The sequence below is a fragment of the Salmo salar genome, chromosome 03, assembly GCF_965601325.2.
Source record: "Salmo salar chromosome 03, fSalSal1, whole genome shotgun sequence".
Classification (NCBI taxonomy): Eukaryota; Metazoa; Chordata; class Actinopteri; order Salmoniformes; family Salmonidae; genus Salmo; species Salmo salar.
Genome location: NC_138293.1, coordinates 9092793 through 9236971, shown reverse-complemented (window position 1 = coordinate 9236971; position 144179 = coordinate 9092793). Strand labels below are relative to the sequence as shown.

General features: G+C 42.6%; 3 protein-coding genes across 8 annotated transcripts; 2 read left to right on the top strand and 1 right to left on the bottom strand.

The window, feature by feature from the left end:
• The first annotated feature begins 7787 nt into the window (after nucleotides 1-7787).
• Nucleotides 7788-25909, top strand: LOC106597187 (tetratricopeptide repeat protein 19, mitochondrial). Of its 3 annotated transcripts, none has more exons than XM_045714461.2 (10): nucleotides 7788-9687; nucleotides 9997-10072; nucleotides 10335-10445; nucleotides 10824-10862; nucleotides 12896-12952; nucleotides 15015-15076; nucleotides 15456-15550; nucleotides 18089-18243; nucleotides 21267-21429; nucleotides 23300-25909. In XM_045714461.2, exons 3-10 carry the CDS (start codon nucleotides 10341-10343, stop codon nucleotides 23458-23460), a joined length of 837 nt encoding a protein of 278 aa, XP_045570417.1. In that variant the 5' UTR covers nucleotides 7788-9687; nucleotides 9997-10072; nucleotides 10335-10340; the 3' UTR covers nucleotides 23461-25909. The 3 variants fall into 3 exon arrangements, with proteins under 3 accessions (XP_045570417.1, XP_014043888.1, XP_082829378.1); XM_014188413.3 differs by having other exon boundaries at nucleotides 9981-10072; XM_082973252.1 differs by having other exon boundaries at nucleotides 9981-10095.
• A 1951-nt stretch (nucleotides 25910-27860) lies between these two features.
• On the bottom strand, nucleotides 27861-84664 carry LOC106597174 (nuclear receptor-binding protein 2). Of its 2 annotated transcripts, XM_014188402.3 has the most exons (18): nucleotides 84123-84662; nucleotides 57880-58002; nucleotides 57419-57520; nucleotides 56974-57063; nucleotides 56401-56441; nucleotides 55609-55703; nucleotides 54193-54216; nucleotides 53876-53959; nucleotides 50633-50688; nucleotides 45715-45810; nucleotides 42188-42320; nucleotides 39318-39420; nucleotides 39156-39206; nucleotides 35059-35188; nucleotides 34631-34684; nucleotides 33690-33753; nucleotides 32986-33041; nucleotides 27861-32670 (listed from the first exon to the last, which is right to left on the bottom strand). In XM_014188402.3, the coding sequence occupies exons 1-18, from the start codon at nucleotides 84237-84239 to the stop codon at nucleotides 32581-32583; spliced, it is 1509 nt and encodes a 502-aa protein (XP_014043877.1). In that variant the 5' UTR covers nucleotides 84240-84662; the 3' UTR covers nucleotides 27861-32580. The 2 variants fall into 2 exon arrangements, with proteins under 2 accessions (XP_014043877.1, XP_014043881.1); XM_014188406.3 differs by lacking the exon at nucleotides 54193-54216 and having other exon boundaries at nucleotides 84123-84664.
• A 21784-nt stretch (nucleotides 84665-106448) lies between these two features.
• On the top strand, nucleotides 106449-125357 carry LOC123741600 (uncharacterized). 3 transcript variants are annotated; one of them, XR_006769054.2, is made up of 7 exons: nucleotides 106462-108089; nucleotides 117940-118022; nucleotides 118457-118593; nucleotides 119352-119645; nucleotides 122666-122991; nucleotides 123458-123688; nucleotides 123897-125357. XR_006769054.2 is itself a non-coding variant. In XM_082973251.1 (6 exons), exons 5-6 carry the CDS (start codon nucleotides 123660-123662, stop codon nucleotides 124192-124194), a joined length of 327 nt encoding a protein of 108 aa, XP_082829377.1. In that variant the 5' UTR covers nucleotides 106461-108089; nucleotides 117940-118593; nucleotides 119352-119645; nucleotides 122666-122991; nucleotides 123458-123659; the 3' UTR covers nucleotides 124195-125357. The 3 variants fall into 3 exon arrangements, 1 of the variants encoding a protein (XP_082829377.1); XR_006769053.2 differs by having other exon boundaries at nucleotides 106449-108089; nucleotides 117940-118593; nucleotides 123458-123791; XM_082973251.1 differs by having other exon boundaries at nucleotides 106461-108089; nucleotides 117940-118593.
• Nucleotides 125358-144179: the final 18822 nt, after the last annotated feature.

Genomic DNA, 144179 nt, shown 5'->3' with positions numbered 1-144179 from the left:
TGGCACAGGCAGGGAGCCCAGCCAACAGCGAGTTGCAGTAATCCAGACGGGAGAAGACAAGTGCCTGGATTAGGACCTGCGCCGCTTCCTGTGTGAGGCAGGGTCGTACTCTGCGAATGTTGTAGAGCATGAACCTACAGGATCGGGTCACCGCCTTGATGTTAGTGGAGAACGACAGGGTGTTGTCCAGGATCACGCCAAGGTTCTTAGCACTCTGGGAGGAGGACACAAGGGAGTTGTCAACCGTGATGGCGAGATCATGGAACGGGCAGTCCTTCCCCGGGAGGAAGAGCAGCTCCGTCTTGCCGAGGTTCAGCTTGAGCTGGTGATCCGTCATCCACACTGATATGTCTGACAGACATGCAGAGATGCGATTCGCCGCCTGGTTATCAGAAGGGGGAAAGGAGAAGATTAATTGTGTGTCGTCTGCATAGCAATGATAGGAGAGACCATGTGAGGATATGACAGAGCCAAGTGACTTGGTGTATAGCGAGAATAGGAGAGGGCCTAGAACAGAGCCCTGGGGGACACCAGTGGTGAGAGCCCATGGTGCTGAGACAGATTCTCGCCACGCCACCTGGTAGGAGCGACCTGTCAGGTAAGACGCAATCCAAGCGTGGGCCGCGCCGGAGATGCCCAACTCGGAGAGGGTGGAGAGGAGGATCTGATATATATATATATATAAGACCAAGTCCATATTATGGCAATAACAGCTCAAATAAGCAAAGAGAAACGACAGACCATCATTACTTTAAGACATGAAGGTCAGTCAATCCGGAAAATTTCAAGAAAAGTTTCTTCAAGTACAGTCGCAAAAACCATCAAGCGCTATGATGAAACTGGCTCTCATGAGGACTGCCACAGGAAAAGAAGACCCAGGTTACCTCTGCTGCAGAAGATAAATTCATTAGAGTTAACTACACCTCAGATTGCAGCCCAAATAAATGCTTCAGAGTTCAAGTAACTGACATCTCAAAATCAACTGTTCAGAGGAGACTGCGTGAATCAGGCCTTCATGGTCGAATTGCTGCAAAGAAACCACTACTACAGGACACCAATAAGAAGAGACTTGCTTGAGCCAAGAAACACAAGCAATGGACATTAGACCGGTCGAAATCTGTTCTTTGGTCTGATGAGTCCAAATTTGAGATGTTTGGTTCCAACCGCTGTGTCTTTGTGAGACGCAGAGTAGGTAAACGGATGATTTCCGCATGTGTGGTTCCCACCATGAAGCATGGAGGAGGTGTGATGGTGCTTTGCTGTTGACAATGTCTGATTTATTTAGAATTCAAGGCACACTTAACCAGCATGGCTACCACAGCATTCTGCAGCGATACGCCGTCCCATCTGGTTTTCGCTTAGTGGGACTATAAGTAGTTTTTCAACAGGACAATGACCTAACACACCACCAGGCTGTGTAAGGGTTTTAGAGAATTTGGCAGTACGTGCAACCGGCCTCACAACCGCAGACCACATGTTACCACGCCAGCCCAGGACCTCCACATCCGGCTTCTTCACCTGCGGGATCGTCTGAGACCAGCCACCCTGACAGCTGATGAAATTGTGGGTTTGCACAACCAAAGAATTTCTGTACAAATGGTCAGAAACGGTCTCAGGGAAGCTCATCTGCGTGCTCGTTGTCCTCACCAGGGTCTTGACCTGACTGCAGTTTGGCGTTGTAGCCAACTTCTGTGGGCAAATGCTCATTTTCGATGGCAACTGTCACGCTGGAAAAGTATGCTCTTCACGGATGAATCCCAGTTTCAACTGTACCGGGCAGATGGCAGACGTGTGGGTGAGCGGTTTGCTGATGTCAACGTTGTGAAGAGCCCCCCATGGTGTCGGTGAGGTAATGGTATGGGCAGGCATAAACTACGGACAACAAACAAAAATTGCATTTTTATCAATGGCAGTTTGAATGCACAGAGATACCGTGACGAGATCCTGAGGCCCATTGTATTGCCATTTATCAGCCGCCATCACGTTTCAGCATGACAATGCACAGCCCCATGTCGCAAGGATCTGAACACAATTCCTGGAAGCTGAAAATGTCCCAGTTCTTCCATGGCCTGCATACTCACCAGACATGTCACCCATTGAGCATGTTTGGGATGCTCTGGATCTACGTGTATGACAGCGTGTTCCAGTTCCCGCCAATATCCAACAACTTCACACAGCCATTGAAGAGGAGTGGGACAACATTCCACAAGCCACAATCAACAGCCTGATCAACTTTATGTGAAGGAGATGTGCCGTGCCGCATGAGGTAAATGATGGTCACACCAGATGCTGACTGTCTCTCTGATCCATGCCCCTACCTTTAAGGTATCTATTACCAACATATTCATATCTGTATTCCCAGTCATGTGAAATCCATAGATTAGGGCCTAATAATGTATTTAAAGTGACTGATTTCCTTATATGAACTGTAACTCAGTAAAATCTTTGAAATTGTTGTATGTAGCATTTACATTTTTGTTCAGTGTAGATCTACGAAATAATGGTATTGAAGAGACCAGTTTAATTGAACTGTTGAGAAAACCTTTAGTTGATGCAATATTTAATGATGTATTTTGTTTCTTAGGGAGTTGGGATTAATAGGTAGGGTCTAGGTATTCATTAGTAGGAATTTGACTAATGAATATACATACCCCTGGTCTAGAGACCTTCCATGTCTCTTGTCCACACTCCAGTCCAGTTGGTGGCGGTAATGTACCTTTACATTTCAAAACCACTGAAGAAGAAATGACAGGGCAAAAGAGGAATCGTTGAAAAAGGACGGGTCAGGTTCAGAACATTGTGACAAAAACTCTCCCAACAAATCACGAGGCAGACATGCCAGAATGTCACGATTTGAAGTTTGCAGGCAAAACCTATGCAGTGGTTTAAGTGAAGGTAGTTGATGCAAACTAGCCACTTCCAAAATGCACTCATTTAAAATAACCTCTGTGATCTCCATCTTGCTAGCTACTATTTAGTATTTTATTCAAGTGGATAAGTTCCTCTATACCAAGAGTCCATCATTGAAACCAGATCCTAGGCCTTTTCTCATTTGAAAATAGGTTGACAAAAAGATGGACAGAACTCAGTGCTTCAGATGTCCTGAGTGACATTCCATCATAGGGACACTGACTTGCTTTGCTATAGAAAAAAACAGCAATATGGGTTTTACATGTTTTTATTGATACCAACATAAAGCATAATGACTGAAATGTAAACAGGTGCATTTTAAGAAAAGTTACAAAAAATGGGCAATGTATAAACAAAAAAAATAATAAATACATGTTTTTGTGTACCATACTTCCCTTCCTCTTCCCACAATCCCAAATCCTGAACTAGTTGTCACATCTAAAATCAACCAAGAGTCGTAACCTGGGGGGAATTTTCTCTTAAGGTGTCAGATATAATAATTAGCTGTCCTCTTTTGACTGACAAATTGCAGTGGATTGGTATGTGCTCTCCATAGCTCTGTTTACACACTTTTTTACTTTGGGAAGGAATAGCTTTTACACCAAGCATTGTTCACATAAGTGTTTACGCTACTTGCAGCCCATCAACTCAATAGGTGTTCATTCAGCTTCTTTTTGGCCTGTACATAAGATGGGATCCTCCAGAAAGCACATGGACAGTGTGTGGTGCTTCTCTCATGTCCACATTCTTTCTGGAAGGATCACATGTGAGTATTTGCCACAGATGTTGCAAAAAATGCTGTGACTTAGATCAGAAACTGATACAAGATGTTTTCTCACACGCAGGGCACACATATGATTACTCCCCTTGTGTGAGTAATACGTTTTGTGTTTTGTTATTCATTTTTCATTCGCACACTTTGTTAGACTTGACTTTTCAGGGTAGCGTTTGCCACATTCACTACATGCAATGTGGTTTCTTTCCTTTGTGAGTCCTTATATGCGCATACAGGTATCCATTGCCACATTCATGGCAAGCAAAATGGTTTCGACCCTGTGTGAGTCATCATGTGCGCCGTTAAAGACTTTGCTTTACTTTGTAGCACTTGCCACATTCATGGCAGCAATATGATTTCTTTCCTGTGTGAGTTATCATAGGACTGTCCAGGTACTTCTTGGTTTTGAACCATTTGCCACATTCATGGCAGCAGTAGGTCTTCTCTTTAGAGTGAGTTAACTGGTGGAGTTTTAGAACATTAGAATACATGAAGGATTTCTCACATATAAGGCCTCTCCCCTGTCTGAATCCTCATATGCCCTGTTAAGACTTGGTTTTTCTCTGAATCAATTTGCCACATTCTTTGCAGCAACATGATTTTTCCCGTGTGATTCTTCAACTAACTGGTGCCCCCGCACATTGACTCTGTACCGGCACCCCCACTGTATACATTGTATTATTTTTTTATTTTTTTACTGCTGCTTTTTAATTACTTGTTACTTTTATCTCTTATTCTTTTCCGTATTTTTTGGAAACTGCATTGTTTGTTAGGGGCTCGTAAGTAAGCATTTCACTGTTGTATTTGCCGCATGTGACTAATAAAATTTGATTTGATTGACCAATAGGTTACGCACTCTGAAGGATTTGCCACAATTTTCCCACCTGTGTGAATTCTCAGATTACTTTTGAAAATCGCTGACCCTGAAAAAGCATTTACTGCACACAGGACATTTGTGTGATTTCTCCTCTGTGTGATACTTCGTATGAACAACCAGCAATCTCATACATCTGAAGGATTTGCCACATTCTTTACACTGATATGGTTTCTCTCTGTGTGCATTCTCTGATGCTTATCCAAACTGCTTATGCTCATAAAAGGATTCAATGCACACAGGACACTTGTGTTTTTCTCCCTTGTGTGAATCTTTTTACGAACGGCCAGGTGTCTCTCTGCAATAAAGGATTTGTCACATTCTTTGCACTGGAATGGTTTCTCCCCAGTGTGATCTCTCTCTTTTATATGCATTTTTTACAGCCTTGGAACTGAGAAGCATTTATTGCACACGGGACAACTGAAGCATTTCTCCCCTGTGTGACTCCTCATATGCCTGTCTAGTTTGTAATTACAGTCAAAGGGCTTTGCAACAATATGCTTTCTTCCCTGTGTGACTCATATGCCTGTCTAGTTTGTAATTACAGTCAAAGGGCTTTGCAACGATATGCTTTCTCCCCTGTGTGAATTCTCTAATGTCTTATTAGAAGGCTTGATTGTTTAAAACATTTAGGTTTTAAAACGGCCTGTGGCATCGATGTGAGTCAAACAATTATAGTGTCAAAACTGAATTGCCATTTTGACACTATTTTTAGCTTTATCTCAAGTCTGAATCACTGTCCACATTAACTAAAAAAAAAGTTATTTACCCAGTGAGACATAGCGTAGTGACAAGAGGAATTTAGTCAATAAATGATTTGCTATCCGTTTTCAGTGCTACCAAACGTTTCCAAATAGGCTACTGGTAATGTTACCTGGGCCACGTTAAGTTTAAAAAAGTTATTGAACATTGCTGATAGAAATACCATGAATACAATACAGCCGACGTTGTTCCAGAGGCATGTTTGTTCTGCATAGCATATACCTGAACGTTCCAAAACGTTGCGTCCTGCTGAACGCACCCCGAGGTTGTTAGCTATAGCTAGGTAATGAGGTAACATGACTGAACAAGGTGTAGCCTAAACAAATGGTTAACGATCCGGTCGCAAAGTAGCCTAGTTTTACAGCGGCCTGCGATATGCTTTTTGAATGTAAAATGCGATTCACCAATGCAAGATAGAAATGAATAAAACGTAAAACGTCGGTATTATGGGTGAAGTCTTTTAAACGGTAGCCTTAACTAAAGGGATAGAATCAAGACGTGGGAGACTTGGCTATGTTGCATACAGAACCTGTATATGAAATATAGTGGGGAAAAGTGGAAGGTTTGAACGAGAATACAAATTCAAAGATTGTCTACTTTTCTATAGCCTACTCATTTATTTATGAAGCTAGCATTTCAAATTTGTTAAAATTAATTAGTGGTGAAGAAATGATAAAAAGTATAGATTGCACCTTTATGCATCTTATAACAAAAATATATAAAACCATAAAACTTTATGGTGCGTATTGCTTTTTTGTTTTTACATTTACTGAGAATTTAAATATTATTTTGAAATGATATCTTAAATAATGCGAAGAGGGGTTTGTTCTCTGCCACACTTCATTTTATGGATAAAGAATCTGCCATGAAAAATAAACAAATTAACAATGAAAGTTAAATCAGGGTCCATATAATTTGGTTAAAAATAAAACATAATATCAGAATCTCTCAGATTAACATTAATAATAGTTTCTTTAAAAAATAAAATAAAATCTTCTAACTCACTCCAAACTCTTCTGACATAAGAACAGTCTCAAAATAAATGTCCAAGAGTTTCTGGGTCACAATCACAAAATACACATTTGTTATCAATAGCTATTTTAAATCTGTGTATATAAAGGTCTTATTATTATTATTATTGGCCATCTACCGAAATAATTTTCTCACAGAGATATACGTTGATAAATGGCTACGACAGGTTGTCATCTATCAACAGATATATGTAGTATACCCAAGTTTATTGAGGTTTGTCTGTTAGAAGGGCGCAAAATGTACACGTTGCCCCAGTTCCATTGATTTCAATACACTACCGATGTGAGTGATTCATTTGCGCACGCTATTGATTATAGTAGAACAAGTTAATCAATTCCACTCTTGAGTGGCCGCTTGGTAAATATTGGTTCGTGTGCAGTTCATAAGGTACCAATTTAGCAAAATACAACTAATCTAAACACAAGTGTGTGTAGGGAGTAACTTTTATGTATTCGTCTTCAAAATATCAGGATTTATTTCAGCATATTGATTAGGAATTTGGACATCTAAAACCAGTGTATTGACAGTCGGCCATAAATCAAACAGCCATGACAACCGGAAGCAGCAACAGTACAATTTGAAATGTATGTTTTAGGACTATAAATGGTACTTAACATTATTTTTTTCTACAGAATTCTACTGTATCAAATAAAAACTACCCAATGAGCCCAAAAACATGCTATGATTTATTGATTGTTATTATTGTAATGAAACAGGCAGGGAGCAGGCCTCGAACCCTCGACCTTCTAGCCCGAAGTCCAGCGCGCTATCGACTGTGCCCCAAAATAATTCTCCAGCGGCAGAATCGATATACGCGCTTATAAACCCAGGGTCGTTACATTATATTAGTGAAACTGTGACAATATGTTTGTCCTGGCTAGATGTAGCCATCTAACTCGCTTTCAATACAACCTGGCTAGCTAACATCTCTGCTACAGTAGCTGGCATTGGAGGGCTGACTGTTATAATTTAAATGTAACCTTTATTTAACTAGACAAGTCAGTTAAGAACAAATTCTTATTTACAATGAGTTTACAGGGAAACAGTGGGTTAGTTGCTCAGTGGGTTAGCTGTTCAGGGGCAGAACAACAGCTCGGGGATTCGATCCAGCAACTTTTTGGTTACAGGCCCAACGCTCTAACCACTAGGCTACCTGCCGCTCCATTAACGTGTATTGTGTAGTGCAAAATAAATAAATGAATGATTCAGTTATGTTGGTAATTAGTCTCTTGGCAGCATTCTGCCTTTTCCCTACAGTTTTCAGCGATTAGCTTCACCCACGACTGGCTCATATGCTACACCCGAAGTACATTCAATTCCAAAGGAATGCTGCATTAGTCTTTCAGTATTACGTTGCAGAGGCAGTGTTTTCGGTGTTCTAGGTGGTCAAATTGCATGCGAAGACTTGACAGAAATAGTAGAAAAAGGTGAATGTTGAACTTTATTTTATTACTTTTTTTTTTACACACACAAAAAAAAACGTTTACATAAGAACAACTTACACACACAATCATACACCGACTACATCTCATCTTCCCAGACCAGCATGCTCACAGCCCATCCCTAGTGCCTGCATTATTGTTTGCCACTTGGCCTTAAATTGTCCCAATTTGTTTTTCATGGTATTTCAATAATTAATCATTAGATTTTTCTATTGTGTCAATGATGGCGGATTGATTGACTTCCAAGTTTGTAGTATACCTTTTTTTCGTGATGAGAATCGTCCAGCCCATTGGTTATCTCACTACACCCTCATATGCCATGTCTTGAAATATGCAGACAGACGGATTAAAAGTACATTTACATTGTAATAATAGACAGCCAATTTTCTAGTTTCGCCCACAATTTCCGGCCTTTTGTAGCATTCCCAGAAAGCATGGATTAATTGCGTTCATATATTTTATCGGCATGCTTCTTGTACTTGATTTAATATTTTTTTAGTATGTTATTTACAATGTTACTTATTTTATTACTATGACACCATTGCACTGTGTGAGAAGTCTGCAAGGCCATGACAATACAATTAGATTTGACTGGGATTTGATTTGTAGTCACTAGTGTCGCTGACCCGGAGAACGGCGGGCCATGGGCGGTTGGGCTGCGTGAGGAAAACGGCACGGTGAACGCGAGCTATGTACTATGACACCGTTGGCACTGTGTGAGACGTTTTCTTTTCTAACGGAGATGTACATTTGAATCACCTGTAGTGTACAGCAGCAGTCATGTTCCAAACAACTGGAAACTCAGAAGAAGAAAAAAATAATACGAGGTCAAATAATGACGTCAGTGACCTTCAGATCGGAGCTCCTGAAATGTTCCGAGTTCACAAGTTGGATGACCTTTCAAATCGATTTTTCCCAGTTTTGAGCGCACTGAAGTCGGGAGATTTATCCAAATCCGAGTTCCCAGTTGAACGCGGCAAAAGGCTTGTGGGTAGCTGGTGCTTCAGAGGGTAGCTACCAGATAGCTTAGAAAAACGAATTGGTTGTGTAATTTATAATGCATTTTGTTTTTGTTCGGTACAAACTTGCTCCCAATTTAAGAAGAAATACCCGTAGACGTTCGTTCTCCATTTTTGAATTGGAGATCTCATGCTGGTAACGCTAGTCTGCTGTCGTCTTTTCCACTGCCCTGAAAATCTCATCAAACACTGTTGTTTAATCGTTTCTGATGCTCCTCTGCTACCTTCTTTCCCACTGTCCCAAATAACTCAACAGCTACTGCTGTTAATCGCTCGGTAATAAACACATTCAACAGCTGTACTATAGACATTTTGGACAAAGTACACTTCAGATGCTCATAAACAAAATCAACTGAAGGTAGTCGTATTGACCGCGGGCGCAGAGAATCACTTCCGGGACAAGTTTTTTGGTATTGCCCTTCAAAATAGAAAATATTGATGTATTCAATACATATGCGAAAAGATAGTAATTATTAAGAAAATAATTAATAATATTGTTATGTACAAATTCCCTTTTTATGTTTAACGCTTTTTGATTACAAAGAGTGACGTGTTTTGGTCTTCCACCAAAACTTCCCGACTGAATTGTAACGTATTTTAAAATGGCGTTACCCGCTGTCACTCGTGCGGTCTTTGCTAATAGGAATCAAATAAAGCAATTTATGTCAGAGGGCTCCCGCAACCTGTCTTTAGGTAGTCGAGTTCATGCGAGGACACAGTCATTGAAATGTCTGAAATGGACGACTTCTCAATCGAATGCTGTCCATGCTACTGTGCACGGAAGGTCACCGCTATACCGCAGCTGCGAAAGCAATGGCGATGAAAATAGTCGCGCTACTAGTAACTGGACTTATACAATGGGGAGTGTAATTGGTAAGTAAATTATAGTTACGTTAGATGTGTTTAAAATACTCTTCCCTAGTGTGTGTGTGTGTGTGTGTGTGTGTGTGTGTGTGTGTGTGTGTGTGTCATTGTCAGTACATGACACTTCTACCAAGAGACTATCGTCGATAATGTTTTACGTTGATGTGCATATGATTTGCATCATTATGGAGTCCTTCAACATGTCATTACAAGAACGTGGTTTAACGTTCACAACCGGTCATTTGAGTCATTGAGTGACCTAAATGTTTTGTGATATACATCCCCCTCCTTCTCGTTCATAGCGTTCTCTCTCTTCAGCAAAGCTGAGGAGGACACCAGAACTGATGCCCAGAAGAAAGAAGATGAGATTATTTTACTTTTGAAGAGAGCCAAGGTAACTAACTGTCATTGATTCAGGTAACTTCTCAATCCAGTTTCTACCTAGAATCTTAATCTAAAGTACCATGCAACTGTATTTGCCAAGAGATGATATGAAATCTTCTGAATCTAAGTGTCATCAACGTAACAGCATTTTAATTGTTTCAATTCAGACCCAAATGTTTGTCATATCTGTCTTAGACATTATGTTTTGATGAAGTGTCATGTCTTTACATGTACATGTCTTCTGAGTAATATTGGTGTGTGTTGTGTTAAAGCTCAGTATGATGCGGGGGCAGTTGCATGGAGCCAATGGATTCCTCCACCAGGCCATCGCGTTGGCCCACCAGTCTAACAATACACAAGCTATCATCTACACCTACAGCTTGGTAAAAGCCTTGACTATTTCACAGGATGTTTTTAACTTGTTCAAATGTGCTTCAAACCCAGTGTTATTAGCCTACACAGTGAACTTGTGGGAACACGTGGTTGACTAGACTTATTTGACACGTGATTGATCTTTGCTTCTGCTGTGCATTACAGAGTGAATTTAAGAATCGCAGCCTCTTGCAATAGTGATATTGCACACACATTGATCCATGTCGTGATAACGATAGTTTTGAGGTATCACTCAATACACTTTGATGGAGTAATGTGCTTACTCAGGAATTTCTGTAAGCATTTTTTTGAATGTAATGCCATGGCATTAATGCCACAAACTCAGCAGCACATCATTATTGTTGTTTTATTGTCCCCGGTCTCTACAGATGGCGAACCTTGCCTATGTCCAAGGTCATCTGGATAATGTGAGTAATAGCAGAGGTCGCCACTCTTTCTCTTCTCTTCAGTGAACCCCCACCTGCTGTCCCACTTTTGGAATCCTGCTTAAAGTTAAAATCTGCAAGGAGGACTGCCACTATTGACGTTTCCTAATGTACAGTGGGGGGGGAAAGTATTTGATCCCCTGCTGATTTTGTGCGTTTGCCCACTTACAAAGAAATGATCAGTCTATAATTTTAATGGTAGGTTTATTTGAACAGTGAGAGAGAGAATAACAACATAAAAATCCAGAAAAACGCATGTCAAAAATGTGTATAAAATTATTAGCATTTTAATGAGGGAAATAAGTATTTGACCCCTCTGCAAAACATGACTTAGTACTTGGTGGCAAAACCCTTGTTGGCAATCACAGAGGTCAGACGTTTCTTGTAGTTGGCCAGCAGGTTTGCACACATCTCAGGAGGGATTTTGTCCCACTCCTCTTTGCAGATCGTTTCGAGGCTGACGTTTGGCAACTCGAACCTTCAGCTCCCTCCACAGATTTTCTATGGGATTAAGGTCTGGAGACTGGCTAGGCCACTCCAGGACCTTAATGTGCTTCTTCTTGAGCCACTCCTTTGTTGCCTTGGCCGTGTGTTTTGGGTCATTATCGTGCTGGAATACCCATCCACGAGACATTTTCAATGCCCTGGCTGAGGGAAGGAGGTTTTCACCCAAGATTTGACGGTACATGGCCCCGTCCATCGTCCCTTTGATGCGGTGAAGTTGTCCAGGCCCCTTAGCAGAAACCCCCCCCCCCCCCAAAGCATAATGTTTCCACCTCCATGTTTGACGGTTGAGATGGTGTTCTTGGGGTCATAGGCAGCATTCCTCCTCCTCCAAACACGGCGAGTTGATGTCAAAGAGCCCCATTTTGGTCTCATCTGACCACAACACTTTCACCAGTTGTCCTCTGAGTCATTCAGATGTTCATTGGCAGACTTCAGACGGGCCTGTATATGTATTGTTGAGCAGGGGGACCTTGCGGGCGCTGCAGGATTTCAGTCCTTCACGGCGTAGTGTGTTACCAATTGTTTTCTTGGTGACTATGGTCCCAGCTGCCTTGAGATCATTGACAAGATCCTCCAGTGTAGTTCTGGGCTGATTCCTCACCGTTCTCATTATCATTGCAACCCCACGAGGTGAGATCTTGCATGGAGCCCCAGGCCGAGGGATATTGACAGTTCTTTTGTGTTTCTTCCATTTGTGAATAATCGCACCAAATGTTGTCACCTTCTCACCAAGCTGCTTGGCGATGGTCTTGTAACCCATTCCAGCCTTGTGTAGGTCTACAATCTTGTCCCTGACATCCTTGGAGAGCTCTTTGGTCTTGGCCATGGTGGAGAGTTTGGAATCTGATTGATTGATTGCTTCTGTGGACAGGTGTCTTTTTTACAGGTAACAAGCTGTGGTTAGGAGCACTCCCTTTAAGAGTGTGCTCCTAATCTCAGCTCGTTACCTGTATAAAAGACACCTGGGAGCAGGAAATCTTTCTGATTGAGAGGGGGTCAAATACTTATTTCCCTCATTAAAATGCAAATCAATTTATAAAATTTTTGACATGCGTTTTTCTGGATATTTTTGTTGTTATTCTGTTTCTCACTGTTGAAATAAACCTACCATTAAAATTATAGACTGATCCTTTCTTTGTCAGTGGGCAAACGTACAAAATCAGCAAGGGATCAAATATTTTTTTCCCCCACTGTATGTGTTCTTCAAAGGAGGGCACAAATTGAGAAGAGCCAATTGTCTTAGCATTTTTTTTAAATCCTGTTTTTGTTGATGTCTGTAAGCTGGAGGTGAAGATGATGTCATATTGTGGGGTCTACCTTTGAAACCATTCAGTTGTACTAAGCTCATGAGGCATTCATAAGTATTTTCTTCAAGAATTCATGGTACATTATTCATTGAAATGACAATTGAGCAGAGGTTAATGTGATTGTACCTTTTTTTTTTTTTAATGCTTGTGTTTTGAGCTGTTTTGCTGACTTCCAGTGACCCCTGTGCTCTTCTCCCCCAGGCAGAGAAACTGTTCAAAGTGGCCATGAGTTTCATGTTGTCCGGAGGAACACCACAGGTGAGGGTTTGTTGTGTGTCTAAGTAAGAGGTTAATAGTAGAGGTCGACCGATTTATGATTTTTCAACGCCGATACCGATTAATCGGCCAATTTGTTTTTCTTATATATATATATATATATATATATATATATATATATATATATATATATATATATATTTGTAATAATGACAATTACAACAATACTCAATGAACACTTATTAACTTAATATAATACATCAATAAAATAAATAAACATGTTCAATTTGGTTTAAATAATGCAAAAACAAAGTGTTGGAGAAGAAAGTAAAAGTGCAATATGTGCCATGTAAAAAAGCTAACGTTTAAGTTCCTTGCTCAGAACATGAGTCTTCAATATTCCCAGGTAGGAAGTTTTAGGTTGTAGTTATTATAGGACTATTTCTCTCTATACCATTTGTATTTCATATACCTTTTGACTATTGGATGTTCTAATAGGTACTTTAGTATTGCCAGCCTAATCTCGGGAGTTGATAGGCTTGAACAGTGCAATGCTTGAAGCATTGCGAAGAGCTGCTGGCAAACACAGTAAAGTGCTGTTTGAATGAATGCTTACGAGCCTGCTGCTGCCTACCACTGCTCAGTCAGACTGCTCTATCAAATCATAGACTTAATTATAATATAATAGCACACAGAAATACGAGCCTTAGTTCATTAATATGGTCAAATCCGTAAACTATCATTTCGAAAACAAAACATTTATTCTTTCAGTGAAATATGGAACCGTTCCGTATTTTATCTAACGGGTGGCATCCATAAGTCAAAATATTCCTGTTACATTGCACAACCTTCAATGTAATGTCATAATTATGTAAAATTCTGGCAAATTAGTTCGCGACGAGCCAGGCGGCCCAAACTGTTGCATATACCCTGACTCTGCGTGCAATGAACGCAAGAGAAGTGACACAATTTCCCTAGTTTAATATTGCCTGCTAACCTGGATTTCTTTTAACTAAATATGCAGGTTTTAAAAAAATATGTACTTCTGTGTATTGATTTTAAGAAAGGCATTGATGTTTATGGTTAGGTACATTCGTGCAACAATTGTGCTTTTTTTCGCAAATGCGCTTTTGTTAAATCATCCCCCGTTTGGCGAAGTTGGCTGTCTTTGTTAGGAAGAAATAGTCTTCACACAGTTCGCAACGAGCCAGGCGGCCCAAACTGCTGCATATACCTTGACTCTGTTGCACAGAACGCAAGAGAAGTGACACAATTTCCCTAGTTAAAAGAAATTCATCTTAGCAGGCAATATTAACTAAATATGCAGGTTTAAAAATATATACTTGTGTATTGATTTTAAGAAAGGCGTTGATGTTTATGGTTAGGTACACATTGGTGCAACGACAGTGCTTTTTTCGAATGCGCTTGTTAAATATCCTGTTTGGCGAAGTAGGCTGTGATTCAATGATAAATTAGCAGGCACCACATCGATTATATGCAACGCAGGACAAGCTAGATAAACTAGTAATATCACCAACTATGTGTAGTTTGATTATTTTTTTTTTATAAGATGCGTTTAATGCTGCTAACCTTACCTTGGTTCCTTGCTGCACTCGCATAACAGGTAGTCAGCCTGCCACGCAGTCTCCTCGTGGAGTGCAATGTAATCGGCCATGATCTGTGTCCAAAAATGCCGATTACCGATTGTTATGAAAACTTGAAATTGGCCCTAATTAATTACCCATTCCAATTACTCGGTCGACCTCTAGTTAATAGCGTGGTAAATATATAAAAATGTATGCACGCATTACTGTAAGTCACTTTGGATAAAAACGTCTGCTACATGGCATATATTTTATTAATAGTAGAGGAATAGAATTGTTGTGACATCTGGACAGTAGAGTCGCTGGGTACTGAAGCAGCTTTTTGATTTTGAAATGAAGAGGACTATCTATCTATTGTTCATTTGAGGAAAGGAGGACTGTCTGGGATAGTTTTAGGCTCAGCTCCGTCAATTCAGAAACCATTGGTCGGTGCATTGTGGTCCAGACACTCAATGCTATATTGCTACTTCAGTCTTTTTCCCTCTCCCTCGGGTTCAAAGGATGACAATGGGGTCATTGAGATGTCCTTGAAGCTCGCTACCATATATGCCGGCCAGGAGAAGTAAGTGAACTTCTTCATGTGGGTTTAAATGGACGTTGGAGCAATTGAATCAGCTTCAAGGTTTAAAGCAACCAAATTAGTTCTAGTGGTCCTTACCTCTTAAATAATGGACATCATTTAAATTAGGAGGCACCTTTTTGATGTATACTTTTAATAGATACAAATACGTTTCTGATAGGAGCCAGCCAGCTTAGATGAAGATTGTGCCTATACAACATTAGAAGGCCTCTACCCAAAGGTTTTCAGTTGAGAATGTTATTTTTTTTCTGCGGTTGGTTGTAGTCCTGTATTATAGGACTACATTTTCATGAACCACCCCCCAGGTTCTACATACCACGGTGCACCATTTACCAACTGTAACCCGTTTGTTTCTTCTCAGGAATGACTTGGCAAAGATGGGTTTCCAGTTTTGCACTGAATCCCTTGAAGCCAAGTTGGAGAAATTCAATGAACTTCCTGCTGAGGAGCAATCGGGTATCTAACGACCAAACCTTCAAATAGTTTTAGCTGTAATAGCATAAGATTGTGTGTGTGACTCTGGATGATGTCATCATTATGTTGTCATCCAGAGTCACATTTTGATTTATTTTCCAAGCTATGGCACACTACTTTACATACAGAAGGTTTTTAAAAGGGCAAAATAGTTTGGTCTGCTTTGTTTTTTTGAATTTTTTGTCATTGAAAAAATTATCACGATACTGGTATTTTCACAGCCCTAATCAGGATCCTCATCTATCTCCTGTCCAACACTGCTCGTGTGTGTGTGTGTGTGTGTGTGTGTGTGTGTGTGTGTGTGTGTGTGTGTGTGTGTGTGGGGGGGGGGGGGGGGGGGGGGGGGGGGGGGGCACAATGCTGTCTGCTAAAAATGCATATCACTTGACTCAAACTTGCCTGTAGCTCACATCATTATCACAAATCTAGGCTTACATTTTAGTCAAAACAGTACGGTCTTGGTCTGACCCGCAAAGCAACACACAAATCTTTAATGCTAAGAAAAAAATATTTTTTTTGTTATAAGATGCATAAAGGTGCAATCTATACCTTTTTTATAATTTCTTAACCACTAATTAATTTTAACTTATTTGAAATGCTAGCTTCATAAGTAAATGATCAATTTCAAGCAACTTTGACATGTCACCATTTCTGGTGAGCTTGCAAAGTAAACCATTACTATTCTTGATCACCAAACAATTTTTGGAGCTGCATATTTATTTATTTTGGCATTCCCCTACACTGCACCCCATCCTATATCTGTACAGCAAATCAGCAATCTGTTCGCTAGCTCGCTGACCTGTGTTGATTGACATATTGCTGTTCCAATCAGAGGGCTGAGTGTACGATTCGCTAGCCAGTCTGTTGCACGTTTTCTTTTGCAAGGGCGATGCTGCAGCTAGTGTCTTTGGCTGTGTAGAGAGTAATCCACAGACACTCTGTGCCACAAAATTCAAGTCATCAGTCAGTCAAGTCCCGAGCCTTGAGGCTCCAAGTCTCAAGTTATTTTATTTTCTGTCGAGTCTCAAGTCCACAACTCGGGTATGATCAAATCGTCACTGTAGGAACAACATGCACTTCCTGATGAACCAACCCAGAGACAGTCAGTATATTCGTTACATCCATGATACAAACAGCTATAAATTCTCTTGGGAGATAACGGGGTTGTTCGTTTGATCGTAAGCTATTCTCGGTCAGGAGAACATACCCTTAAGGGTTTGTACATTCCTAAAATCACACCATGAGTTGTTGATCATAAAACATACTCTTCCGTGCCACTGTTTTTCCCACAAAGCTCTTTTACCTTTTCTGCGTGATGTACCTACAACCCCGTGGGCTGCGTTGCTTGATCAAGCACCTCCCCTGATTAACATAATCTGTCTCACGGAGACTTGGTTGTGTCTTGTATATCTGATAGGAAATCTGAGCTCAAAGTTTATTGTCTAGGGACTGTACAGTAGCAGGTGATATACTAGAAAGGGGAGGGTGGTTTTAATTAGAATAGAACTTTAGCTCGCCTTCCCCTCCTCTGGTGGCATCTTCTTTGAAAAAGGGCTCTCGTAAGCAATGGAACTGCTTTGGGTAGTCTAGACGGAGTATCCTTCTCCAGGTAAAACTAATTTGTCTTGAGTAATCTCAATCTGATGTCCAGAATTGCTTGTCGGTGATAGGGAATAATACTAGAAACCTTCTGATCAAATAAAGTAAAAAAAAAAACATTTTTTAAACTTAAAATAATCAAGAGTGCTAAATTGGCAGGGAGCTAGCAACAGGGCGACCATCGTCAGCGCCATCTTGTTTTAAAAGCCAGTCCATTGTACTGTTCAGTAAACAACAGACTGTCAGTTCATTGTAAAGTGCAGGCCTAGCCTCCTCTTCTCTAGCTGTGTTGGGCCCTATGGGGTCTTCTCTCTAGTACAGAGTGTGTGTGTGCGCGCTGTCCTTGTGCTCCTTTCTTTGTAAATGTTGTCCAATTACAATATTTAAACCCTGATAATGTCGTCTGTAATCCGGGGCGTGACAGAACAGCACAACAAACGCTGCTCCCTGTGAACTGAATGTCTCAAGCAGACTGATGTAGCTTTTCCTCTAGGACATTCCATGTGCTTTTCTCAGTCCCTTTTTTTTACTTTTCATTCTTAATCCTTCCAAATCAAGTCCCCGTCAATGACAGGCATTACCATTGCACAATGCAGCCACAACCATGCTTGAAATGATTGTGTGGCCTGGCTGGTGTAGTGGTGCTGTCTTAGGCTCACATTATGTACCGTGACGGTATAGGCTGGAATCCGGCCTTATACCCTGTAACGTAGAGAGAGGATATCGTTCCCCTTGGTCACCCTCTCACACTATCTGGTCAATAAAATCAGAACCATTTAAATAAAGAGGGCGACGTTATCTTCTGAAAAGTTCTGTAACCTTGCTTTTAGTATGGTGTGCATTCAACTTGTGACCTTTGACCTTTTGATATTGAGCTTGCTCACTGACAACATCCATCCTCGTGTTTCTCCCTCTCTTCAGAGGAGTTGCGGAAGGAGACCCGGCTCCTGCTGGGCCTGACCCTGGACTCCCACGCCCGCTACATGGTCGCTATACACCGCCTGAGCCAGGCGGTGGTGGACTACAAGCAAGCCTTGCTGATCTGTCAGGAAGAGCAGGGACAGACCCACCCACAGGTACCAGTTGGCCAGGAAGAGACCTGCACACAGGTACCAGGAAGAGCAGGGAGAGACCTGCCCACAGGTACCAGGAAGAGCAGGGAGAGAACCGCTCCGTTACCAGGAAGAGCAGGGAGAGAACCGCTCACAGGTACCAGGAAGATCAGGGAGAGAACCGCTCACAGGTACCAGGAAGAGCAGGGAGAGAACCGCTCCGTTACCAGGAAGAGCAGGGAGAGAACCGCTCACAGGTACCAGGAAGAGCAGGGAGAGAACCGCTCCGTTACCAGGAAGAGCAGGGAGAGAACCGCTCACAGGTACCAGGAAGATCAGGGAGAGAACCGCTCACAGGTACCAGGAAGAGCAGGGAGAGAACCGCTCCGTTACCAGGAAGAGCAGGGAGAGAACCGCTCACAGGTACCAGGAAGAGCAGGGAGAGAACCGCTCCGTTACCAGGAAGAGCAGGGAGAGAACCGCTCACAGGTACCAGGAAGATCAGGGAGAGAACCGCTCACAGGTACCAGGAAGAGCAGGGAGAGAACCGCTCCGTTACCAGGAAGAGCAGGGAGAGAACCGCTCACAGGTACCAGGAAGATCAGGGAGAGAACCGCTCACAGGTACCAGGAAGAGCAGGGAGAGAACCGCTCACAGGTACCAGCGAGAGACCCGCCCACAGGTACCAGGAAGAGCAGGGAGAGAACCGCTCACAGGTACCAGGGAGAGACCCGCCCACAAGTACCAGGAAGAGCAGGGAGAAACCTGCCCACAGAAGACTGATGTAGTCTAAATGCTTTGCAACCTATCAAATTTTATTGGTCACATACATGGTTAGCAGATGTTAATGCAAGTGTAACGAAATGCTTCTAGTGCCGACAGTGCAGTAAAATCAAACAATTCCACAACTATCTAATACACACAAACCTTTAGGGATGGAATAAGAATATGTACATATAAATATATGGATGCGCGATGTCATAGACGGTATAAGATACTATATATATATATATATATATATATGAGATGTGTAATGTAAGATATGTAAACATTATTAAAGTGGCTAGTGAGTCTCTGTAGGCAGCAGCCTCTCTATGTTAGTGATTGCTGTTTAGCAGTCTGATGGCCTTGAGATAGAAGCTGTTTTTCAGTCTCTCGGTCACAGCTTTGATGCACCTGTACTGACCTTGCCTTCTGGATGGTAGCGGGGTGAACTGGCAGGGGCTCGGGTGGTTGTTGTCCTTGATGATCTTTTTGGCCTTCCTGTGCTGTAGGTGTCCTGGAGGGCAGGTAGTTTGCCCCCGGTCATGCGTTGTGCAGACCTCACTACCCTCTGGAGAGCCTTACGGTTGCGGGCGGTGCAGTTGGCGTACCAGGTGGTGATACAGCCCGACAGGATGCTCTCGATTGTGCATCTGTAAAAGTTTGTCAGGGTTTTAGGTGACAAGCCAAATTTCTTCAGCCTCCTGAGGTTGAAGAGGCGCTGTTGCACCTTCTTCACCACACTGTCTGTGTGGGTGGACCATTTCAGTTTGTCTGTGATGTGTACGCCGAGGAACTTAACTTTCCACCTTCTCCCTTCAATGTGGATAGAGGGGTGCTCCCTCTGCTGTTTCCTGAACTAGACGATCTCCTTTGTTATGTTGACGTTGAGTGAGGTTGTTTTCCTGACACCACACTCCGAGTGCACTCACCTCCTTCCTGTAGGTTCTCTTGTCGTTGTTGGTGATCAAGCCCACTCCTGTTGTGTTGTATGCAAACTTTAGGATTGAGTTGGAGGCGTGCATGGCCACGCAGTTATGGGTGAACAGTGAGTACAGGAGGAGGCTGAGCACGCACCCTTGTGGGGCCCCAGTGTTGAGGATCAGCGAAGTGGAGATGCTGTTTCCTACCTTCACCACCTGGGGGCGGCCCGTCAAAGTCCAGGACCCAGTTGCACAGGGTGAGGTTGAGACCCAGGGCCTCCAGCTTAATGATGACCTTGGAGGGTACTATGGTGTTGAATGCTGAGCTGTAGTCAATGAACAGCATTCTTACATAGGTATTCCTCTTGTCCTGATGGGATAGGGCAGTGTGCTGGGCGATTAGTCATTTAGTTAAGTTCTTTGCCTTCTTGGGTACAGGAACAATGGGGGGGCCATCTTGAAGCATGTGGGGACAGCAGACTGGGATAAGGATTGATTGAATATGTCTGTAAACACACCAGCCAGCTGGTCTGCGCATGCTCTGAGGACACGGTGAGGGATGCCGTCTGGGCCAGCAGCCTTGCAAGGGTTAACATTTAAATGAATTACTCACGTTGGCCACGGAAGAGGAGGAGGGCCGCGTCGGTGGCACTGTATTTTCCTCAAAGCTGGCAAAGGTGTTTAGTTTGTGTGGAAGCAATACGCCGGTGTCCGTGACGTGGCTGGTTTTCTTTTTGTAGTCTAATTGCCTGTATACCCTGCCACATACGTCTCTTGTCTGAGCTGTTGAATTGCGACTCCACTTTGTCCCTATACCGACATTTAGCTTGTTTGATTGCTTTGCGGAGGGAATGACTACACTGTTTATATTCGGCCATATTGCCAGTCCTCTTTCCATGGTTAAATGCGGTGGTTCGCACTTTCAGTTTTGTGCGAATGCCGCTATCTATCCATGGTTTTTGGTTAGGGTGGGTTTTAATAGTCACAGTGGGTAGAACATCTCCAATGCACTTACTTATAAACACAGAGTCATGTTATTCTCTGAGGCTGCCCGGAACATTTCCCAGTCTGCATGATCAAAACAATCTTGAAGCGTGGATTCCGATTGGTCAGACCAGCGTTGAATGGTTCTAGTCACGGGTACATCCTGTTTTGAGTTTCTGCTTATAGGATTGTAGGAGCAAGATGGAGTCGTGGTCGGATTTGCCGAAGGGAGGACCTTGTATGCATCGCGGAAATTAGAGTAGCAGTGGTCCAGTGTATAGGTGGTAGTTATGCATCTTGATGTTTTGTAACCTAGAAGTTCATCTGTTCTTACTTATATATTTATCTGGAAATTGTTTTCTGCTGTCCTGACTACAGTCCTTGGTGCTGATGAGTGACCTGGCCACCATCCTGGACATGCAGGGTCGCCACGACGAGGCTCTGCCCCTGGTGAAGCAGGCTGTGGAGCTGAGCAGAGAAGCCGGCCACCCTGACCAACATGTGCTGCTGGGAAACATGGCAGGCATCCTACTGCACAATGGTAAGGAGGGATGAAAATGAGGACAACTTCTAGGAGGGCCTTGGTTTCCTCCAACATGAACTTTTATTGTGAATTCGCTAAATAACTTAATGTAACTCAGTTGGTAGAGCATGGCTCTTGCAACGTCAAGATGGTGGGTTTGATTCCCGCAACCACGCATAAGTAAAAAAAAAAAAAAAGACTGCATGCATACAGTGATGTTGTGGTAAAAAAAAGTGTTAGGTCATGGTGAAAAAAATAACACTCCCTATGGGCATACTTTCAATATGTATTTCCACAGAAGGTGGGTAAACTGTTGAAAGAAAAAACAAGTGGGTAAACCTGTGTTTACCCTCCATTACACCACTGCAAGCATGACTAAGTCTCTGGATAAAAGTGTCTGCTAAATGGCATCTCTATGCATGTGCATGTGATCATGTGATGTGATCCCCTTGGCACAGATGTTTTTATTACCTTTATTTAACCAGGTAGGCAAGTTGAGAACAAGTTCTCATTTACAACTGCGACCTAGCCAAGATAAAGCAAAGCAGTTCGACACATACAACAGAGTTACACATGGAATAAACAAACAATAATACAGTAGAAAAATCTATATACTGCATGTGCAAATGAGGTAGGATAAGAGAGGTAAGGCAATAAATAGGCCATGGTGGCGAAGTAATTACAATATAGCAATTAAACACTGGAATGGTAGGATGTGCAGAAGATGAATGTGCAAGTAGAGATACTGGGGTGCAAAGGAGCAAGATAAATAAATACAGTATGGGGATGAGGTAGATTGGATGGGCTATTTACAGATGAGCTATGTACAGGTGCAGTGCTTTGACAGCTGGTGCTTAAAGCTAGTGAGGGAAGTAAGAGTCTCCAGCTTCAGAGATTTTTGCAGTTCTTTCCAGTCAGTGGCAGCAGAGACTTGTAGATGACCTGGAGCCAGTGGGTTTGGCGACAAGTATGAAGCGAGGGCCAGCCATCGAGAGCATACAGGTTCGCAGTATATGGGGCTTTGGTGACAGAGTAGAGTGTTGGAGGCTATTTCGTAAATGAAATCGCTGAAGTCGAGGATCGGTAGGATGGTCAGTTTTACGAGGGTATGTTTGGCAGCATGAGTGAAGGATGCTTTGTTGTGAAATAGGAAGCCGATTCTAGATTTAATTTTGGATTGGAGATGCTTAATGTGAGTCTGGAAGGAGAGTTTACAGTCTAACCAGACACCTAGGTATTTGTCCACATATTCTAAGTCAGAACCGTCCAGAGTAGTGATCGAAGAACACGCATTTAGTTTTACTTGCATTTAAGAGCAGTTGGAGGCCATGGAAGGAGTGTTGTATGGCATTGAAGCTCATCTGGAGGTTAGTTAACATAGTGTCCAAAGAAGGGCCAGAGGTATACAGAATGGTGTCGTCTGCGTAGAGGTGGATCAAAGAATCACCAGCAGAGAGAGCGACATTGATGTATACAGAGAAGAGAGTCGGCCTGAGGATTGAACCCTGAAGCACCCCCATAGAGACTGCCAGAGGTCCGGACAACAGGCCCTCCGATTTGACATACTGAGCTCTTATCGGAGAAGTAGTTGGTGAACCAAGCGAGTCAGTCATTTGAGAAACCAAGGCTGTTGAGTCTGCCGATAAGAATGTTGTGATTGACAGAGTCGAAAGCCTTAGCCAGGTCGACGAATACGGCATTTTGAGTAGGTGCAGCTGCACAGACGTTAATGACTTTTACGACTGTTGATCATCTCTGTAGTGTTCACTAGGGCGTGCAATAGAAAACAACAATGTGTGTATTTTTTGGAGAAGGCCAATCACAGGTAATCCCACCTGTTTTTCTTCTGTTTCGTGCCATAATGAACACAATCCTTGTCTCCTTCTAGATCTTTTTGAGGAGTCTGTGAAGGTGTACAAGGAGGCCCTGGCTCTGGCCCAGTCTGCAGGAGATGAAGAAGCAGTGGAGCAGATACAGGAGGGACTGAAAGAGGTGGGCAACAGGAGGAAAGCACAGAAGGCAGAAGCAGCCAAGAATAAGACGGACTGACCAGTTGGATCAACTAAACTAATCTTATTAACACAACCCCAAGCAATCTCTCTGAACTCGTCTGTGCTGAAGGGATCGGAGTGGTCAGTGTTAGCACCAGTTATGGAGTACAGGGCATTTAGCTCAGAAAGAGAAGAACAAACACAATAACACTGTCACATTACAACAGATGTCTTGGAACAGTTTCTTACAATGGGCAATTAACAATTTCGTCTGTATTGTGGTCTGTTTGTTGTCAGATTGGCTTAAGATGTAAGGGGAACACCTCAGGGCTTAATTAAGTCGATGGCCAGAATTCAATCCAAGGTGTGTTGTCGACAAGCGTAATTGTACTTGACTTTTAAATTATGACTTTATATTTACTTTTGTGCTGGCATCTTCAGAGTTTGTCATGAATGCGATCTCTCCACGAACGTCGAGGGGAAATGCCTTTTTACAAAGGCACATTGTCGACAATGTGTCTTGTTTGAATTCCATCCTGAATGATGGTGCCTTAGTCTGATGACTTGCCATTGCTATCTGAATCACTATAAATGAAACTAAGATATGTAAATGTTTGTATATACAAAATGTTTTATGGGCTAGAATGTGACATAGGACTTAACTGGCAGCTTCAAGAGTGAAAGGCCTAATCAATAACCTTTGTGTGAACAGAGATGTATCATAATAAAAACTCTGAGATGGTATATACTGTTTATACAGTGAGGGGGGGAAAAAGTATTTGATCCCCTGCTGATTTTGTACGTTTGCCCACTTACAAAGAAATGATCAGACTATAATTTTAATGGTAGGTTTATTTGAACAGTGAGAGACAGAATAACAACAACAAAAAATCCAGAAAAACGTTATAAAATGATTTGCATTTTAATGAGGGAAATAAGTATTTGACCCCTCTGCAAAACATGACTTAGTACTTGGTGGCAAAACCCTTGAAGGCAATCAGAGGTCAGACGTTTCTTGTAGTTGGCCACCAGGTTTGCACACATCTCAGGAGGGATTTTGTCCCACTCCTCTTTGCAGATCTTCTCCAAGTCATTAAGGTTTCGAGGCTGACGGTTGCCAACTCGAACCTTCAGCTCCCTCCACAGATTTTCTATGGGATTAAGGTCTGGAGACTGGCTAGGCCACTCCAGGACCTTAATGTGCTTCTTCTTGAGCCACTCCTTTGTTGCCTTGGCCGTGTGTTTTGGGTCATTGTCGTGCTGGAATGCCCATCCACGACCCATTTTCAATGCCCTGGCTAAGGGAAGGAGGTTCTCACCCAAGATTTGACGGTACATGGCCCCGTCGATGCAGTGAAGTTGTCCTGTCCCCTTAGCAGAAAAACACCCCCAAAGCATAATGTTTCCACCTCCATGTTTGACGGTGGGGATGTTGTTCTTGGGGTCATAGGCAGCATTCCTCCTCCAAACACGGCGAGTTGAGTTGATGCCAAAGAGGTCCATTTTGGTCTCATCTGACCACAACACTTTCACCAGTTGTCCTCTGAGTCATTCAGATGTTCATTGGCAAACTTCAGACGGGCATGTATATGTATTCTTGAGCAGGGGGACTTTGCGGGCGCTGCAGGATTTCAGTCCTTCATGGCGTAGTGTGTTACCAATTGTTTTCTTGGTGACTATGGTCCCAGCTGCCTTGAGATCATTGACAAGATCCTCCCGTGTAGTTCTGGGCTGATTCCTCACCGTTCTCATGATCATTGCAACCCCACGAGGTGAGATCTTGCATGGAGCCCCAGGCCGAGGGATATTGACAGTTCTTTTGTGTTTCTTCCATTTGTGAATAATCGCACCAAATGTCACCTTCTCACCAAGCTGCTTGGCGACAGTCTTGTAGCCCATTCCAGCCTTGTGTAGGTCTACAATCCTGTCCCTGACATCCTTGGAGAGCTCTTTGGTCTTGGCCATGGTGGAGAGTTTGGAATCTGATTGATTGATTGCTTCTGTGGACAGGTGTCTTTTTTACAGGTAACAAGCTGCGGTTAGGAGCACTCCCTTTAAGAGTGTGCTCCTAATCTCAGCTAGTTACCTGTATAAAAGACACCTGGGAGCCAGAAATCTTTCTGATTGAGAGGGGGTCAAATACTTATTTCCCTCATTAAAATGCAAATCAATTTATGACATGCGCTTTTCTGGATTTTTTTGTTATTCTGTCTCTCACTGTTCAAATAAACCTATAAAAATTATAGACTGAACCCTTTATCAGTGGACAAACGTACAAAATCAGCAGGGGATCAAATACTTTCCCCCCACTGTATATTACATACAGTGCATTTGGAAAGAATTCCGATCCCTTGACTTTTTCCACATTTTGTTACGTTACAGCCTTATTCTAAAATTGATTAAATTGTTTTTCCCCCTCATCAATCAACACACAATACTCCATAATGACAAAGCAAAAACTGTTTTTTAGAAATGTTTGCAAATGTATTAAATTCACATTTACATAAGTATTCAGACCCTTTACTCAGTACTTTATCGAAGCACCTTCGGCAGCGATTACAGCCTCGAGTCTTCTTGGGTATGACACTACAAGCTTGGCACACCTGTATTTGGGGAGTTTCTTCCATGCTCTGTCTGGTTGGATGGTGCACAGCTATTTTCATGTTTCTCCAGAGATGTTTGATCGGTTTCAAGTCCAGGCTCTGGCTAGGCCTCTCAAGGACATTCAAAGACTTGCCCCGAAGCCACTCCTGTGTTGTCTTGGCTGTATGCTTAGGGTCGTTGTCCCATTGGAAGGTGAACCTTCGCCCCAGTCTGAGGTCCTGAGCACTCTGGAGCAGGTTTTCATCAAGGATCTCTCTGTACATTGCTCCGTTAATCTCTCCCTCTCCTGACTAGTGCTCAGACTGTCCGCAATAGGCTGAGAGAGGCTGGACTGAGGGCTTATAGGCCTGTTGTAAGGCAGGTTCTCACCAGACATCACTGGCAACAACGTTGCCTATAGGCACAAACCTACCGTCGCTGGACCAGACAGGACTGGCAAAAGTGCTCTTCACTGACGAGTTGCGGTTTTGTCTCACCAGGGGTGGTGGTTGGATTCGCGTTTATCGTCGAAGGAATGAGGGTTACACCGAGGCCTGTACTATGGAACGGGATCAATTTGGAGGTGGAGGGTCCGTCGTGGTCTGGGGCAGTGTGTCACAGAATCATCGGACTGAGCTTGTCATTGCAAGCCATCTCAACGCTGTGCGTTACAGGGAAGACATCCTCCTCCCTCATGTGGTACCCTTCCTGCAGGCTCATCCTGACATGACCCTCCAGCATGACAATGCCACCAGCCATACTGCTCGTTCTGTGACATTCCTGTCTTGCAGGAAATCACACAGTGTTCTGCCATAGCCAGCGACGAGCCCAGATCTCAATCCCATTGAGCACGTCTGGGTCCTGTTGGATCGGAGGGTGAGGGCTAGGGCCATTCCCCCCAGAAATGTCAGAGAACTTGCAGGTGCCTTGGTGGAAGAGTGGGGTAACATTGCACAGCAAGAACTGGCAAATCTGGTGCAGTACATGAGGAGATGCACTGCAGTACTTAATGCAGCTGGTGGCCACACCAGACACTGACTTACTTTTGATTTTGACCCCCCCCCCCCCTTTGTTCAGGGAGACATTATTCCATTTCTGTTGGTCTCACATGTCTGTGGAACTTGTTCAGTTTATGTCTCAGTTGTTGAATCTCATGTTCATACAAATATTTACACATGTTAAGTTTGCTGAAAATAAACCCAGCAAAAAAAGAAATGTCCTCTCACTGTCAACTGAGTTTAGTTTAAGTAAATGGCATAATCTGTGAGATAACTTGTATGAGTCTGGGCTCCCGAGTGGCAAGGCGGTCTAAGGCACTGGATCTCAGTGCAAGTCATCACTACAGTCCCTGGTTTGAATCCAGGCTGTATCACATCCGGCCGTGACGCTGGCACAGAATTGGCCGGGGTAGGCCGTCATTGTAAATAAGAATTTGTTATTGACTTGCCTAGTTAAAAAGGTTACATTTAAAACATTTACAAAGAGAATCTGACTATCAGATAAGTGTACATACAGTGTAGTGAGTCTTAACTTTAATACAACAATACATTTATTTAGTAATATTACAGTTGATATAGATTATAAACTGATTTTTAATGAATCTAAGGCAGAGTGCTCCAGAACCTTGGCTGTGGGTCGGGAATTTTTCCTATTTCGAATAAACGAAGGCCACATTTGAGACGTTGATCCACCAGACCTTCCGAGCATTGGGCGGAATGGTCTTTTGAACGGGATTAGGCTTCATGTTGGGTTTGATGTGTGAGGAATGGCAGGCCCACGTGTGTAATAACAGCAGCCACAGCTCAACTCTAGGGCCCAGATTTTCAGTTAACAAGACAAAACTAATGCAAGAATCAGTGTCATTATTGCCTCATCTATACTCATTAATACTTTTATTGTACAATATTTTACATGAGTTGTACAAACAGAACAAGGCAGAAGCACCTCAATACAGGGAGAGCTGTAATTTAGCTAAACAGACAAAGGAGAAGGATGTGTTAGGCCTTTTTCAGTTGTTTTTCAATTATCGATAATACCGCCTCCCCCCTCCAAATTCTACCAAGAAAATTATCATTGTCTACAATATGGAATGTAGACTTAAATCCATCGGCGTTGTATTGAAATGAGTCGAGAACCTTATTTGAACGACTTCAAGCCCCGTTTACACCTGCCCGTTAATGTGCGTCCTTTGTCCTGATCTTGTCTGTTTACACTTTTTTTTTTTTTAAATCGTCTACACTTGTCACAAAAGAATTGGGGCAGAATCAGAATGTGGACAAGAGCAGGAAAAAGGCTGCATGTTAGCACCAGGTATAAACAGGGTTAGAGTGACTTGATTGCAGCGTGCTCAAGTACAATGCAACTCAGACATCCACTCCTGTATACAGTGTGGACAGGACATGCTTGACCCCAAAAAAAGGTCAACGGAGGTACAGTACCTACCAGTTATGGCAACGGAGTAACAAAGATTAGTTTGTTAACATTCATCATACAACATGCCAGCACATTGGTTTGATAAACTGGACGGTTATATAATTATAATCAAGTAGATATTACAACTTAAGCAGTCTCTGATAATATTTAAAGCAGAACAGAACTCACAATGGTTTACAAATCCATGACATGAAGTGTACTAAATTAATGCTTGCTTACAAAGTGGAAATTGAGGCTCATGCATGTTCCATACAGCCCAGTAAGGGAGCTCAATGGCAACTAAAATTGCATAAAAAAGTTGGTTTGTGTAACACTAGTTCAGGGTTTCCCCAAACTCGGTCCTCGGGACAACAAGGAGTGTGCGCTTAGTTTTTTTTTTGCCCCTAGCTGATTCAACTAATCATCAAGCTTTGATTATTTGAGTCAGCTGTGTAGTGTTGGGGGCAAAACCAAGACGTGCACCCCTTGGGGTCCGGAGGACAACGTTTGGGAAAACGCTGCACTAGTGTATAGTGAGGCACTTAGGCTTGATTGCAGCTAAAATTGATTAATAGTATGTCATGCATGTATAATGAACCATACAGTCAACAAGCTAAAATCTGAGGTAAATAATTAGCTACTAAATTTCCATAGTGTAGCCTATCAAACCAAGTTAAAAAGATTGACCTTTCAGCAAATGCAAAAACACCAAAAATTAATATTCCAATGTGGATACATATAACATTTGTTCATCCAGACTAAAAACACACAGCAACATGGAAAGGCATATTGCAAGTTATGATTTAAGAAAAATGACAATTCATAGTTCAAAAACTGTACATTTTCTCAACAGTGAATTGATTTCAGAAGCTCTTGTAGGCCTATGACTTTCCACTGAAAAGAGCAAAATCTTAAGATCGGACGAATGATGATCATATCAATGAGGCAGAAAAATGTATGTATTCAAATTGTGAGATAAGTCTTCCTCGCAGCTTGATAGGTGATAGGGTTTTCATTCTTAGAAAGAGAAACATAGCATACGGTGTTAGAGATTGCTGGCAAATTATTCTATTGTCTCCAGTTTAAAACTTGAGTTACTTTCACAGGTTCAATATGTTTGACATTTAGTATGTTAACCCAGACTTTCCCTGCAATTGAGCAAAGGTGTTAGGTCGGACACAAACACGTAAAAGGCAGAAGTAGTGTTTGATTTATGGCATCAATCCAGTGGACATTTTGCTCATGGTCTCTTTATGACGTTTTCTGGTTGAGAAGAAGTCCTATAACCAGATTACAACCAACGGGTCTTTTTTTTTACAACCAGGTAAAGCAAGAGAAACCGAGAAAAATGTTTTCATGACAAGGTAAAGATGTTATGGGAAAGACAGTATGATTTTGGTTGTGATTTGGTCAGATGCTAATGTTACAACCAGATTTAACACATTATTTAGTTTGCTAAAAAGACGTTAACAAAAAAAACAACCTTTAAAAACCATCCTTGTTCCATGTCAGTTTTGTCTCCTCAGAAACGGTGATGGTCATAGAGTGTGACCTATGAAAGACTAACACTTGCGGTGAAGTGGTCATGATTGGAAAGTAACAAAGCAATACAACATGCATGCTACATTTTGTGCATCTTGTTTGTAGCCGTATAACATTGAAACATACCGGGTGACATACGCAGCGTAGCCTCGGTAACGTTTGAGAAATTATCATCGAGATTGAATTATGCGCTATACATTTTAGTGTTTATGTGCTTCAATGATGTTTCAATAATCTGTGCTTTCTCACAGGACATCGCAAAAGAAAAAAGTCACAACACGCATAGGGGAATGGCGGGAACCCGGTTACTGAGATTCACGGCCCAAAACCACAAACTTCTCCCGGAAACCGTAAAATTATTTCTATGAACAGCATGGCGTGAATGGAACTGTTAAATTATACGTAATGTCTAAAATATGGGTTCTCTATGACCTCTGCATGATGAATCAACGCTCAGGGGGACAGACAGCCCATCAGTATGGACCACAGTTCAATGTATGTAGACCTATCATGTCATCATTAGAATATATATATATATAAAGTGATGGGTAGGCCTACATTTTCTGCATCTGGCTTTAGGGATCACATTTTTTTAAATTGTAAAGATATTTTTTGTTTTATTGCAGCTGCAGTTTTAAAAACAACCTATCACTCGAATATTTTCGCTTTAAAACCTGTGCGAGCCCTCACGGTCCTTCTCGCTCTAACTCCATTCAAATTGCATCCAAAAAATAGATAATCCTGTTCTAGATTGATATATAGGCCTATATATAGATGTCATAGCCTACCTCTTTCAGGTAATACATTTAATGCAGTAGTAGCCTTATATTTAGCTAATTCGTGATGGGTTATGCTTAATTAGGTTCTAATTTATAGCCTCTGTCTCTTGCGCAATACGCACACACCTGTGTACCGCTGGCCTCTTTAAAAAACGATCCTTAGCTGTTGGGAGTCCCATGCAGGAGAAGCTAGACTAGAATAGCTTGTTGGTCACTTTTTAAGCATTTCTTATACCAGTAGACTAATTGAAGAGGGACTGAAGCTCTTGTTTGCTGAATGGTAAATACAGCAGCCAGTAGAACTGAAAGAAGAGCGAATCAGACCCATGACCATTCATTCTATCTTTGTGAAGAGAAGTGAAAGCCTTCTGCATCTAATTCTAGTCCTATATTGTTGAAGGATGTCCTTTATTCTCGTCATTCGAAATGACAACGAAACGTATTTCATTTAACAGTTGAGAGGAAGGAAGGAAGCAAAAAAAAATATATAATATTATGCTAATAACATTAGGGGAAATATTATTTAAAGGTATATATGAGTCAGTCTACTAAATTATACAAATAAGCCCAATTATACTTAAAAATTAAAATCTATTTCGCTAACCTATACTTGTAACTTTGCAGGACGTATGTGCTGCACCGGAATCGCATGTTCTCTCCTCGCTTTATCACAATTTGATCGATGTGTGTAATTCCAGTCCATATAATACAGTACAGTAATACAGTTCACACTCAGGACATATTAGCCTACTGAAGTTAGTTTCATTTATTTACCCAAGAGAGCATATAGCTAACGACATCTATGGGCAGTAGCCTATATCATATATGTACTGGATAACCGCACAATCATTTTTCCTTTTTTTTGGGTGCTTGGGCTCATTAAATGTCTTCCATGTATGACGCATCAGACTTGAATTTTCGCTCAAAAGGTCTATTCAAATCCAGACATAGGCATATTTATATGCTTTATAAATGATTTTACCCGGGAGAAAAGTGATTTATTTGTAAAATACCAGGAAAATATTCAACCCTAACAGAGACGCATGAACACGGATAAAATTGTATATGACCTACATCATTGTCCGTTTTTGTCTATCATAAGTTTAACTCATCCCTACTTTTTTCGGATGAGTTGCATATGTAGAAGACGAACATATTGTGCTGTTTTTTTTCTTCCGTTGGACAATCATTCATCAAGTAGAGGATGACCTCACCATTGAAAAACCATTGTCTCAATCCGGGAATCTTGGGACACAAAATCTCAATGTGTCTGTACCTTCACCTTGCATGATAGTGAGAGTTTTATATTAGTTTTCTTTATGGGGTCATTGCCAAGGCTGCGCTGCGTGTGTAAAATGGAGCCCAATAGGTTATTATGGACAAAAAGTCCTCAATGCAGCAGTAAATGTTGAAGACTTTTATGTTCCTCATATTGCTTACTTTGTCCACTGTCTCTTGCTATACTTCTAAACAAGGCCAATGACATCATCTGTGCAGAGAGAAGGAGGCATTGAAGTGGCCAAATATAGTAGCTCTCCTAGCATAGTCTTCTCTGGCTTGAGTTGGTTGGCACTTCTGTTTAGTAGAAAGAGAGATCGCTTCTCACTTCTGTTTTGAGACAGCGTTTCTTGATGCTTACATTTGCCACACAGACTGAAGTGCTGACTTGGCTCTCTTCCCTTACAAGCCTCACAAAAAAAAAAAAACTGGCACTTCCTAGTCCTGGAATGTTCACTCTTAAAGTTCCCCGACTAATCCCCCCCTCCCCCTTTCTTTAAATTCTCTTTCTTTCCCTCCCTTGTTGTAGTTTTCCCAGGGTCCAGGTCCCCCTTGGGGCAGCAGCATGTGTCGGTACATCATCACTATGCCAGGGAAGACTCCTCCAATGGTGGCCTGGCCCAATGCTTACACAGGGCGTCTTCCAGAAAGCCTGCCAGCTTCTCACAGTCCTCCTGGAGAAACGAGAGGCCAGAAATAAGGGGTTATATTAGGGACGATATTGGCTTAAGGTACAATGACCAGGCATTTAAAACCTGGTCTATAACATGTTTGATTCTTTGGGATTCATTCAAATAAGTCCCACTAGGCACCATTTGGTATCAGGTAGTTATAAAATTGTGTCAAATTCTTCAAAGTAAGTACCAAAAAAATTAAAAAATAAATAAATAAAGACTTAAGATATCAATACAAAAAACAACAATACTTCTGTAGAAATAGTACAGATTCAAGGCTGGCCTGGGTTAACCAGTGTCTTCCGCTCCTCTTACCTCACTGATGAAGGCGAAGTGAACCAGCTCACTAGCCAGGTCTTTGGAGCTGTCAGCTAAATTGGAAAACACAAAACAGCCACCAAAAACCTTAACATATAAAGATAATCAACCAGTCCTACAGCTAAAGGGCCCCTATTACTCCCACAGATTATTTGCTAGCAGTTACTGAAGTTTGTAATGGCTGTTTAGATAAAACCAAACCACCGATTACAGTTTCTCCTGGCCCATAGACTACTTTCAGGTTGAGGAAACATTAACCTCAAATAATATCCTTGAACTCCCCTTTAAAAAAACTGCATGCGATCTACTGAATAACCCAATAGATGGTGCTGTATATCTGCATTTGTAACAGCCCCTCTGTATATTGGCATGTGGTTGTTAAATTACCTAGTAACAGATACCAAGTTATCTGTTGATCTACAGTGGGTGGGGGCTAATTCAATGAGTTAGTGACCGTTACTGTAGTTTGTTTGTTGTTACTGAAAAACACATTGCCTCGTCAAGAACATGAACCCCAACCGTGCCACGTTACACCACAAGCAATTTTTAATTTTTAAATTTTTTAAAAAGGGTCTCCGAAACCAATCTACCCAGTCTATTGGACCGGGAGATGAATGTACATCCTGTTTGGTTAATACGACGTCAAAAAGGGTACACACAGTAACGTTACAATAACTTTGTTGAACGTTGGATTGACTCACTAGGCAGAATGTCACAGTTTAGCTGCCGTTGGAGCTTGTCGTCCATCTTCAGGAGGAGAGAGAGCTGCATTGAGATAGAGAGAATTAAATTAAAATGTATTTTACCACTCCTTGTATATTTTGTATCTAAATTGGTTTTATTAGCTATTATAAAAAGGAGAGGTGCGAGTGTGCGCACTGGGTCAGATTTGCACCAATCACAACTCTTGTGCGTACTGTACATAAGTGCCGGGGGCTTTTATTAATTACATTTTTTTATTTCACCTTTATTTAACCAGGTAGGCTAGTTGATAACAAGTTCTCATTTAAAACTGCGACCTGGCCAATATAATGCAAAAGCAGTTTGACACATACAACAACAGAGTTACACATGGAATAAACAAACATACAGTCACTAATACAGTAGAAAAAGTCTATATACAGTGTGTGCAAATGAGGTAAGATAAGGGAGGTAAGGCAATAAATAGGCCATGGTGGCGAAGTAATTACAATATACCAATTAAACACTGGAGTGATAGATGTGCAGAGGATGAATGTGCAAGTAGAGATACTGGGGTGCAAAGGAGCAAGATAAATAAATAAATACAGTATGGGGATGAGGTAGTTGGATGGGCTATTTACAGATGGGCTATGTACAGGTGCAGTAATCTGTGAGCTGCTCTGACAGCTGGTGCTTAAAGCTAGGAGGGAGATATGAGTCTCCAGCTTCAGTGATTTTTGCAGTTCGTTCCAGTCATTGGCAGCAGAGAACTGGAAGGAAAGGCGGCCAAAGGCGGAATTGGCTGCGGCACTAATCACACAAACCATGGGCGAGGAGATGTTTTATTGTGCAATTATTTGTCTATAGTTATAAAAGCTCAGACACTTTTTACATTCAGCAACAATTCTTTGTTCCTTTTAAAAAGTATAAGTTGTAGATGAAAATAAACAAAAAAACTCACATGACTTCTGGTGCCTTCCTCAGTGAACTCCAAGTTACAATGCATTTGGACAACCTGTACAGTTTCAAGCATGACACAGAGAGAGAGAGAGAGAAAAAAATCTGCTAAACTGATTTCCAACACTCGTTTCATGACCATAGGGCACCACCTTGGAATTGAAAGCAGACAAGAAGGTTCATTTTAGTGCCTAAGTGTCTTGCTTAAGGGCACAGCGGCAGAAGATGGTACCGTCTGGTGTCTAAAACCAGCAGCCTTCGGTTGCCAGTTAAAGAGACTGTTGTTTACCCCAACATTTTGGTTGGGTGTTGCCTGTATGGTTCATATACAGTACATATGCTATAAAATACTTGTTTTTGACTGGCCCGGGATTTGAACCAGCAACCGTCTGACTACTGGTCTGCATGCAACCCCCCTCATATAAAAGTTACCTTTCTGGTCTCCATCTCCTGGGGCTCTGGGCTGGGAGTCTTCACTGTCTCCATGCGCTCCTGGAAGATGGACAAGGTCCGGGGCATGGTGAGGCCCCGCTGGAAGTTCATCAAGGGATAGATCCCATTCCTAGTGAGCACACGAAAGAAAGAGCCAATCCAATCAATTGAAAAACAGACTAAGTGAGTTAAATCATGTGATGTACAGTCTTTACTTTAAATACCACAGTCAGTATAAAAAGGGGAAGGGACAATAGTCCCTTGGAAAATCTTAAGACTTAATTGAGTTGAGTAAATTTTTTTGTATTTTTTTACATTAACATTTTAGTCATTTATCAGACGCTCTTATCCAGAGCAACTTACAGTTAGTGTGTTCATCTTTCAACAGCTAGGTGGGACAACCACATGTCACAGTAAGTACATTTTTCCTCTAAGCAGCGATCTGCAAAGTCAGAGCTACTAAGGGGAAAAAGGTCAAGTGATAGTTATAAACATATGATGTGGCGGACATCATCGCGGCCTTCATAAAACCGGACGGTTCTAACATATGATGTGGCGGACATCACAGCGGCCTTCATAAAACCGGACGGTTCTAACATATGATGTGGCGGACATCACAGCGGCCTTCATAAAACCGGACGGTTCTAACATATGATGTGGCGGACATCACAGCGGCCTTCATAAAACCGGACGGTTCTAACATATGATGTGGCGGACATCACAGCGGCCTTCATAAAACCGGACGGTTCTAACATATGATGTGGCGGACATCACAGCGGCCTTCATAAAACCGGACGGTTCTAACATATGATGTGGCGGACATCACAGCGGCCTTCATAAAACCGGACGGTTCTAACATATGATGTGGCGGACATCACAGCGGCCTTCATAAAACCGGACGGTTCTAACATATGATGTGGCGGACATCACAGCGGCCTTCATAAAACCGGACGGTTCTAACATATGATGTGGCGGACATCACAGCGGCCTTCATAAAACCGGACGGTTCTAACATATGATGTGGCGGACATCATCGCGGCCTTCATAAAACCGGACGGTTCTAACATATGATGTGGCGGACATCATCGCGGCCTTCATAAAACCGGACGGTTCTAACATATGATGTGGCGGACATCATCGCGGCCTTCATAAAACCGGACGGTTCTAACATATGATGTGGCGGACATCACAGCGGCCTTCATAAAACCGGACGGTTCTAACATATGATGTGGCGGACATCACAGCGGCCTTCATAAAACCGGACGGTTCTAACATATGATGTGGCGGACATCACAGCGGCCTTCATAAAACCGGACGGTTCTAACATATGATGTGGCGGACATCATCGCGGCCTTCATAAAACCGGACGGTTCTAACATATGATGTGGCGGACATCATCGCGGCCTTCATAAAACCGGACGGTTCTAACATATGATGTGGCGGACATCATCGCGGCCTTCATAAAACCGGACGGTTCTAACATATGATGTGGCGGACATCATCGCGGCCTTCATAAAACCGGACGGTTCTAACATATGATGTGGCGGACATCATCGCGGCCTTCATAAAACCGGACGGTTCTAACATCAACTGGAAAGTCAAACAAATTTAGGATAAAAAAAAAAAGAGGTTTACAATGTAGATCATATTTAATATTATATTTTTTTATTTAACCAGGCGAGTCAGTTAACAAATTCTTATTTACAATAATGGCTGGCAAGTGGCATGGAATAAGTGCAGCAATAAATAAAATATAGTGGCCAACTCTAATAAAACACAAAAAAACGTATGTGTATAAGCATCCAATTACAATGCAGACAAGAGATGGATAGAGGACACAATTGAATGCCAGTTGTGGGCGCAAGCTGCCAAGATCCGATCTGGATCCAATCGTAGGTAATTTTATTTGTTTATACCAGATTTAGGAGCTGCAGATGCACACCCATAACATTTGATGATGAGCAGACCAACAGAAATTAGACAAAATGATCTTACCGTAATCAACCAAGGTTTCGGTACACACTTTCTTGCCCCTTTAAATTGCATCCCTCCTTCCTGATCAAGGTTTATATCCTTGATAATTTAGGATGTATGTATGTATGTATGTATGTATACAGTTGAAGTCAGAAGTTTACATACACCTTAACCAAATACATTTAAATTCAGTTTTTCACAATTCCTGACATTTAATCCTAGTAAAAATTCCCTGTTTTAGGTCAGTTAGGATCACCACTATTTTAAGAATGTGAAATGTCAGAATAATAGTAGAGAGAATTATTTATTTCAGCTTTTATTTCTTTCATCACATTCCCAGTGGGTCAGAAGTTTACATACACTCAATTAGTATTTGGTAGCATTGCCTTTAAATTGCTTAACTTGGGTCAAACGTTTTGGGTAGCCTTCCACAAGTTCCCCACAATAAGTAGGGTGAATTTTGTCCCATTCCTCCTGACAGAGCTGGGGTAACAGTTAGGTTTGTAGGCCTCCTTGATTGCACACGCTTTTTCACTTCTACCCACAAATTTTCTATGAGATTGAGGTCAGGGCTTTGTGATGGCCACTCCAATACCTTGACTTTGTTGTCCTTAAGCTATTTTGCCACAAATTTGGAAGTATGCTTGGGGTCATTGTCCATTTGGAAGATCCATTTGTGACCAAGCTTTAACTTCCTGACTGATGTCTTAAGATGTTGCTTCAATATATCCACATAATTTTCCCTCCTCGTGATGCCATCTATTTTGTGAAGTGCACCAGTCCCTCCTGCAGCAAAGCACCCCCACAACATGATGCTGCCACCCCCGTGTTTCACGGTTGGGATGGTGTTCTTCAGCTTGCAAGCCTCCCCCTTTTTCCTCCAAACATAATGATGGTCATTATGGCCAAACACTTCAATTTTTGTTTCATCAGACCAGAGGACATTTCTCAAAAAAGTACGATCTTTGTCCCCATGTGCAGTTGCAAACCGTAGTCTGGCTTTTTTATGGCGGTTTTGGAGCAGTAGCTTCCTCCTTGCTGAGCGGCCTTTCAGGTTATGTCGATATAGGACTCGTTTTACTGTGGATATAGATACTTTTGTACCCGTTTTCTTCAGCATATTCACAGGGTCCTTTGCTGTTGTTCTGGGATTGATTTGTACTTCTCTCACCAAAGTACGGTCATCTCCAGGAGACAGAACGCGTCTCCTTCCTGAGCGGTAGGACAGCTGTATGGTCCCATGGTGTTTTTACTTGCGTACTATTATTTGTACAGATGAACGTGGTACCTTCAGGTGTTTGGAAATTGCTCCCAAGGATGAACCAGACTTGGAGATCTTTCTAAGGTCTTGGCTGATATCTTTTGATTTTCCCATGATGTCAAGCAAAGAGGCACTGAGTTTGAAGGTAGGCCTTGAAATACATCCACAGGTACACCTCCAATTGACTCAAATGATGTCAATAAAGCCATGACATCAGTTTCAGAAATTTTCCAAGCTGTTTAAAGGCACAGTCAGCTTAGTGTATGTAAACTTCTGACCCAATGGAATTGTGATACAGTGAAATAATCTGTCTGTAAACAATGGTTGGAAAAATTACTTGTCATGCACAAAGTAGATTTCCTAACCAACTTGCCAAAGCTATAGTTTGTTAACAAGAAATTTGTGGAGTGGTTGAAAAACAAGTTTTAATGACTCCAACCTAAGTGTATGTAAACTTCGGACTTCAACTGTATATAGTACCAGTCAAAGGTTTGGACACCTACTCATTCCAGGGTTTTTCTTTATTTTTACTGTATTCTACATTGTAGAATAATAGTGAAGACATCAACACTATGAAATAACACATATGGAATCATGTAGTAACCAAAAAAAGTATTAAACAAATCTAAATATATTTATATTTGAGATTCTTCAAAGTAGCCACCATTTGCCTTGATGACAGCTTTGCACACTCTTGGCAGTAAAAATACAGAAAAACCCTTGAATGAGTAGGTGTCCAAACTTTTGACTGGTACTTTATGTAATGTAATCTCCGGCTGGAGCAGCCTTCTACTTTTAATTATCAACTAAATTAAATCCAATGACCTTTTGCCCAAATCTGTCCTCCAACGCCCACACTTACTTTACGTCCTCCAGAAATTTGTCCAGTTCTAGCGGCGAAACATTCGAGTACCTTTAGGAAACGATGAGAAATGGGACAGCATGAGTAATAACATCAACAAATCACCTCAATCAAACAGACCTTGGGGTCTCTGCCCGGGGACAGGTTTTTCTCCATCCTTACTTGATCTCCACCCCGGGCCGGTCCCCATGCTTGATCTCAGCCATCACACCACTGGGGTCGAAAGTCCTGGTCTTCTCTTCAAGGCAGTTATCATGAAGCTGATCTGTTAAAAGAGGAAGTGCATTTAAGACTACCATTATGTGATTAATATGGAGATTTTATTTATTTTTATTGGCTTGACCTCTAGAAGAGAAAACTTCAACTTTAACGTGACAGTGTCAAAGGGATATTGGACTCCTAACCTGAAAAATAAAAATGTGGGATTGTATTCACAGTGGACTAAGTAACAAAATCAAACAAAAATATCCAGATTCACAATGTATTTGTGAACCGTTTCAGAAAGCTGGGTGTGCACGATAGACAAATTTGGGTGTGCACGATAGACAAATTTGGGTGTGCACGATAGACAAAGCTGGGTGTGCACGATAGACGTCACTTCACAGGAGAGGCATTTGACATTTTTTAGCAAAGTGCCTTTTTTGAGCATGTCAACTTATGTGACGTAATAAAAAAAACTCATATGTAGTCTGTAAATATAAATAAAATGTGAAATCACAAAGTTGTTAAGACAAAATCTTGCCTAGCCATCATGAATGGTTGAGCTAATGAGTGGGCTGGGACATTCACAAGAGGGTCCATTCTGTCACGCAAGTCTTCTGTCAAATGGCACTTCCTGCTCTCTGCTACCACAGATATTTGAACGATCCATAGGATTTACTCATATTTTCATCATGGACAACATGCTTTGTTTTGTCCTGAATACTGCTGCTGGTATCGACACAGCTTTGTCTTCTGTGGCAAAAGCACTCTGGACTGGTTGAAGCTGAGTGGGAAGGATTATTTTGAAAGTGTTTGTCTGCTGTGAATCATCATAATCCATACACCGGTAAGAGTCTACAGTTAAAATGCCAAAATAGCTACATGAACATGCGTTATTCTCTCAACTATATCAAAAAGTCATTTTTCATAGCTAGCTATTGTTACACATATATAGCCATCATGGCGCCAGAGAAGATGGTTGACGTTTTACACGCTCCTAACCGAATGTGGTTTTTTTTGCAACTTAATCTGTACATAATGTTGCTGCTACAGTCTCTTATGACCGAAAATAACTTCTGGATATCAGAACAGCGATTACTCACCACGAACTGGCAGAAGATATTTTTTTTTTTTCTTCCTTTAACGAGTCTGACGAGCCCGACGTGAACGGCATACTGCTTTCCTGGGAACAGGCCCAAATCCATCATTTGCATGAAGAGAAGACGGAGGACGGGCTGCCTTCTGAGAATTTGTAGGCGATCAAATAAACCCCCACTGGCATCCGTTCTATTTGCTAACATGCAGTCATTGGAAAATAAAATCAACAAACTACGAGGAAGATTAAACTACCAACGGGACTTTAAAACTGTAATATCTTATGCTTCAGAGTCGTGGCTGGACGACGACATTATCAACATACAGCTGACCGGTTATACGCTGTATCGGCAGGATAGAACAGCGGTGTCTGGTAAGACAAGGGGGGCCGGCTTATGCATATTTGTAAACAACCCATATACTACCCACCACTGCGACCTGTACGCTCTCGTTGGCTGGCCCTCGCTTCATACTCGTCGCCATACCCACTGGCTCCAGGTCATCTACAAGACCCTGCTAGATAAAGCCCCGCCTTATCTCAGCTCACTGGTCACCATAGCAGCACCCACCCGTAGCACGCGCTCCAGCAGGTATATCTCTCTGGTCACCCCCAAAGCCAATTCCTCCTTGTTCTCTGCTGCCAATGACTGGAACGAACTACAAAAATCTCTGAAACTGGAAACACTTATCTCCCTCACTAGCTTTAAGCACCAGCTGTCAGAGCAGCTCACTGCACCTGTACATAGCCCATCTATAATTTAGCCCAAACAACTACCTCTTCCCATACTGTATTTATTAATTTATTTATTTTGCTCCTTTGCACCCCATTATTTCTACCTAGCACTTTCTTCCACTACAAATCTACCATTCCAGTGTTTTTACTTGCTATATTGTATTTACTTTGCCACCATGGCCTTTTTTGCCTTTACCTCCCTTATCTCATCTCATGTGGAATTGGAGACAATTGGGAGCGGAGAGATTGACCATCATTCTAAGATAAAAGTTTTTAAAAAAAAATGATAATAAAAAGTACATTTGAATGACACTAAGTGGAAGTGTTTTTACTACTAATGCCGGTTTGCCTGAGGCTGATGCCGTGCAGGTGTTTGTACATGCATGCATACACACACACAAACATGGTTGAGGGACAGCTATTGGGGAACTGTGGGTGGGGGGGGGGGATCTTGTTCACGTTTTTTGGCCTGGTGGTAGATCGGTCAACATGCCCTTGAGCAGGGCATTGACCCTGGATGCTTCTGTGTGTCTCTCTGAACGGGAATCTGTTGGATGACTGGTGTGGTGTAGTTGTTGAGCGGCTTCACTGCAAGTATATTGTATGTTTCGAATATTCAATAAAATAAAAAAATAAAAGTATTTTTAAAATGTCATAGTGTTAATGGTTTGCCTAACTTGGTGAGAATGTTCAGAGAATCCATTTTGGCAATTTGGTTAAAGAATACATTTTGTGAAAATATTATACATTTTTAAAGCAACATTACTCCCCCATGTTTCTTCCAAATACAGTGTATGATATGCCATTTTGAAGCACTGAGTCTGTACTTTAATCCAATGTAAAAAATAATAATAATTCAATTCAAATTTTAGAACATAAGACTGAAAAGAGATGGTCACATTTGCATTCAACTTTCAGTATGGGGCAAATGGCAAAAAGGGGATGTTTTCTGACCAATTGTGTCAGGAATCTAAATGTACCTCTCTGATGTGACATTACTCACACTGATAGTTGATAAAGCAGTGGGCAGCCAGCAGCTTAAGAGAGTGCACCTCAAACAGAACCCTGTGAAACAGCAGGTCATGGGCCGTGGGTCTCTTTTTGGCGTCCATGCGTACACATGACTGGGTGAACTCCTGTAACAGACGAGGGAAAGGGAGGTGCATAGAGAGTTACTACCACCATGGGTGGAATTGTGTGGAACGTGGTGATTTTTAAATATACAGTGCATTCTGAAAGTATTCAGACCCCTTCACTTTTTCTACATTTTGCTACGTTACAGCCTTATTCTAAAATGTATTGAATAAATGTTTTCCCCTCATCAATCTACACACAATACCCCATAATGCCAAAGCAAAAACAGGTGTTTACATTATTAATTTTTTTAAATAATCTAATTTATAAAAAACGAAAATACCTTATTTACATAAGTATTCAAACCCTTTGCTCGGAGACTCGAAATTAAGCTCACGTGCATTCTGTTTCTATTGAGCATCCTTGAGATGTTTCTACAACTTGATTGGAGTCCACCTGTTGTAAACTCAATTGATTGGACATGATTTGGAAAGGCACACACACCTGACAGTGCATGTAAGCGCAAAAACCAAGCCATGAGGTCGAAGGAATTGTCTGTAACGCTCTAAGACAGGATTGTGTCAAGGCACAGATCTGGGGGAAGGGTACAAAAACATTTCTGCAGCATTGAAGATCCCCAAGAACACAGTGGCCTCCATCATTCTTAAATGGAAGAAGTTTAGAACCACCAAGACTCTTCCCAGAGCTGGCCGCCCATCCAAACTGAGCAATCAGGGCAGAAGGGTCTTGGTCAGGGAGGTGACCAAGAACCCGATGGTCACTCTGACAAAGCTGCAGAGTTCCTCTGTGGAGATGGGAGAATCTTCCAGAAGGACAACCATCTCTGCATCACTCCATGAAATCAGGCCTTTATGGTAGTGGCTAGATGGAAGCCACTCCTCAGTAAAAGGCACATCACAGCCAGCTTGGAGTTTGCCAAAAGGCACCTAAATACTCGCAGACCATGAGAAAAAAGATTCTCTGGTCTGATGAAACCAAGATATACTCTTTGGCCTGAATGCCAAGTGTCATGTCTGGAGGAAACCTGGCACCATCCCAACGGTGAAGCATGGTGGTGGCAGCGTCATGCTTTTTCAGTGGCAGGGACTGAGAGACTAGTCAGGATCGAGGGAAAGATGAACGGAGCAAAGTACAGAGAAATCCTTGATAAAAAACCTGCTCCAGAGCGCTCAGGACCTCAGACTGGGGTGAAGGATCACCTTCCAACAGGACATTGACCCTAAGCACACAGCCAAGACAACGCAGGAGTGGCTTCAGGACAAGTCTCTGAATGTCCTTGAGTGGCCCAGCCAGAGTCCGGACTTGAATACGATCTAACATCTCCGTAGAGACCTGAAAATAGCTGTGCAGCGACACTCCCCATCCAACCTGACAGAGCTTGGGAGGATCCGTAGAGAAGAATGGGGAAAAACTCCAAATACATGTGTGCCAAGCTTGTAGCGTCATACCCAAGAAGACTCAAGGCTGTAATCGCTGCCAAAGCTGCTTCAAGGGTAAAGGGTCTGAATACTTATGTAAATGTCATATTTCCAGTTCTTATTATAGGGTATTGTGTGTAGATTGACGGGAAAACCCCCCCAATTTAAACCAATTTTAGAATAAGGCTTTCCGAATGCACTATACTGTGTATATATATATATATATATATATATATATATATATAAATAAAATGCATTTCCAAGCTTTATTGATTGATTGATTAAGGATAGATATGTAGATGGGGAGAGGACAGGAAAACAAAGTGAGTGGTGGAACACGGATCGAACCACTGCCTTCATATGTGGTCCAGGGGCGGTAACACTACTACTAGAATAGGCCATGGCGCGATTTAGTGCTGATGGGTTCTGACTTCTAAACTTGAAAATATTAAATACCCTAATTCATGTCACTGTTAGACATCAGGGATCCTATGGGAAGGAAAATGGCCACAGTCTGGTACAAGTCAACAGGACAGCTGTGAGTTTGGGAGTAGTAAGGAATTTGGGCAGAAAAATCAGGTCAGATGAAGTGAGGAAGAACAGATATCACTAAAGTTCTGTCTAGCAACAGAGGTGTATTGGCTGTTCAGATGTGTACGGAGGAGACTCGGCATAGGAGAAAGGATTAAATACCAGTACTTTTGTGAATATATGTCTTTGTCTGTTCAGCTGTCTGACCCTTTGGGTGAATAAACTTTGTTTGAGCTTTAATAAAATCGTCCGTGAGTTTTTACAGAGGAATTGGGTATTTAGAGGAACTGGGTAATTAGAAGGAACCATAGCCTCTGGTGATTGAGAAAAGATGACGAGTAACGTAAAATATAGCATTACGGCTGCTGACATCTTTCCTACAATGTGCTTATATAAAACGGCCTGTCATCTTTCACCGAGTTACTACAAACACTTGGTCGGAAGGAAGAAATGTGTCATGGGAATTAGAGAGAAACGTGGCTTCAGTGACCGACGAAGATGACACACCGACAGTTTGACTCAATGTACTATAGTATTGTAGCAGCTGCTAACTTTCCTTCACACATTTACCACTACAGTACAATGAATCCCAAGGAGTTGTATAACTGGAGATTCTAATATTCCATAATTATTGGTTATTAATCCCAATTTTTCCAGAATGAACACCCAGTGGTTAAAGTCATTGCACACCGGCAGTGTGTCTTCTTAATTTACTTTTGGGATAATGCTGGCATCCTGGCGGAAGCAACCATTTTACTGAAGCGAAAAAATGAAGAATCTATGTTGTGCGCGTTCAACTGCTGAAATAAGTGAGCGTTGCAAGGTGAAGGGAATATACCAGCTAATGTAGCACTAACCCAGCAGGCAGAATTTGGCACATGGCACCTTAATGACGTTTTCTGGTTGAGATGACGTCACATAGCCAGATTACCTGATTCTAACAGTTGGTTAAGACATAGTTTTTCATGACAAGACGTCATGTGAAAGATGTCATTATTGGTTTTTATCTGGTCACACCGGTTGTATACGTTTTGTTAGCGTCTTTTTAGACGTGCTGTTAATGTCTTTTTAATAACCAGAAAAATCCATTTACAAAAAAAACATTCGAATACAAGCAGTATACAACAGTGGAGGCTTCTGAGCGAAGGGCGGCTCATAATAATGGAATGGAGTAAATGGAATCAACTACATTGTTGTTTTCATGTGTTTAATTCCATTATATTCACTCCATTCCAGCAATTATACTCCATTTCAGCCTTTATTATGAGCCGTCCTCCCCTCAGCAGTCTCCACTGGTATACAACCAGTATATGGTCCCATGTGGCTCAGTAGGTAGAGCACGGCGCTTGTGTAAATATGACTCAAATGTAAATATGAAGTCATAAAATAACTAATATGAAAGCAACCAGGTTTTGCCCTGTGGGAAATGACTAACTTTAGGCACGCCGCCATCATTGCGTATGCCCACTACTCCTGTGCGACTTGCCTTTATGAGCGGGTCCTCTAAAGACTGGGCGGTGTTGGTTATAGCCTCTTTGGATACCACAGTGTCCCCGTTGGCCTGGATCTCCAACACTGCCATCTAAAGTTGGGGAGGACAAAACAAAATGTGCTGGTTCGTGTTAATTACGACAACACAACGGTAAAACAGAAAGCTAAAATGGGCGGATCTTATTATAATGAACAAGACTAGATTGTCCCTCCCTCTTTCAGTCCATTTTCTGCCGTTTGGTACCTAATGAACACGACCCTTATTTTGCATTTGTGATTAATATTATGCATCAGTAGGCAAAAAAAAAAAAAAAAGGAGAAACATTTTTAATCGGAAAATGAGAACGGCTTATCAGACGAGTTCAGGTAAAACAGAATGTTTTTTTCCTGTTTCGTGTCTATTGAACATAATATAAATATGGGTTTCAATTAACATCTGTGACATACACTATATCACACACAAAATGATGTGGACACCCCTCAAATTAGTGGATTCAGCTATTTCAGCCACAATCATTGCTGACAGGTGTATAAAATCGAGCACACAGCCATGCAATCTCCATGGACAAACATTGGCAGTAGAATGGCCTTACGGAAGAGCTCAGTGACTTTCAACGTGGCACCGCCATAGGATGTCACCTTTCCAACAAGTCAGTTTGTCAAATTTCTGCCCTGCTTGAGCTGCCCCGGTCAACTGTAAGTCAAATGAAATGTTTTGTCACATGCGCCGAATACAACAGGTGTAGACCTTACAGTGAAATGCTTACTTACAAGCCCTTAAACAAAAATGCAGTTAAGAAAATATTTACTAAATAAACAAAAGTAAAAAATACATAAAAATAACAATAAGGCTATATACAGGGGATACCGGTACTGAGTCAATAGGCGGGGGTACAGGTTAGTTGAGGTAATTTCTACATGTAGGGAGGGGTAAAGTGACTATGTATAGATAAAACAGAGTAGCAGCAATGTAAAAACAAAGTGGGGGTCAAAGTAAATAGTCTGGGTGGCCATTTTATTAATTGTTCAGTCTTATGGCTTGGGGGTAGAAGCTGTTGAGGAGCCTTTTGGACCTAGACTTGGCGCTCCGTTACTGCTTGCTATGCGGTAGCAGAGAAAACAGTCTATGACTTGGGTGACTGGAGTCTGACTATTTTATGGGCTTTCCTTTGACACCGCCTACTATATAGGTCCTGGATTACAGGAAGCTTGGCCCTAGTGATGTATTGGGCCGTATGCACTACCCTCTGCAGCGCCTTACGGGCAGATGCTGAGCAGTTGCCATACCAGGCAGTGATGCAACCGGTCAGGATGCTCTCGATGGTACAGCTGTATAACTTTGAGGATCTGGGGAAACATGTCAACTATTTTCAGTCTCCTGAGGGGGAAAAGGTGTTGTGCCGTCTTCACAACTTTGTTGTGTTTGGACCATGATAGTTCATTGGTGATGTGGACACCAAGGAACTTTGAAACGCTCAACCCACTCCACTACAGCCCTGTTGATGTGAATGGGGGTGTGTTTGGCCCTCGTTTTCCTGTAGTCCATGATCATTTCCTTTGTCTTGCTCACATTGAGGGAGAGGTTGTCTCTTACCTCCTCCCTATAGGCTGTCTCAACATAGTCGGTGATCAGGTCTACCACCGTTGTGTCGCCAGCAAACTTGATGGCGTTGGAGTCGTGCGTGGCCACACAGTTGTGGGTGAACAGGGAGTACAGGAAGGGACTCAGGACGCACCCCTGTGTGGCCCCCATGATGAGGATCAGCGTTGCAGATGTGTTGTGGCCTACCTTTACCACCTGGGGGCAGCCTGTCAGGAAGTCCAGGATCCAGTGGCAGAGGGAGGTGTTTAGTCCCAGTGTCCTGAGCTTTATGATTAGCTTTGTGGGCACTATGGTGTTGAACGCTGAGCTGTAGTCAATGAAAATCATTCTCACATAGGTGTTCCTTTTGTCCAGGTGGGAAAGGTCAGTGTGAAGTGCAATTGAGATTGTGTCATCTGTGGATCTGTTGGGGCGGTATGCAAATTGGAGTGGGTCTAGTGTTTCTGGGATGATGGTGTTAATATGAGCCCTTCAAAGCACTTCATGGCTACAGACGTGAGTGCTACAGAGCGTTAGTCATTTAGGCAGGTTACCTTCACTTTCTTGGACACAGGGACTATGGTGGTCTGCTTGAAACATAGGTATTACAGACTCAGTCAGGAAGAGGTTGAAAATGTCAGTGAAGACACTTGCCAGTTGATCCACCCATGCTCTGAATACACGTCCTGGTAATCCGTCTGAATGTTGACCTGTTTAAAGGTCTTACATCAGCTACAGAGAGCGTGATCACACAGTTGTCCGGAACAGCTGGTGCTCTCATGCATGTTTCAGTGTTGCTTGCCTCGAAGCGAGCATAAAAAAAGGCATTTAGCCCATCTGGTAGGCTCGCATCACTGGCAGCTCGCAGCTGGGTTTCCCTTTGTAGTCCGTAATCGTTTGCAAGCCCTGCCCCGTCGATGAGCGTCAGAGCCGGTATAGTAGGATCCAATCTTAGTCCTGTATTGATGCTTTGCCTGTTTGATGGTTCATCTGAGAGTATAGTGGAACTTCTTATAAGCGTCCTGATTAGTGTCCCAATCTTTGAAAGCGGTAGCTCTAGCCTTTAGCTCGGTGTGGATGTTGCCTGTAATCCATGGCTTCTGGTTGGGATATGTACGTACGGTCACTGTGGGGATGACGTCATTGATACACTTATTGATGAAGCCGATGACTGAGGTGGTATACTCCTTAATGCCATTGGATGAATCTCAGAACATATTCCAGTCTGTGCTAGCAAAATAGTCCTGATGCGAAGCATCCGCATCATCTGACCACTTCCGTATTGAGCGAGTCACTGGTACTTCCTGCTTTAGTTTTTGCTCGTATGCCTGAATCAGGAGGATAGAATTATGGTCAGATTTTCCAAATGGAGGGCGAGGGAGCTTTGTTGGTGTCTGTGTGTGGAGTAAAGGTGGTCTAGAGTTATTTTCCCTCTGGTTGCACATGTGAAATGCTGGTAGAAATGAGGTAAAACAGATTTAAGTTTGCCTGCATTAAAGTCCCCGGCCACTAGGAGCACCACTTCTGGATGAACATTTTCTTTTTTGCTTATGGCCTTATACAGCTGCTTGAGTGCGGTCTTAGTGCCAGCGTCAGTTTGTGGTGGTAAATAGACGGCTACAAAAAAACATTACAATTTCTATTGGCGGTGTTAAGAAGCGCGGGCATGTTTCTCAGGACGCAGCGCGGGCATGTTTCTCAGGACGCAGCGCGGGCATGTTTCTCAGGACGCAGCGCGGGCATGTTTCTCAGGACGCAGCGCGGGCATGTTTCTCAGGACGCAAGGCGGGCATGTTTCTCAGGACGCAAGGCGGGCATGTTTCTCAGGACGCAGCGCGGGCATGTTTCTCAGGACGCAGCGCGGGCATGTTTCTCAGGACGCAGCGCGGGCATGTTTCTCAGGACGCAGCGCGGGCATGTTTCTCAGGACGCAGCGCGGGCATGTTTCTCAGGACGCAGCGCGGGCATGTTTCTCAGGACGCAGCGCGGGCATGTTTCTCAGGACGCAGCGCGGGCATGTTTCTCAGGACGCAGCGCGGGCATGTTTCTCAGGACGCAGCGCGGGCATGTTTCTCAGGACGCAGCGCGGGCATGTTTCTCAGGACGCATGGCGGGCATGTTTCTCAGGACGCAGCGCGGGCATGTTTCTCAGGACGCAGCGCGGGCATGTTTCTCAGGACGCAGCGCGGGCATGTTTCTCAGGACGCAGCGCGGGCATGTTTCTCAGGACGCAGCGCGGGCATGTTTCTCAGGACGCAGCGCGGGCATGTTTTCTCAGGACGCAGCGCGGGCATGTTTTCTCAGGACGCAGCGCGGGCATGTTTCTCAGGACGCAGCGCGGGCATGTTTCTCAGGACGCAGCGCGGGCATGTTTCTCAGGACGCAGCGCGGGCATGTTTCTCAGGACGCAGCGCGGGCATGTTTCTCAGGACGCAGCGCGGGCATGTTTCTCAGGACGCAGCGCGGGCATGTTTCTCAGGACGCAGCGCGGGCATGTTTCTCAGGACGCAGCGCGGGCATGTTTCTCAGGACGCAGCGCGGGCATGTTTCTCAGGACGCAGCGCGGGCATGTTTCTCAGGACGCAGCGCGGGCATGTTTCTCAGGACGCAGCGCGGGCATGTTTCTCAGGACGCAGCGCGGGCATGTTTCTCAGGACGCATGGCGGGCATGTTTCTCAGGACGCATGGCGGGCATGTTTCTCAGGACGCATGGCGGGCATGTTTCTCAGGACGCAGCGCGGGCATGTTTCTCAGAACGCATGACTCGACCTTCGCATCTCCCGAGCCCGTTGGGGGGGGGGTTGCAGCGATGAGACAAGAACGTAATCACGATATTGGGGAGAAAAAAAATATTTTAAAAATAAATAGTTTGTCGAGATCGGTGTGGAAGAACTTGACTGGCCTGCACAGAGCCCTGACCTCAACCCTATTGAACACCTTTCGGATGAATTGGAATGGCGACTGCGAGCCAGGCCTAAATCGCCCAACACCACCAATTCTCTTGTGGCTGAATGGAAGCAAGTCCCCGCAGCAATGTTCCAACATCTAGTGGAAAGCCTTCCCAGAAGAGTGGAAGCTGTTATAGCAGCAAAAGGGGGGTGGGAGGGACCAACTCCATATTAATGCCCGCGATTTTGGAATGAGATGTTCGACAATGAGCAGGTGTCCACATACACTACATGACCAAAAGTATCTAAAGGGTATTTGGTTGTTTATTATTGGAACACTGTAAGAGAAAGTGTTTGTGTCGGCGTAGAGTGAAGTTCACCCTAGACGCTGATCCTAAATCTGTACCTAGGGGAAAACTTCACCCCGGATTGTTTTGTCTTACCTCCAGGGTACATATGCCAAAGGCGAAGATGTCAATAGAGCAAACATCCTCAGCCACTAAAACAGAATAGTGTAGGAGAGACAGAGACACAGAGAGAGCATGAGACAGAGAGACAAGGGGAGAAGGAAAAAGAAAAGGTTATTTAGAGACCCTTTGTCTGAATTACACAATTTGAAGACAGCTCAATGTACACTACACAAAAACAATTTACAAAACAAAGCATATAAAATATGACAAAATCAAACCAAGCTTTATTTATATAGCACATTTCAGACATGGAATCCAACACAATGCCCTTCACAGGAAAAATAATATTTACTACACAAGCATAGACGATAAAAAACTAAAATAATAAAAACTGAACGACTAAAAAGCACCCTAAGGAAAAGCAAAGCTAAAGAGGTGTGTTTTAAGATCTCTTTTAAATATGTCCACAGTTTCAGCTCCCCTCAGGTTCTCTGGCAGGCTATTCCAGAGGCTGGGGGCATAATAACTAAATGCTGCTTCTCCATGCCTCTTGGTACGAGGCTTTGGGATAGTTAAAAGGCCAGTGCCAGAGGACCTGAGGGACCTAGTGGGAACATAACTTAAAAGCATGTCTGACATGTGCTGAGGTGCACAATGGTGGATTGATTTAAAATCCAATAGAATAATCTTAAAATTTATTCTAAAACTCACAGGCAGTCACAGTGCAGAGACCTTAAAACCGGTGTAATGTGTGCTCTCCGTCTGGTCTTGGTCAGTACCCGTGCTGCAGCATTCTGTATGTTTTGCAGTTGACCAATGGCTTTCTTGGGTAGACCAGACAGGAGAGCATTACAGTAGTAGTCAAGCCTGCTTGTAATAAAAGCATGGATGAGTCTCTGTCAGCCTGAGAGAAACAGATGCACATTGGCAATGTTCCTCAGGTGGTAAAAAGCTGTCACATTCCTAAATTGTGATTTGAAATTTAGCTCGGAATGTAAAATAACACGTAGGTTTCTTGTCCGTGAATTATAATGTGTGGCTAGATTCTCCCTCTGTGCTTTGGCTCCAACAATAAGTACCTCGGTCTTGTCTTAATTTAGCTGGAGGAAGTTGTGAGCCACCCCTTTATTTACATCACCAATCCAGTCTAATAATTTATCCATGGAGCTAAAATCCTCTGGTGACACAGAAATGTAAAGTTGTGTATTGTCTACGTAGCAGTGAAAATCAATGCTGTGCTTTCTGATAACGCTGCCAAGGGTTAACATATATAAACTGAACAGCACCGGACTCAGTACCGGAAATAGAACCTTGTGGAATGTATTTTCTCTGAGTTATGTTCACCAAGGGTGAAAAAACCCCCAGTTCTAAACCAATTTAGAACTGGACTGGAGAGGCCAAACCATGTCTCCACAGTCTGCCCAGAAGGACATCATGGTCAACAGTGTCGAATGCAGCACTTAAATCTAAGAGTACAAGGACAGAGAGCTGTTTGGCGTCTGATGGCTAAGATAATTTACCACTTTAACTAAGGCGGTCTCCGTGTTGGGCATGAAAACCAGATTGTAATTGTAAAAAAAAAATAAGAAAAAAAAAAGTGACTGCTGTTTGAACACCAAGTTTGCTTAATAATGGAAGGTTGGAGATTGCTAAGAGCATTAGACTCTTTACTGAACAAAAATAAAACGCAGCATGTAAGTTTATATCCAGGCTGTATCACAACTGACCGTGATTGGGCGGCACACAATTGGCCCAGTGTTGTCCAGGTTTGGCCAGTGTAGGCCGTCATAGTAAAGAACACATTCTTATTTACTGACTTGCCTCGTTAAATAAAGGTTCAATTAAAAAAATTAAGTGTTGGTCCCATGTTTCATGAGTTGAAATAAAATATCCCAGAAATGTTCCTTACACTCAAAAAGCTTAATTCTCAAAAATGTTGTGCACATTAATTTCTATCCCTGTTACTGAGCATTTCTCCTTTGACAAGATAATCCATACACCTGACAGGTGTGGCATTTCAAGAAGCTGATTCAACAGCATGATCGTTACACAGGTGCACCTTGTGCTGGGGAAAATAAAAGGCCACACAACACAATGCAGCCTCCAATGTTGTTTTAGAGAATTTGGCAGTTTGGCAGGCCTTACAATCGCAGACCACGTGTAACAACACTAGCCTGGGACCTTCACATCTGGCTCCTTAACCTGTGAGATCATCTGAGACCAGTCATCAGACGGCTGATGAAACTGAGGAGTATTTCTGTCTGTAATAAAGCCCTTTTGTGGAGAAACACTAATTCGGATTGGTTGGTTCTGGCTCCCAAATTGATGGGCCTATGCTCTCCCAGGCCCACCCATGGCTGCACACCTGTCCAGTCATGTGAAATCCATAGATTAGGGCCTAATGAATGTTTCAATTGACTGATTTCCTTATATGAACTGTAACTCAGTAAAATCATTGAAATTGTTGAATGTTGCGTTAATATTTTGGTTCAGTACAGATTGCTTTTCTTCAGAACGGTTTTTAACATATGCACTTTCCTCACTGCACTAAAAACTGCTATGAACAGGGAGTGATTAACAATAGCTTACATTTCTTCAGATATACTATTAAAAACTGTTTTGAAGGTGTTGGGGATAGGATCGAGAAGGCTTAAGATGTGATATCACTTTCCTGAGCATGTCTGTGTCAACCAGGGGTAATAAATCCATAGTGCCTTCTCATCAGGTTTTGCTTTACTGATCACCAACATTAGGCTGGGTATCTCTGAAATATGCTGCAAACTCATCACATTTAGATGTGGAGGAAAGTACACATAGGTTTGCGGGCATAAGATTTATCAGGCCATCAATGGTGGAGAAGAGCACTCTAATTACTCTGATTAATAGTGATCAAGTTAGTAAAATGAGCCTGTCTGGCATTCATAATTGTGTTGTTATACATGTCAAGTTGCTCTCTCAGAATATCATAATGGACCTGCAACTTTGACTTTCTCCACGTCCGCTCTGCCTTTCTGTAATTTCTCTTTAATGTATCAGTTTCCTCACTCATCCAAAGGGCTCTCCTTTTGGATGTGTCCTTTTTCAACTTTACTGGAGCTATGGCATCAATGGTTGCCCTTCATTTGTTATTAAAGTTAACTAAATTATCATAAGAGAAAGCAGAATAGGTGGTGGAGTATTGTTCATACACACGAGCCAAAATAAGAGCTACATCAAATGCATGAGGAGTAGATGGAGTTAAAGGGAGAGTAAGAAAGATGGGAGATACACACTTACAGCCGTATTCAGGAGCAAAATAGTGCTGGTTCGTTTCATCATCCCGATGATGCTGCACATTTCCGTAGATCGCCTCTGGGAAAACTAGGAATGGGACAAACAGACAAAAAAAATAAGTTCACACTCTCGAAAACAGATTATATTCGCAACTGCTCTTCAACAGTTTAATAGGTTATCTAAAAAAACAGAGTTTTTTTGTTGACCAAGTGAAGGGTAGTCTTGAGAACATAAACCACAACAGAATTTAGTTCCTAAATTAGTAGTGGATTGTAGACTAGAGGGGGGGGGGGGGAAACAGTGACAAATAGGATTCTTACCATTGACAAACAGCCTATGCCACACTGTAAATAAAACAGAAAGACACGGAGAATTCAAACAAATGATCATGCCCCAAGAGAAAAACTGAGGAAAAGTCACGTATTTATTAAATTATATATAGTACCAGTCAAAAGTTTGGACACACCTACTCATTCAAGGGTTTTTCTTAATTTTTTACAACGTAGAATAATAGCGAAGACATCAAAACTATGAAATAACACATATGGAATCATCTAGTAACCAAAAAAAAGTGTTAAACAAGTCAAAATATATTTTTAGAAGATTCTTCAAAGTAGCCAGCCACCCTTTTCCTTGATGACAGCTTTGCACACACTTGGCATTCTCTAAACCAGCTTCATGAGGTAGTCACCTGGAATGCATGTCAATTAGTTAGTGGAATATATTTCCTTCTTAATGCATTTGAGCCAATCAGTTGTGTTGTGACAAGGTAGGGGTGGTATACAGAAGATGGTCTTTTACAAAATTGGGCTAAGTCCATATTATGGCAAGAACAGCTCAAATAAGCAGAGAAACAACAGTCCATCAATACTTTACTTAAGAACTTTTAAAGTTTCTTCAAGTGCAGTCGCAAAAATCAACAAGTGCCCTGATGAAACTCTCATGAGGACTGACCACAGGAAAGGAAGACCCAGAGTTACCTCTGCTGCAGAGGATAAGATCATTAAAGTTGCCAGCTTCAGAAATTGCAGCCCAAATAAATGCTTTAGAGTTCAAGTAACAGACACATTTCAACATCAACTGTTTAGAGGAGACTGGTCAAATTGCTACAAAGAAACCACTACCAAAAGGACACCAATAAGAAGAGTCTTGTTTGGGCCAAGAAACATGAGCAATGGACAGACTGGTGGAAATCTGTCCTTTGGTCTGATGAGCCCAAAGGGTGGCTACTTTGAAGAATCTAAAATATATTTAGATTTGTTGAACACTTTTTTTGGTTACTACATGATTCCATATGTGTTATTTTATATAGTTTTGATGTCTTCACTATTATTCTACAATGTAGAAAATAGTACAAAGAAAAGAAAAACCCTTCAATGAGTTGTGTCCAAACTTTTGACTGGTACTGTGTATATATATATATATATATATATATATTATTTTTTTTGACTGGTACTGTAATCCCCATTCAACTTAATAGAATGTGATATCACTGTAGGTCTGTTAGAGGGGTACGTTAGTAACAGCCGTCTCTTATTACCGTTGTTTTTTGGTGATTAGATAAACACCTGCGTTGTAATTCTCCAATCTTTTCCCTACAAGTGTCCACTTGTGCACTACCTCTGATGGTTTTAAAAGCATAGCATTTCCTATGCTTTTAAATCCAACTAGCGTCAGGGAAAACAGTGGCGTACTGGGACTCTGTTTTTCTTCTCCTTGCCCTGTAGACCACATACCCGAGCCGATCTTGATGAGTCCGTTGTGCTGGATAAAGATGGTGTCACACGTCAAGTTGCCATGGACTATGGGCGGGTGGCAGGAATGCAGATAACTGCGGACATAAATTCACATTAATATTAAAACTAACCTTTTTGCGTGCGTGTGATTTCTGTCCTGTGTTAAAATCAATGTCAGTAATATATTATGTCTTGTCATGTGCTGTGTATAAATCTACTTCATAAATCTTCTACAGGAGAAACAGTTTCACATCGTTCAGCTTGATGTTGAAGTTGTTCATGTATAGTAGTTAAATATAATACAATTTAAGAAACAAATGTAAACATGGCAGCCAGATCCTCCACTTAACCTGCTGGGATACTGCTTTGTGGAGCCGCCATCTTCGTTTTTCCTCGTGACCATGTGGCGTAAAGTACTTAAGTAAACATACTTTAAAGTACTTCTTAAGTATTTTTTTCAGGTATCTGTACTTTACTTTTTATATTTTTGACTACTTTTACTTCACTACATTCCTGAGGAAAATAAATGTACTTTTTAACTCAATACAATTTCCCTTTGAATGCTTAGCTGGACAGGAAAATCGTCTAATTCACGCACTTAAAAGAGAAAATCCCTGGTCATCCCTACTTCATCTGATCTGGTGGACTCACTAAACACAAATGTTTTGTTTGTAAATTATGTCTGAGTGCTGGAGTGTGCCCCTGGCTATCAGTAAATAATAAAAAATAAAATCGTGGCATCTGGTTTGCGAGAGTTTTGAGTGACAGGTTGAATGGTGCCGGGTTTCTTACCTCAGAGCTGACAGAATCTGAGTGCACCATCGCTTCCAAGCCTAAAAACCGACCACACGTAAGCAGAGAGACAGAAATATGCAAACATAGCTTTACTGAATGACTGTTACATAGATACAAAAACAGTGGCCTCGTTCCAGGCCGTCTACATTGCAGTCATGCAACAAAATCTCACACCGTCTGGATAAGTGTTTAACCTACTGGTGCAATCGGATGCCCTGCTGCAGAGCATTTGAATTGGTTAGTATGTGCAGCGCGACTGCTTAGCGGGTGGTCTGGAATGCATCCAGAGACAAATACAGGATAAGTGACTACGAGAAACCTTCTAAATTCTATATGTTGTGGTAGTTTTAAAGCCAAACACTAGATGGCGCTATTCCCAGTTGAGGTTTGGTGGGGGAGGAGGAAGACGAGTGGGAATGGACCATAGAGATGATAGATCTGACAGCCTGGGTAACGTCATTGAGGCTACCGATAGGAATTACCCACCCACTTGACTACTTTAAAATGGTGGAAGCCCTCAGCCTTTTGGTCATTAGAGGCCTCTTATCATTCTCTATGGAATGGACTCACCTTGACATTCATGGTCTTGTGGTTTTTCTTTGTTTTCTTTAAGAACTGCTTGAGACTGCCTGATGACATGTACTCTGTGATGAAGATCACCTGAGTTCGGAGATCGACATGGAGATATAATGAGTGGAGGGGGGGGGACATCAGTGTTCTTGGAAAACCTTGTTTATCCAAAAAGTGTAAAATTATATATCCATATACTATAGTCATTGAAATTCACAAGCCGTTTTGAATTTACTTTTTAAAAAAAGGAGGGGAATTACTTCTCCAGGACGCTGACGGTTTGTTCCTGTGTACAGTATGTACTGGTTACCTGTGAGTATGTATGTATGTATGTATGTATGTATGTATGTATGTATGTATGTATGTATGTATGTATGTATGTATGTATGTATGTGAGTGAGTGAGAGAGAGAGAGACCAGGGTCATGCGTGCTCATGTCCCTCACCCTCGCCCGACTCTCCCTGGTGTCCAGCCAGTACTTATGGAACTTGACAATGTTGGGGTGATCTACGTGCATCAGGCTCTCAAACATCTCCCTCATTCGATCCTGCAAGACAAACAACCATGAAGACCCACACTTCTGAAAATGTTCTATTACCTTTATTTAACTAGGCAAGTGAGTTAAATAACAAATTCTTATTTACAATGACAGCCTTGGAACAGTGGGTTAACTGCCTTGTTCAGAACGACAGACTTTCACCTTGTCAGCTCAGGGATTCGATCTCACAACCTTTCGGTTACTGGCCCAACGCTCTAACCACTAGGTTACCTGCCGCCCCATGAGCACTCGAAGCCGGTTATCCATATCACTCTGACACTTTTTAACCAGATAGTGCCTATACATTTTTTTTATTTAAAAATAAATTAAAAAAAAAAAAAATCAGGAAAGGATTATCAAAAAGATACCTCGTGAGATTTGAAGACCTTCTTATCAGAGAACTGCACTTCGTTCCACACCACCTCCACCCCCTCCTCTGTGTCCATGGCCAGTGAGGCAGTCTCGATGCCAGGGACATTCCCCTGACTCACCTACAAAAACAGAGGAAAGCATAGGTCCAAAGTATTAGTCAGCCCTCTTCGAAACTGTTAAAATGCTTCCCTCTGTGGCCTGGTGCTCTAGTGGTAAAGCCTGTCTCCAGCACATGTCTACAATGTCGGCATAGGTTAGAATCTGGCCTACTGTCATATGACACATCTCCATCTTTCCCCATTGTCATCCTCCATCTCCATCTGTTCAACAAAAGTCAAAAATATACATTTATAATGCTTCCCTCTTTCTTCCCCTCCTTGAGGCAATCACTGATACAAAAGAATTGAATGGGTGAAAGCAAGGGTACCACCTCTTAGTTTTCACCAATCCAGACATGTCAGATCAGTGATTACATCAAAGAAAATTAGGATTTGTTAAAAGTATTCAAATGAACCCTGGATTCGTGCTGCATGTTATAGTGGTCCATTTTAGAGGTACAGAAGCAAAGCTTGGACCGACCATTTAAAAATGAACAAACATTGTTTACAACTTCCAATATGTTCTAGAATAGAATATACACCGAGTGTACAAAACATTAGGAACACACCTCATCTACACTGATTGAAGTGGATTTAACTACTGACATCAATAAGTGATCATTGACAGACCAGCTATGATGAAAGCTAAGTCATTGGAAAGTAGTTGAGCAACTGAATCGTCTACCACACCTGACAGGGAGTTGCAAAGGACAGTATAAGAACATATGTTAGAAAAAAAACAAAAAACATTTACATTAGTTATATTTGCGTAAATGAGTCTAAATTGAAAAAGTCAATGCGCTTCTGACTCACGCTGTAAGGGATCAAAAGGAAATGATCCCGTAGCAAACTGACTGCACGCTATCCTGTCTGGAGAGGTCACACAAGGAAGATAGTCGCTAGGGAAAGTCTACACACCCCTTGCATAGTCTTAACATTTTCTGTCTTAAAATGTCAATCTAAACAAGGGAATAAATTAGCATGTTCTAATGATCTACAACAACCTACTCCACAAAATGACTAATGTGGAAAATGTTCTCTTAATAAAATACTTCTTTTTTTTAAATGCAAAGAAGTGTTGGTCCCATGTTCCATGAGCTGAAATAAAAGATCCCACAAATGTTCCATATGCACAAATGGCTTATTTCTCTAAAATGTTGTGTACAAATTTGTTTACATCCCTGTTAGCGAGCATTTCTCATTTACCGAGATACTCCATCCACCTGACACGTGTTTGCATATCAAGAAACACGATCAGCACGATCATCATTACAAATCACATTTTATTGGTCACAAACATATGTTTAACAGATGTTATTGCGGGTGTAGCGAAATGCTTGTGTTCTAGCTCCAACAGTGCAATAATATCTAACAATACACACAAATCTAAAGTAAAAGAATTAAGAATATATAAATATTTGGACGAGCAATGTCGGAGCGGCATAGACTAAAATACAGTAGAATAGTATAGAATACAGTATATACATATGAGATGAGTAATGCAAAATGTGGTTTAATATATATATATAAACATTAAAGTGGCCAGTGATTTCAAGTCTATGTATATAGGGCAGCAGCCTCTAAGGTGCTAATGATGGCTATTTAACCTGTTGGGGGTAGGGGGCAGTATTGACACGGCCGGATAAAAAACGTACCCGATTTAATCTGGTTACTACTCCTGCCCAGTAACTAGAATATGCATATAATTATTGGCTTTGGATAGAAAACACCCTAAAGTTTCTAAAACTGTTTGAATGGTGTCTGAGTATAACAGAACTCATATGGCAGGCAAAAACCTGAGAAGATTCCTTACAGGAAGTGCCCTCTCTGACAAGATCTTGTTCTTCTTGTCTCTGTTTATTGAAGACTGAGGATCTTTGCTGTAATGTGACACTTCCTACGGCTCCCATAGGCTCTCAGAGCCCGGGAAAAAGCTGAATGATATCGAGGAAGCCCCAGGCTGAAACACATTTGCGCTTTTGACAAGTGGCCGATCAGAGGACAATGGACTTAGGCGCATGCACGAGTCGACCCCATGCTTTATTTTCTTTCGTCTTTTTACCTAAACGCAGATTCCCGGTCGGAATATTATCGCTTTTTTACGAGAAAAATGGCATAAAAATTGATTTTAAACAGAGGTTGACATGCTTCGAAGTACGGTAATGGAATATTTAGAATTTTTTTGTCACGAAATGCGTCGTGCTCGTCACCCTTCTTTACCCTTTCGGATAGTGTCTTGAACGCACGAACAAAACGCCGCTGTTTGGATATAACTATGGATTATTTGGGACCAAACCAACATTTGTTATTGAAGTAGAAGTCCTGGGAGTGCATTCTGACGAAGAACACCAAAGGTAATAACATTTTTCTTATAGTAAATCTGACTTTGGTGAGTGCTAAACTTGCTGGGTGTCTAAATAGCTAGCCCTGTGATGCCGGGCTATCTACTTAGAATATTGCAAAATGTGCTTTCACCGAAAAGCTATTTTAAAATCGGACATAGAGTGCATAGAGTAGTTCTGTATCTATAATTCTTAAAATAATTGTTATGCTTTTTGTGAACGTTTATCGTGAGTAATTTAGTAAATTCACCGGAAGTTTGCGGGGGGTATGCTAGTTCTGAACGTCACATGCTAATGTAAAAAGCAGTTTTTTGATACAAATATGAACTTGATTGAACAAAACATGCATGTATTGTATAACATAATGTCCTAGGTGTGTCATCTGATGAAGATCAAAGGTTAGTGCTGCATTTAGCTGTCTTCTGGGTTTTTGTGACATTATATGCTAGCTTGAAAAATGGGTGTCTGATTATTTCTGGCTGGGTACTCTGCTGACATAATCTAATGTTTTGCTTTCGTTGTAAAGCCTTTTTGAAATCGGACAGTGTGGTTAGATTAACGAGAGTCTTGTCTTTAAAATGGTGTAAAATAGTCATATGCTTGAGAAATTGAAGTAATAGCATTTCTAAGGTATTTGAATAACACGCCACAGGATTCCACTGGCTGTTATGTAGGTGGGACGATTTCGTCCCGCCGACCCTAGAGAGGTTAACAGTCTGATGGCCTTGAGATAGAAGCTGTTCTTCAGTCTCTCAGTCCCAGCTTTGATGCACCTGTACTGACCTCGCCTTCTGGATGATAGCGGGGTTAACAGGCAGTGGCTCGGGTGGTTGTTGTCCTTGGTCTTTTTGGCCTTCCTGTGACATCGGGTGCTGCAGGGGTCCAGGAGGACAGGTAGTTTGCCCCGGTGATGTGTTGGGAAAGACCACACCACCCTTTGGAGAGCCCTGTGATTGCGTGCGGTGTAGTTGGCATACCAGCTGGTGATACAGCCCGACAGAATGCTCTCAATTGTGCATCTGTAAAAGTTTGTCAGGGTTTTAGATTTGCCAAGGCAAATTTCTTCAGCCTCATGAGGTTGAAGAGGTGCTGTTGCGCCTTCTTCACCACACTGTCTGTGTGGGTGAACCACTTCAGTTTGTCAGTGATGTGTACCCCGAGGAACTTGAAGCTTTCCACCTTGTCCACTGCGGTACCGTCGATGTGGATAGGGGGCTGCTCCCTCTGCTGTTTCCTGAAGTCCACGATCAGCTCCTTTGTTTTGTTGACGTTGAGTGAGAGGTTATTTTCCTGGCACCACACTCCCAAGGCCCTCACCTCCTCCCTGTAGGCTGTCTCATCATTGTTGGTAATCAGGCCTACTACTGTAGTGTTGTCTGCAAACTTGATGATTTAGTTGGAGGCGTGCGTGGCCACGTAGTCATGGGTGAACAGGGAGTACAGGAGGAAGCTGAGCACGCACCCTTGTGTGTCCCCTATGTTGAGGATCAGCGGAGTGGAGGTGATGTTTCCTACCTTCACCACCTTGGGGTGGCCCGTCAGGAAGTCCAGGACCCAGTTGCACAGGGCGGGGTTCAGACCCAGGGCTCCGAGATTAACGATGAGCTTGGAGGATACTATGGTGTTAAATGCTGAGCTGTAGTCAATGAACAGCATTCTTACATGGGTACAGTGAGGGAAAAAAGTATTTGATCCCCTGCTGATTTTGTACGTTTGCCCACTGACAAAAAAATGATCAGTCTATAATTTTAAATGGTAGGTTTATTTGAACAGTGAGAGACAGTGAGTTACCGCCGCTCTGATATCCAAGAGTCCTTTCCAGCTGTATGTAATAACACCCAAAATAATTCTGGGCTAATAATGTAAGAAATACAGAAAAAAACAAAATACTGGGAAGCGCTGGTGAGCAGCAACATGTGAAGACGCCCTGGATCTGTGCACCAATCTAGGGTGAACAATTTACTATTAATACTTGACCAACACCTCCCCCACCGTGTTCATTTTGTAACGTTTAATATGGAATCGAACCCAATTTACTAATCTGGCTTTTTTTCCCTGAAATTCTTTGTCTTTTAAATCGTAAAATGTCGAGACAACAACGGCCGTGGGCTCACCTGACACGGACTCTGATCCCCGACCTAGCCATGGTAATGGCGGCAATCATTAAATCTGAACAGACTGTGCTGGATAAGGTGGAGTCACTATCCACTGACCTATCCGCACAAATAGCTATTCTCGCCACCGAGGTATACATAAAGATCAACTCCGTTAACGAAGACTTGACGAGACATGACACCCGTCTTAATAGCCTGGAATATGGCGCAAATATTTACTCAGACAAAGTGGTGACAATGGAAGAGCAAGTCATCCGGCTATAATCAGATGTCGTCAAACTCTCTTCCAAGGTTGAAGACCTCGAGAACAGACAGTGCCGGGGGAACTGTCACATTTTTGGCGTGAGAGAGGGACTCGAGACCGTAGGCGGAATGCGGCCTACCCTGTCCATAGCTAAACTGCTACAGGAAATTCTAGGCCTCGATTACGCCCCCACCCTTGACAGGGAGTACAGAAGCATACAGTTCGCGCCGAAGAATGGGGAGCCGCCCAGACCCATAGTAGTTAAATGCCACTACCTTCAGGAGGAGGATGTCATCCCTAAGACAACGCGAGCGGCTCCCATCACCCACAATGGCCAGGATATTCGCATTTACCTGGACTACACGGCGGTAGTCATGAAGAAGAGGTCAGTCTTCAACGAGGTGAAGGGGCTCCTACACCGCTGTCTGGACACTAAGTTAGGCATTCTTTACCCAGCTATACTGAAGATCACTACTCCCACCGGCGAGCAGAAGACATTCTTAGACCCAACCAAGGCCAAAGAATATATTGTCACGCACATACATCCACAGGAGGACAGGTGACATAATACTAACTAGCCATTTTGGGCTCATACTATGACCCTGCACTAGACGTGATGCTGGCCTTCTAGGCAGAGTTGCAAAGAAAAAGCCATCTCAGACTGGCCAATAAAAATGTAAGATTAAGATGGGCAAAAGAACACAGACACTGGACAGAGGAATTCTGCCTAGAAGGCCAGCATCCCAGAGTCACCTCTTCACTGTTGATGTTGAGACTGGTGTTTTGCGGGTACTATTTAATGAAGCTGCCAGTTGAGGACTTGAGGCGTCTGTTTCTCAAACTAGACACTAATGTACTTGTCCTCTTGTTCAGTTGTGCACCGGGGCCTCCCACTCTTTCTATTCTGGTTAGAGCCAGTTTGCGCTGTTCTATGAAGAGAGTAGTACACAGCCTTGTACGAGATCTTCAGTTTCTTGGCAATTTCTTGCATGGAATAGCCTTCATTTCTCAGAACAAGAATAGACTGACAAGTATCAGAAGAAAGTTTTGTTTCTGGCCATTTTGAGCCTTAAATAAAGTTAAGCTTTATTTTTACATCTTGAAAATACACATGCAATATTGTTAAATATTTACAATTCTATATTTTGAATTTGGCGCCCTGCACTTTCAATGGATGTTGGTCAGGTCACCTATCCTAGAGTTAACTTCTTATGGATAGGTGGGACTTTAGTGTCAAACCTGGCCAACATCCAGTGAAATGGCAGAGCGCCAAATTCTATAAATATTAAACTTTCATGAAATCACAAGTGCAATACATCAAAATAAAGCTTAACTTGTTGTTAATCCAGCCGCCGTGTCAGATTTCAAAAAGGCTTTACGGCGAAAGCATACCATGCGATTATCTGAGGACAGCGCTCAGCACACAAAACATTACAAACAGTTAGCAGCCAAGTAGATTAGTCACGAAAGTCAGAAATAGCAATAAAATGAATCACTTACCTTTTATGAGCTTCGTATGGTTACTCACAAGACTCCCGGTTACACAATAAATGTTTGTTTTGTTCGATAAAGTCCCTCTTTATATCCAAAAACCTCAATTTTGTTGGCGCGTTTTGTTCAGTAATCTAATGGCAAATGCGGTCACAAGAGGCAGATGAAAATTCCAAATAGTATCAGTAAAGTTCATAGAAACATGTCAAACGATGTTTATAATCAATCCTCAGGTTGTTTTTAGCCTAAATAATCAATATTTCAACCGGACAATAGCGTCTTCAATGTTAAAGAAAAACAACAAAAGGCGCCCTCTAAAGGATTGCGCACCAAACAGGTTGGGGACTTTCCACTGGCCTCTCATTGAAACTGCTCATTCTCCCTCATTTTTTAGAATAAAGGCCTGAAACAATGTCTAAAGACTGTTCACAGCTAGTGGAAGCCATAAGGAACGCAATCTGGGTCATAACCATTTATATGGTTGGAAAAACACCCATTTCAAAATAATAGCACTTCATGGATGGATTTTCCTCAGTTTTTGCCTGCCATTTCAGTTCTGTTATACTCACATACATTATTTTAACAGTTTTGGAAACTTTAGAGTGTTTTCCATCCAAATCTACCAATTATGTGCATATCCTAGCTTCTGGGCATGAGTAGCAGGCAGTTTACTTTGGGCACGCTTTTCATCCAGACGTGAAAATAGTGCCCCCTATCCAAGAGAGGTTAAACAGTACTCCCTTTTTTTCCCTCCAGTCCACCGCTCATACTCTAGAATTGACTTTTTCCTGCTGGAAAATAGAATTCTTCTTTTTGTAACTAATAGCCAATATCCCAGCATCATTATGTCAATCTATAGCGCTGTCCAGCTAGATATCCACTTTCTTGACAGTACTGTGTCATAATGCACGTGGCGACTTGACCCACTACTACGATCCTGTAGTGCCTTTAAAAAATACATATCAACTCACATTGATCTCTTTTTACAGATCAACTGCACCCCTGACTTGTCTCACTCTACTGTGTGGGAGTTGTTAAAAGCATATCTAAGGGGTCAAATTATTTCATACACTGCGTATGACAAACAGCGCACCAAACACTTATCGGAGCTATCGCAACTCATTCTAGATGTGGACAACAGATATGCCTCTTCTCCGATTCCTGAGAGACTGCTACACAAATCAGAATGACAATTTTTCCACCAAACAAACAGAGCAACTTGTTTAAGTCGAGGTAAAAATTCTATGAACATCTCACCAGCTTCGACAATCCGCTGCTAGCAGCACCATACCCGAAATCTGTGTTGCAGTTGATTTAACTTCTACCAATCCCAAAGAAATCAACAATCAATTTAAGCAATTCTACTCTGCTCTTTACTTGTCAGAGGCTCTTCCTGACACATCTCGTATGCATGCATTTCTAGACATCCCCGGTCTCAATTAATATGAACAAACCAACATGGATGCCTCAATGAGTGTAGATGAAGCTACTCTGGAAATCCAGTCCATGCAGAGCGGTAAAGCCCCTGGGTCTGATGGCTTCCCTATTGAATTTTTTTAAAGCATTCTCCTCGCATTATCCCTTATCCTCAGCTCAATGTACAATGAAATCCTTTCTAGTCAGAAACTGCCACAGACCCTTACCCAGGGGACTATTTCGGTTTTGCTTAAAAAAGGACAAGAATCCCCTAGACTGTGGCTCATACCACCCTATAAGCCTTTTGTGCTGCGATTATAAAATTCTCACGTGCTGTTTAGAGACAGTGATACCTAATATAATTACCTCTGATCAAACCAGATTTCTCAGGTAGGTAATCTATAATATGCGCCGTCTATTTAATGTTCTTTATTCTGCCCACTCAACTCTACAGCCAGAGGACGTCATCTCTCTTGATGCTGACAAGGCTTTCGACTGGGTTGAGTGGGAATATCTATTTACAGTACTAGAGAGATTATTTGGGTTTGGCCCGTAATTCCTTTTCTGGATTAAGATTTTGTACTCGTCCCCAGTGGCTTCTGTTCACGCCAACAATGTTACCTCCAGCTACTTCGTTCTCCACAGGGGGGGGGGGGGGGGGGGGGGGGGGGCAGGCAGGGTTGCTGTCTATCCCCTTTCATATTTGATATGGCTATTGAGCCTCTTGCTATCACCTTGCGGGCAGAGAAGAGGATTAAGGGGCAACATAACATAATTAGATGCAGACAATCTTATTTTATACATCTCTAACCCTGTGGAGTCCATACCCTATCTCTTGGACATGCTACAAGGTTTTGGGACATTCTCTGGTTAAGATAAAATGAACAAAGTGTGCTCCTCCCCATTAATCAGTTAGCAGAAGGATTTGGGTATGCCAATTTCCCATTTAAGGTGGAGCATCAGGTCTTTATTTATTTGGGGATAAAGTTCACACGCTCATTTAAGGCTCTGTTTAAACTACAAAACACTCCTGGAGCGCACTAAGCAGGATTTCATAAGGTGGTCGTCTCTTCCCATTTCATTAGCAGGTCGCATTAATTCTGTTAAGATGACTACTGCCTAGGTTTTTGTACTTATTCCAAATGATTCCCATTTTTCAGCCAAAGTCGATGTTCAAACAACTGGACAGCTACATTTTTAACTTCACTTGGAATAAGTCAAATCCACAAATGAGAAAGGTATATCTAGAGAGACCTAAGCCCGCAGCCGGGCTGGGCCTTCCCAATTTTTTACACTACTACAGGTCAGGAAATATATCTAAAATGTGTTTATTGGGTTTCTACATTTGAAAACAAGGATGGCCCAACTTGGGCCATCATGGAGTCACAGTCAAGCCTTCCAACTTCTCCGGTCTCGCTCCGGTGCTCCCCTGAACCTTGGCACCCATGTTGTTTTGAACCCCATTGTTAGAGGTCGACCGATTAAAAATCGGCATGGCCAATTAAAATTTTTCACAACATTCGGTAATCTGCAATATTGGATGCCGATTACATTGCATTCCACGAGGAGACAACTTGGCAGGCTGACCACCTGTTACGCGAGTGCAGCAAGGAGCCAAGGTAAATTGCTAGCTATTATTAAACATAAATCACTAGTTAACTACACATGGTTGATGATATTACTAGTTTAACTAGCTTGTCCTGCTTTGCATATAATCAATAAGGTGCCTGTTAAGTTATCATCGAATCACAGCCTACTTCGCCAAATGGGTGACGATTTAACAAAAGCGCATTTGCGAAAAAAGAACAATCGTTGCACGAATGTCCCTAACCATAAACATCAATGCCTTTCTTAAAATCAATACACAGAAGTATATTTTTTAAAACAGCATATTTAGTTAAGAAATTCATGTTAGCAGGCAATATTAACTAGGGAAATTGTGTCACTTCTCTTGCGTTCATTGCACGCAGAGTCAGGGTATATGCAACATTTTGGGCCGCCTGGCTCGTTGTGAACTAATTTGCCAGAATTGTACGTAATTATGACATTACATTGAAGGTTGTGCAATGTAACAGCAATATTTAGACTTAGTAATAGCCTTAAACAAGCAAGCAGCTTCTGTCCATTAACATCTAATCATCTCTTCCCAGGGTCACAGATTGACACGGCATTCCAGATCTGGCATAGGAACGGTCTGATGTTTTTTTGTGACCCATTTGTTGATAACACATTAGTCTCATTCGATACTCTGAGGGTTGACCATAATATTCCCAATACCCACTTTTTTTTTTAGATACCTGCAGCTTTGCCAAAAAATATTTCCCTTAATTTCCACTTGAGCCTACTAAGTGTCCAGTTCAGAGGTGCTTAGATCTTAACCCTTATCTGAAGGGCAAAATCTCCAGATTATACGACATAATACTCCACATTAATCTGCCTTCCTTTGCAAATACAAAATCTGCATGGGAGCAAGACATAGGTGGCGAGCTACCCGATCTATGGCAACAAAGTATTGAGCGTATCCACACGTCATTTTGCATAAGGCATGGGCTTATTCAGTTTTAGGTTTTGCACCGTCTCCATTACTCAATGACAGATTGGCAAAAATATACCCAAATGTTGACCAAGTGTTTGAGATGCCACCAGAGTCCAGAGACTGTGTGACACATGTTTTGGTCATGCCAATCTTGAGTGGCCTCTGGGACCCCATTTGAGGCTCTCTCACATATGCGTAATACAACTGTTAGCACCAAACCGGTCACTACCATTTTTGGGGTACTTCCCCTAGACCAGAAGGCACACATGCATCAGGCAAGTGTGACAGCCTTGTCCTCTTTCACTGGAAGTCTGCAAAGCCACCCTCCTTTATGCAGTGGGTTAAGGAGGTGATGTCATCTCTGCCTCTGGAGAAGGTTAGGTACACTGTGCATGGGTCCCGCCAAAAGTTCAACTTAACCTGGTCCCCATCAATACAATACGTGGAAAGCCTGTCTTTCACTTAGTGTAACTTGCATAGTTTGGTAAGCAGTCATGTCTGTTCTAGTGGTCATTTGTGCTGATAAGAATTTATTGAACTTCTTTTTCTTTTCCATTGTTTCTATTACTGTTTGTTTCTTTCCTAATTAACTTACTTTTATAGATGCCTTGTAGGGTGGGTGGTGGTTTGGAGGGAGGGAGAATGAGGGGTTGTACTGTTTTTATTGTTATAGCCCGAAAATCTATGCAAACACAATTGCATTTTAAAAATCGATGGCAATTTGAATGCACAGAGATACCGTGATGAGATCCTGACGCCCATTGTGAGGCATCATGTTATGGGTATGCTTGTCATCAGCAGGGACTGGGGAGTTTGTCGTGATTGAAATAAATAGGAAAAGGAACAAAGTAAAAAGTAATAGCAAACACATCTCAGTCTTTTCAAAACCTAACCCTGGAATAGTTATTTTTCAGTGAGACAATTACACACAATTATGGTTAAGACACACCAGAATGGCTTTCCAAGAGGTGTTGAGTGTTGCTGAGTGGTCAAGTCTGAGTCCTGACTTAAAATTTGCTTGAATATCAGAGACGTGGTTTGAATAAAATGCCCATCAATGATTCCCAACCAAATTTACTGAGCTTGAGCAATTGACAAAAACGATGGCCATATTTTGCCCTAAGGGGTGTGAAGACTTACGCAGTCAAGAAATATATATATATTTTTAATAGGGTGGGGGGGGGGTTGTGTAGTTCTGTAGAAAAAAACAAAGCAAATTTGATCCTTTTTCTAGATTAAATTCGAAGACAGCAAAATGTGAATAATGTGTAAGGGGTGTGTACATTTTCACTAGGCACTGTACACACTAGAACTACCTTTATTCCTGGCATTATTAACTATTCTCTGTATGCACGTCTCAAAATCCTGTGATTGGACGTGAAGTAGAAAGCAACAGTATCCTTCTATTTATTGAGATGGTAAAACATGAGAAAGGCCCATTGTTTTGAATAGCCTAATTACATTTCAGGCCATACAAGGTCACCTTTAAAAATCACTTTAAAAGTAGCCACCCCACCACTGCTTTGGGAAACAGTTGAGGGATGGGGTTGGACTAACCGCTCAAATTCATAGACAGAATTCCTTGACATGCTTATTATTTTGAGTTCTGATGCGATACCACAGTTTAATAAGGCATTCATAAGATAGTTTCAAGTTTCACAATTTTACATGTCTTACAGAAGTACAGTGAAATGCCTTTCTTGCAAGCACTAAACCCAACAATGCAGTAATCAATAACAATGTAATACTAAAAATAACAAAAAGGTAGAACAAAAACACACAAGATATAAAAAGACGACAACTAAGGGTGCTATATACACAGCGTCAGTCAGTTCCAGTACAATATTTACAATGTGAAAGGATACTGAATTGATAGTATAGTCATCAATAATCATGGATGACCCAATCACAGATAAAGGACACCGGCACCTCCGCTTCACAGATAAACCCCCATCCCATATTGAGGACACATAAGCAGTCTTCAGACTGTAAATACAGGTCCTCTTCATTAACGTCGTACCATAAATAAAACACATGGAAGAATTACAGCAAAAAAACAGAAACCTTTAAAACATTAGGTTCATACCATCAAAAAGAGTGGGCCACCAACAACAAAAAAAGTCAATAAATGGGGAGAATGCATTGCATGACAATTTAACAAGCAAATAGCACTTGATAACACAGTTTGACTGTCATTCGCATGAAGAATGGCATGCGGATTTCCTCGTACAAGTTGCAGTTCATGTCACAGCTCAAAAATATTGGATACGGAAACTATCTGCAGTTAAGACGGGATAGTCTAGAAATGTTTTTTTTTTTTAAACGCTGGTGTACATGTACTCCTTTTAAGTGGTCACTGTCAAATAAACAATAGTATCCAGAATTGTAGCCAATCCAACACAATATTTAGATGTTCTCTCATTCATGAATTAGTACAGTGGCTTGTAGTTCTGTCTTGCACAGCGATGTAAAGAGTTTGTTGGACCACTGCAGTCTTCAGTACGCATAACAGCAGGTTCTGATTACAATGCTTCCCCTAAAAAGGTTGCAGGATGTATAATCTCTCACTCACACACCATCCCAAAAATGGCACCCTATTCCCTATATAGTGCACTACTTTTCACTGGAGCCCTATGGGCCCTGATCAAAAGTAGTGCACTATAAAAGGGAATAGGGTGTCATTTGGGATTCATACATTATCACTCTGTGGGAGGGCTGTTGTTGAGAAGAAACCTCTATAAAAAAAACTTTACTGCGAGGTTTTTCACCAGCGAGCCCGTTAAAAAAAGTAACTTATTCAAGGCCTGAGTCATCCACTTTATCAAAATGTAATAGGCTGTGGTTTAGACTGGAGTTGTACGAGTGTCTTATTTGTGCACAATGCACGTCACAATCTGCCTCAGACTCCGTGGCGTCTCAGTAGGCCAAATGGTGAAAGATTGGTTTCCCAGCCCTCCACATACCCCGCTGTGACCGACTGGATATCGAACCAGTGTTGTCTGCAGGCCTCCAGACGGTATTAGCCCTCTGAGGTAAAGCCGAGAGCACAGAACTCAAGTTAGAATAAGCCCTAAAGTTTTTATTTATTTCACCTTTATTTAACCAGGTAGGCTAGTTGAGAACAAGTTCTCATTTACAACTGTGACTTGGCCAAGATAAAGCAAAGCAGTTTGACACAACCAATCGTGTAACTGTTGTATCAAAAAATAAAAAAAGCTATTGGTTATCAAAACTACACCAACTAAAATAGACAATACCATAGCTACATATTTGAGGCAGAAGAATACATTAGGGGCCACTGGTTATTGCATGCAATTTTAAAAATGTTGATGTGGTTTCTCTTTACCACACAAAGGTTGGTAGGCACAACAAAGCAGGAGTTGGAACCAAAATTATTTTCCGATCATTTTGTTCTGAACAGAACCATTATTTTTCTCCCCGTTCCATTGTTCTGATAAGCAAAAGTAAAGTTCTGAACCGGTTCAAACACAAAAACATCCTCTCACTGTCAACTGCACACATTTTTCACCAAATTTAACATGTGTAAATATTTGTATGAACATAAGATTCAACAACTGAGACAAACTGAACAAGTTCCACAGACATGTGACTAACAGAAATGGAATAATGTGTCCCTGAACAAAGGGGGGATGAAAATCAAAAGTAACAGTCAGTATCTGGTGTGGCCACCAGCTGCATCTCCTCCTCATGGACTGCACCAGATTTGCCTGTTCTTGCTTGAGATGTTACCCTACTCTTCCACCAAGGCCCCTCAAGTTCCCGGACATTTCTGGGGGGGGTCATGGCCCTAGCCCTCACCCTCCGATCCAACAGGTCCCAGATGTGCTCAATGGGATTGAGAGTCGGGCTCATCGCTGGCCATGACAGAACACTGACATTCCTGTCTTGCAGAAAATCACGCACAGAACCAGCAGTATGGCTGGTGGCATTGTCATGCTGGAGGGTCATGTCAGGATGAGCCTGCAGGAAGGGTACCACATGAGGGAGGAGGATGTCTTCCCTGTAACGCTCAGCGTTGAGATTGCCTGCAATGACAAGCTCAGTCCGATAATGCTGTGACACACCGCCCCAGACCATGACGCACCCTCCACATCGATCCCGCTCCAGAGTACAGGTCTCGGTGTAATGCTCATTCCTTCGACGGTAAATGCGAATCCGAACATCACCCCTGGTGAGAAAACCGCGACTCCTCAGTGAAGAGCACTTTTTGCCAGTCCTGTCTGGTCCAGCGACGGTGGGTGTCTGCCCATAAGCGACATTGTTGCCGGTGATGTCTGGTGAGGACCTGCCTTACAACAGGTCTACAAGCCCTCAGTCCAGGCTCTCTCAGCCTATTGCGGACAGTCTGAGCACTGATGGAGGGATTGTGCATTCCTGGTGTAACTCGGGCAGTTGTTGCTGCCATCCTGTACCTGTCCCGCAGGTATGATGTTCGGATGTACAGATCCTGTGCAGGTGTTGTTACACGTGATCTGCCACTGCGAGGACGATCAGCTGTCCATCCTGTATTACTGTCTTCGGCGTCTCACAGTACGGACATTGCAATTTATTGCCCTGGCCACATCTGCAGTCCTCATGCCTCCTTGCAGCATGCCTAAGGCACGTTCACGCAGATGAACAGGGACCCTGGGCATCTTTCTTTTGGTGTTTTTCAGAGTCCGTAGAAAGGCCTCTTTAGTGTCCTACGTTTTCATAACTGTGACCTTAATTGCCTACCGTCTGTAAGCTGTTAGTGTCTTAACGACCGTTCCACAGGTGCATGTTCATTGTTCAATGAACCATAAACGAGCATGGGAAACAGTGTTTAAAACCCTTCACAAATGAAGATCTGTGAAGTTTGGGATTTTTACTAATTATCTTTGAAAGACAGGGTCGTTTCTTTTTTTGCTGAGTTTAGTTCCTTTCTATTCCTTTTTAAACCTTCGAAATATATACACACTTTTTACATTTAGTGCAACATTAAATTACTTCACCAATCAATCAGTGGGACTAGATCAGCTTGCTGGAGCAGGTCATCTATAGTTGTTTACATGCACTGGACAGACAAATGTAGGGCACGAGATGCGACTGAAATTTGAGGGTGGGGAGAAGGCAAGAGAGGGTGGAGGAGGCGGCTTGGCATCTTATGACATGCATTATCTGAATTAGGCCCACAGAATTATACCTACGGAGGAGCGGCTTCTATGAAGGGACTTTGAATGTCTTTGAACTTCAGAGAGTTGGCTTAACTATCGTTGGACCAGAGCTAGCTAGCTAACAAGCTTGTATGTGCAGAGCAGCACCAGAATAAAGCCAAACTTTAACTAGCGTTGGAAAAGTTAATCCATTATTGTCTGTTCCTAATTGTGATTCTGAGAAACCTCCAATATTGCCTTATTTTACATGACCCATTTACAAAATGTAATAACTTTGTTGCAGTGTTACATTGATCCACTTTGGCTGAAAAGCTCATAGAATGTTAAAGTGCCCTTCAAAATGGTTATTTCTTGCCCACTTTGTGGCCATAACCTTCATACTAGTTGAATCAGGCAGTATATCAAGCTCACAAAGCATGCAAGTTCCTGTACACATGTCAACAAATAGCAATTTGCCACAGTAAGTCACCGGCTAATTATCTCAGGCAGGCTATCACAGTCACCACAATTCCTAGTTTTTCCCTTTGCCAAGGAATGCATTGTGCCAGAGAACTCAAGCAGTAAATTAAAACTGTTCAGCTCACTTTAACAGGATTGGGTCAATTCCATTTCAAGTCTGTTAAAGTAATTTGTTAATGAAACATTTGTTAATAAACCCAGGGAATGTGTCATAACGCTGTCACACTACCTGAGAGTTCAAGCGGCTCACCGGCCAGCCCCCCCTTTTGACACGTTATCAGACTGTCTGCAAGCATAAAGGCTTACTGCTGTGTAAAAATAACTACACTGAACAAAAACAAAACACAACAATGAAGGATTTTACAGTTACAGTTCATATAAGGAAAATCTGTAGATTTAAATAAATGCTAATTATTGGAGGACGGTTAGACGGCCTCACCCAATTCTCTAAAACGTTATTGGAGGCTGCTTATGGTAGAGAAATTAACTATAGCAACAGCGCTGGTGACCTGACCGTGTGGCGCAAGGACAACAACCTCTCCCTCAACGTGATCAAGACAAAGGAGATGATTGTGGACTACAGGAAAAGGAGGACTGAGCACGCCCCCATTCTCATCGACAGGGTTGTAGTGGAGCAGGTTGAGCGCTTCAAGTTGCACGTCACCAACAAACTAACATGGTCCAAGCACAAGTTGTGAAGAGGGCACGACAAAATCTATTTCCCAATCAGGAGAATGAAAAGAATTGGCATGGGTCCTGATATCCTCAAAAGGTTTTACAGCTGCACCATCGAGAGCATCCTGACGGGTTGCATCACTGCCTGGTATGGCAACTGCTCGGCCTCCGACTGCAAGGCACTATAGAGGGTAGTGTGTACAGCCCAGTACATCACCGGGGGTCAAGCTTCCTGCCATCCAGGTCCTCTATACCAGGCGGTGTCAGAGCAAGGCCCTAAAAATTGTCAAAGACTCCAGCCACCCAAGTCATAGACTGTTCTCTCTGCTACCGCACAGAAAGCGGTACCAGAGCGCCAAGTCTAGGTCGAAGAGGCTTCTAAACAGCTTCTACCCCCAAGCCTGAAGACTCCTGAACATCTAATCAAATGGCTACCCAGACTATTTGCACCCCCCCCCCCCCCCCCCCCCCCCCACGCTGCTGCTACTCTGTTATTACCTATGTATAGCCACTTTAATAACTACCTGCATGTACATAATTACCTCAACACCAGTACCCCCTGTATATAGCCCTGCTATTGTCATTTACTGCTGCTCTAATTATTTGGTAGATATTTTCTTAAAACTGCATTGTTGGTTAAGGGCTTGTAAGTAAGCATTTCACTGTAAGGTCTACACCTGTTGTATTCGGCACATGTGACAAATAAAGTTTGGTTTGATGGACATTACTGCAGTCAGCATGCCAACTGCATGCTCCCTCAAAACTTGAGACATCTGTGGCATTGTGTTGTGACAAAACTGCACATTTTAGAGTGGCCTTTTATTGTCCCCAGCACAATGGGCAAGTTCGTTAAGAACAAATTCTTATTTACAATAACGGCCTACCAAAAGGCAAAAGGCCTTCTGCGGAGACGGGGGCTGGGATAAATCTTGGCAAAAGAGAAATGCTCACTAACAAAGATGTAAACAAATGTGCACAACATTTACGAGAAATAAAGCCATTTGTGCATATGGAACATTTCTGGGATCTGTTATTTCAGCTAATGAAACATGGGACCAACACTTTACATGTCGTGTTTATATTTTTCTTCAGTATAATGAGAAGTCACAACAAGTCATGTGAGTGTTACAGTGGAAGCCACAATGTCATTCAAATTAATACAGGAATCCCTTGAGGGCTGTTTGCCTCGATATGGATACATTTTCAAACATTGTCCTCCACACTCTTTCGTCCCCTGATAGGCATTTACTCTCATTGTTGGCGTTGATTAGATTCATTTATTATAATTTTGTGTCTTTGGGGTCATGTCTTGAGGCAGCATCTACGGAGGCTGTAGAGTAACTCAAACCTTGGACACATTTACCACATTGGGACGGTATGAAGACACCGGCCTAGTTCCTGTAATATTGTAAAAAAAAAATCTAATTTCCCTTCAATAAGCCTTGAGATAAAGAGAGGAGATACTCCCTCCCTCCCTCAACATCTGACTCCAGCTCATACGCTCCTCTTGATCCTGAAGCGCTCAGCTCATATGTAGAGTACTGAGTTACTGTTGGCTTGTACAAAAACCCAACCTAGTGTTTTGGTGATATACAGGTCTCTCTTGTACCCAATATTTTCAAAGAAAGGATCATATAAAACATTTAATAAATTGTGTTACTACCAAAAAACAGAGGGTTACAACAGGAAGAAAAAAAGAGAACTGTGATATGCAAAAGGTATTTCCGATAGCAACCATATAATATCGTGTAATATAGTAATATTGTCCACCTAAAAAAAAAAGGATTTCTGTATTCTCCATCATTGGAATAGCAGCTCTTCCAGCAGGACTTTTCAAAATGTCTCTTTTGACGATGTCCTTGAGAAGGCAGTGATTATTAAGTGCCATTCCGTCTACTCAAAATATTACGGTAATTCTTGTCAAGTCACGGTGCACTGTTTTGTAGACACAATGACATATCTCACCAGGACCCATCACTATTGACTGTAAAGAATGTATTCGGCGCGTTGTTCCGGTGTGGTAGAAAAGATAATATTGATGTTCAATCTCAAAGATGGGCCACATTATTGATTGCCCCGCCGACCTTGGTGTCATGGCAGTTATCTGGAAAGCAACTCTACAATACACTTATAGCTCACTATAAACCAGCCACAAACATTAAGCGATGACTCATGCATCACGTGTGTTTAGCTGGGCCAGAGCCTGGCTGTGAGAGAAGGCAAAACATATATTTTTTTTAAAAAATACATATTCCCGGGGGGAAAAAGGTTGATCTCAGCTACAGTAATGACAGATCTGAGAAGAACGATTTTGTTGAAAAGGTCTTACATTTCGGCTTTTCAAAAAAAATTATACTTTCTAACTTGTGCAGAGAAAAAAAAAAAAAAAAAGACTACGGTAATGTAACTTCTCCCTCCAATCACTTACATCCCTTTGCTGCCCCTCCCCCCCCCTTTCTTATTTTGGGGATCCCCCTTGAATGTGACAGAAAGGGAGCATTTTTGGGGTAAAACATTTTTTGGAATGGAATGCAGCCCAGGAGAGGGGTGACATGCTCTTGCAAAGTCTCTAAAGTGAGAGGAGGCCTGGCCAATCAGTGGACCAACAAGTAGTGGTGTATCCATTAGTCGGATTCTGTTGCAAAAACGTTCTGCAACGGAAACTGCTTACCGTTTACTCTATGAACCAACCGGCAGCAAACGAAACGGGGAGGGACCTATCTGAATTTGGCCAATACAAACTTGTTTCTGTTGAAACGTTTTCTAATATAATTTGATTTGTTTAACACATTTTTGGTTACTACATGATTCCATAGGTGTTATTTCATAGTTTTGATGTCTTCACTATTATTCTACAATGTAGAAAATAGTAAAAATAAAGAAAAACCCTGGAATGAGTAGGTGTGTCCAAACTTTTGACTGGTACTTTACACACCAAGCCATGAACATGAGTGACTGACATGTTTTCTGTGTAAATTCCAATGGGTGCAAAGCAACACCACTCACGATATATGATTACAAGTAGTGGCTAGAGCGTAAAAACGCCCACGTCCTTTGCCTTTCCAAGAAACCTGGGGAGAAGAAAAACACAACAGGAACAAGGCCATCTACAGAGCCCCATGTCGCAACATAGATGTCTTTCTGGATGTGCTTTTCGCTGGCAGTGAGCCGAGAGGGTGACAAAGGACAGAAACCCACGTCGGACTTGCTTTTCTTTCCTAAGGGGGGCTATTCAGGTACAAACAAGCTGGTTGTCCTCAAAAGATTGCAGGTTCTAGAAAAACATAATAGGAATGTTATCTTGTTGATGAGGTTCCTGCAGGATATGCTCGTGACTAGAGTCATATCGTCCAGAGGCAAAGCAGAGTCATGGAAATGTGCCTAACTGTCCAGGTGAAGAGCGCCCCCATATAGGCCTCTCAAATTGCCATGAAGATCATGGGTGTGAGGCAGTAGCCTTCTTCACTGTTGAACAGGCTGTTATTAGAGATTCTTTCAGACCTCTCCCATGTAATTCTCTCTGAGTATCAGCTCGTCCCCTCAGGCAGACCCTATAGGGTCGCTACGTGTAAGCTGAACAGGTATAAGCATCCTGCATTACCATGTCCATCAAATACCTAAACAGCAATAAATTAAGCCCAGCTGTGTTACTGAGCCACTGACAAAATATGTCAGGGCAGTTGTGCAATATGTATGTGGTTGTACGACGTGTACAATATCTATGACATGGGTAACGTGCAATGGATTTGTATAATTCAGGTATAATTCATGCTTGTTTTAAACACTGGCAAACAAGCAGGCCAGGAAAACATTGGTAGCTTTATGAAATTCTTCAGTTCCCGAAAAATTAATTTACTAAAATTACATTTGGAGAGAGGAGAAGAGAAATGTAGAGTCCTGTCCTTGCCTATGAAGTTAAAATAGACTGAAGACAAAGATTAAGTGGATTGGGTATTGTTACACAGGCTGGTTTATGTATGGCTGTATACACTGTATAAAACCATACACAAACCTCATTAGGCTGCAATAGATATTTTTCTCAATACTGCCCAATTTTGGGATGTTGACTGTGCAACAGTAAATAAAAAATAAAATAAAAAAGGCCCAATTCAAGGAGGCTGCAAAGTGTCAGACTTCAATATATTGTTGACTACAACAGTAGTTCGACTGGTCATTCAGCAAAAAGGTCCCCAATGAAATCCGTTACCGGGAGGAGAATGTCAACAAGTGCTTCTTTGAGTTATTACCTCTTCTTAAAGCCAATGCCATTTCAGTAGAGTAGAACCGCAAAGATTCTAACCTCAAGAGTTACAGAATGCCGGGTCAACCCAACAGGTAATATTGAACAGGTACATTCAAATGGAGAAAAAAAACTTCTGGAGGCTACAGACAAACCATAAAACGTTGCTCACATGTGCGCAAGTCACATCAGATACAGTAAATGGGCTAAAATGGTTAGAATACCCATGTAAATACCAGCTAGGACATTCAAGAGGACTTCAGGAAATGACTTCAAAACCAGCCGCTAGAGGAAACAGCCAGTGCCATAACCATCATGTAGACTTGGGCTTTGCGGTCGGGGTTGGACAGGTGTAATCCCATGACTCTGGATGAGAAGGTTGCGTGTCGCGTACCCAGTATCCCAGTCGCGTACCCATTTTATTTTTCATCTCTATCCCAAACCTTAACCGTTTGGAATGAGTGCCTAAACTTAACCCTTAACTTTGAAATTAGACGTTTGGTGAAATTGAATAATACAGAGCAGCGGTAGCAACAAAAACACTTTGAAATGTCTAATTCTGCATTAAGACAGCTTGTTGGTAAATACACAATAATTTTTTTTCAATAAAATGCAGTTTTGAAGTGAATTTACCTAACGTTTCAGGTGATCCAAATGACTTCATTCCTGACATGTTCACCTCTCTTAAAAAGGTCCCATTGTATTTCCCAAGTAGTGATGTTCTGTTCACAAAAAGCTTAACTTTTCCCCAAATAAATGAAAATGCTCCCCATAAATGTGTATCCCCTATACGGTAGAACCTGCAGATGATAGAATGTTGCTTACAGTACTGCATCTATTCCAGTCTTCCTCAAATCAGTAAGCTTAGAGTCCACTACAAAGGTTACAGCACAAGCACAAGGGCTTTCCTGATGGAAAGTTGAAGGTTATCTCCAGACATAACTCATGCTTTTGTCATTTTTTTCCACAGCTATGACTCGGCAAATGGGGCTTGCTCTGCTGATCGACTGCCAAAAGGGAAGATTAGACTAAGGGAGCGAGTGTGTGCCAGTTTAAGAGTCTGGATCAGTCTATATGTCGCTTAAATTTCAATAGAGTCCACATTTGAGGGGATTAAGAAAAATAAAATCTCAGTTGGAAAAACTTGTGTACACTAACCATTTGAAAAGTTATATGAATTTACTCTGAACACCCACGTCAAATGTGAACAGAGAGATGGCCTCAACAAGCCAATGTGCTGGAAAATGATCACAGCAGGATTTTCCCAAAGGTTTCATCTACTCTCATTTAATTCGCCCCAGCCCAGCCAGACATCCCTCCATCCGGTCCGAGATCAGATCCGCCAGCTAAATGGTAGTCTTGTGACGCTGCGCGTTTGCCGTCATTCTACCAACAATGATTTCTATTGTGCCAATGTGGTGCTTTCTGTTGACTCAGATGCTAATGATGACAGCATCTGCCTGAATTATTGAATGCATTTGGAAACATCAGCAAAAGTAAAATGTTCTATGCATCAGCTGTGTGTGCCAAATGTAATATATATATATATAAAACACATACATATATATATACACACATACATACACACACAGAGTTCATATATCATCCAATGTACCAACTCTGGATGACAGATCTAAAAACAAAAATAGAACTGTGTATATAGGCTTCCTGTTCTGTAGGAGACTGTCTTATAGACAGTTACAGCTATACATTGGCAGAGGAATGTGGGGTTTCCTGTGATGTCATGTCAGTCAGTACCTTCCAGAGTCACAGTATACAACACTCAATCATTCATTTAATTGCAGGGTACCCTATAGGACACTGACCGGTTGTCTAAACTGTAAGCTTTGTAGATAGCTAAAAAAAAAAAAAGTTAACATTTCTAATTAAAAAAAGAACTCATTGCCATGGTAATTTGCCGACCCCTCTATAGCGCAAAGTCTCTGGAAACAGTATGTCAAAATATGTGGAAAAGAGAATAGGCTAACAGATAATTGCAGTCATTTATTATAATAAATAACATAATTGCAGTCTTTTATTGTGTTGGATTTGTCATTCAAATCTGACCAATGCTGAACCCTTGTCAAGGTTGACAAAAGGAGGGCTAGGGAGGTATACTGCCAAGGGCTAGGGAGGTATACTGCCAAGGGCTAGGGAGGTATACTGCCAAGGGCTAGGGAGGTATACTGCCAAGGGCTAGGGAGGTATACTGCCAAGGGCTAGGGAGGTATACTGCCAAGGGCTAGGGAGGTATACTGCCAAGGGCTAGGGAGGTATACTGCCAAGGGCTAGGGAGGTATACTGCCAAGGGCTAGGGAGGTATACTGCCAAGGGCTAGGGAGGTATACTGCCAAGGGCTAGGGAGGTATACTGCCAAGGGCTAGGGAGGTATACTGCCAAGGGCTAGGGAGGTATACTGCCAAGGGCTAGGGAGGTATACTGCCAAGGGCTAGGGAGGTATACTGCCAAGGGCTAGGGAGGTATACTGCCAAGGGCTAGGGAGGTATACTGCCAAGGGCTAGGGAGGTATACTGCCAAGGGCTAGGGAGGTATACTGCCAAGGGCTAGGGAGGTATACTGCCAAGGGCTAGGGAGGTATACTGCCAAGGGCTAGGGAGGTATACTGCCAAGGGCTAGGGAGGTATACTGCCAAGGGCTAGGGAGGTATACTGCCAAGGGCTAGGGAGGTATACTTAAAAAAAACTAGTATGTGAAGTTTACAATAGAAATAGACATTGATTATTAGGCCTTTTCTATGTAAAGTCTTAATCATACTGGGTCCTAGCAGGAGAACAGTACTCCAACCAGCACTGTAAAAGGTATACCTACATAGAGAACAGACATTTTATGAAATACAAACTGGGGTTTCATGCCTGGACGAAAGATGGAAACACACTGCCCATGAAAGCAAAAGAGAAAAGGCTAATGTTGGTAATCTGTTGTTTCCACCAGGATACATTCATTGCACTTTCCTCATACTCGCCATCTCCTAGAAACCACAGAGGTGGTGCCTTTCAAGCCTCCTCATAAAAATCTAACAGGCATTCCTCAGAGCGACGGCACTAAACATATTGAGTGGAAAAACTCTGCAAACAAGCCTGGCTTTCAGCCTCTTTGTACGAATGGCTCGTTCTAACACGACACACCCTGCCCTAAAGCCCCTTGACACACACATACAAGTACACAGGGGAAACAGTGTCATCAGCACACCTTCACACAGACTTTAATGGCAGGAGAACGGACTAGTATGGTATCATAGGTGCCGAGTTGGAGGTTGTCTGACCCAGTCACCCCCCATTATCAGACATGTTTAAACATGATAAGTTTGTAAACTTTTTTTTAAACATACATCTAGAGAATGCAATGGGCGAACAAACTCAAAAGCCTTGTGTAGATTGCATTGTGTAAAAAGTTACCCACCACATGGTAATTTGATTGACTGTATTTGCCTATATTGGTATGACCATGACTTTGTTCAATTGTCAGAGCACCGAGTAAGCCTAAAGGACCAATGCTGAATGTTAAAAAAAAAAAAACATTGAAGGAAGAACGAAAACCTGCAGCTCATCAGCTCTCTCTAAAGTTGGACAATTCTTTTGCAACGGAGGCCTATACTATGGCTACGCCCCCGTCGCCCAATGTCGATGACTGCGCGACACCTATATGTGGTATGCTAGGGCCCCTGATAGTACTTCAATCATAGTTATTGGATTTCACAGTGAAGTGTCTGTCTACGTATATACCACACTTCATCACCCAGTCACAGGTACCTCATTTGCCAAACCCCAGTCTCACACCTAACCCCTATGCTGCCATAGTCTGTCAGGGGGAAAGTTATCAAGTCAGTTGCACAACTGAACGCATTCAACCGAAATGGGCCTGCCACGTCTGAATCAGAGAGGTGCGGGGATGGGTGCTGCCTTAAAAAGCGACGTCCATGTCATCGACAACCGGGGAGCAGGTGTTGTGGGGGGGGGGGGGTTAACTGCCCTTGAACAGCAGATTTTTCCACCTTGCCAGCTCAGGGGTTCGAACCAGCAACCTTACTGGCCCAACGCGCTTAACCGCTAGGCTACCTGCCACCCTCATCTACACAGCCAGGCCTAAATGATTCCCAATCACTGCAGACCAGCACTGCTACGTTAGCCGTACAAGAAAAAAAGAAGAGAAGCTCATGACGCTAACGTCTCTGAAGCGTAAAAAAAAAAAGGAAAAAAAAAAAAAGTGCAATCTGTAATATTTACTGCTGTTCGATTGGCACTTCAACACCCAATAGCCTAATTTAAAACTATCGAGCCGGTCAAGAACGTGCTACTCTCAAAGGAGGATGTCTCCCATTTTGACGTGGACATTTAAAAAAAATAAAAAAAATTCACACAATTGTTGTTGTCCATATCTTGCCAAAGTATATACTTTGTAGACATGTTGTGTGTTCTGCTATTTTCCCATGGAATCCTACTTGGATGTTTCGATGCATCACAACAAATTCAAGTGGATAAAGGGCAATTTAAGATTCTTCAATAGTCAATGTAATAAATGCCTGCTGAGTTTAGTAAAAGCGTCATATCCCATCAGAGCCCAAACTAAGCATGTTTTGCTCCATCCTTGGTAAAACAATATATATATATACACACACATATAACACAATTTCAAAAAATATATATATTATATATTAAAGCACTCAGGGTAAGCAAATTGGCTTACTTAGTGATGCGTAGAGTTTAAGTGTCATATATATATTTATTTATTTTTTATTTATATATATATTTTTTGTATTAAAAAATGTATAGCCTCAAAACAAGGTTAAAACTATCTCAGTCTTTGCATCCATAGCTTTGTCAATTAATTTGAGATGTTACATTTCTTCAGCCCCATCCTTTAGCTATTTACCAAAACAGAAGCGGGGTGAGGATTTCCCCTTTAAAGACATTGTGTGTTTGAGGTACACATGTTCTCCATAGATCAACAGATCTTCAAATAAATAATCAATTTAATATAATAATCCTATATTCTGTGCATCCCAAACAATGTCTTAAGAAGGGAGATCTTAATAAAATTAGATGGACTGTTTGTAAGGCGTTCTAGACATATTTTATAATACAATGTCATATTTTGTTATGTCAATGGCTATACGTTTCTCTAAGTTTCTTGAAAACAGCCAAAAGAAAAAAAATCATATTTGTTTGAATGTTAAGATTTTGTTTTTGTTTTAAGCTAGCTACAACATTTCAGGCATTACAACATAAATATATTTAGCAGAAAGGACATGTTTCGCTGTCATGTAAGGCTAGTGGAACAGAGAAATGTATAGAGATGACATAATAATTTCATCTGCAACATTGTAGCCACCTGAACGTGACCCTTATTGCGCAACTGAAGAGTTCGGCATTCATTGGCGAACTAAAAACAAGCTGTACATTGCGCATGTGTCATCCACGAATTGAACAATTATCTGAGAAATACAGTACCTGTTCCTTTCGCTTCTGCCAGCGACCGCAAGGGCTTTCTTCCAAGATTTCACTCTCATCCTCGCTCTCTTCCTCTTTCCCCCGACACCCCGAATTCTTCTCCTCGGACATGGTCATTTCAATCCAGTCAATTCCCCCCCCCCCCCCTTTTTTTAAAGGAACGCGCGTTTATAAACTCAATTCCTATGTTTAGCCTACCAAGATTAATCCGATTTGCATATGTTGCAAAATGTAGAAACTGTTACGAATTCCACGGTTTAACCTGCAGTCCGTGGCGTCCTCTCAAACCACATCCAACAATCAAATGAGTTGTCAAAACAAGCGCATTCCCCAAGAAAGAGCCAATAGGGGATCTTCCAGGAGGTGCTGCAACACGCACAGCCGCCGCTGAACTGTGCTTGAAGTAAGAGCGGGTGGTATGCCACACTATACAGTCTTTCCATAGTGGCCTCTGCGGCTTTTTGGAAGAAAAAAAAAATGGGAAGATCTCAATCGTATCCTCCTCGTGTTCTCTCTCGTCGTATCCTTCTCAAAACCAATTGGATGAGAAAGTCAGAGGTCCCGCCGCTCTGACTTTCTCCTCCAATGGATTTTGAGAAGGATACGAAGAGAGAGGACGCGAGGAGGATACAATTGAGATTTTCCCTTTATTTCCTTTCCGTCGGACTAGTTTCTGTGCTCTTTGGCCACTTCCTGAGTTTTTTGTAATGTAAATACTACCGTAAAAACTGAAACGAAAACGCACGCCGATTGTGGGAGAGGACGTCTTTTTTTTACCCACCTCCTACTCCTACCAAGCATATCTACCTCTCATGCAGTTCCCTCTTTTTGATTTTACATTGTATTTCATAGCCTACTTATGTTTAATAGGCTATTGTACTGAATAGCAATGTCCTTTGGGTTGAACAGGAGAGATTACATTCCATAATGTGTTTTCAAAAATAAAATATTTAACCTTTATTTAACTAGGCAAGTCAGTTAAGAACTTGCCTAGTTCATTGAGACAGCCCATGACAAAGGCCGAGGATGACCGCCCGGCTCAGGAAGTATGAGGTGAAGGCCCTCCTGTCTCTGACCAGGTTCTTTGCCTTCAGCGCAGAGACTTTCTCCCTGGCCGAATGCGTATTTTGTCAATACCCATGGTTCTTTAAGATCCCAAAACCATAAACACAGACCAGGGGCAGACAGAGATAACCGCTTTAATCTCATTTTTCTTTTCTCTTGAACTGCTTACTGGTAAATAACAACAAATCCAATAAACAGGGTTGTTCTGGCATTTGTGTCCCTTGCTATTGTAACCACGAAAAACACGTTAAAATTAAATGATAAAACATAATGCAAGTCATTTATACTGGAAAACGTTGATTAAAGCACTCAGGGTAAGCAAATTGGCTTACTTAGTGATGCGTAGAGTTTAAGTGTCATATTTTTGGGATTTAGACATATCTAATTTATTTGAATCCTAGAAAGTGAACAAAAAATATTTAATCTATTGTATAAATCAATAAAAACAAAGGCTAATTAAATACCTTTTTTTTTTTTTTTTTTTACTAATATGTGTGTCCCTCAGTTTTGTCATTGGTGTTACCGCCTTCAAAATCCCTCGTTGATGATATACAAGGACCTTGAGCATTCTCTCCAGCGGCGAACAGCCATAGGGTCCTCACATTTATGACTTACTAAAAGGGTATGATTGGCTAATAATATTCCTTAATATAGGTATGTCTAAATCCAGTGTCACTCTATTTAAATGAAGAGAAATAACATTGCGAGCAAAATGATTAATCATATCACTTTACACTGCGTGCACAATTATTAGGCAAATTGTGTATTCCTCGGGATTAATTTTATTGTTGAACAAACACAATGCTCTCAGTCAATCCAAAATGTTATTGAACCTCAAACCTGAATGTTTAACAAAGGAAAAGTGAGTTTTGTTTTTCTCAGGGAAATATATAAGTGAGCACAATTATTAGGGAACTATTAGTGTGCAGAATTATTAGGCAACTAAATTACAAAAATAATTTCTCTCAACTCACTTGTTTATTCTCAATTTTTAGAGAAAGTGTAACAGATAAGTATCACAAAATGACAATTATATAACATTTTTGACCTTTCAAAAGTATTCAGTGACCAATATAGCCACCCTTATTTTCAATAACTGCCATGAGCCTTCCATCCATGGAGTCTGTCAGATTCTTGATCTGTTCACGATCAATTTTCACTGAAGCAGCAACCACAGCCTCCCAAATGCTGTTCAAAAAGGTCTTCCATCAATGTAAATCTCACGTTTGAGAAGGGCCCACAAGTTCTCAATAGGATTTAAGTCAGGTGAGGAAGGGCGCCAGGTCATTATTCAGGCATCTTTGAGGCCCTTGCTGGCTAGCCAAGCAGTGGAGTACTTGGATGCATGTGATGGAGCATTGTCCTGCATAAAGATCATGGCCTTCTAGAATGCTGAGGACTTCTTCCTGTACCACTGTTTGACGAAAGAATCTTCCAGAAACTGGCAGTAGGTTTGGGAGTTGAGTTTCAGTCCATCTTCAACCCGAAAAGGTCCAACTACCTCATACCCCTCCTTCACCTTGCTGGCACCTGACTCAAGGTGGTTCCCTGTGTCCATTACTGATCCAGCTACGGGCCCATCCATTTGGTCCATCAAGAGTCACTTTCATTTCATCTGTCCATAAAACCTTTGAAAAATCTGTCTTCAGGTATTTCTTTGCCCAATCTTGACGCTTCAACTTGTGAATCTTATTCAGTGGTGGTCTTGTTTCAGTCTTCTTGACCTTGGCCATGTCTCTGAGCACTTGACACCTTGTACTTTTGAACACTCCAGGTAGGTTGCAGTTCTGGAATACGGTGGCACTGGAGGATAATGGGTTCCTGGTAGTTTGACGTTTAATTCTTCTCAAGTCTTTTGCTGTTAATTTGCGCCTTTTCTTCCCCATGCGGTTTTTGCGCCCCAGTTGACTATTCGCAACAAAATGTTTGAATGTCCGGTGGTCACCCCTCAATAGTTTAGCTATTTAAATCGTGTCGTATCCGTCTGAAAGGCATTTTACATGTTTGGCTTTTCAGTGTTTTATTTTTTCCTTTATTTAACTAGGCAAGTCAGTTAAGATCAAATTCTGGGTTAACTGCCTGTTCAAGGGCAGAACGACACCCTCCCTCATTACACAAATACATATACAAATACATATCACCTGAAAATGATTAAATCCAATAAGCATTCAAGTTTATATGGTTTGGAGTTCGAAAATGTGAATAGAAACAATGATAATATCAGAATACTCACTTGCCTAATAATTGTGCACGCAGTGTAGTAAATGAAGGAATGATGACCTTTTTGATTTGAGCATTTGTGGCCTCCATTTCAGAAAATCCTAATTTACCCGCCCAAAAATATCTCGTTTTTTTTAACCATCAGTGGTATTACCTCTTCGCATTTTAGAATACAAAATAGTTCGAAGTCAAGTATGAGCACATTTATAGCAAAAATAAATCCTGCAGTAGCTGTTTTCAAAGTGTTTGTCATTTTATTTCAGAGCTGGTAGCTAACGCTAATCACATAAAGAACTATTAATCCTGTCATGACAAGCAGCAACACTGCCTGGCTGGGGAGCTGAGCGCACATTTTTAGAAGCGCTGCACACAGGCATACAAATGGTCTAATTTGCTGAACGTCTACAAAGTGAGACTTTGTCCTTGTGTTTCTTGACTATTTCCATTGTTTTGTTCACAAGCTAGGTTGTTTTTCAATGTTTGAGGCTACAAGTCAGATATATCAAAATATGTTTATAACTAATCCAAGATAATTCATCTGTGTCGTTTACAGTGGGAGCAAATGAAGCATAGTGGGCAAAGCCAAGAACGAGCTAGCGAGATCCTATTAGCACGTTGTTGCATGTATTTGCATATTTCCGTGAGGGAACTCCTCCTCTGTGAAGTACATGTGTGCAAAACTCAACCTTGCACTCCTTCTAAACAATGCCATTTTCTACTTTCGCAAAGCGTCAAGTCTGTGCACAGAAAAATGTAGGAGTTACCACCCACAGTCTCAGGGATGGTTACCTCTGGAAATTCCTTTGGCCTGTACTGAGTTAGATAAATCAGCTTTTCTTACAACTTATTTGTGGAACAATCTTCAAAATGTTCTTACATTTTTATGCTTTGGTGCCTCTAGGGCAATTATGAAACCTGATTGTGGACCTTATTACTGATGAATATGTTTGTTTTCTATGACCGTGTTTTTCTTTCTGCTTGCATTTATATTTTGATGTGTGTATTTACTGTAATTTCTGTAAATCAGGGATCTGTTAAAAATACCTTCGTCTCAGTATTACTCCCTGATAAAATAAAAATTAAATAAAAAACATTTTCCTAAACCTGCTACGAAAAGTCTATTCTGACAAAAGCTTCTAGCCATGACCCATATTTTGTCTAATCTGTGATATTTTGGTTAAAAGACTCAAGTCATGCCCATCCATTTGTTTAGTTTTTATATGGCAAAAACATATTGGCTGGTAAAATATCTTAGTGTGGCCACAGTGGGTGGTGGACAAAGAAGTTAGTTTCAAGCCCTGCTACTCCTACTGGTGGCGATAATAACTAATGTTAGCAAAATGGTAGAAATTATATATAGTTATTTTTATATAACCTTTATTTATCCAGGAAGTCAGTTAAGAACAAATTATTTTTTACAATGACGGCCTACCAAAAGGCAAAAGGCCTCCCCTGCGGGTACGGGGGCTAAGATTAAAAATGAAATAAAAATATAGAACAAAAACACACATCACGACAAGCGAGACCTAAGATAACGACATAGCATGTCAGGGCTACCATATTAGTTTATAAAGAATGGGAAAATGTACCCAAATACATTGAGATAAAAACAAATATAGGAAAATGAACTTCATTTTTTTCCAAAATGCCAAAATGCCCAAATCCCAGTGTAATTGAAGAATGATCCAACACAGAGACATTGACAGGCCTGCTAAAACCAAATGTACAGCTACAGCCCATGGTTGTAGTAATGGAACGTTCATCGTCTCTACGGTTACGACCAGGTAGTCATTGTCTTGGTGATGTCGTCTCGGCAGGCCATGTCTGGAAAAGGACTGTGGTAAAAATACTTTAAAGTAGGATATCTGTACTTTACTATTTATATTTTTTTGACAAGTTTTACACCACTACATTCCTAAAGAAAATATACTACATGACCAAAGGTATGTGGACACCGGATCGTCGAACATCTCATTCCAAAATCACGGGCATTAATATGGAGTTGGTCCCCCCTTTGCTGCTACAACAGCCTCCACTCTTATGAGAAGGCTTTCCACTAGATGTTGGAACATTGCTGCGGGGACTTGCTTCCATTCAGCCATAAGAGCATTAGTAAAGTCGGGCACTGATGTTGGGCGATTAGGCATGGCTTGCAATCGGCGGTACAATTCATCCCAAAGGTGTTCGATGGGGTTGAGGTCAGGGCTCTGTGCAGGCCAGTCAAGTTCTTCCACACCAATCATCTCGTCAAACCATTACTGTATGGACCTCGCTTTGCGTGCTGAAACAGGAAAGGGCCTTCCCCAAACTGTTGCCACAAAGTTGGAAGCACAGAATAGTCTAGAATGTCATTGTATGCTGTAGCATTAAGAACTGAACCATGGAAAATAGCCCAAGACCATTATTTCTCCTCCACCAAACTTTACAGTTGGCACTATGCATTCGGGCAGGTGGCATCCGCCAAACCCAGATTCGTCTGTCGGACTGCCAGATAGTTAAAAGGGTCGGACCTTTTTTTCAGTTTTTGCCTAAAATGACATACCCACTTCTAACTGCCTGTAGCGCAGGACCTACCATATGAAAGGAAACACTTTGAAGTTTGTTGAAATGTAAAATGATTGTAGGAGAATATAACACATTAGATCTGGTAAAACATAATACAAAGAAAAAAACGTTTTTTTTTTTTGTACCATCTTTGAAATGGAAGAGAAAGGCTATAAATGTATTATTCCAGCACATGCGCAATTTAGATTTTGGCCACTAGGTGACAGCAGTGTATGTGCAAAGTTTTAGCCTGATCCAATGAACCATTGCATTTCTGTTCAAAATGTATCAAGACTGCCCAAATGTGCCTAATTGGTTTATGAATACATTTTGAAGTTCATAATTGTGCACTCTCCTCAAACAATAGCATGGTATTCTTTCACTGTAATAGCTACTGTAAATTGGACAGTGCAGTTAGATTAACAAGAATGGAAGCTTTCTGCCAATATCAGATATGTCTATGTCCTGGGATTTGTTTTTGTTACTTACAACCGCATGCTAATCACATTAGCCTACGTTAGCTCAACCATCCTGCGGGGGGGACACCGATCCCGTAGAGGTTATTAAGCACGATTCATCACTACAGAGAACGCGTTTTCCAATGCTGCAGAGTGCAATGGTGGAGACTCACTCCAGCCAACTCTTGGCATTGCTCATGGTGATCCGGACGAACAGTTTTTGTGCTGACGTTGCTTCCAGAGGCAGTTTGGAACTCGGTAGTGAGTGTTGCAACCGAGTACAGACAGATTTTATGCACTAATTGTTGCTCTTAGATGTTTCCACTTCACAATAACAGCACTTACAGTTGACCGGGGGCAGCTCTAGCAGGGCAGAAATTTGACAAACTGACTTGTTGGAAAATGGGGCATCCTATGACGGTGCCACGTTGAAAGTCACTGAGCTCTTCAGTAAGGCCATTCTACTGCCAATATTTGTCTATGTAGATTGCATGGCTGTGTGCTCGATTGTATGCACCTGTCAGCAACGGGTGTGGCTGAAATCGCCGAATCCACTAATTTGAAGTGGTGTCCGAATACCTTACACTATACATGTACTTTTTACTCTTATACATTTTCCCTGACACCAAAAAGTACTCGTTACATTTCAATTGCTCGGGCAGGACGGAATTAATGTCCAATTCATGCAATTATCAATTGTCATCGCTACTGCCACTGAATACTGTGTTGGTAAATTATGTCTAAGTGTTGGAGTGCTGTCTGGTTTGCTTAATATAAGGAATTTGATGTATAGCATTTATTTTTTAACTTTTACTCAAGTATGACAACTGGGTCCTTTTTTTCCACCACTGTACTTAAGTATATTTAAAACCAGATACTCAATTTGTATTTTACTGGGTGACTTTTACTTGAGTCATTTTCTATTAAGGTATTTATTTATTTCACCTTTATTTAACCAGGTAGGCCAGTTGAGAACAAGTTCTCATTTACAACTGCGACCTGGCCAAGATAAAGCAAAGCAGTGCGACAAAAACAACAACAGAGTTACACATGGGATAAACAAACTTTCAGTCAATAACACAATAGAAAATCTGTATACAGTGTGTGCAAATTAAGTAAGGAGGTAAGGCAATAAATAGGCCATAGTGGCAAAGTAATTACAATTTAGCAATTAACACTGGAGTGATAGATGTGCAGATGAGGATGTGCAAGTATAAATATTGGTTTAAATACTGGTGTGCAAAAGAGCAAAAAAAAAATAAGTAAAAGTGAAGATAAAAAATAATTGTAAGTATGACAAATGAGTACTGGAAATGGAGAAAAAAGCTTCATCAGTAACGTAATCAAAGGAAACCCATAGTATGCACTCAAACAGATCAGATGGACGTCAATCTCCCCTTTTAGGCAGACTAGAGAGCCGGAGGTTCACCGTTGTCATTCAGCGAGCAGGTTCATTCCGATCATGTCACACACTATATTTATACACTGAACGAAAAATATATTTATGATAACATTTATGGTATAATTTCCTATAACAGACATGATCTTCTGGAAATGGGGGATGTTTCGGATCACCTCTGGGAATAACATTTACGACTACACTGACTTTGTCACTGGGCTCATCAGGAAGTAAATAGAGGATGTTGTTTCTACAGTGACGATTAGAACATACCCAAACCCCAAAAATGTTTTGATAAGATGCCAGTATTCTCGCAAAAACTGAAAGCCTGAACCACCGCCATTAACCACAGTAAGGTGACTGGGAACATGGAAGAGTACCAACAGACCAGCTATGACCTCTGTAAGTCAATTAAAAGAGGCAAAAAGACAGGGACAAAGTGGAGTCGCAATTCAATGGGTTAGACACGAGGTACTCCCAGACAAGCTAAACACCTTCTACACCAGCTTCTAAGAAAACAACACAGAGCCGCCGCCATGAACCCTTCTGCTCACGAGGCCTGCCGTCTCCCGATCTCTTCAGCCAAGGAGAGTAGGACTTTCAAAGTGTTAACCCTTGCAAGGCTACTGGCCTGGACGGCATGCGAAACTGTGTCTTCAGAATATGCGCAGACCAGCTGGCTGGAGTATTTAGTGACATATTCAACCGCTCCCTCTCTGTTGTCCCCACCTGCTTAAAGATGTCCACCATTGTTCCTGTAACTGAACTAAATGCCTATCGCTCCGTAGCACTCACCTCTGTCATCATGAAGTGTTTTGAGAGGCTAGTCAAGGGCCATATAACCTCCACCTTACCCGACACCCACTACAATTTACATACCGCCTCAACAGATCCACAAACAACACAGTCGCCGTAGCACTGTACACTGCCCTATCCTACCTCGACAAGAGGAATACCTACAGTGAGCTCCAACAGTATTGGGGCAGTGATACATTTTTTAAATCTTCTGTATATCACTCCTACCTTGTCACAACACAACTGATTGGCTAAAACGCATTAAGAAATTCCACAAATTAACTTTTAACAATGCACACCTGTTAATTGAAATGCATTCCAGGTGACTACCTCATGAAGCTGGTTGAGAGAATACCAAGAGTGTGCAAAGCTGTCTTCAAGACAAAGGGTAGCTACTTTGAAGAATCTAAAAAATATTTTGATTTGTTTAACACTTTTTTGGGTTACTACATGATTCCATGTGTGTTATTTAATAGTTTTGATGTCTTCACTATTATTCAACAATATATAAAATAGTACAAATAAAGAAAAACCCTGGAATGAGTAGGTGTGTCCAAACTTTTGACTGGTACTGTACGGTATGTTACACCGTGGCTGCCATGGCATTTCTCTTTAAAAAAAAATAGGTGGTGGTGGGGGGGCACAGGGGTGTGTGTTGAGAAAGCACTGCAGCGAGCTGAGTCACGTGAGTGAGAGGTCAGAGCAGAACCAACAACCAATGTAGTGACATGTTTTTTTTACTACAGATATAACAATGAGACGTTTCAGTGGATGTATAAAATGTGAAGTATCCGCTTGGCGTTTTCCCTCACTACCAAATATGGGAGAAAAAGGATTTTGGCCGACATTCAGCATATGTTCTCATCGATGAAACATTTTTTTTTTTTTAACTCAATACAGTTTTCTGTTCCCAAAACGAGAATCTGTTATGAACAGAGTGCACTAAGTTTTGTAGACTTTGCCTTTCCAAAATGTTCTTCTTCTTATATTTTTTTTGTAATTGCGTTATTTAGAAGATGCACAACGGCGAATTGTTATTACACACCCACACTTCAGAGTAGTCGTTCCCTAACGGAAATATGCAGATGGATGCTCAAACACGCTAATGCTTGGCTCTGCCCACGTCCTTAGCTTGTTCTGACCACTATGACAAATTTATACCCAGTTATAAATATTTTTGTCATAATGACGAATTTTTTTCATCCCCACCAACCTCTTTTCCATAAAACATTAACACGCTAAGAACTGATGCGCATAAATAAATAACTGCAGCAAAACACTGGAAAAAAGAGCGCATAATAGAGCGCATTAGATAAATTAAGTCGGAGGTGTTTAAAATCTATTCTAATCTAATGTCGACTTTGCTTATGGAAAACGGTATCAAGCTACTGTAAGTGTTTTTAATTTTTCTTTTACGCATGTTCAGTTCTTGGGTCTTGGGCTGCACGAGTGGAATTTTGATATGTAAGTAATGGGGGAAAAGGCCTCAATGAAACTGACATTAAATGTAGAGAATGAAACGTTTGCATCTGTTGGCCATTAAGTAGCCTATTCATTTCCATACCATTGTAGGTTACTGTAGGCTACTATTTGATACAATAAATATGTTGACAATACTATTTCACTGAAGTCATTGCAAATCACTTGTGTAGCCTACCTGTAGCTGGCAAACGGATTTAATAAATAGCCTATAACTTCAATGTATTGTTGGAGCCGTGTGTTATTTAAGCAATAACGTCCGAGGAGGTGTGGTATATGGCCAATATACCATGGTTAAAGGCTGTTCTTACCACGACGCAACACAGAGTGCCTGGACACAGCCCTTAGCCGTGGTATATTGGCAATATACCACAAACCCCCAAAGTGCCTTATTTCTATTATAAACTGGTTACCAACTTAATCAGAGCAGTAAAAATGATGGTCTGATGTACCATGGCTGTCAGCCAATTAAAATTCAGGGCTTGAACCACCCAGTTAATTAAATTGGAAATGATCAAAGCTCTATTGCAATTGCGATCAGTTGTTAGAACACATTAGATTGACAGTAACAGTAGTCAGATTAGGCTATAGGTAAAATACATTATACAACAATAAACACTGGCTGTTGTTGACAAGTATATAGACAGTACATATTGTAAACATTTAATTCTGTGACTGGTGTGTCAATTTGAACTAAGCAAGCTGCTAAGTTGTTCGGTTCACATTTTGCCTAGGCTACTGTAGACTATCTGAAATAAGATTTAGGCCTATCAAGGGCTATAGGCTACCTGCATCTACAGTTGAAGTCGGAAGTTTACATACACCTTAGGTAAATACATTTAAACTCAGTTTTTCACAATTCCTGACATTTAATCCTAGTAAAAAAATGTGAAAATGTCAGAATAATAGTAGAGAGAATTATTTATTTCAGCTTTTATTTCTTTCATCACATTCCCAGTGGGTCAGAAGTTTACGTACACTCAATTAGTATTTGGTAGCATTGCCTTTAAATTGTTTAACGTGGGTCAAACATTTCGGGTAGCCTTCCACAAGCTTCCCACAATAAGTTAGGTGAATTTTGGCCCATTCCTCCTGACAGAGCTGGTGTAACTGAGTCAGGTTTGTAGGCCTCCTTGCTCGCACACGCTTTTTCAGTTCTGCCCACATTTTCTATAGGATTGAGGTCAGGGCTTTGTTATGGCCACTCGAATACCTTGACTTTGTGGTCCTTAAGCCATTTTGCCACAACGTTGGAAGTATGCTTGGGGTCATTGTCCATTTGGAAGATCCATTTGCGACCAAGCTTTAACTTCCTAACTGATATCTTGAGATGTTGCTTCAATATATCCACATCATTTTCCTCCCTCATGTGTTATCTATTTTGTGAAGAGCACCAGTCCCTCCTGCAGTAAAGCACCCCCACAACATGATGCTTCCACCCCCGTGCTTCACGGTTGGGCTGGTGTTCTTCGGCTTGCAAGCTTCCCCCTTTTTCCTCCAAACATAACGATGGTCATTATGGCCAAACAGTTGTATTTTTGTTTCATCAGACCAGAGGACATTTCTCCAAAAAGTACAATCCCATGTGCAGATGCAAACTGTAGTCTGGCTTTTTTATGGCGGTTTTGGAGCAGTGGCTTCTTCCTTGCTGAGCGGCCTTTCAGGTTATGTCGATATAGGACTCGTTTTACTGTGGATATAGATACTTTTGTACCCGTTTCCTCCAGCATCTTCACAAGGTCCTTTGCTGTTGTTCTGGGATTGATTTGCACTTTTCCCACCAAAGTACGTTCATCTCTAGGAGACAGAACGCGTCTCCTTCCTGATCGGTATGATGGCTGCGTGGTCCCATGGTGTTTATATTTGCGTACTATTGTTTGTACAGATGAACGTGGTACATTCAGGGGTTTGGAAATTGCTCCCAAGGATGAACCAGGTCAAGCAAAGAGGCACTGAGTTTGAAGGTAGGCCTTGAAATACATCTACAGGTACACCTCCAATTGACTCAAATGATGTCAATTAGCCTATCAGAAGCTTCTAAAGCCATGACATCATTTTATGGAATTTTCCAAGCTGTTTAAAGGCACAGTCAACTTAGTGTATGTAAACTTCTGAACCAATGGAATTGTGATACAGTGAATTATAAGTGAAATAATCTGTCTGTAAACAATTGTTGAAAAAATGACTTGTGTCATGCACAAAGTAGTTGTCCTAACAGACTTGCCAAAACTATAGTTTGTTAACAAGAAATTTGTGGAGTGGTTGAAAAACTAGTTTTAACGACTCCAACTTAACTTCTAACTACAACTGTAAATATAGGACAAAAAACACATCACAAGAGAGACAACTCTACATAAATAGAGACCTAAGACAACATAGCAAGGCAGCAACACAGCATGGTAGCAACACAACATGGTAGCAGCACAAAACATGGTACAAACATTATTGGGCACAGACAACAGCATAAAGGGCAAGAAGGTAGAGACAACAATACATCACGTAAAGCAGCCACAACTGTTAGTAAGAGTTTCCATGATTGAGTCTTTGAATGAAGAGACTGTCCAGTTTGAGTGTTTGTTGCAGTTCGTTCCAGTCGCTAGCTGCAGCGAACTGAAAAGACGAGCGACCCAGGGATGTGTGTGCTTTGGGAACCTTTAACAGAATGTGACTGGCAGAACGGGTGTTGTATGTGGAGGATGAGGGCTGCAGTAGATATCTCAGATATGGGGGAGTGAGGCCTAAGAGGGTTTTATAAATAAGTATCAACCAGTGTGTCTTGTGACGGGTATACAGAGATGACCAAAATTACTTGTGTCATACACAAAGTAGATGTCCTAACCGACTTGCCAAAACTATAGTTTGTTAACAAGAAATTTGTGGAGTGGTTGAAAAACAAGTTTTAATGACTCCAACCTAAGTGTATGTAAACTTCTGACTTCAACTGCATCTTTCTAAGCAAACCATGCCAAAATTGAATTACAATCATAAACCCAGATTTTAGTCTGTAGTTTATGCCTATTGAAATGCCAAGTTAATCTCGCAAATGGGCCATTTATAACTGTTTATGGTGTAATGACCTGGCTAGATCATAAAGGAACAATTGTACAGACAGAGGATTGAGGTGACGAATTGACGGTTTATTAACCCAACTTCACACAGGCTACTGTTTGGCCGTAGCCCACACCAAATAAATGAAGGATACCCTATAAAACAACCGTGACCATCTCCTGTGAAGACCAGATGTAAGAGAGAGAACAATGGCCAAACATGCCCTTAAACTTGCGATGGCGCCCCTCCACCCCGCTCCACCAACCACCAGAACATTCCAGGCATTCCCGTGGTTGGCAGATAGCAGGTCGATTGGCATGTCGAACCCCACGAACACTGGGTACAGGTAAGTACAACAACACCAACGAACAGCATAACACATAACACACAGCTGTCTGTGCGAGTCTGGCACATTATAAGGACACAATTGCCAGAAATAACCCAACATTCGTTTTTTGAAGTTGGTCAGGGTGTTTTCTTGCTCAGAGATTGAGATTTGCTGTCCCACTTTCATCACTTAAACTCTCCTGTCGGTTTTATTTATAGGTTATGCTCATGCACAAAAGGGATTTATTTATAAACTGGGTTTGAGCCCTGAATTGGCTGAAAGCCGTGGACTATCAGATAGTATACTAGGGTTATGTCATAACATTTATTTTTAGTATTCTAATTACGTTGGTAACCAGTTTATAACAGGAATAAGTCACCCAGGAGGTTTGCGATACATGGCCAATAAACCACAGCTGTATCCAGGCAGTCCGCATTACGCCATGCTTAAGAACAGCCCTTAGCCGTGGTATATTGGCAATATACCATGCCCCCCTTGTGCCTTATTGCTTAATCATAGCAGTCAAAACGAGTTTAATAAGGGCAAATTATATTTTCTCTTGCGACATATTGAATATTTGTTATTTCATGTCATTGTTTGCAATGATTGTAATTTTTTTATGAAAACCTAATTTTACTTCTAAAGTTACGTCGATATTCCTTCTTAATTAGCTCGATAGCGTAATGGAAAATGGGAAATGTGGCAACTCCTCTCTTGCTGTGGGGGGGGGGGGAGGGGGGGAATGTGAGCTGGTTTTCAGGCTTTTTGTGCAGGTTGAGTGACCATTGGACTATTATTTATTTGTTAGACCTGGTAACCCTGCTATCGGAACCCTGTGATGCCAACACCGAGATGACAATTGCTCCATTCTTAAAACCATGGACTCTAGTGTGCATGTGGTCAGTGTTGTATTGGTTTTGATATTTACAGTGCATTCCGAAAGTATTCAGACCCCTTGACTTTCTCCACATTTACTTACACTACCGTTCAAAAGTTTGGGGTCCCTTAGAAATGTCCTTGTTTTTTAAAAGAAAAGCAAATGTTTTGTCCATTAAATTAACATCAAATTGATCAGAAATACAGTGTAGACATTGTTAATGACTATTGTAGCTGGAAACGGCAGATTTTTTTAATGGAATATCTACATAGGCGTACAGAGGCCCATTATCAGCAACCATCACTCCTGTGTTCCAATGGCACGTTGTGTTAGCTTATCCAAGTTTATCATTTTAAAAGGCTAATTGTTCATTAGAAAACCATTGTGCAATTATGTTAGCACAGCTGAAAACTGTTGTGCTGATTTAATGAAGCAATAAATCTGGCCTTCTTTAGACTAGTTGAGTATCTGGAGCATCAGCATTTGTGGGTTCGATTAAATAGTACCCGCATTAAACACCAGTCTCAATGTCAACAGTGAAGAGACGACTGGTCTTCTAGCATAAACAAAAACAAATCTCAATTAATGTATGAAGGCATGCTCCATATATCTCTTAACCTCTCCTTAAACCCCAACGGCAAGGGACCTATTAAGGTATTATTTAGGATACGTTTTCTGATATCCTTGATAAGCCCTTAAATTGAAAAATAAAAGGGCACTGACCAATATTTTAAATTAAGGTATGTTTAATGGTTCCGTTTTGCCTTTTAAATTTAAGGGACATTTAAGAGGCCAATTGTTTAATTTAAGGCTGATTTAATTCACATTCAGGGGTCTTGGCAGACCTGTTTTGTAGTGAGTCATTGGGGTGTGTTGTGGTGGACTGTCATTACAATTGCATAAAGGGAACCTGTAAACATTGTTTGTACTGTAGCTAGCCACTGAATGGCTCTGAATTCACTGTCAGAATGCAGTTAAAGCCATAACCACTTTTGGAGATAACTAGTGCCCTCAAACCGTTTCCTGATGTCGACAGCAGATTGGTGAAAATAAGTTACATTAACTGAATAACATAGGATGGTATCATAGGATCTGTCAACAGACTGGGATGCATTGTGCCGACAACATCGAAATAGCCTTTCCAGACTCTGAAGTGAGGGGAGCCATACCTGCGAACACTAGAGAAAGATTCAATTTAATTTGGATCTCCCATCTCCAAATGCGCATCTGCCAATTACAATCGGCCAATTACAATCGTCGACAGAATGCTACATTGTAGCTTGTCTCATCAGATAACCTGGCACGTTAGCTGACGAATATTTCCTGTAATAAATTCCGCATCAACCTATCAAAAATCTTAGACTTTAGATCCATTTGGCCACAAGAGGGATATTTTAAACCTCCGAATTCAAGGTTTACTTTTGTTCCACTAGGTCTGTTGTCACGTCCTGACCAGTAAAGGGTCATTTGTTATTGTAGTTGTCATGTCCTGGCCAGTATAAGGGTTAATTGTTATTGTAGTTTGGTCAGGACGTGGCAGAGGGTATTTGTTTTATGTGGTTCGGGGTGGTGTTTTGGTAAAAGGGTGTTTGATTTAGTATTTCCGGGTTTTTGGTTTATGGTCTATGTTTATGTATTTCTATGTGTAGTCTAGTAAGTGTTTCTATGTAGAGTTAATTGGGGTGGACTTCCAACTGAAGGCAGCTGTGTGGTGTTGCCTTTGATTGGAAGTCCTATATTAGTTGGGTGTGTTTGTCTGTGTGTTTGTGGGAGATTGTTCTGTGTTTAGCCGTGTGCCTTGCCAGACTGTCTATTAATCGTTCGTTCTCTTGTTTTGTTATTTTTGTACGTTCATTTTGGAAGTTAATAAACGTCAAGATGAGCTTACACATACCTGCTGCGTTTTGGTCCTCCATAACCGACGAAAACCATGACAGTAGTTTGGTCAGGGCGTGGCAGGGGGTGTTTGTTTTATGTGTTTTGGGGTTTATGTTCTATGTTAGTATATTTCTGTTTGTTCTAGTGTGTCTATTTCTATGTTTACTTTCTTGGGTTGACCTTCAGTTGGAGGCAGCTGTTCCTCGTTGCCTCTAATTGAAGGTCCTATTTAGTAGGGGTGTTTTTTCCTGTGTTTTGTGGGTGGTTGTTTCCTGTTTTGTGTATGTTGCACCTGACGGGACTGTTTACGGTCGTTTTGTTTGTTTGTTTGATTTTGAGTTTAATAAAAGTAAATATGAGCACGTCACACGCCGCGTCTTGGTCCCCATTAGACGACCCACGTTACATCTGTAAAGGTTGGTGTACCTATTCTGCCCTTGAATCGCGTTCCCATGCAAAACTAGACAGATAGCTAACAACTAAATCTTCAATAAACTCCCAAGGCTGACTTTTCTTGAATTAATACATTGAAAACATTTATGTTGTGAAACTGCAAAATACAGAAAATATACTTTAGTATTCAATTCACATCGACATACTGTAACTGTACATTATACCTTTCAAGTTGAAGTTGCATAAATTCAAAGCACGTGCTAAGGTACCATGCATCTGGCATGGTGCCAAACCATATAGCTAATTGGCTAACTCCTTTCCTTACTCTGTGCAACCACCTCTGTACAATAACAAAGCATATTACATTAGAAACAGTAACAAAACTTCAGTAGTCTTTCTAAGTACCAGAAAGCTCCACTAGGGGGCGAATAACACCATGGAACACAACGAAAATCCATCTTAACCATTGTAATAAAATGATCTGTTACCTTCTAACAGGATGGCAGCACAGTACCAATATTGGATAATGCTTCCTTGACTAGAGTACTAGCTACTAATGTTAGACAAAATTCAAAAGGCACGTTTTCACATATATGACAAGTCCTCTTTTTGTAGTGCAATGATCGGACAGTTATATGCGGTAATATTGTGATCATTTTGACTGCAATCGCAGAATCTCAAAATCCTCGAGGAACTGATTACAAATGGAAGACTAATGTAATAATTGAAGTTATGAGCACAGCAAGTTTTTCAAAAGTAGGCGTGAATTAATACAAACATTTTGCTAAACTAGAAATGTATAATGCGAGTCCCTTTGATGTGAGGCGCAATTTGAGAAAACAGTGTTACTGGTGTGATAGCCATTGAAGCATCGACTGAATCAGTTAGTTGTTACACTATATTAACTGAACTAGTAACTAGCAACCAGGCAGAACAAACACAATGAACCAATGCTCCATGCTCAACTTATTGGCCCTCGTAGTTCCATCAGGAAACTCCAGTCCTCCTCTTGAGTTTGAAACACTTCCCCACTGTTTCCTGACACTATATCCTCTATATTCTCCAGCAGCTCTGTGACCTGATAACCATCACCCGCTGTTCTCATTGATGAAGACATGACACCTGTTCCCACATTTCTAAACAAGCCGCTGGAGGGCCTTCCATTCTCTCTCGATGTGTTGCTCAATGGTTGTCTCCCAGACAAGTCCCCATAGGTGAACAGCACTATAGCGTGACTCGACCGTGTTGCACTACTGCTCTTCCTAACTCCTCACTGTAGGAAGCATCCACCCGTATGACCAGGAGGAGAGTGTGGGGTCGTGGAGGACAGAGGAACACTGCACACAATCTCCTGTTTAACCAGCTCAGCAATGTCCTCTACAGTGTTATTCACCCGGCATCCTGGAGTGTCGATCAGTGAACTCCTTGTTTCGTTTCTTTCTTACTTAGTAGTATTTGTATTAGGGATTGCCATTAGTCCAAACATATTAAAGCACTTACATTACAAATAAAACAAAAAGATAACAGTACATCATTTAACATTATTACACCGCTACGTATCTACAATATAAAATGTTGAATACCACCATACAACAATATCACAATGAATGTGTATGCATGTGTCTGTACCTTTGTGCATGTCTCTTCACAGTCCCTGTTGTTCCATAAGGTGTATTTTTACCAGTTAAAAAAAAAAAATTGGATTCTACTGCTTGCATCAGTTACCTGATGTGGAATAGAGTTCCATGTTGTCATGGCTTCCTTGTCTCAGCCTCCAGTATTTATGCTGCAGTAGTTTGTGTGTCGGAGGGCTAGGGTAAGTCTGTTATATCTGGAGTATTTCTCCTGTGTGAATTTAAGTATGCTCTCTCTAATTCTCTCTCCCTCGGAGGAACCGAGCCATAGGACCATGCCTCAGGACTACCTGGCATGATGAATCCTTGCTGTCCCCAGTCCTCCTGGCTGTGCTACTGCTCCAGTTTCAACTGTTCTGCCTGCGGCTATGGAACCCTGACCTGTTCACCGGACGTGCTACCTGTCCCAGACCTGCTGTTTTCAACTCTCTAGAGACAGCAGGAGCGGTAGAGATACTCTCAAAGATCGGCTATGAAAAAGCCAACTGACATTTACTCCTGACGTGCTGACCTGTTGCACCCTCGACAACCACTGTGATTATTATTATTTGACCCTGCTGGTCATTTATGAACATTTCAACATCTTGGCCATGTTCTGTTATAATCTCTACCCGGCACAGCCAGAAGAGGACTGGCCACCCCTCATAGCCTGGTTCCTCTCTAGGTTTCTTCCTAGCCACCGTGCTTCTACACTGGCATTGCTTGCTGTTTGGGGTTTTAGGCTGGGTTTCTGTACAGCACTTTGAGATATCTGCTGATGTAAGAAAGGGCTATATAAATACATTTGATTTGATTTTTAGTCATAGTAGTTCTTCCTAACTCAAACTATTGTCTACCCAGGATGGTGTTTCCTTCTCTTCCCAGACCATATATGTCCCAGCAGCACAATCCTCAGCTCTGAGACTTGGAGGAAGTCATCTGGCAGAGAGAGGAGGTTTATCCATTTCTAAATCGGAATCTATGCTTCAACATTGTTTTGAGCACGTGGACTGAGGAATGTTCTGCGGGCACCCTAACGCTTACAAGGACTGTGTGTTCTCGTACTCTGTGATGAAGTAATTTAAGCATGTCAACCCTGGCAAGGCTGTGGCATCCTAAACTGGAGCATGTTTAGACCAGCTGAATAATGATGAGTGAGAAAGTTAGACACACAAATATCATACCCCCCACCAAAAAAAATGCTAATTTTTATCCTTATTTTTTAATAAAAGTGACTCAAATGACAATATATTATTTACTATTCATTTGTATTGGGCACAAAATAATCTGAAACACAAGCAAAACTAACAGCAAATGCATCCAACAAATGTGTAGAGTCACAAGCTTGATGTAGTCTTTGCTTGCTATGAATGTGGACACCAAATACAGTATATGGATTTGCTGTGCTCTTCTGTATGTGCCATCTTTTGTTTTTCAGGCAAGCCTGGGGAAAGGACTGAAAAAAATGCACTTAAAGAGTCAAGACAGAGACACCAGAAAGAGGCCCAAGAAGACTTGGACGCAAGATCAGAGGCCAGTGAGGGTTGTTCAGAACTCACTCAATCCGGTAAATTGGTGACGGTACGCTTTGAGCTGCTTACCTGACACTGACGGGGTTACAATTGTCTCCACTTCCCTCCTCTGTGACCCTAACTATTTGATGTGTACAGATCTGTAAAGGTCAAAGCAATGTAGTGAAAACTAAGCCACTGCAAAGCTTAAACTTATTCACACCCTTCAGATCTGCAAATATTTATGGTTGAGGTCTGGAGTATGGAAATCAGCTGTTAAAAGTTCTACTCGGCGAGAAGACGTTGCATGCACAAAGTAAAAATATTGGGTACATTTCCACCACAACTAAGATTGTTGAAGTGCAAGGATAAACGTTTCCGCTGTTTTGGTCCCGCAGCTCCCACGTTGTAGCAGCTGTGCAAATGCGCAGATAGTCTTGTGTGTAAAAAAAAAAGTCCATCCTGCTCCCCTCCTCTCTACCTACATTTCCCTCACAGTCCCTTCAGTTTCCCTTGAGTCCTGTTTGTTTGGCTGTTTAGCCTACCTTAGTTATCCCTCACCCGTTCCCAACCAATCAGAGCGTGGACACTGCACCCACTCAGGACAGAGCGTTATCGTCCTCGCTTGTGGACTATTATTATTGTTATTATTGGGGCAGCAGGTAGCCTAGTGGTTAGAGCATTGGGCAAGTAACCGAAAGGTTGCAAGAATGAATCCCCGAGTAGACAAGGTAAAAATCTGTCGTTCTGCCCCTGAACAAGGCAGTTAACCCACTGTTCCTAGACCGTCATTGAAAATAAGAATTTGTTCTTAACTGACTTGCCTAGTTAAATAAAGGTTAAAAAATATATATACAATTGTGGACAGTAACAAGAATAACTAGCCAGTGCATTGAAATGTAAGTTGCAGGGGGAGTTTATTGGATTTCTTTTTACATGTGTAATAATGCATAATTACCACAGATTACATAGTAACTTTGATACGTTTGCAGCCATATGTTGTATTGTACAGCTATTACTATTCTTTAATGTTGGAGTTGCCAATACTGCTTGGCATATTCTGCCCTCCCAAGCAAGAAGGCAGTAACTGCTCATTTGGTCGAAAATGAGTTAATGTCATTTTTGTTACATTAAATGCACGCTTAATCATGTGGACAAGTATCCTGCCTCTATTGTGTTTTGGAGAAAATGTGGGTCATGTTAGCATAAAGTTACTGTGAAACCAAACTGAACTTACTGCCTTTTAGCTTGGTTTCAACCTGCCCTTGGCTGCAGTTACTGCGTTTTACCTTGGTTTCATATAATTTTATTCTGATAGTGATGCAATCGAACGTGTATGACACTGACTGACAGCTACACACACATACATTGCTAATCTAGGGATACAACACCATGGCACAGCATTCCTGGGGGAATATGATGGTTGAACTTACTCTGAAACGCCGACATCCAGACACTTAAGAACTAGCTCTTCTATAGTGGCCTTTGTTAAAGTGGTAGTTGAGCTGCCATGGGCGAGCTTCTAGAACCCTCCCGGACGGGTAATTTATGAACCTGTGTCGCTGGGGCAAATCAGCACCGCAGGGCCTGAGAGAGAAGGTGCCATAAATCTTTATCTTGTCAGTCTCAGTAATTAGTTTAAATTCATTTTCAATTTAAGTGCTTTATTGGCATGGGAAACATATGAAATAGATAAACAAAAACAATAAAGTTAACAGTAAAACGTCCAAAATAATATTATGTTTCTCTCTCTCTTACAAGAGGTTCATCTTTAGGTTAATGTTTATACTGCTAAGTTTATAGCCCTGTTTATAGCTGTTATAATAGTCTAATTATGCTTATTGAATGCATCTATAATTATGACACTTTACTGATGCTGTTATGTTATGCATGTTTTTGCCTTATAGAACCACAATTCATTCTGAGAAACAAGTACTATTCAACCACGATTCACTCCCAGTCAAGATTCATGTTATGACCAAAAGTGTCTTAATGTGTGTTGGTGAAGAGGAAAATGAATTAAAACCCTGAAAAGAGAAGCATCAGGATTGTTACTGGACATCCTGTGGAGGGTCAGAAACCAAATCACAGTCGGCATAATTGTACTAGCGTGTGAGGGAAATCACAGCCAACCGCTCAGACGGGTGAGGGCATTCACAGCCGACCGCTCAGACGGGTGAGGGCATTCATAGCCGACCGCTCAGACGGGTGAGGGCATTCACAGCCGACCGCTCAGACGGGTGAGGGCATACCAGCCGACCGCTCAGACGGGTGAGGGCATACCAGCCAACCGTTTTTATAGTTTGACTGTGTGTGAGCAACTTCCATTCATTTCTACTCATTCATTGAAACTGCAATGATGGTTGTAGGGCGAGTGCAGGTAGAAGTGCATTTCATGGTTTACAAAAGTTTCTGATAAAATGTGTTGACGGTGCCGAATAAAAATGTAAACAAGTACTGTACTCTTTGCTGTACTTGTTGACAGTCTCTCTCTAGTCAAGGTAGCAGAAACAAACACACCTACTGCCAACAGTGCAGTATGTGCGTTTTTTTATATTAAAGTTTGGAGATCTAATTGGAATGCCTTGGAGATCAATAAGTCGACCATTTGGTGACCATTGAATTAGAATAATATTCGATTGTTAGATTGTTTTTAATATTCTGTGTGTGCCCTATCTTTTTGGTTTTTCCAGGCAGGCGTCAGAAATAGCAGAAAAACCACAAAGCGGCCCATGAAGACTCGGATGCAGGATCTGAAGCCAGCGAGGGTTCTTCAGAACTCACTCGCAAGAAACCACCTTGTCTGGTACAGGTTAAAAGGAAATTTCACCCTGGAGGAATCTGGGCTTGTTTTCATCATGTCTGAGGCATTTCTAGGACAGTGAGATGTGTTTCACCCATAATTGCCAAGGAAGAAGGCAGGTCAGGGCTTCGCGCGCTGAACGATACACCCTATGACGGCTACCGGTGTATTGATGGGAAGGGGCGAGATATAAATATAGTCCTGCTTTGTGGCATTTCGAAGGCTCTATGTTATACTGAGCGCACTATAGGTTTGTGCGGTAGTAGATATCGTTGCCCTTGTTCGATAGAGCCATTCAGAACTAAGCTAAGTAAGTTATCCTACCTGTTTGGCCCTGTATGGGGGTTTCATCGGATGGGGCCACAGTGTCTCCTGACCCCTCCTGTCTCAGCCTCCAGTATTTATGCTGCTGTAGTTTATGTGTCGGGGGGCTAGGGTCAATCTGTCACATCTGGAGTATTTCTCTTGTCTTATCCGGTGTCCTGTGTGAATTTAAATATGCTCCCTCTAATTCTCTCTTTCTTTCTTTCTTTCTCTCTCTCGGAGGACCTGAGCCCTAGGACCTTGCCTCAGGACTACCTGGCTTGATGACTCCTTGCTGTCCCCAGTTCACCTGGCCGTGCTGCTGCTCCAGTTCTGCCTGCAGCTATGGAACCCTGACCTGTTCACCGGACGTGCTACCTGTCCCAGACCTGTTGTCCCAGACCTGCTGGAACCCTGACCTATTCACCGGACGTGCTACCTGTCCCAGACCTGCTATTATCAACTCTCTAGAGACAGCAGGAGCGGTAGAGATACTCTCAAAGATCGGCTATGAAAAAGCAAACTGACACTTACTCTTGTGTTACTGACTTGTTGCACCCTCGACAACTACTATGATTATTATTATTTGACAATGCTGGTCATTTATGAACATTTCAACATCTAGGCCATGTGCTGTTATAATCTCCACCCGGCACAGCCAGAAGAGGACTGGCCACCCCTCAGCCTGGTTCCTCTCTAGGTTTCTTCCTAGGTTTTGGCCTTTCTAGGGAGTTTTTCCTAGCCACCGTGCTTCTACACCTGCATTGCTTGCTGTTTGGGGTTTTAGGCTGGGTTTCTGTACAGCACTTTGTGATATCAGCTGATGTAAGAAGGGCTATATAAATTGATTTGATTTGATTGGACGTCTTTCAGCGATGTTCCTATCGGCGGATTCATTGCTAAATATACAAGCAGACATGTTTTCCAGTCTCTGAAAGACTATGACTTGTGTTGGGCGATGCTTCGTGCACTGGCCCGTCCCTCCCCCAAGGTGGGTTTTTTATTTTATTTATAAAAAGAAGCAGACACTAACAACAATCCTTTGGCCAAAACTGAAAGAACTGACTAGACGCAATGGCTTCCTCTCATCAACACAAATTCGACGATGAAGTATCTATTAGCTACATGGAGACATTCAACCATACATGTTTCAACCGGGATATAGCATCGAGGATTCGATTTAGCTAACGTTAGAAGCTCAAACTACAGCCGATGTAGCACCAAGAAGGCAGATGACAAATACGACTAGCTAAGTAAGTTATTTTTCCTGGAAGTCACCTAACTAGCTAGCTAACTTTAGTTTAGTCTATTTAAATCCATATTGTGTATTGCTGGCAAACATACTACTGTGTTATAGTGAAAGGGAAATAATTTTTTATTTCTTTTTCTTTTTACTAACTAAACAACTAGCTGTTGTCATATTTATGACAAAAACTAGAATAGGTTTTACAATGAGATTTTTTTATATCTCGATTGTAAAACCTCTTCTCTTTTTAGTCGTAGATATGGCAAGCTACTAAACAGAAAGCTACAACCAGTCACCTAAAGCTAGGTTTACTAGCAAACGTTAGCACATGACTGTAGTTGGCTAGCTAGTGATTCAAGCTATTCCTATCCAGTGCCACTCACGGGTGCAAAAGTACTGTATACAGCAAAACATGAACCAAGACTAGATATCCTCAAATGTACATACAGTACTAGTGGATCGTTCTTATGTTGAAGGGCTATTTAAGACGAGAAACATGTACCAGCATGTGTATATACTGTGACTTGCTGAATTATTGGCACCCTAGCTACTGTAAATATGAAGAAAAGTCTGAAAATGTTTCACTGTTTATCAGCTTGATCTTACACTCAAAATATTGTGAATCTAACATTTCATTTAGTTAAAATTGTTTATTATAATTACTTTATTAAAAAAAACATGCGTCACAATTATTGGCACCCCTGCATTTAGTACTTTGTGCACCCTCCCTTTGCCAAGATAACAGCTCTGAGTTGTCTCCTATAATGTTTGATGAGGTGTGAGAACACGTAGGAAGGGATTTGAGACCATTCTTCCAAACAGAAACTCTCCAGATCCTTCAGAGTCCTTGGTCCTCGCTTGTGGACTCTCTTCAGTTCACCCCACAGGTTTTCCATGGGGTTTAGGTCAGGGGTCTGAGATGGCCATAGCAAAAGCTTGATTCTATGGTCAGTGAGCCATTTGTGTGTGGATTTGGAGGTATGGTTTGGATCGTTGTCCTGCTGGATGATCCAACGGCGACCCAGTTTTAGCCTCCTGGCAGAAGCAGACAGGTTTTGGCCTAAAATCTCCTGCTGCTCTTGCTGCTGGTGATTCTCTGATCCACCTCTACGCAGATGACACCATTCTATATACTTCTGGCCCTTCTTTGGACACTTAACAATCCTCCAGACGAGCTTCAATGCCATACAACACTCCTTCCGTGGCCTTCAACTGCTCTTAAATGCTAGTAAAACTAAATGCATGCTTTTCAACCGATCACTGCCCGCACCCGCCCGCCCAACTAGCATCACTACTCTGGACGGTTCTGACTTAGAATATGTGGACAACTACAAATACCTAGGTGTCTGGTTAGACTGTAAACTCTCCTTCCAGACTCACATTAAGCATCTCCAATCCAAAATTAAATCTAGAATCGGCTTCCTATTTCGCAACAAAGCATCCTTCACTCATGCTGCCAAACATACCCTCGTAAAACTGACTATCCTACCGATCCTTGACTTCGGCGATGTCATTTACAAAATAGCCTCCAACACTCTACTCAGCAAAATGGATATTGTCCATCACAGTGCCATCCGTTTTGTCACCAAAGCCCCATATACTACCCACCACTGCGACCTGTATGCTCTCGTTGGCTGGCCCTCACTTCATATTCGTTGCCAAACCCACTGGCTCCAGGTCATATATAAGTCTTTGCTAGGTAAAGCCCCGCCTTATCTCAGCTCACTGGTCACCATAGCAGCACCCACCCATAGCACGCGCTCCAGCAGGTATATTTCACTGGTCATCCCCAAAGCCAACTCTTTTGGCCGCCTTTCCTTCCAGTTCCCTGCTGCCAATGACTGGAACGAATTGCAAAAATCACTGAAGCTGGAGACTTCTCTCCCTCACTGACTTTAAGCGTCAGCTGTCAGAGCAGCTTACCGATCACTGCACCTGTACACAGCCCATCTGTAAATAGCACACCCAACTACCTCATCCCCATAGTTATTTATTTTTGCTATTTTTGCACCCTAGTATCTCTACTTGCACATCATCATCTATCACTCCAGTGCCTTACTACTACATTTGCACACACTGTATGTAGATTTTTCTATTGTGTTTTTTTCTTCTATTGTGTTATTGACTGTACGTTTGTTTTTGTCGCACTGCTTTGCTTTATCTTGGCCAGGTTGCAGTTGTAAATGAGAACTTGTTCTCAACGTGCCTACCTGGTTAAATAAAGGTGAAATAATCTTTACAAATAAAAAGTACTTGGAGTCCATGATGCCATGTATCCTACCAAGGTTCCCAGGGCCTTTGAAAGTAAAACAGCCCACAACATCAAACACACCACCATACTTAACGGTGGGGATTAGGTTATTTTCTGCATGACCATGACTCTTTTTATACCAAATCCACCTCTGGTGTTTGTTGCCAAAAAGCTCTATTTTAGTCTCATCAGACCATAGAATCTGGTTCCAATGACATTTAGCCAACTCCAGGTGCTTACATTTGTGGTTTGGTGACAACAGAGGCCTTTTCCCTTCCAAATAACTTGTTGGCATGGAGTTGGCACCCAATTGTAGCTTTGGAGACCAAGACTTCTGCAATTCTCCAACTGTAATCCTTGGGAGACAATTTTGCCACTTGAACCATCCTTCTCACTGTGCCTGGGGGAAAAATACACTTGTGTCCTCTTCCAGGCAGGTTTATCACAGCTCCAGTTGTTTTACATATCTTAATTACTGCCCTAATAGTGGAGATGGGTATTTTCAGGCGTGTAGCCATCTTTTCATAGCCATTGCCTGATTAGTGAAGGTGAACCACCTTTTGTCTCATTTAATTTCTGTGTTCTCTGGCCTTTCTCATGTCGATGGATGACCAAGGGCATTTAGCCTGTGTGTCACCTCATTTTTATACCCCAGTAAAACAGGAAGTCATGGATGACCACTTAAGAGTTCCCAAAGACTCAGATGAACAACAATGACATTTCTTAGGACTTTATTGTTAATATATACTTAGGGTGCCAATAATTCAAGAGGGTACTATAAGAAGATGCAAGAACATGGCAGATTCCTGCTTGATGTGACAGAGTTAAATCCAAATGTGCAGACTCTTCAAAGTCCTTGTACCAACCAAGTTGGCAGTGTCAGTGACCAGGAATGTGGTTGGGTACTTAAGTAAACAAAACGAATACAAACCTTCCCTAACATGCAAAGTAGGATATTCCCTTAAAACAGCTGCAGGAGTACTCTGGCCTTTCCAAATGTCGATGTCACGGATCCCCCCGGTACTGCTGCTCATTCTGTTCACTAGGTCCGGAGGTCGACCTCACCGGCCTTCTAGGCTTAACTGAACTGTGTTATTACGCACACCTGGTTCCAATTCCTCACTGATTGTGTTTGTATAAATGTGCCCTTTGTTTCCCCATTGGGCTGTCGATTATTGTTCCCATGTCCGTTGGTCGTGTGAGTACCTATGCGTTGTCTCAGCCTGTTCTGCGTATTGTGTATTACGGGTCTCGTCCCGTGTCGTTCTACGAGGTTTACCCTCGCTCTTTTGTTTGGGTACATCCCAGTGTTTGTTTTGGGTGTATTAAAAACCCAGATTATGTATTCCTGCGCCTGTCTACGTAATATAGTTACTGGACACAAGGTGTAATACGTAATGTAGTTACTGGACACAAGGTGTAATACGTAAAGTACATTCAGAATGTATTCAGACCCCAGCTCTGCCTCTTCCACTGGATCCCCCACAAGGCTGTGTGTTCTCTCCTCCCCTGTACATACTATACACTAATGACTATCGTAGTGAATATGAAAACAGGCACCACATCAAATTTGCTGATGACTGTTGTCATCGTCAGTCTACTACAGGATGGAGAGTTTGAGCATTGGGCCTGTGGTAGATTACTTTATGTCATGGGGTGAGAACTGCTTTCCTCTGACTGAATGTCTCCAAAACTTAAAGATATGGCCATTGACTTTAGAAGACAGCCACTGAACCCATATACCCACTGTGGTCATGGGAAATGACATTGAGCTGGTTCGTACCTGGGGAACAGTGCTGGACAACAAGTTGACGTTTGAGGAGAACACAGATGCCATCTGTAAAAAAAATAATAATGAAAAAAAAAAGCACAGCAGCTGATTTTTTTTTTTTCCTGAGAAAGATTTCAAGAAGATCAATGATGACACTGTTTTACAGGAGTTTTATTGACTCCGTATTGATGTTCTCGATTGTGGCCTGGTTTGGCAATCTTAATGTTGGGTGGTTAAGGTGGCCAGCTAGGTCATCGGGGTGCAACAGGCACAGCTCTCAGTGACATTCAGAAAGCATGTGGTGAGGAGAGCTAACAGTATTCTAGACTGTCCTGATCACACTCTCCTTGTCAATTTTGCACTTCACCCCTCAGTTTGTCGTTTTAGACTTTCCAAACTCAATAGCAACAGATACAATAACTATTTTATCCCACAGGACAAACTTTCTGAATCTACACATGAAATGTCTATTTTTTTTGCTGCACTTCTGCACAATGATTTTTACTTTTTATCGGTCATTGTTTCATGTCATGTGGATATCGGTTGTCACTTATTAAATGTTTTTTTATTGATGAACCCTGACTGCACAAAAAAAAGTCCTAATTGAGACAATAAAGAACTTGAAGGGTGTGAAAGATTATGCAATACAACAGTGACAAAAAATATGTAACGCTGTTCAATAGGAGGGAGGGAGAAACATCAAGGCTACTGCTAAAAACATACGTCAGAAAATCTGCTGTCTCAGCCATTGCCTGTCACCAAGGGAGTACCCCAAGGCCCAATCCTAGGCCCCACGCTCTTCTCAATTTACATCAACATAGCTCAGGCAGTAGGAAGCTCTCTCATCCAAGTAAACTCAGCAACAACATAAAAAGTTATTTTTCGGGACCCTGTCTTTCAAAGATAATTCATAAAAATCCAAATAACTTCACAGATCTTCATTGTAAAGGGTATAAACACTGTTTTCCATGCTTGTTCAATGAACCATAAACAATTAGCATGCACCTGTGGAATGGTCGTTAAGACACAAAGCTTACAGATGGTAGGCAATTAAGGTCACAGTTATGAAAACTTAGGAGACTAAAGAGACCTTTCTACTGACTCTGGAAAAACACCAAAAGAAAGATGCCCAAGGTCCCTGCTCATCTGCGTGAACTTGCCTTAGGCATGCTGCAAGGAGGCCTGCGGACTGCAGATGTGGCCAGGGCAATAAATTGCAATGTCTGTACCTTGAGACACCTAAGACAGCGCCACAGGGACAGGAAGGACAGGTGATCGTCCTCGCAGTGGCAGACCACGTGTAACAACACCTGCACAGGATCGGTACATCTGAACATCACATCTGCGGGACAGGTACAGGACGGCAACAACTGCACGAGTTGCACCAGGAATGCACAATCCCTCCATCAGTGCTCAGACTGTCCGCAATAGGCGGAGAGAGGCTGGACTGAGGGCTTGTAGGCCTGTTGTAAGGCAGGTCCTCACCAGACATCACCGGCAACAACGTAGCCTATGGGCACTAGCCCACCTTCACTGGACCAGACAGGACTGGCAAAAAGTGCTCCTCGCTGACAAGTCGCAGTTTTATCTCACCAGGGGTGATGTTCGGATTCGCGTTTACCGTCGATGGAATGAGCGTTACACCGAGGCCTGTACTCTGGAAGGGGATCGTTTTGGAGGTGGAGGGTCCGTCATGGTCTGGGACGGTGTGTCACAGCATCATCGGACTGAGCTTGTTGTCATTGCAGGCAATCTCAACGCTGTGCGTTACAGGGAAGACATCCTCCCTCATGTGGTACCCTTCCTGCAGGCTCATCCTGACATGACCCTCCACTATGACAATGCCATCAGCCATACTGCTCGTTCTGTGCGTGATTTCCTGCAAGACAGGAATGTCAGAGTTCTGCCATGGCCAGCGAAGAGCCCGGATCTCAATCCCATTGAGCACGTCTGGGACCTGTTGGATCGGAGGGTGAGGGCTAGGGCAATTCCCCCTAAAAATGTCCGGGAACTTGCAGGTGCCTTGGTGGAAGAGTGGGGTAACATCTCACAGCAAACCTGGCAAATCTGGTGCAGTCCATGAGGAAGAGATGCACTGCAGTACGTAATGCAGCTGGTGGCCACACCAGACACTGACTGTTACTTTTGATTTTGACCCCCCCTTTGTTCAGGGACACATTATTCAATTTCTGTTGGTCTCACATGTCTGTGGAACTTGTTCAGTTTATGTCTCAGTTGTTGAATCTTGTTATGTTCATACAAATACTTACACGTTAAGTTTGCTGAAAATAAATGCAGTTGACAGTGAGAGGATGTTTCTTTTTTTGCTGAGTTTATTTACTAGCTAGTAAGTCTCAAGACATGAATAAATTTTTTGATACATTAGCTAGCCAGCATTTTAATAACAATAACTGGTGTCTGGCTATCATTAGCTAAATTATCGCTAATGTAGCTAGCTAGCTAATGGGAAGTTACATTGATAACATTAGATTGGGTTAGGTTGCTTGCTTGCTAGCTACCCAACTGTCTATGTGCTGAGTGCCTTATACAGTTACTGTTAGCTAGCTAGAGCTGTCTAGCTAACGTTAGTGATTACATTACCTTTAATAATGCCTGGGTATAAAAGTAATGTTAAACCACTTAAAATTCAATGGTGTAGCTAAATGTTACCTAGCTAGCTAACTTGCTCAATATGGAGGACAGTGACGTAGGCTAATGTTGTTGTGCAGTGAGTTTGTCCTTGGGAAAATTGTAGGTTGGAAATTAACATTAATTACTAAGAGACACAAGACATTAACTACTAGCTAACCTGTAGTTAGGTACAAATGTTTTATTTAACCAAATTCTGATGTTAACCAAATTAGTAGCTAATATATCAAATACTATAACTACAAATGCAATCATTGCCTGGCGGAGAAGGCTCCACAAGGAGCCAACTAGTAGTCAGGGTTGCAATGTCTGCGGTTTTCCCACGAATGGACTACTTTGAAAACGGTGTTGTGGGTGAAAATGTATTGGTCGTGGGTTGCTGATTTTTTGGGGTCTACTTCCAAGTTGCATCCCAGGTAGCACAAACATCTGGCCCACATTTGTCCTAATTCCAGCACGCCAGATCTAAAACTGCTAGCAGCTGGATCCGGCCAAAGTCCAAAATGAATGACTGTACAGACTAAGCCTGAGTCATTCGGCCCAGATATGGCAGCCGGAACTGAGCCAAAGCTCCCCCACCTCAACCACTAAAAATGTAGGTAGTAATATTGCAGCTATCAACCGAACTATGAACAACATAAACATGAAAAAAGACGTGACATTTTCTTATTTTAAGACTTTTATTTAAATAGATGAAATTGACTGTGTGGGTGTCCTCCCTCAATAGACACTATGTACACTGTCGTTCAAAAGTTTGGGGTCACTTAGAAATGTTCTTGTTTTTTAAAGAAAAGCACATTTTTTTGGTCCATGAACCTTTTCACACGTACCAACCCACAGGTGTGATCATTCTACAGTGGTCCCTGTAGCATACGATCAAACCGGTGTGATTAGAATGCTTATTTAGAACGGCCAGTTTCGAATGACGCAACAATCAACATTTGAGCTGGCCACAGTTTTTTCAGTAACATTTTGCACAAACAGTCTTTACAAAGTTATGTCCAGAATGTGAGCAGTTTATTTTTGGATGCAATGTTCAGACATTCACAGAAGTATCTACAGCATAACACAATCATCCAAACCGGAAAAATGTTTGCTACGTTTGTCCTAGCGCTAACTGAGGAAAGATTGACGTAACAAGCGGTCATATTTTTATAACTCTCATCTGACATAAACTACAATAGAAATTAGCTAATAGCAATTACTATTTATAATTAATCACATCACGGGTGAGCTCACCATTGATCGAAATAATTGAGTTAAACACTTTCTAGAAATCGAAAGTAATCGGACGATGGGTAGTTTCTGCGCACCACCATGCTTTCCCCCCCCTCACAGGAACCAAAGATAATAAGAGAAGACAAGATGAGTTTGGTCTGTTTATAGTATGCATGTTGAAGGGGGTGTGTCGTCTACCATCGTTCACATCCTACCATTCACTATCGGAAGTTCTCAAACTGAGTGAATTCTTACTCGCCTCATTTTGTTATAACTGGAATTAGCTTAGCTCATCATAAATCAGTACAACCTTCAAAAAAGTATTTTACACACATAATGTGCCCATTACAATCTATGCAAGAATCGGAATGCATGATTTGTCAATAGTACTTAAACGTGAATAAAAAAGTTAATATATAAATAATTCCCCCACAAAACATTTTCCGATAGTGATTTATTGATTCAAGTGGCGCGTGCCAGCAGTCAATCACGTAACCTCTCACTCTGAGCCATTCAGGGTTGTTGTTTATGTATGTAGCTAGTGAGATAAGCTGTAGCATTAGCAATGTCTTTCAAAAGGAGACCACTCACAAATGAGGAAATTCTGGAGGGTTTTTTTCTTCTAAAAATGAGTCAAAGTCAGGAATCAGATTCTGACAGTGAGGAGCTGCCCCCCAACCTTGTATCCATTGAGAACCTTGAATCTGAGGACTCCTTGTCGACTGACAAAGTCCCAGGTCCCTTTGAAGATGCTGGTGGTGATGGAGGCAGACTGACCGTGGATGAAGTACAGGAGTTCTGTGGTAGCTGGAAGGCCGCCAGCCATTTCACTCCTCCTGGCCCTGCTGTTTGCTTTGATGAGTCCCAGTCTGGAGTGCAACACCCCTTGCCATTACCATCTGAGGCAGAGTGCTTCAAGCTGTTTCTGACAGAGGAGCTGGTGAGAGACATAGTAGAGACCAATCGCTATGCCTTGGAGCTACAGGAAAAAAGAGCCAGGAGTGAGGGGGAAACTCGCTAAATGGGTAACAACCACAATTAATGAAATGCATACCTTCCTGGTGACAGTCCTTCTCATGGGGATAGTAAAGAAGAACTCCCTAAGAGAATACTGGAGCACAGATCCTATGTTTGCAACTCCCTTGTTTGCCACCCTCTATTCCCAAGACCACTTCCTAGTTCTGCTGCGATGCCTGCATGTCGTCAACAATGCTACTGCCATCCTAGATGACCCGTTATACAAAATAAGAAATGTTCTTACCAGCCTGGCATCAGCATTTGGTCGGGTCTTTGTGCCATACAACGATCTATGCATTGATGAGTCCCTGATGTTATGGAAATGTAGGCTGGCGTTCCGTCACTATATTCCCTCCAAAAGGCACAGGTTTGGGGTCAAGTTCATTGTCATGTGCGACGTGAAGACAGGATTTGTCCAGGACATTATAGTTTACACAGGGTCCACCACTGACATCCAACATTGAGAGGCTTGGGGTGTCCGGGTCCGTGCTGATGACCATGCTGGCTGCTTATCTAAGCAAGTGACACACTTTGTATCAGGAGCATAACAGGGATAACCCTGTTATCCTGGGAGTGCGATGGTCGCCTTGATCCAGTACATTCAGCACAGAGACCAGGAGGGGGGCAGCTGCTGTGGCCAGGCCCGCCGCAGCCAGCACCACCCCCGCCAGTAACACCCGGCCCAAGAGTGCGGCAAGGTAAGTGTTACATATCATCTTACAGGAAAATAGAATTCTACTTGTTCCACACAGTTGGAAATGATCACATATTTGGTATGTTTTGTTGTCAAAGGCCTCTTGGTCCTGTGATCTCGGCGTTCCTGTCAAGGCACTCTCTCGTCCCAGGTGAACTGCAGGCGAAGATGAAGAAGCTCATGGCTTCTAAGACCATTTTAACTTTTTGGAATAAGCTGTGTAGCTCACAATCCTTTTTCTCTCCACGTGATATAAGGGTGTCTTTCCCTCAGCCGGCACTGCCACCGACAGAGCCATTGGACGCAGAGCTGGTCAAAGCAGCCGCTGACGTAGACACACGTACGTTTTTACGTCACTATTAATTGACATAGGACATTTGATAAGTTTTGATAACTATTCAGTTAGTCTGCTGACATATTAAAGTGTTGTCACTTATTTCCTATCATCAGCCCAAAGAAGTGTATTGGTAAGAGTAATTTGGGTTTAGAGGAGAGTCACTGCATGTATGCACAATTAAACGTCTTGCCTTGTCACAGCAGCTGTCATCCAGCATGTCACGGAATCATGAGTTTCTCTTTTCCATTTTAATCAATCTTTAAATTTTACTCTGAATTCTTGACCAACACTCATTTCATTATTTTGTTACATCCTATCACTGATTGATATTCATCTGGGCATGTTGGAATGTGCTATTATTTTAATCTATCTCATCTACATTTCTAATATGACACTGTCATTCATTCAATTGATTTATTTCTGTGTCACTGCAAAAGCCGTAGCCCTACAGGTCCTCCCATCGCTCCCTCTGCCTCAAACTGACCCAGTCCCAGCCCCACTGGGGCAGAACGAAGAAGATGATTTGCCCCGGCAGTCCTTCCTGCCTCCAAAGCCCGCCTCAGAAAGTGCTGAGGTAAATTCATCAACTGCAATTCATCACACTATTAGGATTTTAAACAGTATGCAATTCTACAGTTTCTCTCTCCCTGTCTATTTCTCTGAAACTTTACCATCACTTCTACCCCCCTCACTCTCTCCTCTCACTCAGCTGTTGCTTCCTGTTAGAGCCGATTCGGACATATTTGTATAAAAGACTGAACATACCGAGCTCCATGTATATTTGTGTAAATATATTAAATATGAATGTATATGATGAAATATTAGGTACCTTTATGATTTATATTTACCTGATTGAGATATATTCATTTGTTGTTAGTTTTTGGCCCCCCCTCTTGCCCATTCATTGTACTGTGGTAAGTGTGTTAGGATAAAGGCAGGAAGTTGGGCCCTCGGGGGGGGGGGGGGGGGGGTTGGGGGGGTGTCCGGGTCCTGAGAAAGTTATGTGGTGGACGCCTCCCCAACCTCGGGCGATCTGCTATCAGCCACCCGCATCCCTCGACCCCTTCTTCGCATGTCAGCTGTTCCTTTGGATGTCCATGCGTATATGGGCATACAAGCGGGCATGCCCCCAGCCTGTGTGCAGCGGCTGCTGACCGCTGGTATCTCATGGCCACTGAGTACCTGGAATGTGGTCGGTGTAAGAAGAAGGTCGGGGGGTGGTCACGGGACCTTGTTGATCAGCTGAACGCTCAGCACCGCTGCCAGTTCCCAGCAATATTGACATGTAAGTTCACAAGATTACATTCATATCATTGATCTCGCTCTCTCTAGGCTGTCCTGTGACCTGCGGGTTGTGAGCATGCTGAGGTCGCGCACATTGGGGAACAGTGCATCACAGACCTACAGCAAGCTGTGTGAGTCACAGTGAGTCCTGGATGCGGAGTTCTACACGGTACCTCGGCGAGTGCGAGCAGTTCACCAGTCCTCCAGAGATGCCCCCCGGTGCCCTCACCCGTCTGGCTGCTGACGGTCTACAGCCATGACGTGCTGTCGCGGCTGGACGAGGTGTAGGCCAGGGTCACCTCCATCTTTGGGTCCATCTTAAAGATGGACTCTACCAAGAAGGTGAGTTTTCACTTAAAGATCTAAAGATAACTGAAGTCTGATTTGTATGTCTTTGCGTGTCTGTCTCCAGGTGACCAAAAAACTTGCAGGTACCGCTGCAGGCCTGGGTTACCAACATAGGTAACGAGCATGGGCAGGTCGTCATCAGAGTCCTCACTGCCAGTGAGGGTGAGGGCCTGCTCCCCATGGCGGATGGTCTTATGGAGCAGCACCGGCTCGCCGGGGTGGCGCCCCCTCAGCTCGTGTATGTGGACCGAGACTGCTGCTCAAGCTTCGGCAGATCCAAGACAGCTGCCATGTTCAATGAGTGGGACCAGCTGGTTGTTCGGCTAGACATCTGGCACCTGTGTGGCGGTTTGCGTCACCAGCTCTACAGTCCCTTCATGCTGTCAGTCTGCATCTTTGAGTGGGATGCAGGCGATGTCCGCCGACTGCTGGAGGCCATGAGGTTTGAGCTGGAGGGGAAGCACAGGATGGTCGGCCTCACAGAGGCGGAGGTTTCGAGGCAGATCGACAGGAAGTAGATGGCACTTCACTGTCGGCGTTGTTCGCGGAGCTACGGCAACCGAAGTCCATCTCCTTGACCTCAAGACTTTCAACAACAGTGAGAAGGGAGTCAACACCCTGGGCATCCCGTTGCTGGACTCCATCCGCATCCAGGCAATCTGGAAAGGGCAGAGGTGCCACCTCCACTGCATGCAGGACAAACCCGGTGTACACCGCCGTTGGTGATTTTGCCGGTTTATCGCTGCGCACAGGCCTTGGAATCATTCCACCTCAACCGGTTGATCCCAGGTAATTGTCATTATATAGTTTAAAGTAATGCTTAATGTTAACAGCAACAGCTCTACCTTCCTGTTGGATGGACTGGTGAGGTGGAATGAGGGCCGTGCGCAAGCAGCAGAGGAAAAGAAGAACAGGCAACCCCTGCTCTCCTACAGTGGCCACCTGCAGCACATCCTTAATATGGTAATTTACATGGGTGTTGTAAAGCTGAAGACCCTCAAAGACTACTGGAAAACTGCACCCCTCTATAACTTGCCTTTCCCCACCACGGTAATTTCATGCAAAAGGTTTCTGACCATCTCACGGGCGCTTCACATCAGTGACCCTAAAGTTGATGAGGAGAACGAGAAGAAGCGAGGCACAGCAGGGTTTGATAGGCTCTGCAAAATAAAACCTCTACCACAGTGTGGTTGAGGCCTACAAGACCTATTTTCAGCCCGCCCAGAACCTGTCCATCGATGAGAGGATGGTAGCCTCAAAGGCCAGAATTGGACTAAAGCAATACATGCGTAATAACCTGACAAAATGGGGTTTGTTTTAGCCGATTCTGCTTGTGCGTACACGTGCAATTCTTTTGTCTATGAGAGGAAGAGCAGTTGTGCGACCGGTAAGGGGCTTAGCTATGACTGTCATGGAGTTGTTAGATTTTCATCTCCTGGGGAAGGGCTACAAATAGTTTGTGGACAATTTTTACACAAGCCCTACCCTATTTGCAGACCTTAGGAAGCTGGAGGTGTGTGCCTGTGGCACCATCTGGACCAATCGAGTGGGATTCCCCAAAACAAAGGTCAATGACATGCCTAAGCGGGCTGATCGGGATACCATGAGATGGATTCACCAGGATGGCCTACTATTTGTGAAGTGGATGGACACCAGAGAGGTGGTCATGTGCTCCAGTCTCCACAAGTCCTTCAGTGGTGATCACGTCGTCCGGCGTGTGAAGGGCGCTACTGGGGCATGGACCATCAAGAATTTCCCCATTCCTGCAGCAATAAAGGACTACAATAAGAGCATGGGGGGTGTAGACCTATCAGACGCACTGATAGGCTACTACAATGTCCTCCACAAGAGCATGAAATGGTGTAAGACATTGTTTTACCATTTCATAGACATTGCTGTGGTGAATGCCTTCATCCTCCACAAGGAAATGGCCAAGAGCTGTGGACAGCCCCCCCATCTCACAGCTGGCTTTCAGAGAGCTGCTCATCAACGAGCTTGCTAGCTACAGGAAGTCCGCTGTAGCAGCTTCTATCCCCTCTACCTCTGTACCTTCTGCTCCTTCAACCGGTAGCCTTTACATGCCAAAGTTCATCATTGCAGGCAGGGATGTGCCTCAGGGCAAGAAGGGCTCAGTAGGGAGGCTTCGTTGTGCTCTTTGCCACAAGAAGTCCCCTGTGACCTGTACAACTTGCTCGGTGACCCTCTGTTTCACACCGGAAAGAGACTGCTATGGGCTTTGGCATCAAGCAGGATATTGTGTAGAGGACTGAGGGTCTGCACAACATTGTATATTGACACTGTAAATAGTTACCATGTTATTTGAAATGTTCAAAAAATAACTGGGGGGGGTGTGTTAGAATAGATATTTTGTATATAGTTATTTGTATCACTGTACCAATTCGGCCACTGGGGTACATTCGGGAAACTTGTGAGGGACACCTGGGTGACTTCATGTTCAAAGTCATGTTCCTCGCTCATTCCTGAAGGTATCCGTCTGAAACTTTGGAAAAATACTGTTGCCCACAATTATGTTATAATTAGAAATTATCTCCAGCATCATATCTGAATGTTTGTCTGAGTGTTTGTTCATTTCAAAGATGCTACAACTATAAAAGAACAGAAAACGTATGTTTATTTCCTTGTCTTTTCTTCTACCAAATCTATTGTGTTATATTCTCCTACATTAATTTCACATTTCCACAAACTTCAGAGTGTTTCCTTTGAAATGATACCAAGAATATGCATATCCTTGCTTCTGGGCCTGAGCTAGAGGCAGTTAGATTTGGGTATGTCTTCAGGCGGAAATTAAGAAAAGGGGGGGGGGGAAGCCATAACAGGTTAACCTTAGCAGCCGAAGGGTGCTCGTCAAGGACCAGGTTAAGGACTACACCAAGCCTAGCGAGTACACTGGTTAAGTTGAGTAAGAGAATGAACATTTACATAAATTGCATTAATTACATCCCATTAACACTTCCCTACTCTGCTTTTGCCTGATTTTTTGATTTTTTAAATAGGGGAACACCTCGGAGTTGAGTACCTGTACTCGCAGACTACTGCAGGATGTCAGCGCGGACCCTGAAGTTTCAGAAGAGGTAGCCGCCGTCGAGCAGCTCGACGAGGAAGACAAGGGCTTTCAGGAGGATGTGGACCCGACAGTTCACATCCCTCCTGTTACTCCTATGAGCGTCCCGTCCTCCAGCTCAGCGGCACCTCTGTAAGGGAAACCGCTGACGCACCCAGGTCTGGGCCATCCTGTCCCACCGCGCCTGAAGACGGAAGCTCTCCTGAGGCCCCTGATCGCCAGAATTCTCCTCACCCTGACCACTCCTCTGATTCAGAGGTAAGAGTTTGCAATAAGGAATTGAGACCAAAAGCACAAGAAATGTTTCAATTGTTTAATACCAAGGATACAGTCAGCTAAGTGCATACATTTAGAAAGTTCACTACACATTTTATACTCTTCCCTTGTAGGCGTCACCAACCCAGCTATACATTTTATGACCCTAATGAGTTTCCCTCCTTTCCCCTGTGGAATGTCCATGGTCCTTTGTTTAGCTAGCCATATTCTGGGCCTGACCCTGCTCTCTGATCCAAGGCAATTTCCTCTTATCTGATTAGGTCAACCTTTCTAAATTAGGATACACCCAGTTTCATGGCCTAAACTCCATTAATACTCACAGTAATCATTCACTAAACAGGATACAAACAAACTAGTTTAACTGGAAACATGTTACATTTGAACTAAATCCAGCAGTGTGATTTTCAATTACACAACATTAAATAACATCTACCTATTTCTTTTGTAGAGGAATCATATGTCTGCAGGCTTGCCGGGGCCTTGGTGGGGATGAGGAACCACAGGGTAGATGGTCTGGTGGCGCTGTGGCTGGCACTGCCAGACTACGACAAGCAGCGCTTGATCTACCGGCATGGTAGATCCCGACACCAGGAGAGAATTGTTTGGTGGAGACCATTTGCAGTCGCCTCTGTCAAATCCATCTCAGCGCCATGCAGTCTGCCGGCGTCAAGACGAGCAGGTGGGTGCTCATTCTGGCAGACTACGTGGCCATCAGGGAGGCAGTGCTGAACAGCCCGAGATTGATAGCTCTTTGAGCTTAATCTAAGGACCATCAGTCAGTAGTAAGACATACTCATGGAAGACTTGTTACATAAAGCCATGTGACTAATGCCTAATGACAATCTGAGTGACAGCTCGTGCTTGTTTGTTTTCTCTCCCTGTTTCAGGTACTACCGGCATCAGAAGGAGAGGATTGGGGCTCGCCCCTCCACTACCAACGGGAGGGATCCAGGCACCCTTCCCTTCGCCCCCCCCGATCCCACGCCAGGCCATCCAACAAGGACGGCTCGCCCACGCGCCCATTCTGCCAGCCCATCTGGAGCAACAACACCCCGCATTTCCGGACCCCTCCCAAGCCCTGCCAGCCCAAGGACCACCCCCGGCTTCCTCTTTACCTCCTCTGGTTCCAAGGACAACAGCTTGGCGGAGGACAAGGAGGGGACAGCCGGGAAGGCAGCAATATGATCCAAATGCGGGTTGCCGAAGCGGCGGGAGACGGGCATAGTCACGTCGGTGGAATGGCGTTCTCCTCTGTTGTTGCGGGGGGTAAGAACCATTAGCTGGCGGAAATGAAGGACGCTAAAGGGGCGAGGTGACAGACACTGAGCCACTGGCTGGTCGGATATTTTTTTCGTTTGGAACCATGTCTCCTTTCTCACTTGTTGGTACACTAATGCATCTGTCACAAAACAAAAGGGCCCGGCTGACCACAACAAAGCCTCTCAAAGCACATGGCTACTTAATACGCATTGTTGACCCATGCCTTCTGTCACCCAGCAAAACCCCCCTTTTCCCCTCTTCCTTGGACTGAGAAGATTACGGGATCGAGAAATCACCCAGAGGTTTAATCAGAATTTGAAATCTTGGAACACAGGTTATCTTGGTGAATGATAGTGAAATTTATCCACGGGGCGGCCAATCTTATCTTCAATAAGCTTTGCGAATCGTTTATGCTTCCCCAGCAGTCAGTTCTAATAGCGAACTGACTATGCTGACTAGTCACCTCGCCTCAAAATGATCCGTGAAGGCTTTTGCTACATCTTCCCCTTTAGTAGTACCATGCATGGGTTTTAGACCAAGCACCTCTCCTCATGTACCTCTGAGTCACAGTATCTTGCAACAACTGCCAGACGTGAAATGTCATTCACATCCACACTAAACAGGTGCATCTTTTAACGCTAAAGTTTGCTGTTCCTTTACATTTTCAACCATCTCGGTAACGTGCCTTTCAACAGACACATGCATGTCTTTTATCTTTGAGATGATTGTGTCTTTGTTAGGCAATCCATCAAATAAAGCCTGCAAACTGAGGAAAGACTCCTTAATATATTCCCCATTAGTAAATGGTTTAGCAATGCACTGCGCAACTTTGTAGCTCCCCTCTGTAGCGTGATTTTTTTGACAGCATATAGATTTGTAAACACACTGCTTTGCTTTTCATACCTGGACACAGCCCTCTTGATTCCTTTAGCCTTGTCCGCCTCCTAGGAAGTTTTCCTCATGTGTCGTTTAAAATGACGCTGTACACTTGACGTCCGACAAACAACAGTTTTACCACAGCCAGCTCTTAAGTAAAATGAGTCCATAGTCCTTTGTCCAAGACGCAATAAATGAGCGGACATGTCTTATTTTTTTCTTTCTGATGACATTTTTGTGCCCTGAACTTGTTTAAATACCAAAAGAAAGCTTGCTAGCTGCTAGCCATGTAAAAATGTCTCACCTTCAGTGCCGCCTTGGTTTTAAATTTGTCAGGAGAGGCGAGGAGGGTTGTCTTGCGCTTAACTAATATGAAACTCCTGCAAAATCATGAAAGCCCATTGGCTAATCAGGATTGACATCCCTTGGGAACTACAACATTGCAGTTAATACCAATTCAATTTCAACTGGCAAAAATAAATGAAAAACATCAAGCCAAGGCTTAGCACACCATGCAAAAAATTATAATACAATAAACATCCAGTTTTTATTTTTGGGGGGTGGCTTGCCAAGGCTGGTATGCGTAGCTTGCCAAGGCTGGTATGCGTGGCTTGCCAAGGCTGGTATGCCGTGGCTTGCCAAGGCTGGTATGCATGCGTGGCTTGCCAAGGCTGGTATGCGTGCCTTAGGTGGCTGACTCGTCTCACGGGGTAACTGACAATTCCTACCTTCACCTTATCGGGCAATAATCTGCATCAACACTCAACATGACAAACAACGTCTTCTCCGTTTCCCCACTAGATCTACGTCTCACCAAACGGTGGGCGCCACAGTCACCTGGAATTTTCAATTTCAACTACTCCTCCTCAACACTTAATGCCACCCCATTACCACTCCTTTCAATGGTGCCTTCCTCTGGAGAGCAAAGCATGTCACAATTCATGTCCCTAAAGCCGTAATCAACAGTTAAATCATCCTCACTCTCGTCACGTTCAACTTCCTCCTTAAGCTCTTCCAAATGTTCTGTGAGATCCTCCATTCCATGTTTACTCAAAACATATTCCACTTTTCTCTTGTCCACCAGATCTTCCAGAAGGCTTGTGAAATCCCCCGCTCCATATTTATTAATATGTTCCACTTACTTCCTTGTCCGCCATCGTACCGCGTGTCTCAAGTTCATCCTGCACTGGAACGTCACCTCGTAACTTCATGGGAGTCATGTGGAAAGGCTACTTGTTGTTTTGGGTGTTTTGAGTGACGGATTCAACATTTACAGAATATTCCTGTAATGTTTTCTCCTCGTCAGACGGCAGCAGCCTAGTACAGTGGCTTGCGAAAGTATTCACCCCCTTGGCATTTTACCCATTTTGTTGCTCTACAACCTGGAATTAAAATGGATTTTGGGGTGGGGGGGGGGGGGTTGTTTCATTTGATTTACACAACATGCCTACCACTTAAAGATGCAAAATATATATTTTTTTTTGTAAAACTAGAAATTAGACCAAAAAACTGAACTTGAGCGTGCACAACTACTCACCCCCCCAAAGTCAATACTTTGTAGAGCCACCATTTGCAGCAATTACAGCTGCAAGTATCTTGGGGTATGTCTCTATAAGCTTGGCACATCTAGCCACTGGGATTTTTGTCCATTCTTCCAAGGAAAAACTGCTCCAGCAAGTTGGATGGGTTCCGCTGGTGTACAGCAATCTTTCAGTCATACCACAGATTCTCAATTGGATTAAGGTCTGGGCTTTAACCTCTTATGGCTAGGGGGCAGTATTTTCACGGCTGGATAAAAAACGTACCCGATTTAATCTGGTTACTAATCCTACCCAGTAACTAGAATATGCATATACTTATTATATATGGATAGAAAACACCCTAAAGTTTCTAAAACTGTTTGAATGGTGTCTGAGTATAACAGAACTCAAATGGCAGGTCAAAACCTGAGAGATTCCTTTACAGGAAGTGGCCTGTCTGACCATTTCTGGAACTTCTTTGCCATCTCTATCTTTTACAAAGGATGTCTGCTCTAACGTGACACTTCCTACGTCGTCCATGGGCGCTCAGAGCCCGGGAAAAACCTGAATGTCGTCATCCCAGCCCCAGGCTGAAACACATTATCGCCTTTCTCAAGTGGCCGATCAAGGGACTGTGGGCTTAGGCGCGTGACCTGGCCGCCCCCCGTCTTTGTGATTTTTTTCCTCTGTTTGCCGAAAAGGAGATTCCCGGTCGGAATATTATCGCTTTTCTACGAGAAAAATGGCATAAAAATTGATTTTAAACAGCGGTTGACATGCTTCGAAGTACGGTAATGGAATATTTAGAATTTCTTTGTCACGAATTGCGCCATGCGCGCGACCCTTATTTACCATTTCGGATAGTGTCTGAAACGCACGAACAAAACGCCGCTATTCGGATATAACGATGGATTATTTTGGACCAAACCAACATTTGTTATTGAAGTGGCAGTCCTGGGAGTGCATTCTGACGAAGACAACAAAAGGTAATCAAACTTTTATAATAGTAAATCTGATATTGGTGAGTGCTAAACTTGCCGGGTGTCTAAATAGCTAGCCCGTGATGGCTGGGCTATGTACTTAGAATATTGCAAAATGTGCTTTCACCAAAAAGCTATTTTAAAATCGGACATATCGAGTGCATAGAGGAGTTCTGTATCTATAATTCTTAAAATAATTGTTATGCTTTTTGTGAACGTTTATCGTGAGTAATTTAGTAAATTATTAGCAAATTCCTCCGGAAGTTTGCGGGGGGTATGCTAGTTCTGAACGTCACATGCTAATGTAAAAAGCTGTTTTTTGATATAAATATGAACTTGATTGAACAAAACATGCATGTATTGTATAACATAATGTCCTAGGTGTGTCATCTGATGAAGATCATCAAAGGTTAGTGCTGCATTTAGCTGTCTTCTGGGTTTTTGTGACATTATATGCTAGCTTGAAAAATGGGTGTCTGATTATTTCTGGCTTGGTACTCTGCTGACATAATCTAATGTTTTGCTTTCGCTGTAAAGCCTTTTTGAAATTGGACAGTGTGGTTAGATAAAGGAGAGTCTTGTCTTTAAAATGCTGTGAAATAGTCATATGTTTGAAAAATTGAAGTTTTTGTATTTTTGAGGAATTTGTCATTCGCGCCACGCCTATCATTGGATATTGGAGCAGGTGTTCCTCTAGCGGAACGTCTAGATGTAAGAGGTTAACTACGCCATTCCAAGACATTCAAATGTTTCCCCATAAACCACTCGTGTTGTTTTAGCAGTATGCTTAGGATCATTGTCCTGCTGGAAGGTGAACCTCCGTCCCAGTCTCAAATCTCTGGAAGACAAACAGGTTTCCCCTGTGTTTAGCGCTATCCATCATTCCTCCAATTCTGACCAGTTTCCCAGTCCCTGCCGATGGAAAAACATGGTGTTCTCGGGGTGATGAGAGGTTGGTATTGCGTCAGACATAGCGTTCATCTTGATGGCTAAAAAGCTACATTTTTCTCTCATCTAACCAGAGTACCTTCTTCCATATGTTTAGGAGTCTCCCACATGCCTTTTAGTGAACACTTTATGCAATGGCTTTTTTCTGGCCACTCCTCTGTAAAGCCCACATCTCCCAGATCTGTGGAGTGTACGGGTTGGTCCTACGGACAGATACCCCAATCTCTGCTGTGGAGCTTTGCAGCTCCTTCAGGGTAATCTTTGGTATCTTTGTTGCCTCTGATTAATGCCCTCCTTGCCTGGTCCGTGAGTTTTGGTGGGCAGCCCTCTTTTGGCAGGTTTGTGGTGCCATAATCCAACCATTCTTTAATAATGGATTTAATGGTGCTCCGTGGGATGTTCAAAGTTTTGGCAATTTTTTTTATAACCCAACCCTGATCTGTACTTCTCCACAACTTTGTCCCTGACCTGTTTGGAGCGCTCCTTGGTCTTCATGGTGCCGTTTGCTTGGTGGTACCCCTTGCTTAGTGGTGTTGCAGACTCTAGTGCTTTTCTGGACAGGTATATACATACACACACACACACACACACACACTGAGATATCATGTGACACTTAAGACTGCACACAGGTGGACTTAATTTAACTAATTATGTGACTTCTGAAGGTACCTGGTTGCACCAGATCTTATTTAAGGGTGTCATACAAAGGGGGTGAATACATACACACGCACCACTTTTCTGTTTCAAGTTCTTTTTTTCATTTCACTTCACTAATTTGGACTATTTTGTGTATGTCCAATAACCTCTTTGGGCTAGAGGGCAGTATTTTGACGTCCGGATGAAAAACGTGTCCAAAGTAAACTGCCTGTTACTCAGGCCCAGAAGCTAGGATATGCATATAATTGGTAGATTTGTATAGAAAACTCTAGTTTCTAAAACGGTTAAAATAATGTCTGAGTATAACAGAACTGATATGGCAGGCGAAACCCCAAGGACAAACCATCCCCCCAAAAATGTTAAATTCAGCCTACCACTGTTTCCAATGGCTGTCATGTTTATTATGAGGCGAAATCTCCCAGATTGCAGATCCTAGGGCTTCCACTAGATGTCAAGTCTTTAGAAAGAGTTTCAGGCTTGTTTTTGGAAAAATGAGCTAGAATCTGTAGTTTTTCTAAGTGGCTCCCATTTTGGCTGTAGTGTTTTCTCCAGTAAAGACTCACGATCCTCCGTCTTAAATTTGATCATTTATTTACGTATTAGGGTACCAGAGGTTTGATTATAAACGTTGTTTGACTTGTTTGAAGAAGTTTATTGGTAACGTTTGGGCTTCATTTTCTATGCAGTTTTTGGGGATATAAAGAAGGACTTTATCGAACAAAAGGACCATTTGTGATGTAGCTGGGACCTTTGAGTGCCAACAGAAGATCTTCAAAGATAAGGCATTTATTATATCGCTATTTCTGACTTTTGTGGCGCACCTGCCTGGTTGAAAAATGTTTTTCATGCTTTTGTATGCGGGGCGCTGTCCTCAGATAATCGCATGGTGTGCTTTCGCCGTAAAGCCTTTTTGAAACCTGACACAGCGGCTGGATTAACAAAAAGTTAAGCTTTATTTTGATGTATTTTCATGAATGTTAAATATTTCTATAATTTGAATTTCGCGCTCTGCAATTTCACTGGATGTTGTCGAGGTGGGTCGCTAGCGGAACGTCTGCGCCTGAAAGGTTAAATGAAATCTAAATAAAAATCTATTTAAATGACAGGTTGTAATGCAAGATAAAAGTAGATGAAGTTGTATTGATAATACAAATCGATAAAAACATTTACCGCAACAACATTAATTGAATGTTTCTGTTAAAACCAAGGAATGCTGTGAACTCTGCCTCCCTGAAAACCTCCACATGGGCTAGAATTAGTGATATTTGTTTTTTAACCGGAGCTCCGAGGGCAGGCATCAAAATCGCTAAGCAGTTAACTTCGAAGTAGTGTGCCAATGCGTGTATCACTTCAGCAGAAGTACTTCACCAATGAGGTCCGAAGCTTTGTTTGATCACAGGCTTTTTAAACCGTGTTGCAAAATGTTAAATCCCACATTTTGCTGTGGTTCCAGTGCTTTGTTAGATTCAAAGCTGGTTTCAAACACAAACCTCTACTGGACACCTTAGGAATTTGTACAGTAAGTTTACCCTGACCGGTGGTAGAGTAGGGAACTGTGGAACATTCAGGGACGTAAGGATATGAGGTCCAATTCCTTTAAGGCACACTTTTTAGAAAAATGTTTTACTTGAAACCACACTTTCTGCACTGTTAAAATAAATTGATTTTATTTAGTATATGCTGTGTTAAGCATCCTAAATCATGCCATGGATTCCGTTTTTTTTAATTAGCAAACTTGAAAGTCAAAAGGTAAGCATGATTAAGATGTGAACCTGGTATTCCAGCTGATTATTGACTACTAAAGCCAACAACTTACCGCTGCGCCACAGAGATTTGATAAAAAAAAGTGGGGGGGACATCAGGTCCATCTGATAATCACACACACACTGCTAATTATTGCTCACCAGCAGATGTCAGTAATGTGCACGCATTGTGAAAAGATAATGAAGCTCAGAGTAATGATTTGTTTTTCGGGTACAATTTGGTGAAAGTGCCTTAGCCGTCTGGCGAGCAGCATGATGAATGCCACCCGCAAAACACCAGTCTCAACGTCAACAGTGAAGAGGCAACTCCAGGATGCTGGCCTTCTAGCCAGAGTTCCTCTGTCCGTCTTAATCTTTTATTTTTATTGGCCAGTCTGAGATGTGGCTTTTTCTTTACAACTCTGCCTAGAAGGCCAGCATCCCAGAGTCGCCTCTTCACTGTTGACGTTGAGACTGGTGTTTTGCGGGTACTATTTAAAGAAGCTGCCAGTTGAGGACTTGAGGCGTCTGTTTCTCAAACTAGACACTAATGTACTTGTCCTCTTTCTCAGTTGTGCACCGGGGCCTCGCACTCCTTTCTATTCTGGTTAGGGCCAGTTTGCGTTGTTCTGTGAAGGGAGTAGTACATAGTGTTGCGCGAGATCTTCAGTTTCTTGGCAATTTCTCGCATGGAATAGCCTTAATTTCTCAGACTGACGAGTTTCAGAAGAAAGTTATTTGTTTCTGGCCATTTTGAGCCTGTAATCAAACCCACAAATGCTGATGCTGCAGATACACATCTAGTCTAAAGAAGGCCAGTTTTATTGCTTCTTTAATCAGGACAACAATTTTCAGCTGTGATAACATAATTGCAAAAGTGATTTCTAATGATCAATTTGCCTTTTAAAATGATAAACTTGGATTAGCTAACAAAGTGCCATTGGAACACAGGAGTGATGGTTGTCCAATATAGTGGAGTAAAAGTCAAGAATAAAAAAATGACTAAAGTAGTACTTTAAAGTATTTTTACCACACCGCTAGCTACGTCAAACTAATTAGCGACTGAGACGAAATGCACTACTACAAATAAAATAGCTATGATTACCTATTTAGAACATTTTGTTATCTTCTCTGGCTGGCTTCGACAATTAATCAACTGACCGTATGCTGACCGGATGCTGGAGTGAGTAGTCGTGCTGTACTTCGCTCCGCAGGTAATATTACATTTCATTACATTACAACGGGACGATTTGATTAGTGTATGTTAGCTAGCTAGCTACATAGTTGTCTTTGCATCAAGGATAAAGGTGTAGGTGTAGCTTTGAGAAACTAACAAGGTTAGCTAGCCAGCTGTATTCGTTTGTTCGCGCCGTTTTCCAAACGGTGTCAACACCACAACACCACAGCCACTGCTAGCTAGCCAACTTTACCAACTAGCAGTACTGTAGAAACTAAATACATTACAACGGAACAATTTGATTAGTGTAATGTTAGCTAGCTACAGAGTTGTCTCTGTATCAAAGATAAAGGTAAACTCTACCAACTGAGCCACACGGGACCACTGAATAAACTAAGTTTGAGCCTATTCCTGGAAACATTGAACCACTGTAGTTTACATCAATTATAATTTCTAAAGCGGAAGTTGGAAAAGTTATATTTGAGTGTTTCAGTGACTGGTTAGTGAGGGAGGCCCTGCTCTCTCGCTTCCCCAGTTGTTTAGTTTATTTTCATTCCAATCTCCTTTGCATTAGCGTAGCCTCTCCTGTAGCCTGTCAACTATGTGTCTGTCTATCCCTGTTCTCTCCTCTCTGCACAGGCCACACAAACGCTTCACACCGCATGGCCGCTGCCACTAACCTGGTGGTCCCAGCGCGCACGACCCACGTGGAGTTCCAGGTCTCCGGCAGCCTCTGGAACTGCCGGTCTGCGGCCAACAAGGCAGAGTTCTTCTCAGCCAATGCTACCCTCCAGTCCCTCGACTTCTTGGCGCTGACAGAAACATGGATTACCACAGAAAACACGTGTTCTCGCATACCGAGAGCATCTGGTCAGCGGGGTGGTGGCACTGGAATCCTCATCTCTCCCAAGTGGACATTCTCTCTTTCTCCCCTGACCCATGTCTATCTCCTCCTTTGAATTCCATGCAGTCACAGTCACTAGCCCATTCAAGCTTAACATCCTTATCATTTATCGCCCTCCAGGTTCCCTTGGAGAGTTCATCAATGAGCTTGACGTCTTGATAAGTTCCTTTCCTGAGGATGGCTCACCCCTCACAATTCTGGGTGACTTTAACCTCCCTACGTCTACCTTTGACTAATTTCTCTCTGCCTCCTTCTTTCCACTCCTCTCCTCTTTTGACCTTACCCTCTCACCGTCCCCCCCTACTCACAAGGCAGGCAATACGCTTGACCTCATCTTAACTAGATGCTGTTCTTCTACTAATCTCACTGCAACTCCCCTCCAAGTCTCCGACCACTACCTTGTATCCTTTTCCCTCTCGCTCTCCTCCAACACTACTCTCTGCCCCTACTCAGATGGTATTGCGCCGTCGCAACCTTCGCTCTCTCTCTCCTGCTACTCTCTCCTCTTCCATCCTATCATCATATCTTCCCTCTGCTCAATCCTTCTCCAACCAATCTCCTGATTCTGCCTCCTCAACCCTCCTCTCCTCCCTTTCTGCATCCTTTGACTCTCTATGTCCCCTATCCTCCCGGCCGGCTCGGTCCTCCCCTCCTGCTCCGTGGCTTGACAACTCATTGCGAGCTCACAGAACAGGGCTCCGGGCAGCCGAGCGGAAATGGAGGAAAACTAGCCTCCCTGCGGACCTGGCATCTTTTCACTCCCTCCTCTCCACAATTTCTTCATCTGTTTCTGCTGCTAAAGCCACTTTCTACCACTTTAACCTCTATGGGCTAGGCGGGCCGAATTCGTCCCACCTACGTAACAGCCACTTGAAGCCTGTGGCGCGATTTTCAAAACCTTAAAAATCCTATTACTTCAATTTCTCAAACATATGACTATTTTACAGCTATTTAAAGACAAGACTCTCGTTAATCTAACCACACTGTCCGATTTCAAAAAGGCTTTACAACGAAAGCAAAACAGATTATGTCAGCAGAGTACCAAGCCAGAAATAATCAGACACCCATTTTTCAAGCTAGCATATAATGTCACAAAAACCCAGAAGACAGCTAAATGCAGCACTAACCTTTGATGATCTTCATCAGATGACAACCCTAGGACATTATGTTATACAATACATGCATGTTTTGTTCAATCAAGTTCATATTTATATCAAAAACCAGCTTTTTACATTAGCATGTGACGTTCAGAACTAGCATACTTCCGGGGAATTCGCTAACATTTTACTAAATTACTCACGATAAACGTTCACAAAAAGCATAACAATTATTTTAAGAATTATAGATACAGAACTCCTCTATGCACTCGATATGTCCGATTTTAAAATAGCTTTTTGGTGAAAGCACATTTTGCAATATTCTAAGTACATAGCCCAGGCATCACGGGCTAGCTATTTAGACACCCGGCAAGTTTAGCACTCACCAATATCAGCTTTACTATTATAAAAGTTTGATTACCTTTTGTTGTCTTCGTCAGAATGCACTCCCAGGACTGCTACTTCAATAACAAATGTTGGTTTGGTCCAAAATAATCCATCGTTATATCCGAATAGCGGCGTTTTGTTCGTGCGTCCCAGACACTATCTGAAATGGTAAATCAGGGTCGTGCGCATGGAGCAATTCGTGACAAAAAAAATCTAAATATTCCATTACCGTACTTCGAAGCATGTCAACCGCTGTTTAAAATCCATTTTTATGCCATTTTTCTCGTAGAAAAGCGATAATATTCCGACCGGGAATGTCCATTTAGCTAAACTGAGGAAAGTAAACAAAGCTTTCGGTCGACGCGGGCACGAGCCTGAGTCTCACAGTACTGTAACCAGCCACTACCCAAACGCGCTACTTTTTTTTCACCCAGAGCCTGCAAAGCCACGATTCAGCTTTTTGCCGCCTTCTGAGACCCTATGGCAGCCGTAGGAAGTGTCACGGGACAGCTAAGATCCTCACTCTTCAATAAACAGAGACAAGAAGAACGACACCTTGTCAGACAGGCCACTTCCTGCCTGAAACCTTGTCAGGTTTTTGCCTGCCAAATGAGTTCTGTTATACTCACAGACACCATTCAAACAGTTTTAGAAACTTTAGGGTGTTTTCTATCCATGTGTAATAAGTATATGCATATTCTAGTTACTGGGTAGGAGTGGTAACCAGATTAAATCGGGTACGTTTTTTATCCAGCCGTGTCAATACTGCCCCCTATCCTAAACAGGTTACATTTCAAGCATCTGCCTCTAACCCTAGGAAGCTCTTTGCCACCTTCTCCTCCCTCCTGAATCCTCCTCCCCCCCCCCCCCCCTCCTCCCTCTCTGTGGATGACTTTGTCAACCATTTTGAAAAGAAGGTTGACGACATCCGATCCTCGTATGTTAAGTCAAACGACACCGCTGTTCCTACTCACATTGCCCATCCCTATGCTTTGACCTCTTTCTCCCCTCTCTCTCCAGATGAAATCTTGCGACTTGTGACGGCCGGCCGCCCAACAACCTGCCCGCTTGACCCCATCCCCTCCTCTCCAGACCATTTCCGGAGACCTTCTCCCTCACCTCGCTCATCAACTCATCCTTGACCGCTGGCTACGTCCCTTCCGTCTTCAAGAGAGTGAGAGTTGCACCCCTTCTCAAAAAACCTACACTCGATCCCTCCGATGTCAACTACAGAACAGTATCCCTTCTTTCTTTTCTCTCCAAAACTCTTGAGCGTGCCGTCCTTGGCCAGCTCTCTTGCTATCTCTCTCAGAATGACCTTCTTGATCCAAATCAGTCAGGTTTCAAGACCGGTCATTGAACTGAGACTGCTCTTCTCTGTGTCACGGAGGCTCTCCGCACTGCTAAAGCTAACTCTCTCTCCTCTGCTCTCATCCTTCTAGACCTATCTGCTGCCTTTGATACTGTGAACCATCAGATCCTCCTCTCCACCCTCTCCGAGTTGGGCATCTCTGGCGCGGCTCACTCTTGGATTGCGTCCTACCTGACAGGTCGCTCCTACCAGGTGGCGTGGCGAGAATCAGTCTCCGCACCACGTGCTCTCACCACTGGTGTCCCCCAGGGCTCAGTTCTAGGCCCTCTCCTATTCTCGCTATACACCAAGTCACTTGGCTCTGTCATATCCTCACATGGTCTCTCCTATCATTGCTACGCAGACGACACACGAGTAATCTTCTCCTTTCCCCTTCTGATAACCAGGTGGCGAATCGCATCTCTGCATGTCTGGCAGACATATCACCACCTCAAGCTGAACCTCGGCAAGACGGAGCTGCTCTTCCTCCCGGGGAAGGACTGCCCGTTCCATGATCTCGCCATCACGGTTGACAACTCCATTGTGTCCTCCTCCCAGAGTGCTAAGAGCCTTGGCGTGACCCTGGACAACACGCTGTCGTTCTCCGCTAACATCAAGGCGGTGACCCGATCCTGTAGGTACATGCTCTACAACATTCGCAGAGTACGACCCTGCCTCACACAGGAAGCGACGCAGGTCCTAATCCAGGCACTTGTCATCTCCCGTCTGGATTACTGCAACTCGCTGTTGGCGGGGCTCCCTGCCTGTGCCATTAACCTGTCTGGGCTAGGTGGGACGATTTCGTCCCACTTGGCTAACATCCGGTGAAAATGCATAGCTTCACAATTCTAAATCCACTATCGTTATATTAAACATTTATGTAAATACATGTAGGTTACAGTTTTTAAAAGCTTAACATCTTGTTAATCCAGCCAGTATGTCAGATATCAAAAATGTTTTGCGGCGAAAGCATACATTATAATAATCCGAGGACAGCTCCCGCACACACAAGCATTACTGGCATTTTCCAACCAAGCATTAGCGTCACTAAAGTCAGAAATGGCAATAAAATAATCAATTACCTTTGAAGATCTTCTTCTGGTGGCAATGCCAAGTGTCCTAACTACTTAGTGAATGTCAATTATGTTTGATCAAATCCATTTTTATAGCCTAACACGAAACATTTGTAAACCGCTTGCGTCGTGATTTCCGTCTCCTTCAACTTTGGACGTGACATTCGTGGTAATTACACTCACAAAACAAACGTGTATCTAGTCAAGGTTGGCTTCAATGCAATCCTCTGATTGTTAGTGACACATCAACCTTGATGGTTTTTTTCCTGGGACGTATTGACCGAAAGAAGCCGATTTGAAGACAGCGATCAATGACAGCTTTACGCACCAGTGGAAGGAGCGGTCTATCGTTGATTGACTGTATTTTGGCCCAATGACCACTGATCATCATGAAATCTAGCTTGGAAGATAGCTCATTGGCTAAGGTAAATGACGGTGTATAATGGCTATAGGTTTGAAGACCAGCCTTCGTCGTAAACTCTGGCGTAAAAGAGGTTCTCCAGTCATTGCGAATTCTACTTGACGGAGCCACGAGTGTTACGCATAGCGGTACATAATCAATAGCGTTTTCAGCAAGTTTATTTAGTGAAATTATGGCGAATAAATCAGGAAAGTCTAAAACAAAGTCTAGGTATACAGATTTGACCGAGATTTTAGAGGAAATTGATAGAGAAAGCGAGACAGAATTTCTAGAGGAAGATGATTCTTTCAGTGAAGATAGCTTTGACTCCAGGACTGAAGATATGTTTCTACATGGCGAAGACGCCGTGCTGGATAAGTAAGTGGTCATGTTATTGTTTGAAATGAATAATATGAAATATTTTTTTTTTTTTATTGAGATTTTCTTATTTTATTTGCAATATATAAAAATTCCATCAGTAACGCAATGTCTTCCCTGTGGCTCAGTCGGTAGCGCATGGTGTGTATAATGCCATGGCTATGGGTTCAATTCTCACGGGGGACCAATACAAAAAAAAATAATAATGCGTGAAATGTATACATTCACTACTGTACGTCGCTCTGGATAAGCGCATCTGCTAAATGACTAAAATGTAAATGTATAAAGTACACCTTGGCTGTACTGTGTGTTTATATATATATTTTTTTTTTAATTGAATTTACATAAACGTGGAATGGAACAGCAATTCACCATAATGTTCCCTGTACTCTATATAATACACATATGTTTATTTTACATGTTGATACAGGGCTCATATGTGAAAGTATTCTTACTGAGTTTTGCCTTTCATTCACAGTGGGAGTGATTCTGATTATGAGCCACCAGTGGCTAGGTGCCCATCCCCCTCTGAAGCTGGTTCATCCAGACGGACCCCTGCTGTCTCTGGCTCCATCTAGAGGTGTGAAGTCAGTAACAAAGAAACGGAGGTGGGGCAGAGAGAACCCTTCAAACAAAGGGACAGAGGGTCGTTGGCACTCTGTGTCAGAAGAAGATGTGGAACCAATTCCACCAGTTTTCAGACCCAAAAGGCAGCCAGGCCCTCAACTTGACATGACTGCAAAGTACAGCCCCCTTCAACTTTTCCAACTGTTTTTCACCTCGTCAGTTGTAGATTCCCTGGTGTCAAACACCAATAAGTATGGGGCTAAGAAGCAGTCAGGAAAGAAAGAGGCATGGAAGCCCATTTCCATTTCAGACCTTTTCTGCTTTCTTTCACTGGTCATTTACATGGGGCTGGTGAAGTTGAAAACTCTGAAGGACTACTGGAAGACGTCAGCTCTCTACCAACTGCCTTTCCCCTCGACTGTGATGTCTTGCAAACGGTTTCTGTCTATCTCACGGGCACTTCACATCAGTGACCCAGAAGTTGATGGGGAGAATGACAAGCAGAGAGGCACACCAAGGTTTGATAGACTATGTAAGATCAAACCTCTCTACCCCAACATCGTTGAGGCCTGCAAGACCTATTTTCAGCCTGCCCAGAACCTGTCCATTGATGAGAGGATGGTAGCCTCAAAGGCCCGAATCAGCCTAAAACAATACATGAGAAACAAACCGACCAAGTGGGGATACAAACTGTTTGTTTTGGCTGATTCTGTGTGTGCCTACACCTGTAATTTTTTTGTTTATGAGGGGAAGAGCAGTTTTGCAACCGGTAATGGACTGAGTTATGATTCCGTTATGGAATTACTGGATTTTCAACTGCTGGGGAAGGGCTACAAACTATTTGTAGACAACTTCTACACAAGCCCTACCCTGTTCAGAGACCTGAGGCAGCGTGATGTGTGGGCTTGTGGGACCATTCGGACCAACAGGGTGGGCTTTCCGAAAACCAAGGAAAACGACATGCCTAAGCGGGCTGAGCGGGGTACCATGCGATGGATCCGTGAAGATGGCCTGCTGTTTGTGAAGTGGATGGATACCAGGGAGGTGGTCATGTGCTCCACTATCCACAAGTCCTTCAGTGGAGATCAGGTCATCAGGCGTGTCAAGGACGGTAGCGGGGCATGGAACACCAAAAATGTCCCCATTCCAGTAGCTGTCAAAGACTACAACAAGAGCATGGGGGGTGTGGACCTGTCAGATGCACTGATAGGGTACTACAATGTGCTACACAAGACCATGAAATGGTACAAAACATTTTTTTATCATTTTATTGATATTGGTGTGGTTAATTCTTTCATTCTACAGAAGGAAATGGCCAAGAGCTGTGGACAGCCCCCCATCTCTCAGCTTGCATTCAGAGAGGTGCTCATCCAGGAGCTTGCTGCCTATAGCAAGTCCACTGAAGCACCTTCTGTCCCCTCTACCTCTGTCTCTTCTGCTCCAAACTGTGGTGTTCACCTGCTCAGATACATCTCTGCAGGCATGGATGTGCCTCCGGGCAAAAAGGCCACAGTGGGGAGACGTCGCTGTGCCCTTTGTCACAGAAAATGTGCCATCACCTGCACCACCTGCGCAGTAAGCCTCTGCTTTACTGCAGAAAGAAACTGCTGTGCCATGGCACCATCAGCACAATATTGTGGACTGAGGGTCTTCACAGTATTGTAAATATAAAGTGTAAATAGTTCCCAATGTTAATTTTTAATTTGGGTACATTGGTGTGGGACACCTGGGTGACCTCATGATCAATGGCATGTGGCTCGCTCATTTTTGGAGTTAATTTTCCAAAACTTTGCTCAGCTATTGTTGCCATCTTATTTTCTGCAATCAAACCATCCCCAGCATCCCATCTGTATGTTTGTCTGTTCTTCTTTATTTGAAAGATGATACAGCAACAATAAAAAACAGAAAATGTATGTTTGTTTCCTTGTATTTTCTTCTACCAGATCTATTGTGTTATATTCTCCTACATTCAATTCACATTTCCACAAACTTCAGAGTGTTTCCTTTCAAATGAAACCAAGAACATGCATATCCTTGCTACTGGGCCTGAGCTACAGACAGTTAGATTTGGGTATGTCTTTAGGCGGAAATTAAGAGAAGTGGGGGGGTAGCCCTAACAGGTTAAACCCCTACAACTCATCCAGAACGCCGCAGCCCGTCTGGTGTTCAACCTTCCCAAGTTCTCTCACGTCACCCCGCTCCCCCGCACACTCCACTGGCTTCCAGTTGAAGCTCGCATCTGCTACAAGTCCATGGTGCTTGCCTACGGAGCTGTGAGGGGAACGGCACCTCCGTACCTTCAGGCTCTGATCAGTCCCTACTCCCAAAGAAGGGCACTGCATTCATCCACCTCTGGCCTGCTCGCCTCCCTACCTCTGCGGAAGCACAGTTCCCGCTCAGCCCAGTCAAAACTGTTCGCTGCTCTGGCACCCCAATGGTGGAACAAGCTCCCTCACGACGCCAGGACAGCGGAGTCAATCACCACCTTCCGGAGACACCTGAAACCCCACCTCTTTAAGGAATACCTGGGATAGGATTAAGTAATCCTTCTAACCCTCCCCCCAAAAAAGATAGATGTACTATTGTAAAAAGTGGTTGTTCCACTGGATATCATATGGTGAATGCACCAATTTGTAAATCGCTCTGGATAAGAGTGTCTGCTAAATGATGTAAATGTAAATGTAAACTGACTTGACTCTCACAGCAACCTTTGTAAAGTCAGGCGCCAAGTCCGGCTCAAGCTGCAGAGCAGAGGGCTCGAGCAGCGGAGGCCACCGCTGCTGGATCCTGTGTTTTTGGTTCCTTTAGAGGTAATGCTGGCTCCCTTTTAAGGATACTTCAGGAAGCGTTGGTGTTGGCAATTGACGATACATTTTTGCTATGTTGAAAATTACAATCACAGATTTGTAAAAAAGACAGGAAATAGTAGCCTGTTGTTGACTTGATGATGTGAGGTCTCAATCTTGTTTAGGTTCAGCAAAAATGTGGCATGCAATTTTGGATTATGACAAAAACAGTTGGTAATATAATTCATAATTTAACGTTTAGACGCGCTGTTTGATTTTGTTCTGTCTTCTCAGAATGCACAGGCAGCCCATAGCTACTGTCAAAAAATGTAGGAACATGCAGGAACATTTGAGGTCTCACATATGAGGTGTAGAAAAATAATTAAATGTCACTTTCTTTTATCCAAAGCGACAGTATGCATGTGTAGCAGTCTTTATATGTACCACAGAAAAGCCCAGAAATGAAGAGCTACACCACGGCTGTCTTTATGAAAAGACAGGACAGGAATAAAATCAGTCTCCAATGCACCATCTGACAAGTTATTCTATAGAGGAGCATGAACAAAAAGGTCAAAAAAACATATCTTGTCTCACATCCCCAATACATTGCTAGGTGCTTTCAGCGTTGACAGTATTAAAAAAATACAAACAAGCTACAATGTGAAATCATATTTATCCCATTCAGACCTTAATGCAACGCTAACCATCTGGCATCACAGAAAGACATACTAGCTAGCAACAGCAATACTTTTTAGCACTCTAAACTATACTGCTCAAAAAAATAAATGGAACACTTAAACAACACATCCTAGATCTGAATGAAAGAGATAATGTTATTAAATACTTTTTTTCTTTACATAGTTGAATGTGCTGACAACAAAACCACGCAAAAATAATCAATGGAAATCCAATTTAATCAACCCATGGAGGTCTGGATTTGGAGTCACACTCAAAATGAAAGTGGAAAACCACACTACAGGCTGATCCAACTTTGATGTAATGTCCTTAAAACAAGTCAAAATGAGGCTCAGTAGTGTGTGTGGCCTCCACGTGCCTGTATGACCTCCCTACAATGCCTGGGCATGCTCCTGATGAGGTGGCAGATGGTCTCCTGAGGGATCTCCTCCCAGACCTGGACTAAAGCATCCGCCAACTCCTGGACAGTCTGTGGTGCAATGTGGCGTTGGTGGATGGAGGGAGACATTATGTCCCAGAAGGGCTCAATTGGATTCAGGTCTGGGGAACGGGCGGGCCAGTCCATAGCGTCAATGCCTTCCTCTTGCAGGAACTGCTGACACACTCCAGCCACATGAGGTCTAGCATTGTCTTGCATTAGGAGGAACCCAGGGCCAACCGCACCAGCATATGGTCTCACAAGGGGTCTGAGGATCTCATCTCGGTACCTAATGGCAGTCAGGCTACCTCTGGCGAGGACATGGAGGGCTGTGCGGCCCCCCAAAGAAATGCCACCCCACACCATGACTGACCCACCGCCAAACCGGTCATGCTGGAGGATGTTGCAGGCAGCAGAACGTTCTCCACGGCGTCTCCAGACTCTGTCACGTCTGTCACGTGCTCAGTGTGAACCTGCTTTCATCTGTGAAGAGCACAGGGCGCCAGTGGCGAATTTGCCAATCTTGGTGTTCTCTGGCAAATGCCAAACTTCCTGCACTGTGTTGGGCTGTAAGCACAACCCCCACCTGTGGACGTCGGGCCCTCATACCACCCTCATGGAGTTTGTTTCTGACCGTTTGAGCAGACACATGCACATTTGTGGTATGCTGAAGGTCATTTTGCAGGGCTCTAGCAGTGCTTTTCCTGCTCCTCCTTGCACAAAGGTGGAGGTAGCGGTCCTGCTGCTGGGTTGTTGCCCTCCTACGGCCTCCTCCACGTCTCCTGATGTACTGGCCTGTCTCCTGGTAGCGCCTTCATGCTCTGGACACTACGCTGACAGACACAGCAAACCTTCTTGCCACAGCTCGCATTGATGTGCCATCCTGGATGAGCTGCACTACCTGAGCCACTTGTGTGGGTTGTAGACTCCGTCTCATGCTACCACTAGAGTGAAAGCACCGCCAGCATTCAAAAGTGACCAAAACATCAGCCAGGAAGCATAGGAACTGAGAAGTGGTCTGTGGTCCCCACCTGCAGAACCACTCCTTTATTGGGGGTGTCTTGCTAATTGCCAATAATTTCCACCTGTTGTCTATTCCATTTGCACAACAGCATGTGAAATTTGTCAATCAGTGTTGCTTCCTAAGTGGACAGTTTGATTTCACAGAAGTGTGATTGACTTGGAGTTACATTGTGTTGTTTAAGTGTTCCCTTTATTTTTTTGAGCAGTGTATATCAATAACAATGATAAAACTCTGAAAGTGACATGTTTCAATAGTCTCACACTCTCTTATAACAATACCTATAGCATTACCATGAGGACGCTTTATTTATTTAACGTTATGAACTTCTACACAGGAGTAATCTGCGACACATACCTTTCTCTCAGTTTTTTCTCGGACTGAGGAGAACCGGAGCGACCGGTAGTACCACTGTGTTAGTAGGTGACGTAAGCACCCAGATGAAATAAAATACATTAAATAAAAACAGAAGATGTTAATACCATCCAGTTACTGTAGCTACCTCCTTAACATCAACAGGCAGTATTAGTAGCACACCAAATGAAAATAGAAACCAAAAGTAAAGTTCCTGGCGATCTGACTCCCCCCCTTCCGTCTGAACTTGGAACACTCCTGTTCGCAGGCTGGGGCCACTGACCCTTCAGCTGGATTTTATGTTCTGCGTTGTGTACCATTCTAATAATTTGAAGTTTGATGGTATAACCATTGTAACTCTCCTAAACATTAAGTAATTTTCTATTCGTGGCCCCAGGAATCAAACCCACAATCATGACGGTCCACTATTGATATCATAAGGATCCCGAATGGCGCCGTGGTCAGTGCTTGAAGCGTCACTACAGACACTCTGGTTCGAATCCAGGCTCTATCACAACCGGCCATGATTGGGAGTCCCATAAGGCAGTGCACAATTGGCCCAGCGTCGTCCGGGTTTG

Excerpts from the sequence above, each read along its gene's own strand:
- LOC106597187 (XM_014188413.3), top strand. The coding sequence starts at position 9,417 with ATGGCGTTACCCGCTGTCACTCGTGCGGTCTTTGCTAATAGGAATCAA. Across the intron at positions 10,446-10,823 it reads TCATCTACACCTACAGCTTG|ATGGCGAACCTTGCCTATGT; the intron begins GTAAAAGCCTTG and ends CGGTCTCTACAG. Across the intron at positions 15,077-15,455 it reads ATATATGCCGGCCAGGAGAA|GAATGACTTGGCAAAGATGG; the intron begins GTAAGTGAACTT and ends GTTTCTTCTCAG.
- LOC106597174 (XM_014188402.3), bottom strand. The coding sequence starts at position 84,239 with ATGACCATGTCCGAGGAGAAGAATTCGGGGTGTCGGGGGAAAGAGGAA. Across the intron at positions 54,217-55,608 it reads ACTCATCAAGATCGGCTCGG|TGTGGCATAGGCTGTTTGTC; the intron begins GTATGTGGTCTA and ends TTTTATTTACAG. Across the intron at positions 32,671-32,985 it reads ACTTCGCCTTCATCAGTGAG|GAGGACTGTGAGAAGCTGGC; the intron begins GTAAGAGGAGCG and ends TCGTTTCTCCAG.
- LOC123741600 (XM_082973251.1), top strand. The coding sequence starts at position 123,660 with ATGCAGTCTGCCGGCGTCAAGACGAGCAG. Across the intron at positions 123,689-123,896 it reads GCCGGCGTCAAGACGAGCAG|GTACTACCGGCATCAGAAGG; the intron begins GTGGGTGCTCAT and ends TCCCTGTTTCAG.